Here is a 127,421-nt window from a genome sequence, read left to right as displayed (position 1 = left end):
AACATTTCCTCTGGTAGCAATTGTAATTACGCTATACCATGATCTCAGTCCTTCCCCTCATCAAAAACCTGCACATACTCCACGAAAATTGTGTTTACTTTGCCTGAGAGCAGTTCAATAAGCTTTTTTGCTCATGTGGCAATTTCATTCTTTTGTGAAGTACCTCAGTCACAAAATTCTTTTTACTCCTCTCTTCTTGCCCAGGCTGTGAGATTAGAGGCATGAGTCAATAAGCCATCAATGAATCAATCCAGGCCCACTCCATTCCCTCTGTTAGATTTTTAGATGCTGCATACATCATAGATTTCAAAGTGATCATTTTCCTGGCGGTTAAAAACTGACAAGAAACAAACGAGTGGCTTGGGCTAGAATATGGGAGTCCTGTGGCTCCTAAGAAAGGTGGGTTTATGCAAAACCGAGACTTCTAGAATCCATCCTCCCAGGCCGTTAGTCTAACCTTTGCTTTCAGCAGAGGGCCGGAAGAGACGGATGTGTTACAGTTTTTTTTTTTTTTTTATTCCAGGAATATTATTGAGCTGGTTACTCGTTGTTGCATGTGCTCCAGCCTTAAGAAACTGCACATATGTTTTATGAGGGTCTATGTCTTTTACAGGGAAGCCATGACCAGACACAGTTTGCTGATTTCCTTGTGGGCATCTTCACCACTATGGGCAGTAAGTCTGAAAGGAAAGCTTTCTTTTCTCTTTGCCTTTTTTATAATGTCCACTATTTTATTTGAGGAGATAAAATTCTAAGATGTTTTTGTGATTTATTTATATGTCCTTGGAATGATGGTTACATTTGAAAGCATTTTGGAAGTCTGTCTGGCTTATGTCTTTGTCAAAACAACCAAGTGCTTTAGCACAAATCACTGAACACTTTCCCAATTTTGTTTAGAAATTGTTGTTTTCTGTATTGCTGTTCACAAAGGTTTTCTATTTATACTACTTGATTTAAGTGATATTTTTTCTCTTTCTGATGCATATATTTCTGGGATCCGTTAGAGAAACATTCTTATTTGCTAAAACACAACTGGCTGTTGGCGTGTCGTGTGAAGGCCCATCAGGATGCCTAAGACCTACTAGCAATGCATCCTCTAAGTTTGAGTATCACTCAATTGAGTTGGCTTTGTCAGTCAAGCAAAACCAGAAACCCATAAAGGATAACATAATTGTGTGTATGTATGTGTGTGTGTGTGTGTGTGTGTATGCGTGCGCGCGAGGGTGCACGTGCACCTAAGTCTTTTTCCCTGAGAAAAAACTGATTATCTTAGCCTAACCTCAAGTTATACCCAAGACCATATCACTATTTTCAAATACTGTTTGATCATATTTAAGGTCAAGGGGATAGCTCCAGTGGTAGAGCGTGTGCCTGTCTAGCATGTGTGGGGACCTGAATATGGTCCCTAGCATTAGATGCATCTTCCACCCTTTGTGTACCTGTGTAGTCCCAGAGTACTTTCCTATTTTTAGAAAAGTTACTTAGTATCACACTGAGTTAAGAGGTGCCATTAGGCACCAGAGGGAGAGTATAGCAGATAAGTGCGTGCCTTGTATGGGGCCTATCGTCTTCAATCCTCTGCATTCCATAAGGTGCCTTGAACCACCAGGAGCAATTCCTCAGTGCAGAGTCAGGAAAAGCACCTGAACATTGCTGGGCATGTCCCAAAACAAGACAATAAAAAAAGAAGTGCCATTAATTTATGTTCTGCCATTGTGAGTAGAGTTAGTTCAGCTGTCCTTTTTACACAGAAGTTCCCGAGAGGTCCCTAGACAGTTTTGATGGGCCATAGCTCCCTTGCTAATGTCTTGCTAATGGGTACCTTATCTTCCTTCTTGTAATCTGATGTCTTGACTTCTGTTTCCTATACTTCTTCATTGTCCCACTGCATCTTTTAAAAGTTGCTGGTAGGTGAGATTGAGGTTGGAATCATTTCAGAAAACTACTTTTTGGTGACTGTCCCTTGATACCAAGGAAGTCTCCATTTAGTTGTATCTCAAGGTAGATAGTTAAGAGGATTTCTTAGATGCTGCATCCAAGGTACTCTTATTTGGAGATTGACCCAACTTCTAAATTTTAAAAAGTACATTCCTGGAAATTCTGTATATTTTATATAATATATATTTGATGTGTATATATTTGGGGGGAATTGATAACTTTGGAAAAGGTACCTTGTTACATTGGCACTTAATCTTGTATGGTCTTATGACTTTTGAGGAATATGGTTTGAGAATCAAGAAATGAAGTTTATTGATAGGTTATGAGATTAGAAAAATGGTTTTTTGAAATAAAGACTTGGCAGATCTGGGCTCCAGTCTTGAACTCATAGCAGGATCCGTGGACACTAACCTCATTTGCCAAGATCATCTTTTTTGGATGTAAATAATATTTGTCATCTCTTTTAAAAAAGTGGATTTTTAAATATTCCTCAGCTTCTTTCTCCTCCTCTTCTTCCTCCTCTTTCTCCTTTCTTCTTCCTTCATCTTCTTCCTCCTCCTCCTTCCTTCCTCCTTTCTTTTTTCTCTTTTTATCTTCATGGCTGCTTTGAAAGATTTGTAGAAACGTGTTATTGTGTTTGTCAAATAGAAAAGCTAAAAGAGTTTTGGTGTGCTTAGGGATTGATTTGGGGGTTAACTTAAAGGGTTGCTAATTCAGTCAGTTAGATACCTTCCCTAATAGTATTTTAAGTCCATCATTTATCTATGTGTTGACTTAATTGGAGTACCTTTTAACAAATTTTCTAGTCTTTTCTTTTTTTTCTAGACTTTTCTCTAAGTTAAAAAATTTTAATCTATTGAACTTTCTTTCAGCTGATCCTGCTATTTTGCAAAGTTTCATGCCCTACTTAGACCATATTTTCACTATTGGCTTCTCAGCGGAAACGTGGCAGTTCATAATAGAAAAACTGGCAAAGAAAGGATTATGGCATGTAAGTAAAAAGAGGTTGTTCTCTAGTGGGGAAGTATGTATTTCATTAAATGGTTTCTTTCACTGGGTGATTCTAGATTGTTTATCTTGTTGCCACAACTTTTTAAATTATAACACGAAGGGAAACTTGTTTATATATATATATATATATATATATATATATATATATATATATTACATACACACACATATTCATTAGACAGTTTCCATTTCTTTCAGAGATAGGAAAAACATTCCATGGTAACCTTATGCCTTGCTCTGTTTCTGTTGTCTATAATTATAAAGTTCAGATGCTAATGGATGTTCATTCCCACAATTCCATTTTTTTAAAACTACATTTACTGGTGTGCTCCTAGCTGACTTGCTTGAACTTCTCAGATGGTGTCTGGAGAGCTCCACTCAAACCCAGCCAGAACCAGGAGTCCACAGAATGGATCCATGAGGGGAATAAGGAGCCTGAACACTTGGTCTCATGGATGTCTTCTCTGATCATAATCCATTTACTAATTCATACTTATTCCTGAGTCCATTTCTTCATCTGTGAAGTTCGGGTTGAAAATTATCTTTGGGATTTTGGTGAGGATTTAAAAGAATGGAATAACATCTAGTAATAATAGTGCTAAAGTTTGTGGAGGATTTACAACATGCCAAACACTGAACAGGTGTTTTGTAATGTTTGACATATGCTAAATGACCAACAATAGTAGTTGTTACAGACAGTGGTTTACAAGTACTCATTAGAATGGGGCATTGAAGACTGAGCCTGTTGAGTTCCCTAAAGCTGGCAATCTAAAATAGTTACCTAAAGCAAAGACATCTTAAGGATCCAGGGCTGGCTGAAAGACTTGAGACTGCCTTTTCAGAAAGATAGTGGGATCTAATGAAATTGGTGAGACTTCCTCACTTCCTCTACATGCATTGATACTTATGGGTATAGTTTTAGGGGAAATCTCCTCAAATCAAGCCACAGATTCCCTGCAGATTATTTCCATACTCAGAGGTCGTGAAAGGGGCTGCTCAAAAGAAACCCAGGAATCCAGCCCAGGTGGCAAGTCTCAGACCCCATCAGTGGGACCAGGTTCTTGTCACATATTAGAGATGGGACATCTTGTTAAAAAAAAAAAAAAAGTCCAACCAGCCATTAGTACTGTCAGAATCCTGAAGGTGTTTAAAATAGAAAAGGTAGAAATGCCCCTGAGCGTCACTGGATGTGGCCCCAAAACAAACAAAAACCCTGAAAAGGTGGAAATGTAACATGAGCTCTTCCCCAAACTTCCTTTTTCCCTAACCTCTTCCTTTGAGATGTAAAAACCCACTGGTTAGTTGCTTTTATATCTGACTTGACTTTAACCTCACCTGGTTTGGGGAGTTGATTTCAATAAAGAAAGGAATCTGGCTTTGGGCTTCAGAGAGAGGGCACATGGCAGAGAGGCCCTGAAGCAAAAGCAGGCTAACTCAAATGAATCTTTTGACTGGCTTGATATTTCTCCTCTGCTACTCTGCTCCATCATACCCGTTCACCAAAGGGGTTAGAAAATGATACATGGGGCGGTCTCCCAGCTCATGGATTTTTATTTTTATTTTACAGCATACTTGACTTGGGACAATTGGGCCTTTTTAGTGTGAGTTTAAAAATGGCTATCAGTCTGTAAGAACCTGGAAGCCACATGTGGCCAGAGGTTAATTCCAGCTGTGCCATATTTCTCAGCAAGAGCAAACATGAGGGAAATTGATTCTGAGAATGAGTGTCAAGTACAGCCCTCCTAGAGCTTGGAACTCTTACTGGATGACCTTAACAGGAGCCTCTCAAATGTGCTGTTTATGTGATCTAAGAAAAATGATTTATTCATTTCTTTAGCAATTTTAGGTAAGGTCAGTGATTTAACAGCTGTCTCTCTGTCAGTGGGAAAGTGCTGGCAAGAGAGACAGTACAGGGGTTAAAGCCTGACCTTGAATGTGGCTGGCCTCAGATTGATCCCCAGCATAGCATATGGTTCCCCACAAGTTCAGTCTGGAGTGAGCCCTAAACACAGAGCCAGGAGTAAGCCCTGGCTTCACCTGGTGTAGGCAAAATCTGCCTCCCCACCAGCAAAAATAAAAAGAGTACTGATCTGTTTTATTTTATGTTTCTTAAGTGTAAATACTCTTACCCTACCCAGTTTCAGGCTCTGAATGTAACTATATAGTACATGGAGTTGAGAGAAATATGCAGCCAGCACTCATTGAGAGACTCTTATTACAGCACTCTCAAAAGGGTAATAGAGCCTGGAATGTGTGGGATTTGTGTTATACTGATGTACTTAAAAAAGTGATTGGGTTGGGATATTTGGAAAGGCTTGAAATTTCCTTTTTGCCAAGCTTTAAGAATGGGCAGGGTGGTGCTTATGTCTCCCAGTGTTTCTTTACTTACTCTCTGCAGTAAGACTTGACAAAATAAGCTGTTTCTGTCCTCAGTGGGTCCTTTGGAAACGTGAGAGAGCTGAAAAGCTGGGTCTCTTAGTCAGGAAAAAAAAAAGAGAGCCATGAAAGTGTGTTTTGTTTGTTTTTAAAGCTTAAGTCCATCCTGACTATAATAACTTTTAAAGCTTAAGTCCATCCTGACTATAATAACTTATATCGGAACATTAATTTCCAACTTTATTTTTCTCTCCTCTCATTAGTCTTTTCTACTTCTGTCAGCAAAAAAAGATAGACTTCCAAGAAATATCTACGTCCCAGAGTTGTCATTGAAAAGTCTCTTTGAGGTAGGTAAGGTGGCATCTTGAAATGCAGTTTCAAGTCTGGCAACTCTCCTGCCTTACCACTTGTTATTTTTATTTATTTTTATTTTTTGGGTCACACTTGAAAATGTTCATGGATCACTCCTGGTTCTGCACTCAGGAATTACTCCTGGAAGTGCTTGGGGAACCCTGTGGGATATTGGGGATTGAACATGGATCAGCCACAGGAAAGGCAAGTGCCCCTACCTATTGCACTGTCGCTTCAGCCTCTATCATTTGTTGTTTTCAATAGTCTTAGGTTTTTGCCACAAGGAATCCAGGTTTTACTAATTCCAAACTTCTGGATGAAGGAATTTGACATTTCATATTGATATAATGATTTCCATAATTCTTTCTTGTTGTGTTTTTTCCCCTTAGAAATATGTCTTCATTGGACTTTATGAGAAAATAGATCAGCTGCCCAAGTTAGTCCAGTGGCTCATCTCAATTGGTGCATGTATTGAGACTATAGGACCGTACCCGCTTCATGCCCTCATACGACTCTGTATCCAAGCCAGTGAGTGTTCTTTTTCTTTTTTCTTTTTGGTGTATTGGACCATACCTGGTGGTGCTCAGGGGTTACTCCTGGCTCTGCACTCAGAAATTGTTCCTGGTTCAGGGGCCATATGGGATATAGGGGATTGAACCCTTGTCTGTCCTGGGCTAGCAAGACAAATGCCCTACCGCTGTGCTACCACTCCGGCCCCAACCAGTTACACACACTCCAAGCTGCCTTTTTGGTTCCCAGCTCTAGGATTCTTCTGCGTGAAACTACAGTATAATGTAGAATATTCAAATGACTTGGTCATGCTGATGATTTGATTATTCCCACGAATGAAGGTAGTAGGGAAGTAGCCATCATTTTGATCATTGCTGGGACCTAGTAGTGATGAGAGATTCAACACTTAAATGGCTTTCAGCTCCTCGTCAGATCCTTGTAAATGGGACCTCTGAACCCAAGAAGAACATTAGCAGACAGCCTTTGCCTGACAGAGCTCCAGAAAAACTGGGGGCTCCTACTCCTGTAAAAGGCAGCTCTGGCCTTTACTCCAGTTTTCGGCTTCTTGCACTAGCCAGGATAGAGGACCAGCCTCTGTGGGAAGGTAGGGGAAGGAGGAAAATTCCTGGAAAGCATTAGCTTCTGCTGATACAGTTTACTTGCAGAGAACTCCAGTTGTTATTAAGTTACTGTTATTTTTATTTCTAGTCTTTGTTGCATTGACTATAGAATAAAATATTTTTGATATCTTAATTTCACCACCAATATGCACATGTACAAGTTTATATATTCTAACACATACATACACACTTCCACTTTAGAAAGGAGCTTTTTTTTTCCCCTTCAAGTATATGTGGCATCACTGTGGGACAGTCACTGGCACCATGCTTGAGCCAGAGGAGGCCCATTGGTCCATTCTGTCTTCTAAAGGGAGGGAGAATGGCTGGGGAAAACCTGGGCCACTCTCTTGGCTTTCATCAGATATTTTTCTGTTCTGCCCATACTTTATTGGAACCCTTTTAGGGACTTGATTCTTCCACAGGGGTTGGTAAGTAGATAGTGCAAAAATCAAGTCTAATTAAAGCAATCTTATTCATTTCTCCCAGTTTCACTTTAGGAATCTGGAACCCAGAGAAGTGAACGTCATTATTGTTATGAACATCATTGTTCGTCATTGTTTCTGCCCTTTATGTTAGCTACTGTGAGTACAGGCAGGGGATAGTACGTCAACTCTTCAAGTGTTTTGGGTATGTTTCTCAGAAGAAAACTAAACTTGATGATAAACAGTGTCCATAAAGTTGACACAAGTGTATGTGACTTTTCTCCTGCTAGAACAGCTTTATCCACAATAGAACTGCCATGCCCTGACTCTGGGGCGGGGGCTGCTAGAACAATCCAGGGTGATGTGAATAACCTTGGATGAACTTGGGCAGCACTTTTTATTAACTTAAAGAAGGAAGATTTTCAGGGTGTTCAGTGACTGTTTATTTTTTGGGAAAGGATGCAATAGGCCAAATGTGTATTCCTATTGATAGTAGTGTAGTATGTGATCCAGCCGGAGAATCAGACCTTGATTGCCAAACTGGTGTTGTCACTGACCTGTTCAGGTCTTAAGTCTTGGTCCTGTCTCCCTTGCTCAACCTCTGATGCCCCTTCTCCCAAAAATCCATCTCTACCAATAGTCACCACTTTCAGGGAAGGTCCCCTTCAAGTTCTTCCTCCCCACACACTCTTTGGGGGTGATCTGTAGCTCCTGACCCTGCCTCAATTTCTCAGCCCTTGGGTCCAAGTTGTGAAGCAATCCCTGCTTCAGCCTACTTGCTCACACCACTCCCCTCTTACCTTGTTTCTTCCTATGCCCTATTTTATTCTTCCAGTGTATCAAGAATCCCTGTCTCAGAGCACGTAGGGCAGTGGTGGCTGACCTTTTTGAGCCCAAGTGCCTAAACTGCCGCACAAAACCAAAGAATTTCCTCAAAAGTGCCAGCACGTCAATTAAACCTTAATAACAAGATTTTAGTATCTAAAAACTATGCGGCACGCTCTGCATATCTTAATTGCAGACCTTCCCGTATGCCAGATGCAAGGCCTTCGCATGCCACCACTGGCACACGTGCCATAGGTTCGCCATCACGGACCTAGGGTGTCCAGTCCCTCCAGTAAAGCACACTGAACTTGCGTGGCTGCTTTTCTTCCTGTAGGAAAGAACATCCATTGCTCATTTTTATTCCCTTCAGGGGAAACCCATCTTTTCAGGTGGCTCATGGATCACAAGCCGGAATGGAAAGGCTGCATCAACCAGAAGGACGAGGATGGCTGCACCATCCTGCATATGATGGCCACCCATTCCCCGGGGCATCTCCACAAGCGTAAGTGCAGTGCCACACTGGAGGGCATGTGGCTGGGTGATTGCCACAGGAACCACTGTACTTTTTGTGTTTCCTCCTGTAGCAGATCAAACAAGGTGTGGGTGAGAGAAGGAAGCGTTGCTGGCCTTATGTGCTCTTTTGACCTTAAATGACATCTGGGTGGGTGAACAAAGGACATGATTTTCAGGCCATGTTTGTGCTTATTTTGTGCTCAATCTGTACTCGCTACCAAAGGCAAAGTATGCATCAGGCAACAGGCTTAGTCCTACCCTCGTGCTACTTGAATCCAACACTGAACTCACATGTGTCCATATTTGCCAGGGCTTCACAGGCCACATAACAGAGTGAGGAAGAACTGGTTCTTCTGGTGCAGAATGCCCTGTTATTTGATAAAACAAGAAAACTGCTGTGTGCACTCATAGGTGGCTTTCTGGGTCTTCATTTTTTAAAAAAATTTCCTAAAACGGTTGGGGGGGCTGAAGTGATAGCACAACAGTTGGGCATTTGCCTTGCAGGCTGCCAACTTGGGACAGACCCGGGTTCAGTTCCCAGCATCCCACATGGTACCCCAAGCCTGCCAGGAACGATTTCTGAGCGCAAAGTCAAGAGTAACCCGAGTGCTGCCTGTTGTGTCCCCCAAGAAAACACATTTCCTAAAACCCTAAGACCTCTCAAGCACTCAGGTGTCACTCCTGGCCCTACACTCAGAAATCGATCCTGGCAGGCATGGGGGACCATACGGGATGTCGTGATTTGAACCACCGTTCATCCTGGATAAGCTGCTTGCCTGTGCTATTGCTCTGCCCCCTCCCTTTCTTCTTTTAAATTGATATTGATAGTTCCTAGATGGACTCCTCCTAGCATTTTTTTTTCTTTTCCCAATAGAACTACAGAACTTGAATCATCTTGTTCTGCCTCATAAATTGAGGTAGAAAAAAAAAGTGGATGGAACCAGGAGCAAACAGTTGCATGAACATTGAGTAGAAATTAAAAAAAAACGATCAGATCTAAATACCAAATCCAAAATCAAAGGCAACAGAATCAAGATACCCAATCCACAACAAGTTATATACAAAAAGCACTTGTTACACTAGCAGTCAAGGGGCAAAGGGGGGAGGTATGGGATAAAGGCTGGGAACAGGGCCAGAGGGAGGAAAACATTGATGGTGAGAATGGCCCTAATGCACTCTCACTATTTACCTTAAATATAACTGTGAAAGACTTGTAATTCACATTGGCATAATAAAAATTTAAAAAATGTATTATGATTCATGTTTTCAGCATGTTTTTGAACTATAATTTTAATTCAGAAACTTTTTGGTATGCTTTTATGGAATGGAAGTTCTCATATAACTTTATTTTTTAATTATCTTTATTTAAACACTGTGATTACAGATGATTGTAGTTGTATGATTACAGTCATGCAAAGAACACCCCCCTTCACCAGTGCAAGATTCCCACCACCAATTTCCCAGATCTACCTCCTCCCCACCCCACCACACCTGTACTCAAGACAGGCTTTCTATTTCCCCTCATTCATTCACATTGTTATGATAGTTTTCAGTGTAGTTATTTCTCTAACTGCACTCATCACTCTATGTGGTGAGCTTCATGTCATGAGCTGCACCCATCTGGGAAGATGGGGGGAAATAAGGATTGGGACTGAGGCAGTAAAAGATTAGAAATGAGCTTTGTAAGGGCAGTATCAAGGTCACAATACAAGATGGATAGTATGCATATATAAACTATATGCATACAATACTATCATTAGGAGACCAAGGAGAAAAAATTTCCAGTGACTGTCCCAACATAAATCAGTGCTAGAATGACCCGCCCTCCTCCCAAAGCGCATTCTCATTACTGTAGGGAGAGATAGGGGGAAAGCCTGATGACCCCTATAGAGACCACCTGGACTGGCGCCCAGGGAAGGCCTGGAGTCTAGGGGAAAAAGAGAGGGACGGAAGGGGGCCTGCCAAGCATCCCAGCTCTTCCCAGGGTAGGAAGAAGGCCTCTGGCATGAGGACTCCCAAACCCCATACCTGAGAAGAGCTGGCCTTCAAAATCAAAGGGGAAACTGGAAGCCAGATATCTGCCCGCCCTCCCCAAGCACCTCCCTCCTGGAGAATGGAAGGAGGAGGGAAGCCTGAGGACCCATAAGAATCCACCTGAACCCACTTCTGGCCATCTGAGCCAGCACCTAGGGCGGGTGGAGTCCAGGGGAAAAAGAGGGGGACGGCTGGGGGCCTGCCAAGCCTCCCAGCTCTCCCCAGGCTAGGGAGAAGGCCTCCGGCATGGGGCCTCCCCAAACCCCATCCTGGCAAGAGCTGACCTCCAGAATCAAAGAAAATAGGAAGCCAGATATCTGCCCAAACTCCTCCCCATGCACCTCCCCCCTGGAGTATGGAGGGAGGGGGGAAGCCTGAGGACCCCTAAGAGTCCACCTGAACCCACTTCTGGCCATCTGAGCTGGCACCCAGGGAAGGCCTGGAGTCAGGGGAAAAAGACAAGGATGGCTGGGGGCCTGCCAACCCTCCCAGCACTCCCCTCATATAACTTTAAATTTTGACAAGTTTTCCTGACTTACAAGGATTAACTTGATATACTTATTTATTTATTTAGTTAGTTAGTTTGGGTTTTTGGGATACACCTGCTGATGCTCAGGGATTACTCCTGGATCTGTGCTCTGAAATCACTCCTAGCAGGCTTGGGAGACCATATAGGATGTCAGGGATCAAACCTGGATCGTCGGTCCCTGTCAAATGCCCTACTGCTGTGCTATTGCTCTGACCAACAAGAATTAACTTTTAACTTTTTTTTTAATGGAATAGCTGCTTAAGTTATTACTCCAGAGATATTCAAACAGCAGAAAAATATGGGAAGGCTCTAAAGGTAATTATTAAAATAAATATGAACACTTGGGGGACAGGCTGGCTAGCAGCTGGTTTCCCTGAGGAGGGCTTGGGAGTTCTCAGCTTCTTTGGGCATTACCCAGTGGTCATTGTCAATGTTCTTCATAGCATCCAAGGAATCACCTTCAACTTAGCAAGTGGTCTGGGTTGACAGAACTCACTCTCTTACCCTACCTAAGGGCAGAAGTCAGGCATGGGCCTGGCTGCACTCTGGTCTAGAGATCTGAGCATCTTTCCAGCATTGTGCCTGAACTGAATAAAGCTCCTTTCATGGTTAGGACCCAGAATTTTGTTTTCATGTGGGCTCTCAGCGGACTCTCACTTCTTCGGGCCACACTCATTCATTGCGTTGGGATCCCCTCTCCTCATAACCCATAGGGAGAGTATTTTGTGTGTCAACTTCTCTCTCATACTTTGGTTCTCTACCCTCTGCCCTCTTGACCTTTGACTTCTAATCTTGTTAATGCTCTCTCTTCCTGAGTTTAGTGTTTTGATACCTTTAATTCTGTTTGCAAAGTCTCAGTATTGCAGCACTTATATTATTAGTGATTTGAATAACTGGGAGATGGAGGGTCTACATTGGCAGTTTGCTATCTTAGGGTCTATATTTGATTTCCGTCTCTGGAGATACTTTATGGGTAAGAAATATGACTTAGATTTCTTTTTATAACTTTTGTGCAGTGGGAGAAGGGCACATGTAGGTGGAGAGAGAGGGAAGAACAATGCCAGGAACTGGGTCCTTATTGGGTTCAATGTGTCTGGTCAAGGTGGTACATTTTAGAAAAGCTGATGTCTGGAAATTGAGGACCAAGAATGAATTTATCTTTTTGCACACATAGATCTCTGTACCCTTGAGATACTCCTTTTCCATACTGAAAACCATTGCATCTGTGATCATGGAGACACCTTGAAGACTGGCAAATAGAGACATCTAAGCAGCAAAGAGAGATGTCATGGGGGAGGTGGAAACAGTAACAACAAAAAGACCCTGATGTGGAATCAGTTAATTGGCACTTTTCCCCATCTCCAGGCAGGCTCCCCCCACCACGTTTTTTTCTTTTTTCTTTCCTCTCTGGGGAATAAAGAAATCTGAAGTCGCAGCTTGCAGTTATCCTTACAGCTGTAACTGTTGCTTAGTAACAAGATCCCTTCTCCTTGCTTGTTGCCAAGGAGAGGGGAGAAAGGTAGAGAGGAGCGTACTTGTGAACCTCTTAAAAGCTTTTGTCCTTCCCACACTACGCAGGACTCCATGCTTCGGGGAGTTGGATGGCCGGCACAAGGCTGGTGGTTCAGGTTCCGTGAGCAGAGGGGGCTTGCTCCACTGGCCCCGGGCTGCTCAGACAGGGAACTGGGAGGAAGTGCACTCATGGGGACATCTCCTTATGGAAGGAACCATGACAACATCCCCTTGTCATTTTGGTCTGCCCTAGGACAGACAGAGGGTATACAGATGCTTCTGCGCTTTGGGGCAGACCCTACCCTGTTAGATGGACAGTCCCGCTCCGTTGTGGATATCCTGAAGAAGAATAAAAACTTCAAAGCCATTGAGAAAATCAACTGTCACTTGGAGAAGCTAGCTGCATGTTCTAAGGACCTTTCAGGTATAGTTTCTAGGGGAATGGTTTTTGGTGGTTTTTTGTCTGTGGTGGTGGTGGGAATTAAGAACTGATTCTGTGCTATTGTGTGTAGGTCACATGATATTTTCATTGGTATATGAAGATGTGAGTGAATCCCCTGCCCACAGTCTCCTAGAAACTTGATTGTTGTTTTTATTTTCTCTTGAAAGCTAGAATGAGGCTGTTCTTACTGAGACAGTGTCTACGACATTCTGGAAACTTCATCAGGTTCACCATTGGATGGCATGGTGATCTTTTTTTCATACGTGCAGTAAAAAAAGAAAAAAATTCAGACAGTAGTGGAGATCAGAATCATGCTTTCTCCTCAAAACAACCAAGCCAACAGTTTTCAATGAATGATATTGCTTTTCTTTTTAAGTCCGTCTGGGACAGCAGTGTTGTAAAAGATGAAATGCAACAAGTTACCCTTTCTTCAAAATTTTGTCTAATAATGTTCTTTGTGTTATTTATATTCTATTAATTCTAGTTTGTTTATTTTATTAAAAATAATATCTAGACTGATTCTAAAAATAAAAATCCAGTGAATGGAACTTGTTTACTAATATGATCACATGTTACTTTTTCTATGGATATTACTATATAAATATAGCTAATAGGAAAGAATTACCAAATAAGATATTTGAATATGAAACATATGCACTATTTTATGTAAATACATGCAAAATATTTATGTGCATGTTTTTATACATGTGTCATATATATGCATTAGTTCTTCCGATTTTATGTGGCTCTGATTTTGTTTTTATCTTTTTTTTGGGGGGGGGGTTGTCATACCTGGCAATGCTCAGGGGTTATTCCTGGCTCTACGCTCAGAAATCACCCTCGGCAGGCTCAGGGGCCCATATGGGATGCCGGAATTTGAACCAGAGACCTTCTGCATGTAAGGCAAACGCCTTACCGCTGTGCTATCTCTCCGGCCCCCCTTGTTTTTTATCTTTTACTCTGCTAAGTTACCTTTATAGAGGGAGCTAGATAGATTTGTGAAGGTTTTTTTTTTTTATTAAAAGGACAAGGTAAAGTTACAGTGTAAGGACAATCACCCATAAACAGAATTGTCAGTAGTCCCATTGCTGATATTTTAACTTTGAACTTTCAGCCAAAGAACATTAAGAAAAATAAAACAGAACCCATGTACAATTACTGTGTCCCTCAAGTCCCCAGATTGTAGTACATAATATTTCTTAGCCGCACACAAAGCAATCTAAAGACATAAAACTTATGTAACTCCTTAAACATTGAAGGCATAGTACTTACTTACATTTCCATGTACATGCATATTAGTTTAAGTTAACCTCAAAAGTGGGTTTTTCTTTTTAAGGATAAGAGTCAAAGGAGCACAGTAAAAATGGTGTTAGAGTGGCAATAATTGTTTGCATAGGCCCACCAAAATATGGGGGACATGGAAAGGGAAAACCTTGGCCTAAATACAAGGAGACCCTACCCCTGAGGTTTCCTGGCATAAGACCAACTGTAGGCTCCAGGCAAACTAGTTTGCCCAATCCAAGTCGTTGTCTGTAGTGCTAACACACTTTTATTTTTTGTGAAGGTTTTGAAAATGCCTTTGATGATTCATCTGAGTATAGTTCTCCATCCATTCTAAATTTCACTTTCACCTACGTATTTATTTATTTATTTTGGGTCAGACCCGGCAGTGCTCAGGGGTTACTCCTGGCTCTATGCTCAGAAATTGCTCCTGGTAGGCTCAGGGCACCATATGGGATGACGGGATTTGAACTACTGTCCTTCTGCATGAAAGGCAAACTCCCTAACTCCATGCTATCTCTCTGGCCCTCACCTATGTTTTTAAACCTTTGAAGTTTCACAGTCAGTGACTGCCACTGTCTATGTATGTCTTCTCTGGTGACTTTGACTGTCCTTGCTATCTTACATTTATGAAGTAACCTGTGCTCTAGAAACTTGTTTTTCACAACTTTTGAAGCTGTTGTTTCATTGAATTCAAGCTCTTGATGACTGTTGTCTTATTGTTAATCTAAATTATTTTCCCTTTCATGGTTCTCAGAGTTCTAGAGTTCTGAAATCTTTCTGGGTTGTGTTACAGTGGGGGTTCTTATTTATTCTTACTGGTTGCTATTTGTGGGCCCCTATTAAACTTCTTTTCACTCAGGAAAATTATCTTTTATTATTTTGTTCTCCTCAAATATTTCTTGCTCATAGCCACAACTATTAAATCAAGGAGTTTCCTAGATTTCTAGCACACTTTTCTACTTTCTCTTAATGTTCCTTATATTCGTCTTTTTAATTCCAGACATTTAAATTTATCATCAGTTTTAAATTTTTTGTATTTTTATTCTCTTGTTGTTATCACCTTTTTGCTGATTTTATACTCCTTGAGTGTATTCGAGAGTATTAAGAATTAAAAAAAAAGACTGTCATCTTTTTTGAATTATTAGTGGGGCTTTTGGGGGGGGTTTAGTTGATTCATTCTTCTTTCTCTTTCTTATTATTACTTCTCCCTACTTTCTTTTTTCTTTATGAACACAGCTGTATTTATGCACTAGTGCTCTAATGTCTTTATATTTATTTTTATTAATATCTTTATTTATGCACCACAATTACAAACATGTTTGTAGTTGGGATTCATTTATATAAAAGGACACCCCTTTTTCCAGTGCAACATTCCCACCACCAATGCCCGCCCCTTACACACTTACAATTGTGCTTTTTGACACTATATCATTTGTGGATATTTCTTGCTAATTTTTGAAATAAAAATGTTTTATAAAAAGTTAAGAATGAGGGGCCAGAGAGATAGCACAGCAGTGTTTGCTTTGCAAGCAGCCGATCCAGGACCCAAGATGGTTGGTTTGAATCCTGGTGTCCCATATGGTCCCCGTGCCTGCCAGGAGCTGTTTCTTTTTTTTTTTTTTTTTTTTTGTTTTTTGTTTTTTGTTTTTTTGGATTTTGGGCCACACCCGGCGTTGCTCAGGGGTTACTCCTGGCTGTCTGCTCAGAAATAACTCCTGGCAGGCGCGGGGGACCATATGGGACACCGGGATTCGAACCAACCACCTTTGGTCCTGGACTGGCTGCTTGCAAGGCAAACGCCGCTGTGCTATCTCTCCGGGCCCCCAGGAGCTGTTTCTGAGGAGGTAACCAGGAGTAACCCCTGAGCACTGCCGGATGTGCCGCCCCCCCCCCCCCAAAAAAAAGATAGGAATGAGGAATGAGATAGTATAGTCGGTAGGATGCTTGCCATGCACACAGCCAATCCAGGTTCAATCCCCAGTACCACAGTTGGTCCCTTACCCTTCCAGATGTGATCTCTGAACACAGACCCATAAGTCGGCCCCATGTGTGGCCCTTCAACCAAAAACGAAGTAGAAATGATCTTTTAGTATTTTTGGTTTGTGAAGTAAATTATAAAATCCTTGTCCCAGTAAAACCTTCTATACTGCTGTGATTTTTCACAGAAGTACATTTGGCTCTGAGATTCCAAATGATTTGCTGTCTTTATGATATATGTAGAAATTTAAAGAAAGGACAGTCCCCAACTAAAGTCAATTTCTGAGAACGAAAGCTTCCATCCCTGTAGGAAAGAAATTTCTGAGCTTTACTGGAACATTCTATGAGGACCAATTTTACTGCAGTCTCTTTCTCTATGTCAGGTTTCTTCGTTCAAAGTTTTATTACATGATAATGACTGTGTCTTGGGAGAAGCTCTCCTTCTCCAATTTATGACAGGGAGTAAGGACATGGAAAGACATGCACTAAACCTCCCCCACCATTCTAATGTGGGGCTCCCAAGGAGCTGACTCCAGAAAAACATTCCCAAGCCTCATTTGCCAAGAGTCTTTCTTGAGTCTTGTAACTTCTTTTTTTTGTTTTTGGGTCACACCTGGCAGTGCTCAGGGGTTACTCCTGGCTCTATGCTCAGAAATCACTCCTGGCAGGCTCGGGGGACCATCTGGGATGCCGGGATTCAAACCACCGACTTTCTGCATGCAAGGCAAATGCCTTACCTTCATGCTATCTCTCCGGCCCCTTTTTTGTATCTTCTAAAGTTTTTCTCAGTGCATGATGTTAAAGTTTTCAATGTACAATTTTTTGATCTTAAATTAATTCCTATCACGTTATTATTTTATATTTTTATGGAACTATTTTAAACTTTTCTCTTTCTGATGATGTATCAGTTCTGTACAGAAATATATTTTTGTATATTGATTTATAGTCTGTAATTTTATTGTAATTATTATGTCTTATAGTTTTTTTTTTTTTTGTGTGGTTTTTGGGTCACACCCAGCAGTGCTCAGGGGTTATTCCTGGCTCCAGGCTCAGAAATTGCTCCTGGCTGGCACGGGGGACCATATGGGATGCCGGGATTTGAACCGATGACCTCCTGCATGAAAGGCAAACGCCTTACCTCCATGCTATCTCTCCGGCCCCGTCTTATAGTTTTTTAACAGTCTTTGATTTTTCCCTTTATAAAATGTTCCCTGCAGATAATGTTTATTTTACTGCTTTTCTTTTGTTTTTGTGTAATTGGTGTGATTAAACTTCCAACACTTAGTTGGATAGTAGTGGTGATAGTGGACAGCTTTATTTTGTTTTTTCCTGTTAGAGAAAAAGCTTTTAGTTTTTCATTACTAGTATAGTATAAACTGTTCTTTATTATGTTGGGATATAGACACTATACTTTCTTCTATGCTTATTTTATTGAGAGTGTTTTTTTTTTGTGGGGGGAGTTGAGCAGGGCCCAGACAGATTGAATAAGGGTCTACTGCATAAACTGATCTTGAGTCTCAGATACATTAACCTCATACTATTTTTATGGCCCCTTGAATGCTTCTTTTTTCTTATCCCAATGGATTTTATATCTAGTCATGTGATTGTTGTGAATCTGTTGAAATGACTTTAGGATTTTTTTCCCTTTTCTTTTGTTGATGCAGTATTTACTGATTTGTATATGTTGAGTTGTACCTGCATTCCTGAACTAAATCTTTACTTAAACTTGGTTATTATTATCTGTTTATTTCATTTTTAATGTGTATGTGAGGAGAGATTGGGCTACTCCAGGCTGTTCTCAAGGTTTTTTTTCTGAATTTCTGCACAGAAGAGACCCCGGCAATACTTGGAGATCCAAATGGGATGCTGGGGATTGAATAGGATATGCTTTGCCACATGCAAGGCAGCACCTTTCCTTCTCTATTATCTCAGTGGCCCAGATTCTTTTAATGGTGAATTCTGTTCAGTAAATTCTGGCTAGGATTTTTGCATCAATGTTCATCTAAGATTATTTTTCTGTAGTTTTATTCCAAGTGTATATTTGTCTAACTTGGGAATCAGGCTAATGTTGGACTTAGGAAATATCGTATTTTTTGGCATATAAGATGACTTTTTAACCCATGAAAAACTTCTTAAAAGTTGGGGGTCATCTTATATACCAGTATACAGCATGCTGAAACTTACACAGCATCCCATCCAGCCTCCAGGCTTCATCACTCAATCCTCTGCTTGTCCTGATTAATCTTTTAGGGCACACAGAGGAGCTGAGTAACTGAGTGCTGCATCCCATCCAGCCGACAGTGTCATCGCTGGTATGTGTCTTTCTGGTGCTCAGTCCTCTACTTGTCCTGATTCATCTTTCAGGGCACACAGAGGAGCTGAATTACCGAGTGCTGCAATTCATCCAGCCGCCAAGTGTCATCACTAGTATGGGTCTTTCTGGTACTCAGTCCTCTGTTCAGCTCTTATGGGACACAAAGGGGGTGCTATATCTCCCTCTAGCTGTCCTATTAATCACTGCACCCACCCAGCTGCTCTTGGAGGAGCCCCTCTCCCTGCTCTCAGTGTTGATCACAATTAAAAAATCACAGTCACTCACTACATAGGACAAATGTAAAATGATTGTTGGCACTCCAAAGTCTAGCTTTATTAAACATAGACTGTTAACCTTTGAGGGTTCTACTCTGTTTCTCTTACGTTTTTTTAATTTCCATTTGGCGTTCGTTAAAAGAGAGGTGATCTTACATGGCGACTATAGCCCAAACCCTATATTTTAACAGGAATGGTAGGGAACATCTTATATGCCCAGTCATCTTATATGCTGGAAAATATAGTAAGTTAGGAAACATTTTATCCCTTTGACTTTTGTTGGTTTGTTTGTTTAGTTTTTGGGCCACATCCGGTGATGTTCAGGGTTACTCCTGGCTCTGTGCTCAGAAATCACGCCTAGCAGGCTCAGCAGACCATATGGGATGCTGGGGATTGAACTCGAGTTGGTCCTGGGCCAGCTGCCTGCAAGACAAACACTTTACCACTGCACCACCACTCTGGCCCCTCCCCTTGACTTTTGGGAAGAATTTGTAAAGGATGATATTCCACCTTTTTTGAAAGTTTGATATTATTCACCAGTAAAATCATCTGGTTTGAGATTTTGGTTTTTAAAAGGATTTTGATTACTGTGTCAATTTCCTTCTAGTGATCAATCTATTCAGATTTTCTTTTCTTTATTCTATCTTAGTAATGATGAAATTCTAAGAATTTATTGTTTTATCTAGGTTGAATTTGCTTGAAAGTTTTGGTGTTTTAAATTTTTCCCGTATATAGTATAGTACCTTCAAATATCTGCTATTTCTGAAAATGCCTCATATTCAGATTTTTAGGCCTAACTATCTGTTCTTTTCTGTTCTTCCTCACCAAATAAATATATGGTCAAACTTTTAGAAACAAGGGAAGAGGCTCTGCAAGAACTGTACTTGTTTCCTTTATACAGATTAGAATTCAGCTGCACTTGTTTGGTAGCAGAGTGCACATGAGAAGATGTGCCCTATTCCAGGCCTGCTGTTAGACTCTTTAAGTCATTTGTGAAGGCAGCAGATGCAGTCAAGCCTAAACTCCCCAGGACATTATTGGATGTTTGATTTACTGTAAAATTTTATAGATCATGAACCATGAAAGATTTTTTATCACACTAGAGGAATACTGTAGGACTGTCAAATACTGAGTCAAAAGTCAAAATCAATTAAAGATAAATGGAGGATCACCATTCTCAGGAACAGCTGACAATTACTTTCCAAAGGACTCTGAATAGCAGAGCCCATAAGGACATTTATTGCTAGATATGATTTTTGTACAGAATTATGTTTTAAACATTGATGACCCTTTATATGTCCACATGATTGTCTTTGTACATTCCCTCTCTCCATTAAGATTTTACAAGTTATACAAACTCTAAAATCTGAGGCAAGGATAGGTATCTTTCGAGACCAATACCACCCTATGTAATTTTCTACAGAAATGATATACTTAATATATTATACCTATTATGATATGCCTAATGTGATAGCCACTAGTTACATATTACTATCAGGAACTTGGAAATGTTTGTTGCCCATCAAATGAAGAACTTAAATTTAAATTCTACTCATCAACTTTTTTTTTTTTTTTTGGTTTTTAGGGCCACACCCATTTGATGCTCAGGGGTTACTCCTGGCTGAGCGCTCAGAAATTGCCCCTGGCTTGGGGGGACCATATGGGACACCGCTTGCAAGGCAGACATCTTAACTCTAGCGCCACCTCGCTGGCCCCACTTACAACTTTTTTGTTGTTTGTGGTGCTGGGGATTGAACCAAGAGTCTCATATATGAAGCATGTACTATACCAGTGAAACATTATTCCCGCCTCTTACTTAAGTTTTTTGTAATTAAGCTGATAGGCCATTGTATTAGACAGTGTATTTCTAGGCATAGCCCCAGAATGATCTTTCATTTCAGAGCAGTAACAGCTAAAATAGTTGGAGAGAGTACCAAAGGGAGGTCAGAGGCCAAAGGAATAAAGAGAAGCCTTCAATCATAAAAATGAATATCTAAGGACTTTATGCTCTATAGTCATATATTAAGGGTGAGATGGAAACATCATATTGGGAATAGCTGTAACTAGAAATTGGTCCCTCCATTTCTGAAAAGTTCACTTGATGGTGGTTCTTTTATCTGTGGTCCTGAGTACCTTTAGGAAAAGAAGCAAAGTGTTTGTATCTAGATAAATGAAAATTCTAGATTACACACTAGAATAAAAGAAGTTCTTACCCTGGGTCACTGTGCTCTATGATGAAAAAGATGGGGCCAGTTCTTTTTGCACCTAGATGAGAAATAAAACTCATGTAAGTAAAGGTCTTGTTAAAAATTTCTGTTGTTTTCTAAAGCAATTTCCTACCTGATCCTGCACAAGAATTCTTGGAAGCTTTCTAAGATGCAGATTTTGATTGCATAGGTTTAAGACAGACTCCAAGATTTTGCATTTTTCACTGGCTGCCAGGGGATGCCAGAACCAATTTGAGGAGGAAGGCTTTCAGAATTGTTAGGGTTATGTAACGGGCTCTACCCACTTCTCTTAGCTAGCACTAGATGGCAGCATGTGCCCCTTTGCTGTTAGCCTTTTCTCAGGCCCAAGAACAAGATCAGCCTTTATTTTTCTCATGCTTGTTTGTGTCGATTTGTTATTTCTCATAGCTGTGCTTTAAGCCTGTCAGGGTATGAACAAACCAGGTCCCTGAACCCTCTTCTTTCTGGTTCTGAGGTGGGGCACTTGCTGCTTTCTGTTCTTCCAGTGCAGGTACTACAACACAGGTGCACTGCACTGGTACCTTCTCTGTTCTGGTTTCTTCTGTAGATGCTTTGTAAATCAGAGGCCATGATTATTATCCTTCTGGCCCCCTACTCAGACTAGAGTGGTCTGTTCCTAGCCAATGCCAGCATGGACTTCAACACTATCTCCTTGATAATTCTCCTTTTTATCAAGGCAGTGTATTTTCTTAAAAGAAAACCTACAAAATACAGGAAATGAAAGACTAATTCTCCCTAAGCCCACCTACCTAAAAAAATAAAGTAAAAAGAGAATATATTTGTGATTTGGTCATTTTATACACCTTTGTATCTATGCATTTACATTTCCTCTAAAAATGATATATTTGAATTTAAATATGTATGTCATAAAGCTTATAGTTTTGTCTTTTATCTTGAAAGATAGATTCTTTTCAAAAAGGTGATGTCTTTTTAACATTTATGAGCCTATTGTAACAGATTTCTTAGACTTAACTTTATTTCAAATATGTTTATTTATTTACTTTTTATTTTTTTGGTTTTTGGGTTATACCCACAGCTCTCATGGCTCTGTGCTCAGAAATTGCCCCTGTCAATTCCTTCTGCATGAAAGGCAAATGCCTTACCTCCATGCTATCGCTCCGGCCCCTCTTTTTTGGGGAGGGAATGTTTATTTTTATTAAATGTGATTATCATATACATTTTTAGAGATAATGGTTTTTATAATTACACATGAAAAAAATTTTTTTGTTCTTGTTGTTTGGTCCTTCTGTCGCTATCTTTAAATTTATTTAAATATATTTTAAATTTATTTTCTGGTTTTGCACCCTGCCCAGTTATGCTCTGTGTTTAGAGATCACTCCTACTGGTGCTTGGTGGGACAGTAGGACAGTATGTTATTTGGGGACTCAAATTTGAGTTGGCCACATGAAAGATAAGAGTATCACGTACTGTGCTATCTCCCTGGGAGAAAAATTCTCTTAAAAATTATACAAATTTGGGCTGGAGCAATAGCGCAGTGGTAGGGCATTTGCCTTGCACATGGCTGATCCAGGATGGACCTCAGTTCAATCCCTGGCGTCCCATATGGTCCCCCAAGCCAGGAGGGATTTCTGAGCACATAGCCAGTAGTAACCCCTGAGTGTCACCTGGTGTGGCTCAGAAATCAAATATATATATATATATATACTCATATTTTTATTTTATCTTATTAAGACTGGAAAATCTAGAAAGAAACAAAATATTGGAGTAATAAACAAGTTTACCATTATACCATTGTCAGTATTTTAGCATTTTTTCTCCTATATAATTTTGGGTGGTTGATATCAGTCTGATTTTTTTCCTGGTGCCTGTTTTCTCTGCTCTTGATTTGCCTTCTTAACTATTCCAGACGACATGACTATGCTTTTATTTTACAACTGAATCAAATTCTCTGTTGTCAAGATAAGACTGTTCCTATATCCAGTGACTTTTACACTAAATAAATTTATGTTTTTAAATTTTTTTTATTTAAAGAAAATGCATCACATAGTTGATTGACATAACTTATCATAATACATTTGTTTCAAGATAAGGGAAAGCAAAGTTATTGAGAAAAAACCAGAAAGAAATGGAAAGAAAAACTAAAAAGTAAAAAGGAAGAGAAAAAAAGAAAGAGAAGAAAGCTCAGTAGCAAGTATATTTGTGGAAATATACTTCAATAAAGTCATTAATACAATAGCAGAATGCTTTAGCTTTTTTTTTTAAATATAAGAGATAAAAAAATACAACAAAAAGGTATATGTATGGCAGTTGTCGTTGTTTGCATAGGCACAGCAAAATTTGGGGAAAATAGAAAGGAAAAAATTTGGCCTAAAAACAGGGAGACCATACGGCCATAAGACCAGCTCCAGGCTCCAGGCATGCTAAGTTGTCTAATGCCAAAGTCTTTTTCTTTGGTCCCAGTAAAAGCTCTTCACAATCATGGTTGTTGCTGTCAGGTTTCTCTAGAGATCCTGGTTTCTGTACAGATCCTGTGTCTTAAGTCAGGATGTTACAAAGCGTCTTCTGGCTTCATTTCACCATTAGGTGGCAATGCAGAGAACCCTGCCCTGAAATTGCTGTTATCAAGTCATCAGGGTGTCAGTATGAACCCACTCTGGATTAAGTTGATGACAGGGCAGAAGAAGGGTCTTCCTGGTAGAAGTCTGATTCCTTAGTGCGGGTGTACTAAACCAATTTCTTGGTTGCTGTAATATGGTCTCAAAAGGCAGTTAAAGGCACGAGGCAAGGATACAGGAGGCAGGCCCCTATTTCTTGACAGTGAAAGAAGGGTTTGTTTGTTTATTTTTTCAAATGAAGGATCCTGTTTTTCTGTACTGTGAGATTTCATTGTTTTCCTGTGTATTTTAGGACAAAGATGGAAGGATCGAATCTAATGCTAGTCAGCAAGTAGGACCATGTGCATTTCATTGCTGAGTAGGCTTCCAGCTGAGGTGGAGTCAAATGTTTTCTATTGCTCTGGAGAATGTGGCACCTAAAAGTCTGTCACTTTAGTCCATTGGGCCTTTTCCTGGGATATTGAGGTTTATGCGTTTCCAGTGTACTGACTTGACTTGTGGAAAGGTGACCCAGGTGTGTGTCAGAAGGCACAATGAGTAATATTGCTGTCCCTCTAGGGTCCCCTTGGATTCCTTTCCTCTGTCGAGTGCTCTCTGACATGGGTATATTTTTATTTTGAAAAGCCAGCACTAACGGCTTATTAATAAGGAGAATACTGTTTCTTTTCGTACCATAAGACTCACTCCCCCCCCCCCCCCCGCCCCCAAAGTGCGTCTTATGGAGTGAATGCCATCTGGAGCTGAAGTCTGAGTGCAGGGGAGGAGAGCATCTAAAAACTACCATATTTGCTGGCGTATAAGACGACTGGGCGTATAAGACGACCCCCTAATTTTGCAGTTAAAACATAGGTTTAGGCCTATCTTCGCTGTATAAGACAGAACGTTCCTATGCTGCAACTGTATCTTCCACAGTGAGCCAATCACAACAAGCAAAGGTTAAAAGGTTCTACTGTAATAGACTCCTCTCTGACTCTAGTCAATATGAGCAGGCTTTTGACAGTGTAGATTCAGGTCCAGAACATTGTCTAATTTGCATGCGTAAAAAGCCTGCTTGGATTGGCCAAGTTAGAGAGGCGGTCCGAGCAGCCTGGCAGTGATTGGTGCAGGATCGAGTTGGAAAATTTGTTTTGTGGCAATATTCAGACAATTTTCGTTTAGCGGCATATTGAAACATTTTTCAGGATATACTCAGCGTATAAGATGACCCCCGATTTTCGGTTGAGTTTCTTTTGTTTCAAAAGTCGTCTTATACGCCAGAAAATATGGTATGTGTGTCTTATGGTCAGATGAGTCTTATAGAGCAAAAAAATATATGATAGTTCATAGGCTTAAGGACCCTGTTTTACTTAAACTTCTTCAAACCAAAGGTGCTAGATTGAGGATCTAACATATTGGTTGAGTATCTATCTTGTGTATATATGCATGCCTGGGAATAAAGCAAACCACTCCACCCCACCCCACCCCATTTGGGGATTTTTGTTCTCTTAACATAGCTTGTTACTAATACAGACTGAGAATTAAAAGCCCATTTTCTTTTCTTGGATGGGGATAGCTCTGACATGTGGTTCATTTCAAATCCTTGGCTGAGGGTCTGTTGCTGAGGAACCCGATAAATCTAGTGCATACTCAATTGAAAATTTTCTCATTGCCGAACATTTAATCTCGAAAGTGTTCCTACTCTGTTCAAGTATGCCATTGAATATGTGTTTACTTCTCTATGTGATGGTACTTTACTGTGGGCTAGGCCTTTTTTTTATTATCGGGTTGTGTGTGTGATACATAGTTCCTTTTCCCTTTGTTTTGGGACCTGCATTCATCAGTGTTTAGGAGCTGCTCCTGGCTCTGTGCTCAGAAATGATGCTTGGTCAACCATAAATGGTTCCTGGGATTAAGCCAAAGTTAGCAGTATGCAAGGCGAGCTCATACCTACTGTACTATCACTCTTTTCTTTTTATTTAAGGTAACATTGATTATAGACTATATTTTTGGGAACAGTTCCACATATCTTCAACATGGTATGTTACTGTAAATCTATGCTACTATAAATGTACTGTAGTGATATCAGTCATCATAAGCACCAAAATCCCTCTCTCCAGAGTGCTTCCTGAATATATACTAAACATAATATATATTTAATATATAATCAATAATCTAAAATTAGAACCCAATAAATATTTGCTTCTCTTCAATATTCCATCTATGGGTGTTTTCTACATGATTACTTTTTTTCAAATCAGTAGAAGTTGTGAGATAGTGTTGTTCTGTCTTTGACCATAGAAATGACTCCTTACTCTTGATTTTTTAAAAATAATATCTTAAGGGGCCAGAGCAGTGGTGCAAGTGGTAGGGCATTTGCCTTGCACACACTAACCTGGGACAAACCACGGTTCGATCCCCTGGCAGGGATCCCCCAAGTCAGGAGTGATTTCTGAGTGCATAGCCAGGAATAACCCCTGAGAGTCACCAGATATGGCTCAAAAAACCAATATATATATCTTTATTTAAGCACCATGATTATAAGCATGATTTTAGTTGGGTTTCAGTCACTAAAAGAACATCCCCTTCACCAGTGCAACATTCCCACCACCAATGCCCCCCATCTCTCTCCTCCCCGACCTATATTTGAGACAGGCATTCTACTTCTCTCATTAACATTGTCATTGTCATGGTAGTTTTCAGTGTAGTTATTTCTCTAACTGCAGTCACCACTCTTTGTGGTGAGCTTCATATCGTGAGCCCGTCTTTCTGGCCCTCATCTCTGGGCATTATTACAATTATGTCTTTTATTTTTCTTAAAACCCATAGATGAGTAAGACTATTCTGTGTGTCTCTCCTGCTTATTTCATCAGCATAATAGTTTTCATGTTATTCCATGTGTAGGAAAATTTTATGACTTCATCTCTCCTGACAGCTGCATAATATTCAATTGTGTATAATGTACCACAGTTTCTATTTGTTGAAGGGTATCTTGGTTGTTTCCAGATTCTGGCTATTGTAAATAGCGTTGCAATGAATATAGGTGTGAGCAAGACATTTTTGTATTGCTTTTTGGGTTCCTAGGGTATATCCCTAGGAGTGGTATAGTTGGATCATATGGGAGCTCAATTTCCAGTTTTTTTTTTTAATATGGAACGCTTCATGAATTTGCATGTCATCCTTGTGCAGGGGCCATGCTAATCTCTGTATCGTTCCAATTTTAGTATATGTGCTGCCAAAGCGAGCACCAATGTCTAGTTTTTTAAGGAATCTCCATATTGTTTTTTATAAAGGCTGGACTAGATGGCTTTCCCACCAGCAGTGAATGAAAGTTCCTTTCTCTCCACATCCCTCCAGCACTGATTATTCTTGTTCTTTGTGATGTGTGCCAGTCTCTGTGGCATGAGAAGGTACCTCATGTTGTTTTAATTCGCATCTCCCTGATGATTAGTCATGTGGAGCATTCTTTTATGTGCCTTTTGGCCATATGTATTTCTTCTTTGAGGAATTGTCTGTTCATTTCTTCTCCCCACTTTGTGATGGGTTAGGTTTTTTTCTTGTTCTGTCAGTACCTTATATATCTTAGCTATTGGCTCCTTATCTGATAGGTATTGGGGGAATAGTTTCTCCCATTCTGTGGGTGGATTTTATTCTATCTCCTAGTCAATTAGACTTAGAGTGTTATATATGGAAGCCTTTCTATAAAATCCTTATCTCTGCCTTTTGTCCCACCTATGACCTCCAGGTGGGGTCGCTGTTGAGAGCCTAATAAATAGTTTCCGAGCGAGGTGCTCAGGGTCTTTTGGGGCAGCTAACTAATGGGCTGTAGGTTTTTGGAGCTGCTGGTAGGTTGACAAAGTAGTCTGCATCCAACCTTCTTGCCTTTTACCCTCCTTTCTGTGTGGATTATTTGCCATGGATAAATCTTACCAGGATCTCTTCCCCTTTCTAGGAGATAGGGGAATGGGAATCAATTTCTCATTCTGGGAACTCTTTGAGGATTCATCGATTACCAGTCTAGGAGTAAATCTGACACAGCAAAAAGTTTGAATAGATGGATGTTGTCATTGCATGAAGCCATTTTCCTCCTTCACTTTCATGCACTATGTCATAATCGTTGCTCTTTAGTGAACTGTGGTTTCAAACACCAAGTGTTTAATTTGCTCATGACTTTTAAATTCCTACAAACTCGAAGTCTTAACTAAATTCCTTTAACTTTCAATGACTTGCTGATCTTGTCTAGGCTCTTTCATAGCTGTGAGCTCTTTCACAGCTTATCCTATGCCCGCTCTTCTCCAGAAAACCAGTTAACACAGCAGGGAGTGGAGACCCAAGAGAATGAACATTAAACAAGGTCTCTTGTGCCTAGACTTTGAACCAGCATGAAAATCACATCTACTGTAGCCAGGACTCGAGGCCAGAATCAAGGGTGGAGGAGGGGAATCAGCTTCAGCTCTTCATGGAAGAAGCTATAGAGTCACAGGGCAAAGCATGTGGGTACTCAGAGGGGTGAATGCTGATCAATCTGCAATTGTCAATCAGTGGTTTCTGTTTTCAGAAGCTTTTTTTTTTAAACCTGGTTTTATTTTGTAGGATTGAGCAATTGTGACGGACCTGCAAGTGAGAGTGACCCTTTCCGGAAGGCTGCAGATCATTTGGTGAAGTATTTAAACTCAGGAAACTGGTTATTGTCTAAAAACTTTCAGAAGCATGAAGTGGTTCAGAAGTTCTTGCACCTACTTTCTTCCTTGCAAGGTAATTTTTTCTTGGAATGTTCAATTATATTGAAGTAAATTTCTATTCATTAAAATACTTTTTCGTGTCTTTAAAAAATAGCTGTTGGGGCCGGCGAGGTGGCGCTACAGGTAAGGTGTTTGCCTTGCAAGTGCTAGCCAAGGAAGGACCGAGGTTCGATTCCCCCAGCGTCCCATATGGTCCCCCCAAGCCAGGGGTAATTTTCGAGCGCTTAGCCAGGAGTAACCCCTGAGCATCAAATGGGTGTGGCCCAAAAAACAAAAGATAATAGCTGTTAAAGATAAATGTAATGAATTACATATAAAAACTTTCTTTTTCTTTTTTTCTTTGGACCACAAATGGCAATGCTCAGGACTTATTCCTAGTTCTGTGCTCAGGGATCATTCCTGTCAAGGATGCTGGGGATCAAATCTGGTTGTGCTGTGTGCAAGGCAAATGCCTTACCTGCTATACCATCTCTCCAACTCCCCATAAAGGCATTTAAAAAAAAACAAAATTTCTGTGGTGGAAAGTCTCTTATTGGCCCTTGAACAACCAACATATTACTAATTTTATGTTCCTCCTAGAATTATCTTGGCTACAAAATCATTTTAAAATATCACAAACATTTTTCTTAGCATATTGGTTATTGTTGATATATAAAGTTTAGTAGAAACTGAATATTAATTTTTCCACTGGGTAGATAGAAATAACTTAAATAACCAAGATTTTGGTAGTCTAGGAAGATTCCAGAAATCCTTAGTAATTGCAGTTGAATAGTTTTAAATAGTCATTAGTATGGTCTGTAGAGCATTTAGCTGGTATTTTGTAGGTCAGAGATTTCTCAGTTTTACAAAGAATGCAGAAAGTCAATGCAATGTCCAGAGGAATATGCAACTCAGAATAGGTAGCAGGTCTTTTTGTAACTGTGGTGTTCGCATTTGAATCTTATCTGTGCCACTTAGCAGGTCTGTGATTTTGGATCAGTTACTTAACCCTTTTAAGCTTCCATTGCTTCCTTATGATCTTGATTGGGAAACTGATAGTGTCTTGCTGAAGTAGGACTGCCATTAGCTGTTAGGGTGGGGTGAAGCAAGATAAGGCCACCAATGACCCTTCTATTTTGGATGTGAGTGGGCCAAAGATAACTGTCACCCCAAAGACTCTAGGATAGGCTGCCTTCGGTGTTCTCTCATAGATGAGGGCCATTCTGTGAAAACACCCTTAGGAGAAATCCTTTGCCTGCTGGACTTAATACCTCTGACACAATACCTATGAAGACTGTCCTCAGTCTTCTGGACTCTAATATGCAACATGAGGTAGTGGGCTTTGGTGGGCTTAGGAGAGACCAGGCAACGAGTATGCTTTTTCTTGACTGTCCTGTGTGCTTTCTGGTTAATGCTCCCTGGAGATTATGCCTGTGGGTGTGGCACTTCTTGCTCCCACTTTATTTCATTTCATTTCTCTTGTTTATTCCCGATCCTTACTTCCTATCATTTCTGAAGTTCCTATTCAAATTCTTGTAGCGTCTTCAATCTACCAGTTTTCTGGGTTTCTTTCCTCTCTCTGTCCCCCATCCCCTTTATCCTTTACTTGCCACAGGACAGTATAGAGCTGTTTGCATGCAAATCAACAGACTCCAATTAGCTTATACCAAGAAAAAGTGGTCCTTTGTGACTTTTATCCTAGGAAAACAAGACTCAGCTTTAGGTATAGCAGGATTTGAGACCTGACTGCTATCTGCAGACCTCTCTTTCTCTCTCATTCTTTTGCCATGGCATCAGGGATTACAAATGCTGGTACATCTAGACTCATACTAAGGCAGTGGAATTAGTGCCACTGGAACTGAAGTTGAGCCATTGTCCCTGTAAAGCAAGTAGGTGATCTGCCATTGTGCCACATCCCATGGCTCACAGAAGGTTTTACATATCTCAGTGAGTGTTTATTTTAGAAAACGTAGAAAAGCTGGGAAGCAAGCTCTATCAAGTACAAGTAACATTGCTCTAATATCAATACTTTGGGCTTCATTTTTTTCAAATCTACCTCTCTGCTTTCTTATTGGTAGAGATTGAAGACAAAATGTTAATAGACTGAATTTATAATAAACAAATTTACTTTTTATGATTGAAAAAATATTTTAATACTTTTCCCCCCACCCCTTTAATACTTTTTATTGTGACCAATGTGAATTACAAATTTTTCACAGTTATATTTAAGGTACATAGTGACAGTGAATCACGGCATTTCCCACCACCAGTGTTGACTTCCCTCCACCCCTGTTCTCAGCTTGTTTTTCATACATCCACCTGTAGCCCCCTGAACTGTTAGTGTAACAGGTCCCTTTTACAGGTCCCTTTTGTATAGTTTGTTGTAGTTTGGGTGTCTTGATTCTGTTGTCATTGACTTTAGGTTGGACATTTTTTATTTCCACTCAATGTTCATGAGACTGTTTGCCCCTGATATCAACAACTTTTCTTTTTAATTTCTTCCTCTTTTTCTGCAATTTATGAGGCAGAGCAAGAAGATTCATGTTCTGTTAAAAATAAAAGGGAAGGATTCCCTGTCTAGAAGCTATAAATATGAATTTAAAAAAAGAAAAAGAAAAACCCAAACAAAATGAAACAAAAAACAAGACAAGGAAACAAACAAAAACCAGAACAACAACAACAAAAAGGAAGGAAGAGGGGGCTGGTGTGGCATTTTTTTTTTTTTTTTGCATAGGCACAGTAAGCATTGGGAAATTGGAAAGGAAATACCCTTGGCCTAAAGAGATACAGGGTTTCTCCACTCTTGAAGCATACTGTCATGGGATCAACTACAGATCCAGGCGTGTTCATTGTCACATCTCTGGGTCTTTTTATGGTGCTAGAAAACGTTTTGCTCAGTTATGGTTGTCAAAGTCAATCCTCTGTAATTAGAGGTCTTGATTTTTGCACAGATTCTAGGTCAAAGTCTAGGATAGAGTCTTTCTTTATGGTTCCAGACATTCTGCTCAGTCCCAGTTGTTGTAGTCAGTCTTCTGTAATTAGTGATCTTGGTTTTTGCACAGGTCAAAGGACAAAATGTCTACTGATTTTATCTCACCATTTGGTGATGAGATAGGGCAACCTGCCCTTAGATCAAGTTGTTGCTATTTCCTCTTTGTCAGGATGTATGAATATATGAATCTAGCCTGGTGCAAGTTGGTGCCAGAGTGGTATTAGTGGGGGGGTTTGATTCCTGGTGCTGTTGCCAGGAACTGTGTCAATTCTAAAGTTGGGACACGGGGTTCGGGGATGAATGCTCAAAGTCTACTCATATAAGATCTATGTCGAGTCCCCATGACAAATGTTCAGGGTGGGAGGCATCCCTCTATTATAGAATTTATGGGTTCTTAGCCCTAGTAGATAAGAGCTTGATTCTGTATATAAGATTTCCCGCATTTTAGTGTGCCTCTGCAAAAGGGAATGATGCCGTATTATATTGTTGGTGCGTTTGGGGGTAAAAATGACATACTGTACAACATCTATGCCCTGATGTTGATCTGAGCTATTTTCCTAAGCACGTCTTTTCTACTAATATTTTTCACTAAGCAGAACCAAAACGATCAAAAAAGAAAGTAAAAAAGAAAAAAGGAATGGAGGAGACTGCCTTTACATTTGGATCTAAGAGGTATAACTATTAAGGAATTAAACATATAAACAAAATATAGATATCCCCATTAAGTCTTTTGAGCTAGTCTTGGAGGGGGGATACAGGGCACATTTTCATCTCACACTATGGTCTTATTGAATTGCGAAATGGTTCAGAGCAGTAAGGGATCAGGTAGTGTCCTCGAGCTGAGGGTCTTTCTGGAGCTGAATCCAGTAGTATGCAACAGTCCACATTGAGGGGTGTGTTTGTGTGTCAGAAAAAGGAACGCATAGAATTATTCATCAGGAGTGGTGGTTGCAGCTTCTTATCGGGGCAAAAGATGGGAAACTGAGAGGGTGTCCTTTTTCTTTGGGAGCTGGTGGTGGCTTTTTGGGGCAGGAGGTCTGTCTCGGTTCCTAATGAGTTAACTCATTAGAAAGGGTGAGATAATGGATCAGGATTGAGAGAGGGAGATGATAGAAGGAGTTCTGGATGGGGTGGAGTATAATATATGAGGGCCTATATACAATATAGGTGTGGATGTTTACAATATAGATTAGGCAAACATAGAGGAGTCCACTGCATACAAATGCATGCCCATTTATAGACAGATATTAGAGATCTATTCATAGGTTGTAGGTGGGGCCTGACCCTTATGGGATGAGTCAGAGCACTTAAGACATAATTGAATTAAGAAAAAGAATAGATTAGGGGAAAATAGGAGAGAAAAAACAGTAAATAGCTAAATTGGGCCAGCACCTCAGAGGGGAAAGGTTTCTAATTTTAGGTTTCTAATTTTATCAATGGCAGGGGTGAACTTTGCTAAATGAAACTTTCAGGGTTAGATTGTGCATGGAACATTTTAGGATAAACATAATTTTCACGTTTAGAGTACTAAGTAATATGGTAGTGAGCACTATAAGAGGAATCTGCCCTATGTAGTATCATCCACTATGTCTTGTTCACTGAGCTTTCCTGAAAAGAAACTGACAGCATGGGCATTCTGATCTGATAGTAACATAGCTTGAATTGAAAAAGAAAAATGAAGGAAATAAGAAAAGAAAAAAAGAAAAAAATACTGTAATTTGCAAAAACATACTCACTGAGTGGGACTGAGTCTATGGTGTGCAGTTGCCTATTTCAGTGGTCTCAATGGTCATCAGCTTTAGGTCATAGTAGAAGACAATCAAAAGCAAATGGGCAAATTGGAATATTTTATCAAGACATTGTCATAAGTAAGCACTGTATGTGGAGTCTAATGTGACAGAACACAGAATCGCAAAATTAGGGTGTCCAACCTATATCTCCAAGAACCTTTGTGGACAAAGAAGCTGAAGAGTTAATTTATATACATAATAAAATTAAGGAATTAATACATACTGCTAGCAAGCACTGCAGTGGTAGTTCCTGGCTTCCAATCATATGCACCTTATTCTGTAGATAAAAACATTAGAACATTATTATAGGCCTTTGTAGTTGAGAGGTTGATTAAATACCTGCTTGATCTAAACAGTTGTTTCCGTTGTTGCAGGTTTCTTTGTGGTATAAAAGAGAGTAAAGGCTTTGTGTTAACTCCTCTTCTGCTTGATTTGATTACTTCTCATTATACCATTATATATATTTATAAAAGCTTTCGGTGTTTGGAGTATCTACCATTTACACCATTGTGTTTTTTTTTTTTGAGGAGTACTATCTGTATATATGGTTTATATTCTGAATATCACATATAAGTGATACCATTCTGTATTTATCCTTCTTCTGGCTTACTTTATTTAACATAGTATTTTCTAGTTTCATCCATGTTGCTGCAAATTGAATGGTTATATGATTTCTTACTGCTATGTAGTATTTTATTATGTATATGTACCACAACTTCATGATCCAGTCATCTGTTGTTGGACACCTAGATTGATTCCAGTTCTTGGCTGTTGTACTTTGTGCTGCAATGACTAGTGGTGTACATACATACAATTGGATGAATGTCTTTCTATCTTGGGGATAGATACCCAGGAGGGTGATTTCAGATCATATGGCAGCTAAATTCTGTGTTTACTGAGCACTCTTCATACTGCTTTTCATAGGGGTTTGACCAGGGAGCATTCCCAACAGTGGATAAGAGTTCCTTTCTTAGTACATCACCGTCAGCAGACTTGGTCCCATTGTTTTTGTGGTACCTCATTGTTGTCTTCATTTGGAGTTCCTTAATGAATGATGGTGAACATGTTTTCATGTGTCTATTGGCTAGTTATTGTTCTTCCTCAGAGAAGTGTCTATTCATTTATTCTCATTTCTCTATTTTTTTTATTTTTGTGGAGCTGATCTTTGTGAGTACTTTGTATATCCTAAATATCTGACCTTTGATGTATTGAGTGCAAATATTTTTTTTTCCCATTCTATTAGCTATTTTTTTAGTTTTAGCCCAAGTTTCTTTTGCCATACAGAAACCTTTTAGTTTGATGTAGTCCCATCTGTTTAGGTTTGATGCTATAGCTCTTACCATTGGCTTTTTATTTTATTTTATTTTATTTTATTTTTATTTTTATTTTGGGTCACACCTGGCAGCATTCAGGGGTTATTCCTGGCTCTATGCTCAGAAATTGCTCCTGGCAGGCTTGGGGTACCATATGGGATGCCGGGATTTGAGCCACCGACCTTCTGCATGCAAGGCAAACGCCTTACCTCCATGCTATCTCTCCGGCCCCACCATTGGCATTTTTGTGGTATAAGTCTTGGAGTGTTCGGCCTATATTTTCCCCAGTGAACTTTACAGCTTTGGTTCTGATTTCAAGGTCTTTTTTTTTTTTTTTTTTTTTTTTTTTTTGGTTTTTGGGCCACACCCGGCAGTGCTCAGGGGTTACTTCTGGCTGTCTGCTCAGAAATAGCTCCTGGCAGGCACTGGGGACCATATGGGACACCGGGATTCGAACCAACCACCTTAGGTCCTGGATAGGCTGCTTGCAAGGCAAACACTGCTGTGCTATCTCTCCGGGCCCTGATTTCAAGGTCTTTAACCCATTTTTAGTTGACTTTTGTGTAAGATGTGAGGTATGGGTCAATCTTTAATTTCTTACAGGTGGTTATCCAGTTGTTCCAAAACTATTTGTTGAACTGTCTTTGTTTCATTTTACATTCTTGGCTCATTTGTCAAATACTAGTTGACCATATATTTGGGGATATATCACTGGATATTTTATTCTGATTCATTGGTCTGAGACTCTTTTTCCAGTATAATGCTATTTTGATCACTATGGCTTTATAGTAAAGCTTCAGGTTAGGTAAAGAAATGCCACCCAGTTTCTTGTTTTTCAATATGGATTTGGCTAACCTAGGTCTTTTGTGGTTCCACAGAAATTTATAATTGATTGTTCTGTCTTTAAAAAATGATATCTGAGGGGCAGGAGAGATATCATGCCTTTCATGTAGAAGGATGACAGTTCAAATTCTCGAATCCCATATGGTCTCTTGAGCCTGCCAGGAGCGATTTCTGAGCAGAGAGCCAGAAGTAACCACTGAGCACTGCTGGGTGTGACCCTCCCACCCCCCAAAAAAGATATATAAGCAGTATTAACTGGGATAGTCATTACTCTGTTTGCAGAGATTAGGTATAAGGATAGATTATGTATAAAATTAATAATTGAAATTAACCATATTTTTCTCCTGACCATATGCTTCCTGATACTATCTCCCTGCATTTTAATGTCCTGTAAGCAGGTTATAAAACATTTAAATTAGGCATCTTTTTCTTTTTTTAATTGTGATTTAAGCCTAAACATTCACAAAACTACTAATAACAGAATCTTAGGCTTTTGCCCTTTTTGATTCAGTAGAATTCTCTCACTGTGTTATTCTTTCAGAGGACTCAGTCAGATTCTGTTCTTCCAAGTCTAGCTGTATTCTCCTTAGGGTATTTCTAATAGACCCAAGTAATTTACACTGACTTCCATGAGTCAAAGTAATTAAGTACTTTCTTCACTTTTCATGCTTAGGCCTACTCTTTAATAATCAACTGTGACTTATGTATATTTGTGTTGGGTTGTGCAAGAAAAGTGGACATTTTTTCACTGTGCGGTGTATTCTTTTGTTTTGGAAAGAAATTCCTCCTGATCTGATTTGTGACATTAATTATGACTGTGCCAACGCCTTCATCAAGTTCTTACTAGAAAGACAGAAGTGGCCAGAAGTGCTTCTTCTGCTGACCCGCAAAGTGAGTGGGGAGCCCCCCTTTGGAAACTGTGTCCTCAGAGACTGCTGCTTCTCAGACCTCGACCTCTGCTCTGTCATTCCACAACTCAGCACCTGGGACCAGCGAAGGACCTTTCTCCTGGGCTGCCTGATTGATGGAGGAGGTAAGAACCAGGAATGCTTCCTGGAGAGCTGTCCAAGGTTCTGGGCTCTCTGCCTGCTATTTTGTCCCTCATTTGCTCACAGAGACTCCTTTCATTCCTGCCTTTTCCCCTTGTCCTCTGTCATGTTTCAAACCTGTGATGGAAGTTGTGTGCCCCTGTAAGAACTCTACAGTGTAGGGGTCCTCTTTACTCTCTTGGGTGAGAAGATGCCTGTAGATGGGAGGAAGGTCCTTACCTTTGGGTCATTTTCTCCTGGCTGTGGAACATTTCCCCTCATGCAGCACTATAGTGTTCTCTTCCAATCAGTAAATGGGAATTTTGTTTTTAAAGAAATAGCCAATAATCGGTGGGTGGAAACATCTGCCACAGTAATCAGCACACTCACACTTGGCTGACTGTGTGTCTGGAGTGCATAGACGTCTTGCTGGATTGGGTTTTATTATTATACTTGAGAAACACCAACCTCCTCCGTCCTCATTCCCACTCCCTAATGCCTCTACTGACTCTGCAGCCTTGGGTGTGCTATTTATGCTTGTAGCTCCTTATTTTGGAAATGAGGATGCTTCAGAGTCATTCTTTCTTGGGGTGATTTGGATATTAAATGAGTTTGTTTAGATAGTATCTTTGGAAGAGCTCTTTGGCTATGTGGTTTACTGTAGCTTTGCAATTAAGAGGAAATGCCTTTCTGAGGAGGGTAGCATTGGGCCTTAGCTCTAAGTGCCACACAAAGTTTTTAGGCATTGGTCCTCTGCATAGCTTGTGGGAATTAGTTGGACTATCTTCTCTTCTTTTTTTCTTCTTTTTTCTTTCTTTTTTTTGTTTTTTGGGGGACCACACCCAGTGTTGCTCAGGATTTACTCCTGGCTGTACACTCAGAAATCGCTCTGGCTTGGGGGATCATATGGGATGCTGGGGAACACTGGGGGATCCAACTGCAGTCCATCTTAGATCAGATGGGTGCAGGGCAAACACCTTACTGCGGCACCGCCACTCCGACCCTATCTTATCTTCTTTATTTCTTTAAGCTCACTCCTTTCATGGACAGTTACTAGTTCTGCATGGCACTATGGCGTAATGTACTTCTTGGTTTTGTTTCTTCATTCAACATTTACTGAGATTGTCCTTGGGATGAAGTGCTAGGGACTAAGTACAGAGGAGTATGCTGGAGGTGACATAGGGATATTACAAAGAGCATTGAGCCCTTTGTAAGTTTTGGGGAGCAGGAACTTTGTACATTAGTACTATAGAGGTTAACACTATTTTAACTGTGATGCCTAAACTATAATACATTTTTAAAAAATATTCAGAAAGGAAGAGAGGCACATGAATGCACACTGTGGGTGGGGGCACAGTGCAGAGGACTGCAGATGGATGGTGAGTGGAAGCTAGGGATCCTGCAGGAAAGACAGCATTACTTAGTATCAGCTCAAAGGAAGGTGAGAGGGGGAAGAGAGAAGCCAGGCATGGTGGCAATGGAGAGTCACACGGGGCATTCTCTGTTTCAAAGTTCACAGAGCATCCTGGCTGCTAACTCTGGATTCCCTGCCTGGAATAAGAATCATGCTTTTACCTGTTGGCTGCTCTGTCCACAATCCAAAGCTCTGTGTAGGAAGTGGTCTGTGGTCATGTGGGTGCACAGGAAGGGAAACTACAGAAGTGGCAGAGGCCTATTCCAGAGACAGAGTGTTTGAAGGAATAGGACCAGGATGGTGGCAGCGGGAGGGGCCTGTTCTTACCTTGAAATAAGTGGTAGAAGAGCCCCTGCTGCTAGGAGGCCCCAGTGAACCTTGTCTTGGGCTGTAGCTTCCAGGTCTTACAGCTGCCCTTTTTCTTTACCCCTTGTAGCCTTACTCGAGGGTCTCCAAGAAAGGCCTCTCTCCGTGTGCCTCCAACATGAGGACTTTGAGTTGGCTTTTGTTCTGCTGAGCAGGGGTGCAGATCCACGCTGTATCTCTCTCATGGAAGGTGACACACCTCTGCATGCAGCACTTCACATTTTTTTAGACATCCAAGGTGAGCTATTTGTTTCCCACCACCATGGGGTGGCTGGCTGGGAGAATTGATGCTGTGCCTTTTGAGAAAATCATCTTGGAAAAAGAGGGTGGTAAGCTCACTTCAGATCCAGGCTTCTGTGTATCCCCTGACCTCTTCCCTGCAGCTTGATAGGGAGAAGTAACTGACACTGTGAATTGGGTGTGGGGGCGGTCAAGAGATCCTTAAGTTTAAGAGTTGGTGATCCATACTGGACAAATACGATCATCTTGTTTATACCATTTTCAAGGTTGCTGACATGAAACATCTTACTAAACTATTAAAGGTGGCTTCAGGCTTCTCGCCCTTGGCATGGTTGACATTTATCTACATCATTATTAAACAGTATTATGGTAATTTTCCAGTTCTGTGATTTTTTGATGTGTTTTGCAGTATCCTTACTGCCACCTATCGCTTAATGCTATAGCCCTTTTCTACAACAATCAGAACATTGATTGTTGAATATTGATTGGTGTTATTATTATTATTATTATTATTTTTTTTTTTTGGTTACACCTGGAGACACTCAAGGGTTACTCCTGATTCTGCTCTCAGAAGTTGATCAGTATGGGATGCTGGGATTCAAACCAGGGTTCGTCCTGGGTTGGCTGAGTGCAAGGCCTTACCACTGTGCTATTGCTCCAGCCCTCAACATTGATTGTTTTAAACATTGCTAATACCCCAAGAGAAGCAAATAACCTCCAACTGAAAAATCAATGCTACTTAACAAATATAGAATAGTTGGGGGAAGTGGCAGAGGGGGAGGGTTATAAAGATGTCCCAAGCTGGTGTCCCTCTCAAAATCAGGGGTTTAATCTCTGTTCCTGAGAAGAACAACCATTCATGGGCTTTTGTTTGTATTTTTCAGTTAACATCGGCTTTAACTTCCTCAGCCACCTATTGAATCTATTCTGGTACAACCCCATTGAATTTTACTACCTTAATCCCAATGTCCAAGATAGCAGTGGGAACACTCTGATGCACATCCTCTTCCAGAAGGGGAAGACAAAGCACACTAAGAAGCTGATAGAGTTACTAGCAAGGTTTGACATTAACTTCAACCTGACAAACAAAGAAGGCAAAGATGCACGCCACCGGATCAAGAAGAACGATTCTTTGCTCTTGACTTGGAACAAAGCAGTGATGGAGAACAGGCGGAAGGTCCAGCAGGACCCTGTTGCTCAGCCCCCGGGAAGGTTCTTGAGAGCTACCACCCCTGGACACATATCACAATTCAAATCCCAGGACATATTCAAGTCACTTCCCTGCATGGCCACATCCCAGCCTAAAAAGGCTGAAGTCCCAGTCAGCTTGGAGAGCCTGCCTGAAGCCCAGGAGGCTGGAGACACTGGCTCCTGCTCTGTGAAAGATCGCCTTGTGCAGGACATCACAGTTTTGATTCAACAGGTTGAACGGGAAATGTCCCTGCCAGAGGACTGTTTTCAAACTTCCAAGTGTCTCAAGGCAGATGCGGGCACAGAAGTAAAGAGAAACAAGCTCCAGAAAACCCTGGTGTCTGAGGACTCAAACAGTAGTGAGGATGACCCCACTGTTCTCAAGACAGTGGGAGGCTTTGGCCAGATATGTTCTGGAGTCTCTCAGCTCCTTCCTGCTTATCTCCCAGGGAGGGAAGGCAATGAGGACCAGGACAACTGGAGTGCACAAGACATTGAGTCCTGTCTCCAGGACTTCGAAAACATGACATGGGAGATTGAGTGCACCTCTGAAATGCTCAAAAAGCTGTCCAGCAAGGTCATGACAAAGGTTATCAAGAAGAAGATCATCCTGATTATACAGCAGCTGGGGAATGGTGAGTGGACTCAGAGCCTGCACAAGCGGCTAAAACACCTCAAGGGAAGCATCCAGCTCTTTGAGGCTAAGCTAGACAAAGGAGCTCGGATGCTGTGGGAGCTGGCCATCGACTTCTCTCCACGTTGCAGTGAGAACCCAGAGAAGATCTTTGCCACAGAACGAAGTATTCCATCTATGGAAAAGTCAGGACGGGTCTACACAGAAATCATTCGGATCTGGGACATTGTGCTGGATCACTGCAAATTGTCAGACTCCATTAGGGCCATCTGCAATGCCTATGACCGGGGCTTTTCTTGTATCCTGCGAAAGAAGCTGAAGGGCATCAACAAAGGCCAGGTGTCGGCCAATAAGAAAATCCAGAAACGGATCCCTCGCTGCTATGTGGAGGACATGGAGGCAGAGAGGAGAATAGAGCACATGGATTCTGAATACTTCCCTCCAGCCAGTTCAGTGGAGACAGAATATAACATCATGAAGTTCCACAGCTTCAGCACCAACATGGCATTCAACATCCTCAACGACATGAAGGCCACAGTGGAGTATCCCTTCCGTGTGGGTGAGCTGGAGTATGCTGTCATCGACCTCAACCCCAGGCCACTGGAGCCCATCATCCTCATTGGCCGAAGTGGCACTGGGAAGACAACATGCTGCCTCTATAGACTGTGGAAGAAATTCCATGTATACTGGGAGAAAGCTGAGCAGGCAGGAAGTCCACTGCTGACCAAACCAATCTTGTCAAAGAGAAAGTCAGAAGTGGAAGCCAGAAGGGAAGGTACAGAGGAAGAGGAAGAGGATGAAGAAGAGGAAGGCTCCATTGAAGTGGAAATATCAGACAGCATAGATGAAGAACAGGAGAGTGAAGCCAGGGCAGAGGAGAGTAGAGGGGAGCAGACAGGGCACAGCCAAGAGGCGGAAGTATGTGCTGACCAGCTACCCCAACAGCTGGAGCATTTGCATCAAATCTTTGTGACTAAGAATCATGTCTTGTGCCAGGAGGTGCAGAGGAATTTCATTGAACTTTGCAAATCTACCAAGGCCACTAGTCACTATAAACCCTTAGAACCCAACACCTACAAACTCCAGGATCTACGGGATGAGAACTTTCCTCTGTTTGTCACCTCAAAGCAGCTGCTGCTCCTCCTGGATGCTTCGCTGCCCAATCCTTTCTTCCTGAGGAATGAAGATGGAAGCCTGAAAAGAACTATTGTTGGGTGGTCCACCCAGGATGAACTGATCATTCCCAGTTGGCAGGAGGATGAAGAAGAGGTTTAGATGGATGGGGACTGTGGGGAAGAGGACAAAGCCAAAGAAGCACGTGCCAGTGAGAGTGACCCCCGGGTGTATGTGACATTTGAGGTGTTTACCAATGAAATATGGCCCAAAATGATCAGAGGAAAAACCTCCTATAACCCAACAATCATCTGGAAAGAAATAAAATCTTTTCTGAAGGGGTCTTATGAAGCCCTCAGTTCTCCCAAAGGAAGTCTCACAGAGGAAGCATATAAGAAATTAGGACGGAAACGGTCCCCCAATTTTAAAGAAGACCGGAGCAAGATCTATAGTCTCTTCTGCCTCTATCAACAGATACGATCTCAGAAAGGCTATTTTGATGAAGAAGATGTTCTGTACAATCTGTCCTGGAGGCTGTCCAAGCTCAAGGTGCTCCCGTGGTCCATCCATGAGCTGTATGGTGATGAGATTCAGGACTTCACCCAGGCTGAGCTGGCACTGCTGATGAAATGTATCAATGACCCAAATGCCATGTTCCTTACTGGGGACACAGCTCAGAGCATCATGCAGGGTGTGGCCTTCCGCTTCAGCGACTTGCGCTCTCTGTTCCACTATGCCAGCAGGAACACCACTGACAAGCAGTGTGCTGTCCGGAAGCCCAAGAAGATCCACCAGCTATACCAGAATTACAGGTCTCACTCAGGTATGTCTCGGCTTTCTTGGCTCACTACCCTCTTGGGGAAGCAATGGGACTGATGCCTTGGGATTTTGCTGTGCTGAAGCCTAGCTTCGCAGAACCTTTGCAGTAAGATTCTCACTTTGGTCTTTTCTAGCAGGTTCTGTCAGACATAAGAAATTGTTCACTCATTCCACTATTCATTCTTAGGTTGATCATTCAAACAATGGATGGTCTTTAAAATAATCACCTTTTAAGGGTTTGCCATTACAGGCACATATATTTAGAGAATGTCTAAAGTGAAATTTTGGTAAAACGCTTTGGAAGCACCTCCATATGTAGGAGTTGCACACCAGTCAACAGTCTTCAATCCTAAACAGCTTCGTCAGGACAAACAGACTGGTCTGAGAGGCGGTAGGACATTGTGTTCACTCAGGTGCTTTTACTTTGAACTTCAGTTGTACCCCATCTGTGTGAGATGTACTACGCTATGAAGTTTCTTCCTGGTATCTGTGCCTACTCCGAACAGCTCTACAATGCAGGCATCACCCCATGGGACTAAAGGGCAGAGTGAGGTATAGAGGGATTAAATATCGCCACCTAGTGCTGAAAATTTGCATATGGTTCTCAGAGTGCTCCTTGCACAGAGGCCATGCTAATCTTCTCTGTATCATTCCAAGTTTAGTATGTGTGCTGCCGAAGCGAGCACTCCTGGAGTCATTCTGCCCTGACTGTCCACAAGCATTGGAGACTTATTTTACACATTTAGAGATTTTTTATTTTTTAGAGGATGACCTAATGTTGCTTAGGATATCCAGGAACCCTTCCTAGCAATTATTTATTGGTGGTTCAATGCACTGACCAGAGGATGCAGTACTACTCAGACCCTGGGGTTTGGGTGCCTTGCCAGTGCTGGGGAGCTTCAGAGCCACACCCAGTGATCCTGATGGACCTCCCTGGTCATACCTGGTGGTACTCATGATCTTCCAGGCCTGCACCCATCAGAGTTTGAGGGATCAAACTGGGATTGAGTGCATGCAAGACCCCGATGCTATCTCTTCTGCCCCCTAGAAACTTCCTTTAGTGAAACCATGCCAGACAAACAAGAAGGAGGGGGTCTTCATCCTGGTTTCATGTTTTCTTTGCTTTTTTGAGTCATACCTAGCAGTGCTTAAAACTTACTCTTGACTTTCAATTCAGAGATCACACCTGGAAAGATTTGGGTTTGAACTCCATGAAGGTCTGGGGAGTCAAATTGGTAGTGATTCTGTGCAAAACATATTCTCTGTCCACTTTCTATCTAGTCTCTTTATGTTATGTTTTGAGATTTCTTTAGATTTTAGGGAGAAATATAGAGGAGAGAGAGAGAGAGTGGAGAGAGCGAGTGTGTGTTCATGCATTTGTCTTGCATGGTACTAACTCTGTTATGTTTTCTGTCACTGTATATAGTTCTCTAGCTCCAGAAATTATCTCTGAACACTGTAGGGTGACCCAAAACCACTCTCATGTCCCAAAAGAGTCATTCAGGTTGGTAAATGGAGCTTTTGCATTTCTTTCATTTTGCTTTTTTGGGGGGGTATGTCACTTTTGGCAGTGCACAGAGGTATCTCCTGGCTCTGCACTCAGGAATCAATTCTGTAGTGCTTGAGGGACTATATGGACTGCTAGGGATTGAACCCATGTTGGCCATGAGCAAGGCTATCTGTATAATTGTTCCTGCCCACCCCCTTTTTGGAGGGGGTTAGCTCTTGCAGTTCTATCTGCTGTTAGATTTCTGCTTATGGATTTTACTCAGTTTGTTTTCTATTTCTATTGAATGGATACTGTTGTGAATGTATATTTATTATTTGATGTTTTTCTTTTATGATGTGATACTTTAATACATTCAAACAATGGCTAGATGGACTAACCTCATAGATTTCTTTGAATGGAAGGAAGATTTGAGTGAATTGAGTGTTGCTCTTGTTGAATGAGAATAGATTATAGAGACATTAGAAAATACTTGAGATTTGGGGGAAAATTACGATACACAACTAAACTAACATTTGTTTCACTTCCTCTGGCATTTTTCACTATGCAGGAAATATTTATCACATATAAATTTATTATGTAGTAAATATATGCCATGTTAACTGAGGGGATTCCTCTGTTTTGTTCTATTTTTAAAAATTGAGATTCACATAGCATAATATTTATCTGTTTGGAACATGCATTTTGGCTAGGTTTAATATAGTTACAAGGTGTGTAGCTATTACCTTTTATCTGATTCCAAAACATTTTCATTTACCCCAGAAAGAAACTTAATAGTTATTAGCAGTCATTCCTCATTCTCTGCTCCTATCACCCCCACTTTCTAGAACCATTCATCTACTTTTCAGTTCTTACAGGTGTGCCTATTCTGAAATTTTCATATAAATTGAATCACACAATATGTTGGGCTTGGCATTTAGCATAATGTTACCCAGACTCATTTATATTGTATCAATACTTCATATTTGTATTTTTTTAAATGTGGCTTATCTAATTCCTTAGAAGGGCATTAAGTGGATTCCAGTTTTTCATTGAAGTGAAATCTCCTGAGCCTCTTAATTAATCACATATCTGATGTAATTAATTACATCTGGATGAGATTAATTAATGAATGCACATCTCTGATGCTGACTAGTTCTTGACGGGATGGGATCCACAACACAGGTGATGATGTACTGAGATTCAATTACTTCCAACTGTGCTCATTTTTTTACATTATATACATTGACTACTATCAATATTAGATAGTAAAAAATTTTTTTTCTTACTTGGTATTTCATAGGTAGACATATATGCCCAATTCATGCTGTTGTACCAGAAATATAGTTTTCCATCAGGTGTGGACAGATGACTTCTGAGACAGTGGAAAGACCCAGGATGATCCAGTCATTTCAAATTCTGCTACTTGGAGGGGTTTACCAACCCAAATCTTCAAGTTGTTATTTGTTAAGGCATGTTTACCAGGTCTATCACATTAGGAAGTTGTAAGGATAGAGTAAGATGATTTTTGTGAAAGTACTGGCAGACAGTGGTATTTGATTAGCATCACTGCATCTCAATTTGATCTCACTGTCTCTTTGACAAGAGGTGTTATCTGAGGGAAAGCTCTGTGAAGATTCCTTTTTTCATCTAACATTTCTCCCCTTGGCCCTCCGAGCTCCCCATAGTTCTCTGTTAGGTGGGGATAAACTGAGTGGAAAAGATGGCAAAGGCCTTGTTTGCTGCCTCTCGCTAGCAGCCAGCTCTGCTGTTTCTGTGGTCTGAGCAGCAATCAGAGGTCCAGGAAGACTCTTACTTCCTTATCATATAGGCACAAGACCCTTCTAGTAGTTTTTCTAAGAGCCTTGATGGTTTCCATTAGGCTCTTCTTTGGAACTAAGCACTCACAAAATGTTTGTGCACAGAAACATCTCTCCCTGTCTTCATCCACCCAGAGCAATATGGCTTGAGCCAAAAAGTTCATCAAATGGATATTAGATGGTTTGTAATTAAATAATAACATATTATATATAATATATTATCAGAGCCCAATCTGCTTCTCAGGAAAGAAACAAAACAAAAAAGTGTCCAGCCTCTGATGTATTTTTTTGTTTGTGTTTTTTGGGGATCACACCCCTTTGACACTCAGGGGTTACTCCTGGGTATGCGCTCAGAAATCACTCCTGGCTTGGAGGGACCATATGGGACACTGGGGAATCAGACCGCTGTCTTTCCAAGGCTAGCGCTTGCAAGGCAGGCACCTTACCTCTAGCACCCCAACTCTGGCACTGCCTCTGATGCATTTTTTTGTTTAATCCCAGGAATCCTAAATCTGGCCTCTGGAGTGGTGGACTTGCTTCAGTTCTACTTCCCGGAGTCTTTTGATCGCCTTCCTAGGGATTCTGGCCTCTTTGATGGTCCCAGACCCACAGTGCTGGAGTCTTGTAGTGTAAGTGACTTAGCAATTTTACTCCGAGGGAACAAGAGGAAAACGCAGCCCATTGAATTTGGAGCCCATCAGGTGAGTATTATGGGATTGTTTGAGAAATAAGGTAGAATTCAATAATCGCCTTGTCTCTAGTGTGTGGGTTCCAGAGACAGGCAAGTTAAGAAATTGTTACGAACACATGTCCACCAGCTTGGCAGATCAATTCTTTTTCTCTCTTGAATGTATTAGCAGCCACCACAGAAATAAAATGAACTTTCCTAAATTTCTGTAAAATTTGATGTTTTCTTTCAAACCTTTTCTTATTTTACACCTTTTCTTCACTCAGGTAATCCTTGTAGCTAATGAAACTGCAAAGGAGAAAATTCCAGAAGAGCTTGGATTGGCACTTGTGCTAACAGTTTATGAAGCAAAAGGCTTAGAATTTGATGATGTCCTCCTTTACAACTTTTTCACTGATTCTGAGGTATGTCATACTGAATTCTTTTGCACACAATGCACATCTATTTCTAAATTTCCCTTCCCATTCATGATGGAAAATTTGAAGGTTAGAAGAGTTTTCCAAAGATGCCTGTTTCTGTCCTGGAGCATCATCCATTGAATGTGGATAGAGTTGTGACAGTGATTGTGAATTGTTTCACAATGTCATAGGCTGGTTTTCACCATGTCTTTCCCAGCTCTCTCACAGGTATCTTCTTCTAAATGCCTGGTGCCCAGGTGCCAGTTTCTAGCTTTTCTCTAGCTGCCTAATTGTTGACTCCTGAGGATTCTTGAGTTAGCTGTCCTGGAAGGACAGAAGGGTGGAAGGCAAGGTCAGTTCATAGAAAGAGACAACTCTGAGAAGATGACCAAAGTGTGGTCCTGTCCATTGGATCAGGTGACTCAGGGGACAAGAACAGCCACCGTCCCTGGAGATCCCTTTGGCATGGCTTTGACACCTGTGTAGATTTTGACAGTGAAAGAGTCCCTGACTGACCCCTCAGTAACCTCTGTGCCAGCTCACTGCTTTGACTTGGCTCCTGTGTCTACAATGCGAGTAGATCTACCAACTCTGGCTAATGGTCTTGGTTTTCTAGCCACAAACTTCACTTTACCTTGTCCTTTGTCAGGGCCTCAGGTTGGCTCATGGCTTTACTAGATCACCTCTGGGGATTTAGCTGGCTGTGTCCTGATTCCAAGTGCACCTTCCCACAGCCTACAATGCTATTTGCCATATTCCACTTAGAAGCACCATTAGCTTTGACAACTGAAAATGCCCCAGAACTCACAGTTTTAAGGACTTCTTAGATTTTCTTGCACTTCTTTTTTTTTTTTTTTTGGTTTTTGGGCCACACCCGGCGGTGCTCAGGGGTTACTCCTGGCTGTCTGCTCAGAAATAGCTCCTGGCAGGCACGGGGGACCATATGGGACACCGGGATTTGAACCAACCACCTTTGGTCCTGGATCGGCTGCTTTGCAAGGCAAACGCCGCTGTGCTATCTCTCCGGGCCCTTCCTGCACTTCTTAAAAAAAAGTCATGTTTGCTTTGACAGGACCTACCACTAAAATTGCTTTGGGTGCTTTAAGGTCACTCACTTCATCATTCACCAACCTGCTGAGGTTGCATGTTTGTTTGCTCCCTGTGCCCTCGTTCTAGAAATAAAGCTTAGGATCATGAAATTAAGGCCATTGCTCATAGTCATAGTAGAAGTGGCAGAGTCATAAGATAAAGTCACTTCCTTTAAGTTCTAATATTAGTTTAAATTTTATGATCTTTCCACCTTATGTGCTGCCATTTAAAGCCCTGCATTCAGATTGGCTTCTCAAAACTTTCATGATGAGGAAACCATTGCTGAAACTTAAATCTGTTCCTTTCCACCGACTTTTGCTAAAGCAGACACACTTATTTATTAGTCCTGGGGCTAATTTAAATCTTGGGGGACTAACTATTTTTTTCATAATAGAACCATTGATCATGATTAGATTGAGACTTCCCAAAGAGGAAGGGGTAAGACTCCATCATTCTACTTTTCTAGGTCCCAGTTGTTTATTTGTATACCAGTGAGAAGTGCAAGGGGCTCTGGAATCTATGGTATAGCCTGTCAACTATTTATGGGGAAAAAAGGCTACTCTGTCACTCTGTTACTCTGTTACTCTGTTTATTTAGAGGTCAGGCTTTACCTACCGTTTTGTCTTGCTAGTATGATATGCCATTCCCTCCACTATGATAGTTCCAGTAGGAGAAGCCTGCAGATTTAGATGCTTTTTTTTTATTCCCTGTATTGCCTGAAGTGCTGCTGTCTTCTTGCTGCTAACACACATGCTCCTCAGAGACTGCCTTGTAAGTAAATCATTTTTCCTGTGTTTGCTTTAGTCACGTCAACAGGGTCATCCTGTGCCCTGTGAACTGCTCTTGCTTTTCACTTAGCAGTTTTCTTACTTTTTTTTGTTTGTTTGTTTTGGGGCCATACCTGGTAACACTCCTCAGGGGTTACTACTGCCTCTGTGCTCAGTCTCTGGCAGGCTCGGGGACCACGTGGGATATCAAAAATTGAACCTGGGTCTGTTCCAGGTTTGCCACATGCATGGCAACCGTCCTACCGCTGTGCTATCTCTCCAGCCCCCATTCAACATTTTTCAATTCTTTTTGCAACCTTGTCCTCCAGAGCCCTTGGCAGATGTGGTTTTCAGGACAACCTCTTGACCATAGGCACAGGGACTCCTCAGCAAACAGGTCAGTTGTAAGAACCAGAGGATAGTCATAACCCAGCCCTGAGGCCCTTTTATTTATCTTCTCACTAGTTCAGGGGTTAATGACTCACCTTTCTTAGAACTGGTGATACGTTTCAGTGTTGGACATTAAATAATTATTATGACTTAGCGTGGTGCTGACACTGGTGCTGTAATCTGTGCTAATTGAACCATGTTTCAAGTATGAGCCACCAGTAGTATACACTGACATCATCATCTCTGTTTTTAGACAGTGTTGAACACATTTAACCTGATATTTACATAGTTTAAGTTAAGGATTTTCTTTACATTTTTTTTAAATTTGAGGGGCAGAGAAATAGCACAACAGTAGGGTGTTTCCCTTGCATGCAGTGGACCAGGGATGGACGTGGATTTGATCCCCAGCATCCCATATGGCCCCCTGAGTTTTCCAAGAGTGATTTCTGAGTGTAGAGCCAGGAGTAACCCCTGAGTGCCGCGGGGTGTGGCCCAAACACCAAAAAAATTTTTTTGAATTGAATCACCATACGATGCAATTTAAAAGTTGTTGATGGTTGAGTTTCAGTCATACTATATTCTAACACCTGTCCTTTCACCAGTGTTCATTTCCTGCCACCAATTGTTAAGAAGTTTTTAAAGGAGGAAATGAGCTTAATTTTTTTTAATTATCATCTTGAAAAAGGTGTATTGTTTAGTGACAGGTAGCACCAGGCCAGGAGTTGTGAAATTTTGGTGGAGTTCTAGATTTTAAAAAAATGTCTACAATATTAACATGTCAGCTTCCCCTCAGGTGCACACACCCTGTCTGATAGAGACCAGAGCCCTGTATACTGTCAGTTTTTGTGTTATCTGAAAGCTAATAATAACTTTCCTGTTTTCAGATGGTTGGAAGATAAAACATGAAAATAAATACTTAGCTGTTACATAAAAGTCAAAATTTTAGTCTAAAATAATTTGGAACTCAGAGCGTGACTTTGGTTCACTTGCACTACAACAGAATATTAAGTTGTTATGAGAGGTTATATGGCCCACAAAGCCAAAAATATTTACTACTTGACCTTTCAAGGGCAAAAATCTTTCAGTCCTGGACTATGTAGGCTCTGGAACTTTGGGACTCGGATTTGAGTAAAGGAAAAAAATGGTTAAAATATTAACTGTATATTAGGCATTATAGTAAACATTTGGCACTGATTATCTTCTTTTATTTTCCCAACAAACATGGAGAATTTTATTATATCCATTTTAGAAAGAGGGAAAGCAAAACCACAAAAAAGAAAGCCAATTTTTTTTCTTGTATTGGGAGAACTGAATTAAGAGTTTGCTGGATCTAATACCAGGCCTAGTTATATACTCTAGGTCCATGAAAACACAATACAATAATGCCCTCTGCACTCCTATGTTCATAGCACACTATGTAAAATAGCCAGAATCTGGAAACAACCCAGATGCCCAACAACAGATGAATGGCTAAAGAAACTGTGGTACATCTATATAATGGAGCTATCTATGCAGCTATTAGAAAAAACGAAGTTATAAAATTTGCTTGTACATGGATGGATTTGGAGACTGTTGCGTTGAATGAAATAAGTCAGAGGGAGAGAGATAAGCACAGAATAGTCTTACTCATATGTGGGACTTAAGGGGGAAAAAGACAATGTAATAATAGCACCCAGAGACAATAGAGAGAGGGCTGGAAGGACCAGAGGACCAGCCCATGATAAGAAGCTTATCACAAAGAGTGGTAAATGCAGTTCGAGAAATAACTACACTTAAACTAACAGCTACCGTGACAACGTGACAATGATAGAGAGAAATACAAAGCCTGTCTCAAGGACAAGCAGGGAATGGGGGAGGAGGAAAACGGATATAGTGGTGGTGGGAAAGTTGCACTGGTGAAGGGGGTGTATGCATTTTATGGCTGAAAACCAATTAAGAACATGTTTGTAACCATGTGCTTAAATAAATAAATAAACAATTTATTAAAATAAATAAAATTATAAAACTAAAATAAACAGAAAAGGGGCTGGAGTGGTGGCCCAAGCTGTTGAGCATTTGCCTTGCACGTGCTAATCTAGTACTGACTTAGATTTGATCCTCGGGCATTCCATATGGTCCCACAAGCCAGGCGCGATTTCTGAGCATATAGCCTAGACTATCTATTCCCTTAGCGTCATCAAGTGTGGCTCAAAAACAAAAAAAACAAACAAACAAAATAAAGAGTTTGCTAGATCTGACCTAGAGTCTCTGCTTCATTACTTCTGAAGCTGTCCTCTGGCCATTTGAATAAATTAATTAGAAAAATTTAGCCACATGAGGCTGAAGAAATAATACAGTGGGTAGAGCAATGACCTTGCACACAACTGGCCCAGCTTCAGTTCTTAGCATCACATGTGATCCTCCTGGTACTGCCAAGAGTGACACCTGAGCACAGAACCAGGAGTAAATCCATAACACTACCAGGTGTAGCCCCCAAAACAAGAAATATTGCCACATGTCTCTTTTCAGCTATTATCCTAAATGGAATCTCTTACAGAATAGGGTCAGATTAACTTTGGTCCTCTCTGTATTGTTTGTTAAAATTCGAATTTCAAAATAAAGAATGTTTTAAACAGCTAAGCCTTCTCCCCTCACAAATAGGCACATATGCCTGGCTTCCTGGCAGAGTCCTAGATCCTGTTTTTTTTTTTAATAAAATATTTATTTAAGCACCATAATTATAAGCATGATTGTAGTTGGGTTTCAGTCATAAACAAACATCCCTCTTCACCAGTGCAACATTCCCACCACCGATGCCCCGGATTCCCTCCTCCCCCTGTATTCGAGACAGGCATTCTACTTTTCTCATTCATTTGCTTTGTCATGCTAGCTGTTAGTGTAGTTTATTTCCCTAACAGCATTCACCACTCCTTGTGGTGAGCTTCATATTGTGAGCCAGTTCTTCTGGCCCTTCACTCTATTGTCTCTGGGATTATTACATTAATGTCTTTACTTTTTTTTTAAAACCCACAGATGAGTGAGACTAGTCTGTGTCTCTCTTCCTCCCTCTGACTTATTTCACTCAGCATAATAGATTCCATGTACATCCATGTATAGGAAAATGTCATGACTTCATCTCTCCTGATGGCTGCATAATATTCCATTGTAACTTGAGTCTCTCCCTTTCCCACACTCAAAGACCATCGAATTGCCCTTTCTTCATAGCTGGGAGTGAAGTCCTGGTCCTGGGCTTATCACAGTACGTTCTATTGATCTTAATTCGTCATTGTTGTTCAGGCTTACAAAGAATGGAAGATTATTTCTTCATTTACACCTTCATCATCAGATTTTCAAGAAAACCAGCCACTGATTGAAGTGTCCCTGGAAAAGCCCAGCTCCTCCCAGGGCCGAACTCTTGCGGTGAATCCAGAAATGTACAAGGTGATTTTTCTGCCCTTGGACGTTGTACTTACCTGATGGGGAACCTATAAACAAATTGAGAATATGAGATTAAAGATGGAACATTGGGGTTGGAGAAATAGATGTCCAGAGATGTCCTCTGAGCAGTGCTATACTCACTCGTGAGCACAGAGCCGAGAATAACCCCAGAGCACTGCAAGGTAGGGCCCTACCTCAAAAACAAAACAAATAAAAAGAGCCTTGCACCTGGAGTGGAGAATGGAAAAGAGAGGAGCAGAGGTATCATTGTTAACAAATTCTTATCTCTCAGCAGGTGTATTCATGGGCTAGATAGCTCTTTCTGAAAGGGGGGGACTGGTTGTGGGAGGGAAAGAAGGTGGTAGCTCTTCCGAAATTTGACTTTGGGGCCATTAGTAGGGTGTTTGTCTTGTACAAGGACTATCCTGGACAGACCCTGGTTCGTTTCTCAGCATCCCATATGGTTCCCTGAGCCTGCCAGGAGTGATTTCTGAGCTCAGAGCAGGAGTAACCCCTGAGCACTGCTGGTTGTGGTCCCAACACCCTGCCTAAAAAGAAATTTGACTTTCTTCATGTGAGAACTCCAGGACTCTAGTTAGTGGAGACTGATGCTGGTAATTTTGCTTACCAGATCTAACTAGGAGTTTCCCAGCTTTCAGGTGACAGCACCTAGATACAGAGGGAGGCCAAAGTCAAGAAGTTTTGTGGTGTTCCCAACTGAGGGAGGCTTGAGGGGATTTCTTGTGAAGGAGAATGAGAACATCACAGAAAATTGAAACAAGCCTAAACAAAATCTTTGGGAGAAACCGCTGTTCTAGTTTTCTGACTCATACAAAGAAAACAACAAATAAGTAGCAAATAGCAGTTATGAGACTATTTCTGTAAAATGCCCAGAAGGCTCTGCATAAATAGAAGCTAAATCACCACCAAGCTGTGCATGCATTTTGGGTAGCCATAAAACCCTCATCGTTTTAACATTTGCATTTATTAAGGAGTTCCTCTTTCTTTCTGAGTCATGTCCCCTTTATGTCCACAATCTTAAGTCAAGGGATATCTCATGAGTAATTTAATATTAGGAGAAAATTAAAAGAAAAAAATAAAATTGGTCTCATTTAAAAATAATAGTTTAAATAATTAAAAATAATAAATTGCTGTAGTTTTTGAAGGTGTAAACCACTGGGGTGAAGTGAGTGATGGGACTTGAGACTTCTTGTTTTTTTTTTTTTTTTTTTGTTTTTTGTTTTTCCTGTGGCTGTTTGCTCAGAAATAGCTCCTGGCAGCAGGCACGGGGGGACTATATGGGACACCGGGATTCGAACCACCACCTTTGGTCCTGGATCGGCTGCTTGCAGGCAAACACCGCTGTGCTATCTCTCCGGGCCCGAAAGGAATCTTTGTAGCTTCCCATCAGCAATTACTTCAGAATATAAAAAATTATGGAGTTGGAGAGAGTTCAACAGGCTAAGTGCAGGTTTTGCATGTAAGAGGACCAGGTTTATTTGCGAGTACCGCATGGACCCCTAAGCTTGCCACCAAAAACCACTCTGATTATAGAGCTAGGAGTAGCCCCCAAGTACTTCTGCATGTGGCTCCCTCTGCAAATACAGAATTATAGTAAATTTAAGGATTATCGTGTACAAACGCTATGCTATCTTTGTAGAACCTTGTTTTTCTGTAGTGAACACAGGGAGCGTCAGTGTCCTGCCCTGGGCTCTGCCATCCTTCTTTCAAACACACTCTAATTCTCCAGAACCATAGTACGCTCACTCTATAGTTTTAAAGAAAAGGTTCATTATCTTTGTCCATAATTTTGTCTGTAGCTCCTTAATGGAGAACTGAAACAGCTGTACACAGCCATCACGAGGGCTCGGGTCAACCTCTGGATCTTTGATGAAAACCTGGAAAAACGAGCTCCCGCTTTCAGGTATTTTACTAGAAGAAATTTTGTCCAAGTCGTGAAGACAGATGAAAATAAAGGTAAGCTGTCATGTCCATATTCTGTCAAGTTTCATTTTTTGAAATAGAAATACAGAAGTGTATAAAGCTTATTCTGTGCTCAGATGTTCTTATTGTCAAATGTAGAGAATATAATTTTAGGAAAGGGCCTCTTTTCCACATTCCTCTGAGAAATGAGAGTTCGTATTTATTGCCAGGGTCGGTGGGCGAGTATGTTCATGATGAGATTGGGAGAGTTAACTCCTTTAGGGAGTTAACAAGCTGACTTGTTCTTTAAAAGTAAGGATTGGAATATCATCTCACACCAGAGATTGGCACATATCAAAGATAACCAAAACAACCAATGCTGGTTTGGATGTGAGGAGAAAGGGACTCTTTTTCTGGTGGTGGGAATGTTAGTTGCTCTAGAACTTTTAGAAAACAAAATGGACATTCCTCAAAAACCTAGAAATTGAGCTTTTATTTGACCTTGCAATACTACTCCTGGAAATGTACTTCAGAGGTCCCAAAATATAATGCAGAAAAGGCATCTGCATCTATATTTATTGTAGTAGCAGTACTCACAGTAGCCAGAATCTGGAAATAACCCAAGTGTCCAAGAACAGGTAAGTGGATAAAGAAACTATGGTACATATAATATACAATGGAATATTATAGAGCTACTAGGAAAAGTGAAGTCATGAAATTTGTTTATACATGGATATACATGGAAAGTATAATGTTATGTTACATGAGTCTGGGGGAGAGGGAAGACAATGACTATACTCATATATGATATATGGAAAAAACACAGAATAACAATAATGTCAATGACAATAGAAATGATGGGGGAAGTATGCTTAGGACAGAGAATAGAGAAAGAACAGTAATCATTGGAAATGATCACTCTGGACAAGAACTGGGTACTTAAAGGTCATGAAGTATATGCAGTAATATTATTCAAACCATGGTGCCTAAATGGCAAAAAAGGGCAGAGAGAGAATGAGAGAGAAAAAAGAGAGAAGTGTCTTTTAAAGGCAGGCTAGCTGGAGGTGAGATGGGAGACTGGAGGGTAACTAGGGAAACCGATGGCAGAAAATGAACACTACTGAAGAGGCGGAGTTTGAAACATTGTACGACTAAAACTCAACTATCAACAACTTTTTAACTCATGTCTCTTGGAAATTTAATTATTTTTTAATTTGAAAATAAAACTAATTGGAAAAAAGAAAACTACAGGAACTTGAGCGGAAGAGTAGTATAGCAGGTAAGGTGCTTGCTTTACATGAGGTCAACCCAGGTTAATTCCTGCCCTGAGCTCTGTCAGGAGTGATTCCTGAGTGCAGAACCAGGAGTAACCCTCGAGCTGCCAGGTGTGTTCCCCCCAAAAAAATACATAAAAATAAAGTGAGAACCATGTGCATGGGTTAGAGGGCATATGTCCTCAAATAAGATTCACTGTTTTGAGCTTTTGGAGGCCCACGGGCAATATAAAGAATGTGTTCTCTTTTTGCCACAGTCTTTCTGCTTCCAGAAGTCTGTCCTGGAGGTAGTCTTTTTTTGTTTGTTTGTTTGTTTGTTTGTTTGTTTTTGGGTCACACCCGGCGGTGCTCAGGGGTTACTCCTGGCTGTCTGCTCAGAAATAGCTCCTGGCAGGCACGGGGGACCCAACCACCTTTGGTCCTGGATCGGCTGCTTGCAAGGCAAACACCGCTGTGCTCTCTCTCCGGGCCCCCTAGAGGTAGTCTTATATAGATTCTCATGGTTTGATATATATAAGCACATATATATGACAGCCTTATTTGTAATGAAAAGAAAGAAAAATTACAGTTGAAGCCAAACTTTGTATCTATGATACAATAGTTCACAGAATTGCAACATGGTTTTGGGTCCCTAGTTGCACCAGGTTTTAAGGTGTGCAGAGAGCAGCATGGGGAGGGGTCAGGAGCTGCAGGCATGACTGTGTTTTTGTGTCTGCTAAACAAAACTGACACATGGGCAGGAGTGATAGTACTTTGCTTAGGGTGCTTGCTTTGCATGTGGCTGACCCGAGTTTGATTGTTGGCATCCCATTTGTCCTTCAACCTGCCAGGAGTAATCCCTGAGCTTGGAAGCAGGAATAAGCTCTGAGCACTGGGGCTGGGTATGGCCCCAAAATGAAAGAAAAAGAGAGAAAGGAAAAAGAAAAGGAAGGGAGGGAAGTGAGAGGGAGGGAGGGAGAAATTCTTGAGGAGAGGTGGGTCAGGGATTCAACACACGTATTTCCATGGGCAACTCCATAAAAACAGTAGCTTTGAGTGAGTGAACAAGCACCAAGTCAAGAAACCCACATTTCTTTTTTCATTTTAGACTTTGATGATAGCATGTTTGTTAAGATCTCAACTCCTGAAGAGTGGATTGCTCAAGGTGAATATTATGCTAAACACCAGTGCTGGAAGGTAAGGAAGCAACCAGGCCATCCATCAATCAGGGCAACTGCAAGAGCTCACAGATCAGAGGGTGGTATGTTTGTGCCACTTCAGTATGCTAGGTAATCCCATGGCTCAGTCCTGCTGCTTCCCTGTATATGTTTGATAGTTCCATTAGAGCCAAACACCAGCATGTGCTGATGGGAAAATGGAGGGTTATTGTCTCTACCCGACCAAGGAATGCCTTTATTCTGTTCCCCTTCTGTGCTATATTGTTTTGGGTGGGGAGAGGGGAGCATACCTGACAGTGCTCAAGGGTGAATCTTGGCTCTGTGCTTAGGAGTCACTCCTGATGCTCAGGGGGCCTAATGGGATTCCAAGGATAGAACCTGGGTTGGCTACATGCAAGGCAAATGCCCTACCTACAATACTATCTCACCAGCTCCTGTGCTGTATGTTTAAAGGGATTTTTATTTTTTCCAATCATACTGCATTTTAGCCTGGTGGCAGGCTTCCCAGAGGTGTTTGGGGGCTTGGAGCCAGTCCTGATGGTATTCAATACAATAGTGTCCATCTGATTGTTCAGTGGGGCCTGATACACAACTGCTTAGAAAGGGAAGTTATAGGGGTCATGGCATCACATTTTAAAACAGTACAGATTGGTTCTCTGATTTGTATTCAGTTTGATATGACATAGACTCCACACCCATCTGAGCCTGGTGAATGTGGGATAAGGTTTCTCACTAGATAGAGCTGATCTATTTCTAGACAGAAAGTACATTAGTGAATTTAAGCAATTGTCTTACAGGAAAATGTGTCTCTGCAAATCTCAGAATTTTGAAACCAGTATGAAGGGTCCCTTTGCCAACAGACAGTATCTCTTCATATCCTAGTCAGCTACCAAGTGTGTGTCTACCAGGTTGTGTTGGCTTATATAGCTCCATCAATATGGCATTGACACCACCCTGTAAAATGGTGGAGTTGGTGGTTTTATATAGAAGTCTAGTCTTTAGGTTGATTCTGCTGTTCAACATGGGACCAATCTTAGCCCATGGCTTCCTGGTGCCATCTTCAGCTTGTCAGAGAGGCCCCTTGAAAGCTGAATAATTACTATAGGAGTACCATGCACTCCACGTCCCTTAGCGGCATCCCAAGCAGGAGTGAAGGCACTTTTCAGAGGTCTTATCCCCAGAGGGTGCCTCCTTATATTTCTTGGTTAATATTGTCACGTGCCTATGTTTGATGGCAAGGAATTCTAAGAGAGCAATCTCAAGTGGTACTTTCAGTCCTTCTTGGGAAATAGATCCTGCTGTCGGGCAAGGCAGGAAGGAAAATGACCAGGGATCCTAACCTGGCTATTCTGCCCCTAGGAGTAAACTCAGCTGCCAGTCAGCAAGCTTGTCTGCTTCTGGGGCTTGGCTGATTCTTGGATCTTGTGATGGGAGTTCTGAATCACCTGCCTTTTATTCTCTAACAGGTCTGCTGTGACTTGCTCCTATGAGCCTGAGCAGGTTCATCAGTGATGGAAGCACACAGGTCTCATGAGTTCTGGTTTTAGTGTTGGCCCACTATCTCTTCTACAGAAGTTCATTGACCAACACAAGTAACAGCTCAGAGCTAAAGGCAGGAGAAGCACTTTTGATGGGAGAGGTTGCAGAATTTCACTTTAACTTACACATGCACACATTTGCAAACACACACAGACACAAAAATGCAACTTTTTGTTGTTCTTAGAAGGATACATCCAGTGTTGCTTTGGACTTAAGATTATTATTGGTGGTAGTCACGGTAGCAGTGTCATTCATTGTCAGGCTTTGGACTCCAAACCTCACTCTTGAAAATCATGTGTTGTATCCACTTGAATCACATCCTTGGCCTCAGAATTACACATCAAGGGAATGCCAATGGGGGAAGTTCAGGAACTATAAGGGTGAGAAAACAGAATTTGCACTGTTTCTGTTTGGAAAGTACTTATACAAATATGCAGCATTTAGCTGTAAAAGTTGACTAAGCCCCAAAACTTTATTCAGTGTTTATCCTTATTGTAGTTGAAATGAAAACCATGCACTTGGCTGTTGTTTATATTTTTTTTATTGAAGGGAGAATGGGTAGGTAGGAAAAAAGTGAATAGCTAATATGAATATAAAACTGGAAAAACTAAGAAGTCCTTCCATTTATTTCCAATTATTTATTTCTTTTGAATGTTTACATCTAAAATCTTTTTTAAATGAGCCAACAGATGAGAATGGTTCACAAGGCCTTCTCTTTACCTGACTTCATCTGATAAAGGACTTATGAACTCTGGGGGTAGTGTTGTTTGTTTGTTTTTGTAGTTGTTGTTGTTGTAATTTTTTTGTTTGTTTTATTTTGGGTCACACCCGGCAGTGCTCAGAGGTTACTCCTGGCTCTGCGCTCAGAAATCTCCCCTGGCAGGCTTGGGGACCATATGGGATGCCGGGATTCGAACCACTGCCCTTCTGCATATAAGGCAAATGCCCTACCTCTATGCTATTTCTCTGGCCCATGGGGATAGTGTTTTGACTTACCTACCACTGTATTTTGCCTACCACCATACAAATGAAAACCTGTTTTTTTAATAAAATCTTTAGTTAAACACCATAATTACAAGCATGATTGTAGTTGGATTTCAGTCATAAACGAACCACTTGAGTTTTTTTTCCATCCAACAAATTTCTGTTGAGCTATGGAGCAACCAAGTAGGCTTGAGTATGATACAAACTAGACATAAGAAGAGGGCTGAGTTCCATCTTTGGCAGTTATCATAGATGAGAGGTCAGCTACCCCCAGAACCACCTGTTCTGGACAGAGGAGTTTGAAAAGGAGCCATGAATGGAGAACTGCAGAATAAGTGAAATTAGCAAGGTATAGAAAGAATGGAAGAGTATCAGTTTGAGGGAACTGTGCAGACAGAGACCCTGTGGAGGAAATGAGTGTGGCATAGCTCCCAGAGATGAAGTTTTCTGGGGCAGAGAGCCTGAGGGGAAGCAATGCTCTCCTGGCCATTCTACAGGGAAGTGATGCTTCCTCCTTCCCTTGCTCACACTGAGACCTAATCTCTACAAGCTGGATGTCTATGTTATATCTTATTGCCTGTGATTTGAGACCAGTTACTCACTTCTGGTTTTAGAAAAGCAGCTTCCCGCAGGTAGGGGTTGGGATACAAGACTGACATTCCCAGGACACATGTCCTACCTACCTTCAATTTGGTATGTATCCTTATATCCTGAGGATTTGTTTAGTTATGTTCTAAGATACGTTCTGAAACTCTTCTCTTTCTATCTGGGTGACTCTCTCAAGACTGTTTCTTGCATTAAGAAGGATGAAATTTCTTGCCCATGTCTGTTGGAAGAGGAACTGAGGGTGTTATTATGGGATCCTGTGCAGATAGACACTAGATTTCTTTTTTATTGCTTCTGGGGACTTTGAAAATGAACCTATGAATGGGAAGTGTCAGCTGGTGGCACTATTGGGCTTTCTCTGGCTTGCCAGTTTCTGGCTTGCCAGCACGAGTTGGGCCGAGAGGCTTTGTCTGGACAAACACAGAAGTCAACTTCTGCTTCTTTTTTTTTGTTTGTTTTCTTTTTTCTTTTTTTTTTGTTTTTGTTTTTGTTTTTGGGTTACACCCAGCAGCACTCAGGGGTTACTCCTGGCTCTGAGCTTAGAAATTGCTCCTGGCAGTCTCGGGGACTATATGGGATGCCAAGATTCAAACCACTGTCCTGCATGCAAGGCAAATGCCCTACCTCCATGCTATCTCTCCGGCCCCTCAAGTTCCGCTTTTGTTTCTTACACCCTCTGTTAGTTTGCTTGAAATCAAATTCTTTCTCTTCTTGCAGGTCGCAGCCAAATGTTACCAGAAAGGTGGTGCTTTTGAGAAGGAAAAACTTGCACTGGCCCACAACACTGCTCTGAACATGAAGTCCAAGAAAGTCAGCCCCAAGTAAGAGTCTTGAGGAGATTTGCAAGTTTGGTCTGAGGAGAACAGCAGGTCAGAGACATTGGGTCACATTCCATGGAAACTCTGTTTTGTCACCCTCCTTTTAGGGAAAAGCAGATGGAGTATCTGGAACTGGGGAGAACATATCTCGAGTGCCATGAACCCATGCTGTCTCTGAAGTGTCTGAGCTACGCCAAGGAGTTCCAACTCTCAGCCAAACTATGTGAGAGGCTGGGGAAGGTACTGTTGCAGGCAACTGTCAAATCTTGACACACCCTGAATTCTGGCATGGTGGGACACAGTTTGAAGCTAGGTCTAAATGTGGAGGTCTCCCTTGCTGCTTGCCTGACCCTCTGACTATTAGAGGGCACGACTTACTAGGCCATAGGCTATGGAAATGGAATAGAAATCTCTTTGTGAGAAGCCCAAGGCCTCTATTCTGGGAACTAGAATAACTTCCAACTTCTCCACATTCGTTAAACCCTCCTTGCATCCTATCTCCATTCTCAGATGCTACCGTCTTGGACCCCAAGAAGTGCCAATTGCAGGGGGACAGGTCTAGGCCAATCATTTTCTCCCTTTTGCCTATTAGTTGTTTTCATGGTTAAACCAGAGACTCCTTCTTTATAAACTCATGTTTCCTGCACCTTCATCTACCAAACTGCCTCTGAAAGGTCAGGGAAGGCCCAAGAAGGACTCTTGGATGGGTCTATGGTTGACTTTCCTGCTCGAGGTCTTCCTGAAAACTTCCTCCCTCCCACAGTCCCTCCTTCCCTCCCTTCCTCCTCTCCCTCCCTCCCACCTTCCTCCCTCCCTTCCTCTCTCCCTCCCTTTCTTCTTTCCTCCCTCCCTTCCTTCCTTCCTTCTTTCCTTCCTTCCTTTCTTCCTTCCTTCCTTCCTTCCTTCCTTCCTACTCCTTTTCCTCCTCCTTCACCCACCCTTTGACCACTAACAGCCTCTTCTTGCTTTTCCTCTCTCACCATATCCCTTTTTTTACTCAGGCCCAGCCCTAATATATGTGCATCCCTCCTCCCCCCCAAAAAGGGGCCAGATCTTTTGTGATCAGCTAATAACCTAGTCAGCCTGATTCAAATCAACCTGTTTGGCATTTGACAGTGGCCTTTGTCAAAATCCCTAGGCCAGATGGTTTCCCTGTGCCAGCCCCAAACTGTGTGCTTCCCCTGGGTGGGATACAACCTGTGAGAAGAAAATTTCCTGTCAGAGCCCCTCTGTCTTACTTCTTTCCTCTGCCTCTCTTCAGAGAGCAGTGTTGGTTACCCTGGAAACCCCTCCAACTTCTTGCTCTGACTGGCAGGTGCTGATCTCATGGGTCAGTGGGGAAGAAGATACCTCTGTGATTTATGCCTTTCTCATCCCAATTTCTTGCATATTTGGTCCCTTCTGAGTCCTTCAATAACACTTGGGGATTTTTCTTCCTAGTATTTCCCCTGCTAGAGTGGTTAGAGGCACTGGTTAGAGGGGTGTTTTTGATAAGGCAATGTATATCTAGAAGCTCCAAGATCTGTAGGGTTTCTGAAACTGGTTGACCTTACCACACTGCCAGAAATAGAACATTGCTTCTGTTTTGCATTTCTGTGTAGCTCACATCTGCCTAGACCTGTCCCCCTGCAATTGGCACTTCTTGGGGTCCAAGACGGTAGCATCTGAGAATGGAGATAGGATGCAAGGAGGGCTTAACGAATGTGGAGAAGTTGGAAGTTATTCTAGTTCCCAGAATAGAGGTCTTGGGCTTCTCACAAAGAGATTTCTATTCCATTTCCATAGCCTATGGCCTAGTAAGTCGTGCCCTCTAATAGTCAGAGGGTCAGGCAACTCAGATTTATGAGAGAATCTGCCATGTGTATTCATTTTGTCCTATTTTTATTTTGTTTTCTCTCAGAGCTTTAGGAGCAGCCATTAGAGTTGTGATATTAAACATTCAATAACAAATGTACTTCCTGCTACATGCCAGGACCTATAGATGTTTAGTCTCTCAGAAAGTGAGAGCCATTTTGCTTCTCAGAATAATAGCACCCCTTTGTACATGTGGACTCTATGCTCCCCACCTTCTTGACCATGTTCAGAGTTCTCTTAATTTTTTACAAACATTATAAATGTCTCTCACTAGGACTTTGACTCATGCATCTCAGGTTTTGAATGAAGCAGAGTGTCTTCATTTATCACTGATCTTTCAAGTTTTCCTCACTGTGAGTTTACAGTGAATATCCTTTGCTTAGTTGTCTAGGTTTTCAGAAAAGACTCTTTGTAATTGCAGGCTTCTGGACCTGGCTAATTTAGGTTGAGATAAGAGTAGTCAACACAAACCATGGATAGCAATTTAAATGAAAATAAATTTAAATAAAATTAAATAAAAAATGTAGTTCCGGGGCCAGTGAGGTGGCATTAGAGGTAAGGTGTCAGCCTTGCAAGCGCTAGCCAAGGAAGGACTGCGGTTCCATCCCCCGGTCTCCTATATGGTCCCCCCAAGCCAGGGATTTCTGAGCACTTAGCCAGGAGTAACTCCTGAGCATCAAACGGGTGTGGCCCCTCAGTAAACCCCCCCCAAAATGTAGTTCCTTGGTATTCTTTCACATGCTCACTTTTGACACAAAGAATATTTCCATCTTCACAGAATCTTGGACAATCACAGTGTCAACGTTTGCCTTCCTTGTCTTAATTTAAGTTTCTTTTTGTAGTTGTTTTGTTTTGTTTTGGGTCTACATTGTTGATGCTCAGAGTTTACTTCTGTCTCTGCTCTCAGGAATTACTCTTTGTTGGCTCTAGGGATCATAGAGATGCCAGGGATCAAACCCAGTTTGGCAGTATGCAAGACAAGACCCCTATACACTGTACTATATCTATTACCTTAATTGTAGTTCTTATGTCCTCTGTAGCACTATTAGATATGATCAAATCTACCAAGTTCTTCACTCACGTTTGAGTGTCTGGGGTTTTGTCGAAGACTTTCTTTATCTGAACATCACAAATATGTTCTTTTTTTTTTTTTTTTTTTGGTTTTTGGGTCACACCCGGCAGCGTTCAGGGGTTACTCCTGGCTCTATGCTCAGAAATCGCCCCTATCAGGGACAGGGGCTATATGGGATGCCGGGATTCGAACCACCATCCTTCTGCATGGAAGGCCTTACCTCCTTGCTATCTCACCGGCTCCCCACAAATATGTTCTTAAATGCTTTCCTCTAATAGTATTCACATATAGATCTTCAGTGGTTCTGGGGCTTTTTTTTTGTATTTTTGTGTATTTTGTGTATTATATGAACTTGGGATTTAACTTTGCTTCCCTCTATCAGGAAAAAGTCTTTATAATACTACTTATGTTTTGATTTTCATTGGATTCTCACAAGTAACAGATGTGTGATTTTCCTTTTTACTTTTCATAGTGTTGATTTATTTTTAAGATAAAAGTTCTTGTGAATACTCTGAGTAAATTTTTACTCTGTCCTAGATAAGAGATGCCGCCTACTTCTATAAGCGAGGCCACTGCTACAAAGACGCTTTCAGATGCTTTGAGCAGATTCAGGAATTTGATCTAGCACTCAACATGTACTGCCAAGAAGAGCTTTTTGAAGAAGCTGCTATTGCAGTAGAAAAGTAGGTGGCTGTATTCTTTCTTCTCCTCCCTTTTTCTGCTTTCTGGGGCAGCCTGCCCTGAGCAGCATGATCTTGCTTTTCTGTCACCTCCTTCCATTTAGCCCTTGATTGATGCAGGTTTGAGAGCTCCTGAAGAAGTAAACATAACTTTCTCAAAAAGAACACACCGGATATGGGATGCCGGGGGATCGAACCGCGGTCCTTCCTTGGCTAGCGCTTGCAAGGCAGACACCTTACCTCCAGCGCCACCTACCCGGCCCCAGAAGTTGAGTTTTCTATGGCATCATAAGGACATGTCTGTGGCTGGGAAAAAATACGCTTGACCCCATGAGAGTTTCACCAGTGGGGGATGTTTTTCTGGAATGTTCCAGTACCTCAGAAATGTTATATGGGACACATATTTTGATAGGTAGAGCAGAGGGGTGAGTCACTTCCCCAGTTCAGCCCCAGGCACAACTGGAAAGAGAGACAACTTACAGGGACCTATGTTATATGTGAAGCCACCAATAATCATATATAAAAGAGAACAGAGCTGTACCATCACTCTTATCAGATTATCATGCTTTTTTGAAAGTTTAAGGGATTTGCTCTTGAGAGCAATTTTTACTCATAACTTAACTTTTTGCTTTATAGATAATATTTAATTCATACTCAGTACTCACTTGCTTAGATTGCAGTTCTTCTGTATGCCAGTGTTTGATTCCTTTAGAGTAAAGAATTTATCAGTGTAAGATGCGGCATTTGTAAAGGTGATTCTATAAAGTGAAATTCTGTTTGTTCCTATTTGTCTATTTTGGTAAATACCTCGGAGTACTGGAGGTCTACTCATGGCAAGGTACTCCGGGGGCAATGCAGTGCAGGGGACTGAAGCCAAGTTTCCCACAGGCAAGGCATACACTTCAGTCCTTTGAGCTATTTCGCAGGCCCCTTATTTGGTAGTTGCTATCTCCATGTAGGAATTTTACTTACATAGTTCTGTGCTATCTTTTGGAGAGGACTTTCTTCTGGGTAATAATATGTTGGCATCTCTGTCCTGTGTTGCAGGTATGAAAAAATCCTAAGGGCTAAGACCCTCCCCATATCTAAGCTCTCCTATTCTGCTAGTCAGTTTTACTTGGAAGCAGCAGCCAAGTATCTCAGTGCAAATAGGATCAAGGAGATGATGGCTGTGCTCTCAAAGATTGACATAGAGGATCAACTGGTGTTTCTGAACTCTCGGAAAAGGCTAGCAGAAGCAGCAGACCTGCTGAAACGGGAAGGTCGGAGAGAAGAGGCCGCTTTGTTGATGAAGCAGCATGGCCGCCTCTTGGAGGCAGCCAGGCTCACTGCCAACAAGGACTTTCAAGCCTCCTGTCTGCTGGAGGCTGCTCGCCTCAATGTCGCCAGGAATTTGGATGTAGAACATACCAAAGCCATTTTGAGAGAAGCTCTTGACCTCTGCTACCAAACTAATCAGCTGTCTGGTATTGCTGAGGCTCAATTTCTGCAGGGAGTCATCCTGAGAGACTTTCAGAAGCTCAAGGATGCATTCTACAAGTTTGACACTTTAAACCACTCTGCTGGCGTAGTAGAAGTACTCTATGAAGCTGCCAGCCAGTGTGAGGCTGAGCCTGGGAAGGTGCTGGCACTGGCTCCCTCGGGCCTGACTGTCCTTCTCAGCCTTGTCCGGGCCCTAAAAAGAGTCAGTAACAATGCCGAGAAAGAAATGGTCAAGTCTTGCTTTGAGTTTTTTGGGTTTTCTCAGGTAGATTCCAAGTATTGGCAGATAGCTCAGAATGACCCTAGGCCTATATTAAGAGTCATTTTTGACCTGGATCTGAACTTGAAAGAGAAGAAAACCAAAGACCATTTCTTGATAATGACTGACCATGTGAAATTAGCCCTTAACAAACACCTTTATAGTAGGTTGTGTCAAATTACACAGAGCCTGCTTGGGAAAGCCTACCCTGGGGTCTGCTTGAAGTTCATTGTGGGTTTAAAATGTGAGGATGAAAACTGTGAAGATTTCCATAGGCCTTTAAGGCGCTATGAGGCCAAGTGTTTGGTTCAGTCAAAAATGCACCTGGTGGCCATCAGTGGATTGCTTTTGGAGGCCAAAAATTTATTCCCTAAAGTCTTAGTTGAGGAACTTGAAGAAATTGACTATATCTTATCTACTGACACATATGGCCTTTGCAAATCCTTCCTGAATGTCCTCTTCCCTAAGCATTTCCATCAGAGAGTGTTGTCAGAAAACCCCATGGCCTGCAAAGAAATCCTCAAGCCAAATTACAAATCCTTCCGATTCTTTCGGCTTGCCCTGAAAGAGTACATCCATTTCCTGTTCCAAAATGAAACGGCCCGGAGCCGCCGTGAGTCCACAGACCTATGGCTGACCACCATGCAGACTTTCCTTTTGTCCTCCAACTATCCAGAGGAATTTGAAAAGCTGCTCCACAAGGAGGAGGACAACTATAACCGGGAGCTCAAAGCCCTGGAGTCTGAAAAAGAGGACAGGGGCCGGGGTAGGGGCTGCAGGATGAAAGGCATTGAGGGGAAGTTCGGTATGCTGATACCCAACAAGGAGGAAGAGACTGCCGAGAAGACCCACCTGTGCTTCATCCGGCTGCTGGAGAACTGCATGGACCAGTTCTATGTGCACAGGGACCCCGAAAACTTCAAGAGGCTCTTTTATCGCTTCATGAATGTGCTCATCAGAAGATGCAAAGAACCTCTCACCCCCAGCATCGGAAACACGGTGGCCTTGCTTGAGTTTCAGTTCATCAACTGCGGAGCAATTCTGGTCCGCCTTTGGAAGAAAGCCATACTTTGCCTCCCCAAGAGCTACCTTGCGCTCTTGCACTACTGGGAGTTCCTTTTCAGCAAGAAAGACAAAGAGTTTGGGGATGTGTTCTCCATCATTCAGGATTATAAGCCCAAGGACGTGACCAAAGCCATCCAGGATTTCCGCTTCCATCTCTCCTACCTCGTGAAGGTGCTCTGTGGCTATGAGAACATGAACTTCAATGTCCTGCTTGATGCCTTCAGTGGAATAGGTTATGTGATCTCGGGCGAGGCTGAGCGGACATTGGTGCTGAGTTTGGTGATGCTGGTAAATGCCGAGGTGATGCAGCCAGCCTGCAAGTCTTTTCTGTACCACCACTACCAGGAGATCGACACGAGGCTGCACTTGATGAGCCTGGACTGGCCAGACCAAGTGCCAGAGAGACTCCGGAAGGTGGTGAAGCGGGTCTTGATGGCCACCAATGCCAAACTGGTGGCGGAGGCACTGCAGGACCTGCTCTTTGAGCGGGATGAAGAGTACCTGATGGACTGTCGATGGCAGTGGGACAGTGTCCATACCAAAGGCTCCATGGTCCGAGGCCTCTACCACGAGGAGGTCAGGCTGAACCGCCTGCTCTGTGTGGGCCCCATGGACTACTTTCCAGAGTCAGAGTGTGAGTTTGGTCAGGAAGAGACAGATGAGCGAGCATTAGAGGACCGAGACCATCTCCTGGCCACCATCCTCTCCGAGATGCAGAGGAAGGCTTCTGTAAAGAGGAAGCTGAGAAGGGTGTGTCTGGTGGTCTCCCTGTGCATCAGGTGGAGGAGAAGGGTGAGCACCCCAGCTGAGCACTTCCTGGAAGAGGCGAGGGAGCCCTCAGCCAGGCACTTCAAGAAGGCCGATGTGGACAGGACACAGTGTGATCTGTGCGGGGTCAAGTTTGCTCGTGGCCCCGAAGGCTACTTCAGCACTGGGCAAGCCCTCGAGGGTGCCATTGCCAAGGACATGGCCCTTTCTAAGGGCCACCTAGAAGGCAAGGAAGGCCGGGAGAGAAATAGTGAATCTTATGAGCAGCACCTCCACCTTGATGGTCACCAGAGGCAGCAAGTGGCATACCAGAAGTACTTTGACTTTTTCTGTGACAAGGTGGACCCAGCCATCGAGGAAGGCAGGCTGGTGGTCCAGGACATCGAACAGAGCATCTGGATCCACAGCCACCTGGGATCCAAAGAGCACAGCCACATGCTGCAGCAGAAGGTCCAGGAGAATATTCAGAAGGTCTCAGATATGGTGGAGGATCTCTACAAGCGCAAGGCCTGGGCTAGAGGTAAGTCGCCTTCAGAAAAGCCCCACCCAGGGATGTTCCAGTGGTCCTTGGAGAGAACTACACCACAAGTGACCCCAGGCAATAGACTTTTGGCATGATAAAAAAAACAAGTGATGGGGACTGGAGTGATAGCACAGTGGGAGGGCATTTGCCTTGCATGCTGCCGACCCCGGGCAGACCTGGGTTTGATCCCCAGCATCCCATATGGTCCCCGACCTGCCAGGAATGATTTCTGAGCACAGAGCCAGGAGTAACCCCTGAGTGCAGCCAGATGTAGCCAAAAACAAAAACAACCACAAAAAACTCAAGTGAGGAATGTGGGCCCTCAGATTATAGCAAACGTCATTATTTGGACCATCCCCACATTTCCCTATCCGCTCCCCAGTTGTGGTGACTGACCTTTGTCCAGAATGGAGGATGGTCCCTCCTCTTCCCCACAATATAGTTAAGAAGACAGCTCGCAAATATGTTTCATGGAAAACATAAAGGGAGAATGTTTTAAGTGTTCATTTCTCCTGATTTTTTCATTCAGTGATCATCTCGTGAGCACCTACTATATACTAAGAGCTTAGCTAAGGGTTGGAGAAAGTTAACTGGTTTCTTTTGAGGACTTTTTTTTGGTGGGGGCACACCTGGTGACTTACAGGGGTTACTTCTGGCTGTGCACTCAGAAATCGTTCTGGGCCCGGGGGACCATAGGACGGGGGGGGGGGAGGTTTGAACCCAGGCTTGTCCTGGGTCAGTCATGTGCAAGGCAAATGCCCTACCACTGTACTCCAGCCCTCTTTTGAAAACCTTTAAATCATAGCCAGGGTGAGCTTCTTATAAGAACGATTCTTGGAACGGAGCGATAGCACAGTGGTAAGGCATTTGCCTTGCACGTGGCCAACACAGGATGGACCCCGGTTTGAATCCCAGTATCCCTTATGGTCCCCTAAGTTTGCCAGGAGCGATTTTTGAGCGCAGAGCCAGGAGTAACTCCTGAGCACCGCCAGGTGTGACCCAAAAAACAAAAACAAAAAATTTTCATGAGACCTTTGAATCTGAGATCCCCTAACTTCCTGATTAGCAGCACTTGCGAAAGTCACATCATGCATCTATTAATTTAGCGACATGGCAAATGTTAAAGAATATTGTGATTCATTCTCCTGTCATTACATATTACCTTGAGCAAAAGGTTCCTTCCAGAGCTTTCTATGGGTGGTCTGCAAAGACACCCAGTGGTAGCACTAGGATAGCAATTGTATTGGGGTATTCTCAGGGTGTGATCCCAGCGGTGGCTTTGGACACAGGGAGGCAGAGATTAGACTTGGTAGGGTTACTAGCGTTGTAGGTCTGTTGTGTAGGAGTCCCTGCAGCAGCCCCTTCACTCAGAGTCCCTGTTTTTCTGGTTCTCACAGCGGAAGAGGGTATGACTCGGCTGATCGATAGTTTGATTACATCCGTCAGGGATGCACGGGAGTGGCTGATGAAGACTGAACTCCACTTAAAGGAGGAAGGTAAGGAAGCCTTTAGCTTGAGACAGCCTTGGTGGGTTACTCTGATGGCATTGAGTCAGTTATTAGCAACCTGAGTTTCCCCACCTGAGGCCGAGGGTGATTGGTTGGTTCCAGGTCAATGTCAGTTGCTTTCTTTTAAGTACCTTTTCCCACCTTGAGCTATCTATCATCAATGACAAGCTGTCACTAATGATGGTCAGTCACTACTCAAGCTCAATATGGTGACTCCTAGTGTAGATGTGGCATTGCAAAACCATTCTTTGTTAAATATATTTGCCTTCCTTGGACTGGGAAATAGCACAGTGTGTAGGACTCTTACATTGGAGGCAGCCGACTCAGGTTCAATACTCAGCATCCCATATGTGCCCCTTCTCCCGCAAGCAACGCCAGGAGTAGTTCCTGAGTGCATAGCCAGGAGGAATCCCTGTGTATTGCCAGGTGTGGTCCCAAAGCCCAATATCTATCTATATCTATATCGATTTATATCCATATCATATATATCTATATATCTTCTTTAAGACAATGAGTATTGTCTACTGTGTGTGAGCATTGTTATAGGTTTACTCTTGCATAAAGCAAATAGATTTGTGTACAAAACAAGCTAAGTCAGAGCTTAGATAGTAACTCCAAGGAGTGGAGTGCATACAGGGCATGCCCAAGACTTTGAAGTTTAGCCTCTTAGACTATTGAGCCTTTTATTCCTGAGCAAGCACTACTGAGTATGATACTGCTGGGCCAAGTGTCACCAGATGGCCCACTGTTAGGAAAACTCGAAACAAACAAGTATTCCCATGGAAATTTGCGTGCAACTTCCTAGAGACAGCTAAAGGCTTGTGTTGATAGAATTATGTTTCTTTCCTGGCAAAATTATCTTGCCAAGGTCTGTATGGTACAATGGCTTTCTTATTTGTCCTTTTAATGGTTACCCATCAATGTCAGTATCAGTACTGGGAGGAACACCTTCCACCCTGTTTCCAGTGTCTTTGTAGAAAGCTGTATCTTCCCCCCTAAAATGGCTTTTCTGCACTGTCTTTTTGTTTTTGCATGCTGTTAAGCAGGGATCGTTCAGGAAGATGATTATGAAGATGAAATTGAAGACTTTGGTGAGCTTCGTCCTAGAAGACGTTGGCGGAAATTTGCAAAACAGAGAAGATACTAAGGGACATAAAAGCTGTTGAGTGGCCAGGCAGAGGAGAAAAGAATGTAAATTGAAGTCTGAAGTCGGGGTGTCTACGAACCCCTTTGCTTTTTCTTCTTATTTTTATTATTATTTTTCGTCTTTTATTGGTGGCTTCAGCTCTCTTTCAGTTTCCTCACCAACTGGCCTCTGAAGTGTTTTCTAAGTTCAAGTCTAACAGTGCCACTTTCCCTTAAAGCACATTCAGTTTGACGGTAGCTGAAGGCAACCCTGAGACTTCTTTCCCCAACTCCCTCTGGTTCTCTGGCTTTCAGCCACATGGCATGTGTCAGTGGCAGGATCCCTATCAGAGTTATCACTACCCTAGGCCAGGACATCCCAATATGGTTTCTCTCTTCTTCCACACTGCTACAGCATTAGTAGAACATGAGCTGTGCATGCCCCCAACCATGCCCACATGGAATATAAATTCTTACAGATTAATTTTGGTGACAGATTTCTACCCTCCATCCCCTACTGCCCATGTTTTCATGATCATTTTTAGCTACTTGTGTGAGTCACGGTTAGACTACCTCAGAATATAGTTAAGAATCCCCCTGCTGCCCCCCTAAAGGACAGGTTGTAGAAGATGCTGAGGGTGGGGGAAATTTCCAGCCTGATCTTCAAAGTGGTCCAGATGTCACCTTGGCTCTGGCCCGACATCCCAAAAAGTGTTTCGATTAGCCCTGTATCTGTCCAGTTTTCTTGGTTCTTGAAGAACCAAGTCTCCATCCTGGACTCATTGGTCATTCTGACACATTTTACCATCTGAGGCTCACCATGGTGGAATAGAGACTCACATAGCCGCAGGCCAGGAATGAATGAATGAATAGTCTCTAGTCAGTCCTCTGCGGCCTGGATCTGGCTGAGAATCACTGCCCCCTGGCTGGCTACCTGGAAGTGGAGGTAGACGGTGTGGGCCCATTTGCAGGAGTCCATCATCCCTGCCCCCCAGTCAATGGTCAGGATAGTCTCCCTTAGGAAGCCTTTGTGCCTCTCTTGGTTACTGCCATCCCTATCCCTTATGCTGCCTGCTCTGAGATGTCAGTGTCCAGCAGTGCTTGATCGCTTCCTCATCACAGAGCTAACTGCCTCTCGCCCCACATTGCTGCTTCTTAAGACTGCTTGTTGTCTGTCTGAGCAACTCTGTGTCCTTATGTGTTCATGTTCCTAATTTTTATTTGTTTCTGTGTCTAATTTTTATTCCAGGTGTGTGTGTTTTTAATTTCACTGCCAAAAAGGAAAAAAAAATCAAATCCTGTTGTATTATCACATTTTTATAAAGTTACCTCATTTCTTTTTCTTGCCGCTGTATTCATTTGTGATCTCTGCTCTGGGATAAAAGGGTAAAGCTGGGATGGGTTTGTTCTGGTCAGCTTGTTGATACTGACCAGGGCAGAGACTTGTGGTACCTTCTGGGATTAAGAAATCTAGAGACAGATGAACCAAATTTGTCCCTGAGGCTTACAGCTGCGTGCAGTGTCTGTTAAAAGCCTGGCTTGGCAAATAATTTCCACTGGTATTCCTTGAGCATGCACCTTAAGGAACCTTAAGGAACTTTTTTGATGCCTTGATTGGATTTTCCCTCATTTCCTCTTCTGGGTGACAGGAAACCCAGAATCGGAACCCTGTCCTGCCCCTAAAGGTGTCTGAAGAGGGCAGAGGGATTGACAGCTCTCTGAACATCCAACTGTGGCAACAGTTGTTGTACCAACAGGGGACTCAGGATCCAGTGTGGGAGAGACTAAGACATAGAAGATAGAAATACACAAAGCAGGGTTGATAACACTATCTACAGAATCCTTGAAGCTTCAGTTTTCTCTTTTGGAAACATGAATGAGAGAGTCCTTTCATGTCTGTATGCAGTAGTTCTTTTTTTTAATAATATTTATTTAAACACTGATTACAAACATGACTGTTGTTGGACTTCAGTCACTAAAAGAACACCTCCCTTCACCAGTGCAACATTTCCACCACCAATGCCCCCCATCTCCCTCCTCCCACACCCCATGCTGGCAATTCAAAACAGGTATTCTCCTTCTCTCATTCATTAACATTGTCTTGGTAGTTGTTAGTGCATTATTTCTCTAATGATGCAATAGTTCTGATGGTTGTTTTCAGAGCTTTGTACAACTGTGTGTCTTGGTTCTACTTGTGTTGGCAAGCAGGAGAGCTCTGTGAAATATTGCCAGAGTAAGCAGCCTTTTTATTTGGAGCTGGTCTTACAGACATTACTGCCCTGTACACAGCCCAGAACCTCTGAGAGCTATTTAGCTGAAATGACCTTGGATCTACCAAGTTTGGGACCCCTGAACCTCTAGAACCAGCTCTGAACAACAGGAACCCTGATGGGTTCCATATTTCCAGCTGCCAGCCCAGGGCCAGCCTCATAAGGAGGCCTTTCAAAGGTCATGGGTCAAACCTCCCATCACAGAGCTGAGTATTTCTTCAAGTTAGGGCTCCATCACTATCTGACCTTCCTGGTTCTGTGTGTCCAGCTGCTAGATAAGCATATACACACCTGCCATCTATATCCTGGGACAAGAGTGAGTTTTTAGGGATGGTTCATCCTTCAACTCCATCAGGATGAATCAGGGCCTCTTACAGTATCTCAGAGCTTCTTTGCAGCTGGTGAAAACCATGAGTCAGAATGCTGTTTGTGCCCCTTGAGGCTGGTAGAGGTAGAAAAAGGTCAGAAGCTCTGGAGGCTCTCTGTTCGGTGCCCCAAGTCACATGCATTCTCAGCTGACTTCTCAAAGTCAGCCTTCCCTATTTTCTGGGCACATGAATCTAGTTTGGGCTTGTTTTGTTTTGACCATACCCAATGATGCCCAGTGGTTATTCCTGGCTCTGCACTCAAGAATCACTCCTGGTTGGTCTTGGAGAGTCATAGGAGATACTGGGGATCATCAAATACGGGGTGGCTGCATGCAAGGCAAAGATCCTACCTTCTATCTTTTCTTCCTCAAGAATTCAGTTTTTTTTGTTTTGGGACCACACATGGCGATGCTCAGGGGTTACTCCTGTCTCCGCACTCAGAGCTCTTGGCAAGTTTGGGGGACCACATGGGATGCTGGGGATCGAACTGTGTCAGTCCCATGCTGGCCAGCTGCGTGCAAGGCAAAAGCCCTACCACTGTACTATCATTCTTGCCCCAAGAATTCCATTTTAATAAAAACTCATGTGAGAACTAAGAGCATCCTAAGGCTTATGGCAGTTCCTTTGATCTTAGCAAGTCACTCGTAGGGAAACTGACACCCAGAGATTGTTTAACTCCAGAGAGCCAGACTGGGGCAGTACTGACACCCGGCTCTGGCTTTCTGATGACAGGCAGAACTTTTCTGAGGAAGGGGGTGGTGGTGGTCACAAGCTCGACAACAAATGACAATACATTTTTGTGTGTGGCTAGGGGGAGTGGGTTGGGGAAGCCATACCCCATAGTGCTTAGGGGATATTTTTGGCTCAATGCTCAGGAGTGACCAGTGGTGGTACATAGGGGACCTGATGTGATGCTGTGGAAAAATGGGGTGGGAGGACATGTGCAAGGTATTCGTGAAATGAATTAATTCTATCACATGTAAATGAAATCAGGGTTCTTTTGCTTCTTATTTCATTTATGAGAATTCTAAATATGGTGCTTGGTCTTGTAAATAAATAGACCTCATTTGCATGGAAGTCTAAAAGTATTTTAAAATTTATTAAGTCCGGGGGCCAGAGAGATGGCAAAACGGTAGGGTGTTTACCTTGTAAGCAGCCCATCCAGTACGGATGGTGGTTCTAACCCTGGCTTCCCATATGGTACCCTGTGCCTGCCAGGAGCAATTTCTGAGTGCAGAGCCAGGAGTAACTCCTGAGTGCCACTAGGTGTGACTCCCCCACCCCCCAAAAAAAAAACCCTAAACAGCATTAAGTTCAGCCTATTTGATGGATATTTAGGTAGCTTATTGTTTGTGGGCTATTACAAATAGCACGATAATTTGTAATTTGTAATTTTGTATATATCTTTTGTTGAACATATGTGGATACGTGTATTTCTGTTAGTTGTGCACCTAGTAGAAGTGTTTCATAATAGTTTGCTATGTTCACTTCACTTTGAGTAGATAATGCCAATGATTGTCCAAAATAAGATTTTGCTATTAATTTTCTTTCCATTAAAAAACCTATGGTTCATTTAAATGGAAATATAGAACAAAATTTGCCAGTTACCCCATTTTAAAAGCACAGTTAAGTGATATTACATCTACTCACAATATTATGGATCCAGTCCCAGCATCTAGTTACATAATTCTCTTTTTTTTGTAAAGCTGAAATTCTAATCTATAGCCATTAAGCAACAACTCCCCCGACAATTTGTTTTTATGTTCTCCTTGTTTCTAATACCTCTGATGAAATGTGTTTTTGAAAGATACATTTAGTACTTGATTTTATCATGTTTTTGAACATGAAACATTTCTGTTTCTAACAATTATTTAGATAGATTAAATATTAGATTATTATTAAATTAGTATAAATATAATAAATAATTATTCTTATTATTAAATATTAGATTAATATTTTCATGCTCCTATGTAATTTGATGCATTTGTAATCTTCTTTAGATAAGAATCACCTCACTTGGGCCAGGGAGTAAACTCAAAGGATTGGAGCGGGGATTGGCATATGAGCACTCTCAGCACCACTGAGAGTAGCTTTTAATAATCTCATGCTTTGAATTTATGTGAAGAAAAGCAACCACATTAAGGAGTTACTTTAACCTCACACTGTGTTTTCTTCAAGTTATATGCCATTTCCAGGTTTTTTTCTAATTTACATAGTGCTGCTGATGTAGAATCATGGGGTGTATGTGTGTAAAGGAGCCTGGAGTCCTGGCATTTAGGAACATCGGTTAAGGTTGACACTCCATTGAAAATTCACTACAATGAAAAAAATCACAGTTCCTAGACTCACTTCCTACTGCTAAAAACCGTGATATAGTGGGCCTATCTCATCCCTTTATTGTTTGCTTTAGTTTGAGAAAGTCTGAAGCCCAGTTTCATAGTTATATAATTAAGAAAAAATTAACCAAAACACCTTGCATAAAGGCCTGATTTGCTAGAGGGAATACAGCAACAGTTCTCCTACCTCATCTCATCTTCTCTCTCTCTCTCTCTCTCTCTCTCTCTCTCCCTCTCCCTCTCTCTCTCTCCCTCTCCCTCTCTCTCCCCCTCTCCCTCTCTCTCTCTCCCTCTCTCTCTCTCTCTCTCCCTCTCTCTCTCTCTCTCTCCCTCCCCCTTTCTTTTTCAGTTTTTGGGTAACACCTGGCAGCAGCACTCAGAGTTACTCCTGGCTCTACATTCAGTACATAAAGCAAGAGCAAAAATAAGACTCAACATCTTTCCATTATTTGAGCCAATAAACATTTTCTTTTGTGTATTTGTTAAAAGATATGTAAACTTTGTGGTGCTGATGCTAGAAAACTGGAAGCAAAGATTCAAAAATGAATGTTAGCTGACCTAAAGACAAAAATACATTGGCAACATTTTAAAAGACAAAAAAAAAATAAAAGTACTGTTTGGGTTATTGAGTTGTACTCTACATGTAGTGAAATCCACTCCTTGAGGTATTTGAGGATTTGTGTGAGGTTGATAAATATTATCCATTTATGATTACCTCTATAATCAAGAGACAGACTAAATCCCCTAAGGAAGGTCCCCTCACCTTTTCACAGCCCTTCATGTCTATCCTTGTTAGATTTCTCTTTCTCTAGTTTTGGTTATTGCTATGTAATATTTAGCTAATGTGATGAAGGAACAAGTGTTCCCTATATCAGAGATGGAAAAAAGTCTTTGAGGCATAAATTTCAGAAGAGGTGAAGGCATCACAATGTAGAAAAACACTGCTGAGTTGTACTGGAATGGACCTAGAGACTAAATGAGTGAGTCTAGGAGAAAAGACAAGAAGGGTGTTTAGAGAGGTACCCCCCTAAAAAGTCATTTGAGGACTTGAAGTCAGGGAGAGCCATCAAACAAACACCTAGGAATATACAAATATGGTCCCAGGTTTCCTTGAATAAAAGACATGTTAGATTCTAAAGCTGAACAGGAGCAGAACAGATGGGTATAGAGATGGTATGTCAGAATGCCTTGGGGTGGGAGTTGACAGGTTTTTTTTTCCTATAAAGGACCAGAGAGTAAATATTTCCTATCTTTGGGGGCACTCAGTCTGTTGTAGTTGTACTAACAAAGCTACTAGAAACAACACTCCAGTGCATGACTGCATTCCAATAAAATTTTATTTACAAAAAATGAATATCAGGAAGGATTGGCCTCTGAACTGACTTGTGTGCTGGCCAGGCCTTAAAATGTAAAATCCTAGGTCTTAGTAAGAACAGGTACAAAAGCACTGAAGTGGGAACGAGTGAGGATCAGCCAAGGGACTGAATCAAGCTCAGTATGGTTGAACTTTGGGAGTGAGCGAATGGTTGAAAGGAAGGATAAAATGCAGGCCAGTGTAAGGTGATGTGTAGACGGTAAGTCTTTGCATAATTTAAAAGCTTTTAAACTTTTAAAAAATATAAATATATAACTGTGACTCCAAGAAATATAGTAGTACCTGGCATATATACAAGGCCCCAAGTTCTATCCCTGTTATCACATGATCCCTCAGTCACCAACTTGTATAGCCCTGGTGGTCACCAGCATTGCTGGGACTGCACCAAATCAGCAGGCCCACACGACCAGGCACGGTATTTCTGGAAGTCTCTCCAAACACTGATCCCAGCAGCACTGCTGGGTGTGGTCCTTTGTAGGGAAAACACTGTATATTATATTCATATATAATATATGCATATGATATGTATGTACATAATCTATAATATATTATAAAATATATAGTGCAAGGACACAGATTTTGCACAAACTGATATTTTCACAGACTGAATATCTAGAGAGAAAGCATCCAGATCAAAAAACAAAACATTGTCAGAAAGCAGAAAGGCTTGGTTGCACCACATCAACTTCTGGTTCTGAAAGTCAGTATGCTTAGTTTTTCGTAACATCTGTTTTCTTGGTTTCTTTGGTACATGTGCATGGAATTATACATAATATATGGCATATTGCATTCACTGAGGATAATTGGTAGAGATTCACTTGCTGTTCTTATAGGTAAGGATTGTCCATTCTCATTGCATGAATGTATCCTAATTGGCTTACTCATACTTATGTGGACGATGTTTGACAAGTGTCTAGTTTTATCCATAATAATCTTGCTGTGGGAAACATCCAGATAAATATGTATTTCTGTAGAGATATAGGCATATAATAGTCTTTTTGAAGGATCGTGGAAAGATGGATCTATAATAAAACCAAAGATACCAGAAAATTGTGATGATACCATTTCTCCTCACCAGCAGAGTGAGAAACCCAATCTCTGCATACTCATCTATACTAGACCTTTGCATATTTTTAGTTTTAAATATCTAGTCTGGTTGTTATTACGCTGTGCTTTCTATTATTTATTTATTTATTGGTTTTTGGGCTATACCTGGTGACACTCAGGGTTTACTCCTGGCTATGCGTTCAGAAATCGCTCCTGGCTTGGGGGACCATATGGGACACCAGGGATCAAACCCAGGTCCATCCTGGGTCAGCCATGTGCAAGACAAATGCCCTACTACTGTGCTATTGGCAATAGCACACAGTGTTTTTTAATCACATTTTTGCACAAGTAGCCAGAGAAACATGCCTTCAAATGTTTACTGGCAATCATAGAATTTTATACAACTGTGAGATACTTTTAAGAAATCCTCTTTAGTTTTGGTGTGGAATAAGCAGGGATAAAAGATTCTGAACAAAGAAATATGAGATTATATCATAAGGTGAGAAAGAACGAAAGAAAGAAAGAAGGAAGGAAGGAAGGAAGGAAGGAAGGAAGGAAGGAAGGAAGGAAGGAAGGAAGGAAGGAAGGAAGGAAGGAAGACATAAAAAAAGAAAGACATAGATTTTGCTTATTTCTGCTAAGTCCGCCATCCCATTCTGTTCTGGCTTTAGGTTTCTATAAAGGACCAGAGAGTAAATATTTCCCAGTTTGTGGGCCATACAGTCTGTGATAGTTGTACTAGCAAAACTGCTAGCGACAACAACCCAATGAATGGGAATGGTTGTTTAGGTTGCTATAATTTTATGTACTTTTTATTTCTTCAGGATGATAGTTTTATTGTTTATTGATATTTTGAATAAAGTTTTAGATGACTCAGAAGTAGAACAAAAACAAGAATGTTGCTGGTGAGAGAATTCCAAGAAGCACGGATTAGATCTTTGGAAAGAGACCTCTGGGTTGGCTGGTGTGTTAAGTACTCTTTCTTTGAGATTAGCTTTTTATAGCTTTTGATAGGACATAGATCTTATGGGAATACAAAAGATCACCCAGGATCTTAAATTCATCCATGCTGAGAAAACCCTGCGCCAAAGCTGGTAGGGCTGAGGGGCCAACCTGAGGCTTGAAGAATAAGGAGGGATAATAAATCAGAATCAGGGGATGAGAGGTACGATTTCTGAAGGGAAAGGAGGGATATTATAAAGGAGGGGTATATACTTTATAGACATGGATTGTTTACAGGTTAGGTATGGCAGTCAGAGAGAAGACCACTTACACAAACTCATGTCCAAATATAAACAGACTTTGGAGATCTATTCAAGTTATTGTTGGAGGCCTGACCATTATCGGTTGGGTCTGAGCTAAGATATAGATTAGGAGAGAAAGAGAGGAAAAACAGGAGAGAAGATAGAAGAGAAAAGAAAGGTAAGAAAATAGAGTACACATAAGTTAAATATAAAGAAAAAGGGGTCAGTACGTCAGTGTTGGAAGTTTATCCAATATCTAGGCCTTTTGTCTATGACTGGAGTGCGCCTTGCTAATAGAAGGTTTCAGGTTTCGAAAGTGGCTAGAACATTTTTAATACAAGCTTAGTTTTGCATCCAGCATACTAAGCAACATAGTACTATGATATATAAGAGGTGGCCACCCTATGTAATATTATCCATCTCATCTTATATATTGAGGTTTCTTTTCTAAAGAAAAATTGACAGTGTGGGCTCATTTAGCATAGATTGAATTTTATGAAGACAAAGCAGGAGGAAGGACAAAGAAGAGAAGTAAAAAAGAAATAAGAAGAAAATAAAGAGAAGAAAGAAGAAAAAGAGCAAAAAGGAGATGAGTAAAAAGAGTAAAGAGGTAATTTGCAGAAACTAATTTGATTAGTGGAACCTGTATCATAAGTCTGTGGTTCAAGATTGAGCGTTTTATTGGTCTTAATGATCATATTGTTTAGGTCCGAATAGGACACATGAATAAAAGGGCATGATTATATTGCTTATTTTATCAAGACATTGTCATAATAAAAACTTTATATAAAATTTAGTATGATTGAGCACTGAGGCATGGAGTTAGAGAGTCCACCCTATGTTTCCAGGAATTACTATGGACAAAGAAGTCGAAGGGTTATTTTATACATAAAAAATTAAGGTATTAAAACATGTTGATAGTAACTAACAATTGTGTTTCCTGGCTTTCAATCATATTCTACATCTGGTTCTTTGGATCAGTACCTTATAATTTTTAAGCCTTTGTTATTAAATGTTGATTGCTTACCTGTTCACTCTAAACAGCGGTTTTTGTTATTGCTGAATTCTTTATGGTATAATGGTTAATTGAGGCTTTGTGTTCCCCTTTCACTGGATTTGAACAGTTCTCATTGCTATATTCTGACACCACTGGTGCTTGGAGCTTTTGCACTATTAGACCATTCTATTTGCTTATGGAGTGTTATAAGTATATATGGTATATGTTCCAAATACCTCATATAAGTGCTATTATTTTGTATTTGTTCTTATTCTTCTGGCTTACTTTATTTAATGAAATATTATCTAGATCTATCAGTGCTGCTACAAAATACATGATTGTATTATTTCTAACCATTATGCAGTATTACAATGTGTGTAAGTACCACATCTTCATGATCCACTCATCGGTTGCTGGGTATCGATGTTAATTCTAAATCTTGGTTACTGTGCTCAGTCCTTCTATAAATAGTGGAGTGCATGTATCTTTTGGGATGAATGTCTTTCCTCCTTGAGGACAGATACACAGGTGTACGATTGCTGGGTCAAATGGCAGCTCAATTCCGAGTTTACTGAGCACTCTCTATACTGTTTTCCTTAGGGTTTGGATGAGATAGCATTCCAAACAGCATGAATGAGAATTCCTTTCTTACCACAAAGATTGTTTTTATTATTTTTGTTATGTGCCATCCTCACTGGTGTAAGTTGTAACTTCATTGTCTTGATGTAAATTTCCCTAATGATGAGTGATGGTGAGCATGTTTTTATGTGTCTATTTGCCATCTTTTGGTCTTCCTAAAAGCAATGTCTAGCCATATCTTCTCCCCATTTTTCTGTGGCTATATTAGTGTTGGGGGGCTTTTCTTTCTGAGTGCTTTGTATTTTCTATATTAACACTTTATTTGATTGTTGACCACAAAAATATTTTCCAATTCCCTTAGCTGTCTTCTAGTTTTAACCAGGGCTTCTTTCGTCATTCAGAAACTTTTTAGTTTGATGTAGTCCCCTTTATTTAGGTTTGGTGCTAAAGTTTTGCCATTGGCTTTTTATTATCAAATACTTTTGAAATATAAGTCTGAAATAATTTTGCCTACATTTTCTTCAATGAACATTACATATTTGGGTCTGATTTCAAGGTTTCTAATTCATTTTTGGCTTACATTTGTATAAGGTGTGAGGTATGGGTCAATCTTTAATTTCTTACAGGTGGTTGTCTAGTTGCTCCAGCATCATTTGTTGAAGAGACTCTCTTTATTTCATTTCAGATTCTTAGCTCCTTGTCAAAAAGTAGATGACTATATATATTAAGTGGTATGTTCTATTCTGGCAAGTAGTTCTGTGACTCTATTTTTTATTTATAGTGCCATGCTATTTTGATCACTATGGCTTATAGTAGAGCTTCAGGTTAAAGAAATTTCCCCCAGTTTCTTGTTTTTGAGTATGGATTTGGCTAGCCAAGTCTATTTTAGTTTTATACAAACTACATAATTGATTGTTCCAAGTCCTTAAAAATGATGTCTGAATTTGGATAGCATTGCATTGAATCTATATACTAACTTAGGTATGATAGTCATTTTGATAATGTTAATTCTTTCTATTCATGACCATTTTCTTAAGTCCTCTTTATTTCTTTTTTTTTTTTTTCCCTCCACCCCGCCCCCGGTTTAGAAGTTTTTATGGATAGGTCTTTCACTTCTCTTGTCAGGTTGATTCCTAGTTATTTGGTATTTTAGGTGCTATTTTAAATATGATCATCTCCTTAATCTCTTTCTCCTCTGTTTCATTGTTTGTATAGTGGAATGCTACTGGCTTTTATGTATTAACTTTGTAGCCAGCCACTTTTCTGTAATGGTTTATTGTTTCTAGGACTTTACTGTGGACTCTAGTATTTCTATGTATATCATATCATCTGCAAAAAAAAAAAAGAGAATATTTGACTTTCTCTTTCCCTGTTTGGATTCTTTTGGTTTCTTCTTCTTGTCTGATTATTTTTGCTAGGACTTCTAAACCTATGTTGAATAAAATTGGAGAGTGTGGAAATCTTGCCTAGTTTCTGACCTTAGTGAAATGCTTTTAATTTTTTGCCATTAACTGTAATTTAGTTGTGCTCACTTCGGCAGCACATATACTAAAATTGGAATGATACAGAGAAGATTAGCATGGCCCCTGACCAATGATGACACGCAAATTCGTGAAGTGTTTCATATATATTTAAAACAAAAGGGTAGTTTAGTTGTGGGCTCTTTTTAATGTAGATATCTCTCTCTTTTTTTCTTAGTGAACAATGATGTAAAGAAAGAGGACAAGGTAAATTTACAGTGGAAGTACAATCACCCAGAGTTCTCAGAAGGAATTCCCCTGCTGACACCTTAATTTTTAACTTAGAGTCAAAGAACATTAAAAAATAAAACAAAACCCATGTACAATTACTTTGTCCCACAATATCCGAGACTGTAGTACATTATAACATTTCTTAGCGGTACACAAAGCAGTCTAAAGCCATAAGATTTACGTAACTCCTTAAACTTGAAGGCATAGTAGTTTTTTACATTTTCATGCACATGCATATTAGTTTAAGTTAACCTCAAAAGCTTACATGTATTATTTTTAAGGTTTAGAGTCAAAGGAGCACAGTAAAAACAGTGTTCAAGTGTCAATTATTGTTTGCATAGGCCCACCAAAGTATGGGGGACATAGAAAGGAAACCCTTGGCCTAAATACAAGGAGACCCTACCCCTGGAGTTTCCTGACATAAGACCAACTCTAGGCTCCAAGCAAACTAGTTTGTCCAATCCATGTCATTGTCTGTAGTGTCAATACATTTTTATTTTTCACACAGTCACTGTTGTTGGTATCATGTTTCTGTATTGAAGATCCTGGAATCTGTGTTAAGGGAAGACTATTTTGAATAGATTGATATCAGAGCAGCAGTAGGGTCGTCCCTGGTAGAAGATTGCTTCCAGATGATGTTATAGACAACTTTGGATGTTTCATAGATGGTTTCCCTGGTTCAGAGGTGAATGGAAAATGCCCATTCTTCTGAGGCTTGTGCCAGGTCATTATGTCAGTGTTCAGGGTGTAAGGTCACATTGCACTACAAGATTCATGTGTTCCTATCTCTATTAGATAAGTACTTATTTGTATGTATAGTATTTTCCATTTTAAAGTGCCTATGCAAACAATGACTAATGCCACGTGGCATTATCAGCGGATATGGGGGCTGCAAGAACAAGTCCAAAAATCCCTGTGACTTGGTTTAAATATAAGCATTAAACTGAGGGACTCTTTCACTAAAATTCCTTATTGTACAGATCACAAAGAGAAGAGAAGGTAAAAAGATGGGAAAATAAGCAATCTAACTTAAGACAGTGGACACAATGGTCATCGTTTAAGGGGATATTCAATAATAGTTATAGTGGTTTAGGGAATATATCTACAATATTCAAAGGAGATATGCATGTCCCTTCTATGTCATTAGAAATAGTTGGGAGGAGGGTGCTGAATCCTGGACACCACTTTGTTCTGTGATTTAGCCTTCTGGAGTCTGCAAAATGACTACCCACAGTTCCATACCGAGAAATGCACTTGAGTGGGAACTAATCAGTAACCGAGTATGGTAGCAACCACAGTTACATAATGAAAGAAGGAAGAGGCCAAGAGGCCGCTGAGAGTAATCAAGTAGGAAAAGAGTACTGGTCTCTTTCCAGCCTGACTCCATCCTCTCATTTTTATTTTGAATATATATGATACCCCTGCAATGTTTTTAAAATGGAGACCAAAGAGAAAAAATACCAATGAATGTCCCGACATACACCAGTGTTGCATCAGCCTGCCCTCCTCCCCATGCATCCCCCCTTAGTGTAGGGAGGGAAAAGGGGAAAGCCTGAGGACCACTATAGAGTCCAGCATCACCGAAGGCGTGAAGTCCAGGGGAGAAATAGGGGAACAGCTGGAGGCCTGCAAAGCCTCCCATCACCCCCTAAACTAGGGAATAGGCCTCTGGCATGGGGTGTGTCCATTAACCCCATTCTTGGGAAGAGATGGCATCCAGGATTAAAGAACCGGAAGCCAAATATCTGCCCGGCCCCTTCCCAAAGTCCTTCCCCCTAGAGTAGGGAGGGGAGAAAGCATGAAGACCCCTAAAAGAGTTTACCTGGAACCCACTTCAGGCCAACTGAGCTGGCAGCCAGGAAAGGCCTGGAGTCCATAGGGAGAAATAGGGGAATGGCTGGGGGCCTGCCAAGCCCATAAGGTTTCTTCCATTTTATTTTGTTGAGTGTTTTCATCATAAATGAGTGTTGAATTTTTTAAATGCTTCTCTGCATTGATATGATCATGTGATATTTGTCTTTTTTCTTGTTTATGTGGTGAATAATGTTGATTTATTCGCATATGTTGAACCATACTTGCACTCCTGGGATGAAACCCACTTGATCATGCTGTATAATCTCTTTGATCTATTGTTGGATTCTGCTTGCTAGGATTTTGTTGAGAATCTTTGCATCCTTGTTTACTAGTGAGATTGGTCTGTAATTTTCCTTCTTGGCGGTTTCTTTATCAGCTTTGGGAATTAGTATGATATTAGCCTCATATAAATAATTTGAGAGGATTCCTGTCTTTTCCAAGTTTTGTAAGAACCTAAGAATCAATGGTAAAAATTCTTCTCTGAATGTTTACTAGAATTCACCTGTAAAACCATCTTTTTTTTTTTTTTTGGTTTTTGGGCCACACCCATTTGACGCTCAGGGGACTAAAACCATCTTTTTCTTGACTTTGGTTCTTGAGAAGTTTCTTGATTGTGGTTTCAATTTTCTTGGCTCTGATTGGCCTGTTTAGGCATTCTACATTCTCTTTACTATGTCTTGGAAGATGATATTTTTCTAGAAACCTGTCAATTTCTCCTGGATTATCTAACATATCTGAGTATGGTTATTCAAAATAAGCCCATATGATGTCTTTTATCTTGAGATTTTGTTGTAATTTCTCCCCTTTCTATTGTGATCCTATTTATTTCGGTGTTTTCTCTCTTCTTTTTTTTGGTGAGTGTTGCCAGCGGTTTGTTTATCGTGTTTCTTTCTTCAAAAAACCAGCTCCTGGTATCATTGATTTTTGTATTGTTTACTTTGATTCTAATGTTTATTTCTGCTTTGGTTTTTATTATTTCTTTCCTTATGCCTGTGTTTGAGTTTCTCTGCTGCTGTTATTTCAGATTTTGATTTTGTTGTTCTTGTCTTTCCATACATATGCCTACATTGTTAAGAATTTTCTCTAATCACTGATTTTGCTATGTCTTACAATTTTTGACAATTTGTTTCTTTATTATCATTCCTCTCAAAGAATGTTTTTATTTCTTTTTTTGTGTTCATTCTTGATCCATCTGTTATTGAGCAACATGTTGTTTAGTCTCCAGGATGTTCTCCAGACCTTCTTTTTACAGTCAATATTAATTTCTGTTGCATAGTGGTCTGACAGGGTGCTTCTTATAATCCTTATATTTGTGACTTTGTACAAGTTAGATTTATATTCTAAGGCATTGTCTACTCTAGAGAAGGTTCCATGTGTACTTGAACATAATGTATATTCTATTTTTGGGGGTGGATGGCCCTATCCAATTCCATTAATCCTAGTTCTTCTAGTTTCTCATTTAGGATTTTTAGGTCTTTGCTGGTTTTCTGTCTGGTGGATCTGTCTAGTAGTGATAATGGAGTATTGAAATTTCCTACAACCATCACAATTCCTTCCACATATTTCTCTAGTTTTGTAAGCAAATGCCTTACATATTTTACTGACTTCATATTTGGTGCATTTGGTTATCAGCGTTAGTACTTCTTGGTCTAATGTTCCCCCAATCAGTAAGTAGAGACCTTCTTTGTATATAAGTATTTTCTTGATGTTAAATGCAATTTGTTCTGATATAAGAATGGCTGTCCAGGTATTTTTTGTTTTCCAATTGGATTGATTAATTGAAATCCATTCTTTAATTCTAAGTCTGTTTCTCTCCAATACTTGTAGGTGCATTTCTTAAAGACAGAAGATATCTGGGTTTTGTTTTCTAATCCAATTCTCTACTCTGTTTCTTTTAATGGGGGATTTATTCCATTGATTTTTAAGAAGATTATTTGACATAGTGGTTTGTTCTGCTATTTATTGAATAGAGTGGTTGTTGTTACAATCGGGGGTTTGGATTTGAGGAATTCATTTAGAGTTAGTTTGGTTAACACAAAGAGTGCAAGTTCTTTCTTGTCTGAGAATGTTTTTAGTTCTCTCTCTTATAAGAATAAGAATTTTGCTGGTTGGTGGACTCTAGGTTAGACATTTGTTTTATTCAGTAGTTTAAATGTGTCATTTCACTATCTTCTTTCTTGAATTGTTTTCAATGGGAAATATCGTTTGATTCTTATGTTCCTTCTTTTGTACATGAGGTTTTTTCCCCCTTATTACTGCGTGGAGTTTGTCATTTTCTTCGTTATTTGTCATTTGGATTACAATATGTCTTGGTGTTAGTCTGTTATCTATTATATTAGGGGTACTTTTAGGCTTCTGAATTTGTACTGATGTTTCTTTTCAGATGTTAGAAAATTTTTCTGCTATTATTCTTTCACTACTTGTTTTCCCCTTTTGCATTTTCCTCCCGTCCTGGTATTTCTACAACTCGTAAGTTATTTTTTATCATTATTAGGTACCTGACATTTTTCCCACTCTCTAGTCTTTTGATATTTTATTGACTTACTTGTCAATGTTGGTTTGTAGTTTTTTCAAATTCCTCTATGAGCTCTTCTAACTGTGTATTTCTGCTATTATGTTTTGCTATTATGTATTATATTTTCCTTACTTCCATTTGTTTGGATTCTCTCATCTTCTGCAAAAGTTCTTTTTTGAGATGGTTGAATTGTTCTTGTTTTCGCAGGCCAGTGATTCCTTGATTTCTATTGCTAGGACATTCATTGCTGCATTTAAGTCCTTATCTATTTGGCTCCTGCATTTATTTGGGTTTGGAATCTTGCCTGGATTTCTCTTTAATTCTCCAGTTGCTAGTGTCTTCATTAGTTTGCCCATATATTTTTGCATTTCGTGGCTTTGAATGTTAAAATTTCAGTTCTTTTAATAATGTATTCTGCTATTCTGGCATGTAGCTGGTCCTTGTATCTGAAGTTGAGTTCTGTCAGTCTGGGGTAGGAGGTGGGACATAGATGCACCTGGCCTGGTCCTGGAGATTTCCCTCTGTTTGGAGTAGGGAATGGGTCACAGATGTTCCTGGTCAGGACCTGAGAGTTCCCTTGGTCTGGGTAGGGGGTGCAGATAAACCTGTCCTAGTCTTGGAAAGTTCCCTAGGTCCAGGGTAGGGGGTGGGGTGCAGCCACACCTGTCTGTGGGGCACAGACACACCTGGCCTGATCTGGGAGAGTTCTCTAGGTCTGTGGTAAGGCCTGAGGTACAGACACACCTTGCCTGGTCAGGAAGAGTTCCCTCAGTCCAGGGTAGGAGTTGGGGCACACATGCGCCTGGCCTGATCCATGAGAGTTTCCTCAGTCTAAAATAGGGGATGAGGTGCAGACACACCTGGCCTGGTCCCAGAGAGTTCCCTAGGTCAGGGGTAAGATCTGGAAACAGACACCTGGTCTGGTCCCAGAGAGTTCCCTTAGTCTGGGATAGGAGGTGGGACACAGATAAACCTGGCCTGGTCCGGAGAGCTCTCTTGGTCTGGGGTAGGGGATGGGGCACAGATGCATCTGGGCAGGTCCTGGGAGTTCCCTTTGTCTGGGTAGGGTGTGGGATGCAGATACACCAGGCTTAGTCCTGAAGAGTTCAGAGTAGGGGGTGGGGCGCAGCCGCACCCTGCCTAGTCCTCGAGAGTTCCCTCAGTTTGGGTTTGAAGGGTGCAGATGCACCTTTAAATTTAGTACTTCACAAAAAATGTTACATCATTTACTCTCCATGACATTAATATACTACCACTTTTATGGTATGGAGTCAAAGAATAAGAAAATATCTATTGAAACAAAGAAAATTAAATTTTTATTACACCTATCAATACACAACAAACTCATTGATCAAGACCACTTTATTCTGAAGGTGAACCACCCAGGGCAACAAACCACTTAATTTAAAGTTAAAATAATTAAGTGTTGACCTTAAAGTTGATTTACAGTTGTGTAGGGTGTTTTATGGATTCATCTTGGGTGGGATATTGTAGTTTGTAATGCCCCACGGTGTACATCATTATTTTTGAGATAAAAACTTATTTTGGAATTAATAAAAGACCTTAGTCTAGGCTTTGACCTACGACCTGTACAACAACCAAGATTTCTAATCCCAGAGGTCTGGATGAGACAACTGCAACTGAGCAGAATTTCTGGAAACATAAAAGACTCTATGCTAGGCTTGTACTAGGATCGTTGCAAATACCAAGGCAGATTAAAATTACAATGTTTGAACAGAAGTTCTAGAAACGTAAAGAAAGATGTCATTCTAGACTCCATCCGATGACCTGTGGAAATACAAGATCTTTAGTTACAGAGGCCTGATTTTATCATCTAAGACTGAGCAGAAAGTTTCCAGACAGTACAAAAGAACAGAGGGAAGAGAAAAAGAGCATGTACAGAGCCTATAGTTACTCACATGACAGTATGCTTTCGTGGCGGAGAAATCTTTTATCTCTTCTTCATTTTTCTTTTTTTTTGTTTTTGGGCCACACCCATTTGACGCTCAGGGGTTACTCCTGGCTATGCACTCAGAAATCGGCCCTGGCTTGGGGGAACCAAATGGGACGCCGGTGGATCGAACCGCGGTCCATCCTACGCTAGCGCTTGCAAGGCAGACACCTTACCTCTAGCGCCACCTTCCCGGCCCCATCTTTTATCTCTTAAGTCAAGGGAGTTCCCTTTCTAATTTCCCCAATTTTTACTGTGCTTATGCAAAAATAGCACAAATTAATTTTTTGTTGTCGTTATTTTTGTTTTTCTTTTTTATGTGATTTTTTTTTATTGTAGGATAGTGGTTATAGTTTAGTTCTTGTCTTTATTGCTGTGGTGCTTTTTAGGTTCTTTTGTTTGATTTTTTGGTATGGTTTTTATGTTTTTCTTCCTTTTTTCCTTTTTCTCTGAAATTGAATTTTATAGCCTCTGGAAGGACTCCTCCCGTTTCTTTCTTGTTTGATTTTTAGCTACCTTTATCTTTCTTTTTACTTCCCTTCAAACAGAACTACAGAACTTGATTCATCTTTTTTGCCTCACAAATTCAGGGGAAGATAATGGAGGATACCATTATCCTCCATTAATGTATGAATATTGAGTAGAAATAAAAAATAATCATACTTAAACACCAAGTCCAAAGCCAATGACAACAGAATTAATACCCAATCTACAATAAGTTAGACACAAAGGGAACCACTTATCCTAGCAGTCCAGAGGTCAAAGGAAGGGAGTATGGGAAGCATGCTGGGTACAAGGGTGGAGGGAGCACAACACTATGGTGTGAATGCCCCTGATTCAATGTCTCTATGTACCTAAAATATCACGGTGATATATTTGTAATCCACATCGGTCAAAATAAGAAGTATTTAATTTAAAAAAACTTAGCATTATTATTCTTAAATTGAGGTTGACAAATGGTGTCTCTTATGCTCCAGGATTCACGTGCAGTCCACATCTCTTGGACCTGTGTTAAATTTTAAACTTTTCTTGAGTTCCTTTTATTCAAATATTTGAATATTGGCATATACTGTGACCTTAGCACAGTGATCTTAATTTCACTTTTTTGAGCCAAAATATAAAGGGTGAAAAAATCTTGTGAAGAATAACCAGAATCCTAAAATATTGCATAAATATAAGTCTAAAAGAGGGAACCTAGGATTGAGAATTATAGTCTAAGCTCTTCGTCAACTGTCTGTATAATAATCAATTATAGTCCATAACAAAGGGGTGTTCATTTCAGCTACTTTTCTTGTTATCTGAATGAATGACTCCCTATCACAATGGTGGCTACTGTACCTTCTTAAATAATTCATCTTAAACAGTTGGAGTGAGGAGGACAATAATATAAAGCTCTAGAATCCAATTGTCTTGAGAGATGAGCTGTGACAGTCATTGCCCTCCCTGTGATGGGGTCAGATAGAAATGGTCCTCACAATTGGTGCTAATTTATTTACACATAATGTTACAACTACAAGCCAAAATCTTTGTTTCTTGTTTCTTTCCACCACCCAGACTCTTTCTATGTTAGTACTAGTTTATTATTTTCCCTTGTATTGTCTTCTGAGATAGGCAGGTATAGAGTAATTTTCAAATGATGTCAATGTTCTTACCTAGTTGAGTGCCTTATTTCTATGACATCTTTACGGCTGACCTTCATGTTTTACATTTTACCTAGAGATTTCAGCAACTTAGAATTCATCAAGTGTAATGCAGTCAAATTTAGTCTTCTGTTACTTCTTCAGGCTGACAAAAGACTTTTTATGTCTACATTGAAGAAGATATAAAATATCATGATATTTTAGATGCAGTATTGAGAACCCTTTTTTCTGAGCTGTGAGACTTGAGTGGTAAGGATGGCAGAGAACAGACTCCTTGGTGGTTCTGAGACTTGTGACTTGTACACGTGCTTTATAAAAACCTTGGAGACAGTTTAGAAAAAAAGAAAAACGGGCCCAGAGAGATAGCACAGCAGTGTTTGCCTTGCAAGCAGCTGATCCAAGATCTAAGGTTGTTGGTTCAAATCCCGGTGTCCAATATGGTCCCCTGTGCCTGCCAAGAGCTATTTCTGAGCAGACAGCCAGGAGTAATCCCTGAGCACCGCTGGGTGTGGCCCAAAACCCAAAAACAAACAAACAAAATAATTTCATGTTATAATAACTTAATGAGGGAGCTAAGAAATTGACTGGTTTGATTTTGCTATTTTCAAAATCTAAAAAGAAATGTATCTATTAGACAGATGAGTCAGGCCCTGAAGTTGTAGATGGTCCACTATATTCTTGAAACTACAGAGCAAAAAAGATGCTCCCTCTGGGATTGTGACACAGACGTTAAAGGACAGAAACCAAAGAATTTTAGTGTTATACCTGTTCCTAGGCATTTACTGCTATACTTTCTCAGGAAACGTTTTTTATTGATATTTAGGTGTTGCAGGATGTGGAGGCCCAAGACTCTTACTAAGTTTAGAAATAGCACATAAGCAAGGCTGAATTTCTTCTCTACTGTCCTTTTCAGTCTATATTATCATGGGTTATATCATATATTATTCTGACTAGAATGGAAATAAAATGCATAGCTTTTAGTTCATTCATGGCCAGTCTATTACAATCAGTATGTACAATTTTATATTATCCAGGAAGAGTACTTTTAAGTTAAGTCCAGTAGACTACATTTAATTTGTCTTTTAAGAGAAATATTTTCTCTCTCCACCTTCATTTTAAATATTTTCAGATTAAATAATAAAATAAGTAAACTTGGCTTATTCCTGTGTATAAACAGAGTAAATCTGAAAAAATATCTTTTTTAGGGCTACCCAATTACTTACAAATAATTACTAATCATTTGTCAAAAACAGAGCAGTTGGTTTATCACATTAGGTTTACTCAGGCTTTACTGATGTAAGGATGAGAACGTCAGTTTAGCACAATAAAGACATAGTGACTCTTGGCATTTCAGTCTCTATATCATCTCTCTTTAGGGTTAGGATAGATTCAGATTTCCAGTCTCAATGCTAATAAAAGTACCAAGCTGTGCCAAATCGGTAAAGATCTTGACATTATTAGATAATTTTTTATTTCATAGACCATTTTACCTCTATGGTCTCATGATGATAGCAAATTGCTTGAAACAGTAAAAATTATTACTGGACCTGATACTGTCATATAACCTCAAACCATTCCAAATTTGTTTCCCTGGAAGTGATCTATCTGATGTATTCTAGCTTTTAAGATTTTCTGTCTGCATAAGTAATTATCTCCACTATATAGAGGAAAACATTATGTCTGTATTCATGAAAACCAACATAATGCCATGAAGTATAAAAATATTGAAAGTGCCAAGAAAACGGAAAAATCAAATATTTTTCAAATTTGCAGAACACAGAGAATAACCATTTTAATATAAATTTTAAATTCTATTGCAAAAATATTGATACCCTAAGAATTCGATATTGTAAGTGCAATATAACATGAATTTAGAGCATCTAAGCATTTATATTTATTTGTTTTAGATTTGGGCCACACCTGATGATGCTCAGGGTTTTTCCTGGCTATGTGCTCAGAAATTTCTTCTGGCTTGGGTACCATATGGAATGCAGGGGATCAAACCACGATCTATCTAGGTTAGCGCATGCAGGCAGACAATTTACTGCTTGTGCCACTGCTCTGGCTCCAACATATAAGCGTTTTTATTAGAATATCCTATGCAAATAGTTATATGTAATTTAGAGACATACTAATATTTACATTTGTTATCTATCTTTTTATTTCAGTTTATAACCAGTTGGTAATACTTTCACAGAATCCACAGAAAATTGTTTTGCAAATATATGTAATTCTTTCCATTATATCCAAAAATATAATGAATTTAACATTATTTTTCTTATATTATTTATTAGTTCTAATAGTGAACCGAGAAATGTATGTACACAACTTTGAACACTGGACAAGGCCATTCTTAGGTTTGTATTCTGGCCCTTTTTCACAACTTTTTATGTATTCTACTACCAAACCAATGCTGTGCTCTAGGGAAAAAAATGGAAAAGATCCTCTTTTAATTTGGAAAAAATGCTAAACATACTTACATCTACCACAATAAAATTTTGTTTTATGGTACTTATTAAAGACCATTAAATCAGCTCTATATATTTTCCATCTTTTGGATATTGACAATCAAGTAAATTTATTTTTAAATTAATAACTTTATTTAAACACTTTAATTACTAACATGATTGTGATTGGGTTTCAGTGATTTAAAGAACAACCATCTTACCACTGCAACATTCCAATCACCATTATCCCAAATTTCTTTCCTACCCACCAAACCCCACCTGTTCACTAGACAGGCTTTTTGCTTCCCTCATTCATTTACATTGTTATAATAGTTCTCAATGTTTTTATTTCTCTAACTGCACTCATCACTCTTTGTGGTGAGCATAATGTAATGAGCTGAACCTTCCAGTCCTCCTCTCTTTTTGACTCTGAAAATTATTGTGAGAATGTCTTATATTCTTCTTAAAACCCGTAGATGAGTGAGATTGTTCTGTTTCTATCTCTCTCCCTTTGACTTATTTCACTCAGCAAAATAGATGCCATGTACATCTTTGTATATGAGGATTTCATAACTTCATCTATCCTGATGGCTGCATAATATTCCATTGGGTTTATGTACCACAGTTTCTTTAGTCATTTATCTGTTGAAGGGCATCTTGGTTGTTTCCAGAGTCTGGCTATTGTAAACAGTGTTGCAATGAATATAGGTATGAGGAAGGGATTTTTGTATTGTATTTTTGTGTTCCTAAGTTATTTACCTAAGAGTTCTGTAACTGGATCAGATGGGAGCTCAATTTCTAGTTTTTGGAGGAATCACCTATCGCTTCCATAAAGCGACTAGATGGCATTCCCACCAGCAGTGGATTAGAGATATTTTTCTTTCCACATTCCTGCTAGCACTGCTTGTTATCATTCTTTGTGTTGGGCGCCAATCTCTGTGGTGTAAGATGATAGCTCATAGTTGTTTTGATTTGCATCTCCCTGATGATTAGTGATGTGGAGCATTTATTCATATGTGCTTTGGCCATTTGTATTTCTTTTTTATCAAAGTGTCTGTTCATGACTTCTCCCCATTTTTGATGGAATTAGATTTTTTCTTGTAAAATTCTGTCAGTGACTTGTATATTTTGGATATTAGCCCCTTAATTGATAGGTATTGGGTAAATTGTTTCTCACGCTCAGTGGGTGGCTCTTTTATCCTGGGCATTATGTCCTTTGAGATACACAAGTTTGTCAACTTAATATATTTCCATCTGTTTATCTATGGTTACACTTGTTTGGAGAGTGAAGTTTCCTCCTTGAGTATGCCTTTAGTCTCAATAGAATGAAGTGCTTTACCTACGTGTTGTTCTATATACCTTATGGGATCAGGTCTAAAATCAAGGTCTTTGATCCATTTGGATTTTACCTTCATACATGACGTTAGCTGAAGGTCTATGTTCGCTCTTTGCAAGTGGCTAATCAGTTGTCCCAACACAACTTTTTAAAGAAGCTTTCTCTGCCCCATTTAGGAATTCTTGCTACTTTATCAAAAACTAGGTGATTATATATATGGACAACATTCTTTGAGTTCTCAAGCCTATTCCACTGATCTGAGGGTTGTCTTTATTTCAATACCTTGCTGTTTTGATAGCTACTGCTTTGTAACACAATTTAAAATTGAGGAAATTAATGCCTCCCATATTCATTTGCCCAAGGATTGCTTTAGCTATTCGAGTGTATTTATGGTTCTAAATGAATTTCCAAAGTGTTTCATCCACTTCTTTGAAGAATGTCTTGGATATCTTTAGAGGGATCACATAAATTCTATGTAATGCTTTGGGGAGTTTTGCCATTATATTGATATTAATCCTGCCAATCCATGAGCAGGGTATGAGCTTCCATTTCTGTCTTCTCTAATTTTTGGAGCAGAATTTTATAGTTTTCTTTGTATATGTCCTTCACGTCTTTGGTCAAGTTGACTCCAAGATATTTGAGCTTGTGCAGCACTATTGTGAATTGGGTTGTTTTCTTAATGTCCATTTCTTTCTTATTACTATTTACGTATAGAAAGGCCATTGATTTTTGTGTGTTAATTTTGTAGCCTGACACCATGCTATATGAGTCTATTGGTTTTAGAAGCTTTTTTGGTAGTCTTTAGGGTTTTCTAAGTAGAGTATCATGTCATCTGCAAACAGTGAGAGCTTGACTTCTTCCTTTCCTATCTGGATTCCCTTTATATCTTTTTCTTCCCTAATCGCTAGAGTGAGTACTTCCAGTGTTATGTTGAATAGGAGTGGTGAGATAGGGCTGCCTTATATTGCACCAGAATTTAGAGGAAAGGCTTTTAGTTTTTCTCCATTGAGGATAATATTTCCCACTGGCTTGTGGGAGATGGCCTTAACTATATTGAGAAAGGTTCATTCCATTCCCATCTTGCTGAGAGTTTTGATCAAGAATGGGTGTTGGACCTTATCAAATGCTTTCTCTGCATCTATTGATTTCATGTGGTTTTTATTTTTCTTGTTGTTGATGTTGTTATTATGTTGATAGATTTACAGATGTAAAATCATCCTTGCATTCCTGGGATGAAACTTACTTGATCATAGTGGATGATCTTCTTAATGAGGCATTGAATCCTATTTGCCAGGATTTTGTTGAGGATCTTTGCATTTGTATTCATCAGCGATATTGGTCTGTAATTTTCTTTTTTTGTAGCATCTCTGTCTGGTTTAGGTATCCAGGTGATGTTGGCTTCATAAAAGCTATTTGGAAGTGTTTCCATTTGTTCAATTTCATGAAAAAGTCTTGCCAGGATTGGTAGTAGTTCCTCTTGGAAAGTTTGAAAGAATTCATTAGTGAATACATCTGAACCTGGGCTTTTGTTTTTGGGCAGACATTTGATTACCGTTATAATTTCATCATTAGTGATGGTGGTGTTTAGATATGCTACATCCTTTCCTTCAACCGTGGAAGATTATAAGAGTCCAAGAATTAATCTATTTCTTCCAGGTTCTCATTTTTAGTGGCATAGAGTTTCTCAAAGTACTTTCTGATTACCCTTTGAATCTCTCCTTTTTCATTCCTAATACGATTTATCAAGTTTCTCTCTCTTTCTTTGTTAGGTTTGCCAGTGGTCTATCAATCTTCTTTATTTTTTCAAAGAAGCAACTTCTGCTTTCTTTGATCTTTCAGATTGTTTTTTGACTTTCCACTTCGATGATTTATGTTCTCAGCTTTGTTATATCCTTCTTACTTCCTATTTTTAGGTCCCTTTATTGAGTACTTTCTAGTTCTCTTAGTCATGTCATTAAGCTACTCAAGTAAGCTCCTTCTTCCTTTCTGATGTGTGCTTGCAAAGCTATAAATTTTCCTCTCAGTACTGCTTTTGCTGTGTCCCATAAGTTCTGATATCGTCTTTATTGTCATTTGTTTCCAGGAACCTTTTGATTTCCTCCTTGATTTCATCTCGGAGCCACTGGTTATTGAGTATGAGGCTGATTAACTTCCAGGTGTTAAAGTTTTTCTTCTCTGTCCCTTTGGAATTCACAAATAATTTCAGAGCCTGTGGTCAGCAAATATAGTTTGCAAAATTTCTATCCTCTTGATATTATGGAGGTATGTTTTGTGTGCCAGCATATAGTCTATACTGGAGAATGCCCCATGTACATTGGAGATGAAAGTGTATCCAGGTTTTTGGGAAATAGTGTCTTATATATATGCACTAGGCTTCTTTCTTCCATTTCTCTCCTAACGTCTAGTATATTCTTGTTGAGTTACAGTCTGGTTGACCTTTCCAGTGTTGACTAAGCCTTGTTGAGGTCCCCCCAAATTACTGTGTTGTTATTGATATTATTTTTCAGATTTGTCAACAGTTTTTTTAAATATTTTGCTGACCCCTCATTCGGTGCATATATGTTTAGGAGAGTTATTTCTTCCTGCTCTACATACCCTTAATTAATATAAAATGTCCATATTTGTCCCTTACAACCTTCCTGAGTATAAAGTTTGCATTATCTGATATTAGTATGGCCACTCCAGCTTTTATATAGGTGTTATTTGCTTGGAGAATTTTTCTCCAGCCTTTTATTTTGAGTCTATGTTTGTTCTGACTATTTAGGTGCATTTCTTGTAGGCAACAGAAGGTTGGATTGAGTTTTTTGATCCATTTAGTCACTCTGTGTCTCTTAACTGGTGAATTTTGTCCATTCACATTGAGAGAAAGAATTGTCCTGGGATTTAATGCCATCTTTATATCGAAATTTGGTGTGTTTTGATTAGTCTTGTCTTAAAATAGGTCTTTCAGTTTTTCTCTTAAGACACGTTTTGAGTCTGTAAAGTTTCTGAGCTGTGTTTTGTCTGTGAAACCATGTATTCTTTCGTCAAACCAGAAAGTGAGCTTTTCTGGGTACAGTATTCTAGGTGAAGCATTCATTTCAATCAGTCTTGTCACAATATCCCACCACTGCTTTCTGGCCTTGAGTGTTTCTGGTGACAGGTCTGCTGCAAATCTCAAGGATGCTCGCTTTAATGTAATTTCCCCTTTTGACCTTGCTGTTTTCAGAATTCTGTCTCTATCTGTGGGATTTGTCATTGTGACTAGAATGTGTCTTGGGGTGGTTTTTCTGGGTCTCTTTTGGTTGGTACTCTTCGAGCATGCAGGATTTGATCACATTTATTCTTTAACTCTGGAAGTTTCTCTTTAATGATGTTCTTGACCGTTGATTCTTCCTGGAAATTTTCTTCCTGGGTCTCTGGGACTCCACTGATTCTTAAGTAGTTTCTGTTGATCTTATCATAGATTTCTATTTTCATCTATTCCCATTCTTTGACTAATTTTTCCGTTGTCTGTTCCTTTGCTTTAAGGTTTTTTTTCCAATTTCTCCTGATGAATGGAATTGTTATGTATCTCATCTTCCACAGCACCAAGTCTATTCTCAGCTTCTGATACCCGGTTCCAGAGCTTATTCACTTTATCATTTACTTCGTTTACTGAGTTTTTCAGGCCTGTTAGTTGACATGTTATATCAGTTTGGAGTTTTGTGATTTCTGTCTTCATATTTTCTTGGTTCTTATTAGTATTCTGTTCAACTTGATCCATGGTTTCTTTGAGTTCTTTGAGCATCTTCCATATTGCTAGTCTAAAGTCCTTATCTGAGAGGTTGATTAGTTGGTTGGTCATTATCTGGTCATCAGAATTGTCCTCTTCATTCTCTATGTCTGATGTTGGCCTGCGTTGTTTCCCCTTTATCATACTTGTATTGTGGGTTTTTCTACGTATTGTGGTGGTATTCATTGGCTATATGATGCAGGAATAACACTCCTCTGGCCCCACCCTTTCTGGATGGATCCACTTGCCTCCAAGGTAGGGGAGTCCTCCGTGGATGAAGCCTCACACAGGATCAAATCTTAGGCCTGAGCACATAGCAGAAAAGACAGTCCAGAGAGAAATTCTAGGCTTCAGTGATCCAGCACAGTTCTTAGTGTGATTTTTTCTTTTTGTTCTTAGAAAGAGTTCATGGCCATGTAGCGAACTGGAGCCAAATTGCTCTGCTGGAGCCTCTTTTTGGCCCACTCCCAAGAGGTTCACGTAACAGGATAGTAGACAGACACACAGAGACAGCACTCACAATTTTTCACAGTCGGGCCCCACTGGGCAGGCATAGTTTTGTAGATTTTCCCAGCCTGACGTCACAAACAGGGGACCTGGTTTCTGCAAAGGATAGCCAGTTTTCACGTTATGGAGCAGTTCCTTGGCATTCCATCCCTAGAATTGTTCTCTAAGAGAGCGAGTTTTCTGGAGTTTATTTTGGCCCACTCCCAAGAGGTTCTCACAACAGAATTGTAGACAGACACACACACTGGCAGAACACACAATTTTTCACAGTCGGGCCTCCTGGGCAGGTGTAGTTTCATGGATTTCCCAGCCTGATGTCCTATTTTTCTTATTGTTAATGTGTGTATAATGTTGTTAGATTTATGGATGTTAAAACATCCTTGCATTCCTGGGATGAAACCTACTTGATTGAAATCGTAGTGAATGATCTTCTTTTTTTTAATTTTTTCTCTTTATTTGAATATCTTGATTACATAAATGATTGTGATAAGGTTTCAGTCATATAAAGATCACCCCTCTTCACCAGTGCAACATTCCCGCCACCAAAGTCCCAAATCTCCCTCCATCCCACCCCACCCCCACCTGTACTCCAGACAGGCTTTCCAGTTCCCTCATTCATTCACTTGATTATGATAGTTTTCAGTGTAGTTATTTCTATAACTGTGCTCACCACTCTTTGTGGTGAGCTTCATGGAGTGAGCTGGTGTTACAGCTCTCCTCTAATTGTCTCTGAGGATTGTTACAAAAATGACTTTCATTTCTCTTAAAACCCATAGATGAGTGAGACTATTCTGCGTCTCTCTCTCTCCCTCTGACTTATTTCACTGAGCATGATAGATTCAATGTACATCCATGTATAGAAAAATTTCAAGACTTCATCTTTCCTGACGGCTGCATAATATTCCATTGTGTATATGTACCACAGTTTCTTTAGCCATTCGTCTGTTGAAGGGCATCTTCTTTGTTTCCAGAGCCTGGCTATTGTGAATAGTGCTGCAATAAATATAGGTGTGAGGAAGGGGTTTTTGTATTGTATTCTTGTGCTGCTAGGGTATATCCCTAGGAGTGGAATAGCTGGGTCGAATGGGAGTTCAATTTCCAGGTTTTGAAGAAACCTCATATCGCTTTCCATAGAGGCTGTACTAGACGGCATTCCCACCAGCAGTGGATAAGAGTTCCTTTCTCTCCACAACCCCGCCAGCACTGATTGTTCTCATTCTTTGGGATGTGCGCCAATCTCTGTGGTGTGAGGTGGTATCTCATCGTTGTTTTGATTTGCATCTCTCTGATGATTAGTGACGAGGAGCATTTTTTCATGTGTCTTTTGGCCATTTGTATTTCTTTTTTATCAAAGTGTCTGTTCATTTCTTCTCCCCATTTTTTGATGGGATTAGATGTTTTTTTTTTTGTAAAGTTCTGTCAGTGCCCTGTATATTTTGGATATTAGCCCCTTATCTGAAGGATGTTGGGTGAATAGTTTCTCCCACTCAGTGGGTGACTCTTGAATCCTGGGCACTATTTCTTTTGAGGTGCAGAAGCTTCTCAGTTTAATGTATTCCCATCTGTTAATCTCTGCTTCCACTTGTTTGGAAAGTGCAGTTTCCTCCTTGAAGATACCTTTTGTCTCAATGTCATGGAGTGTTTTACCGATGTGTTGTTCTATATACCTTATGGTATATGGTCTGATATCAAGGTCTTTAATCCATTTGGATTTTACCTTCGTACATGATGTTAACTAGGGGTCTATGTTCGCTTTTTTGCAAGTCACTAACCAGTTCTGCCAGCACCACTTGTTGAAGAGATTTTCTCTGCTCCACTTAGGATTTCTTGCTCCTTTGTCAAAAATTAGGTAATTGTATGCCTGGGGAATGTTCTCTGAGAACTCAAGCCTATTCCACTGATCTGAGGGTCTGTCTTTATTCCAATACCATGCTGTTTTAATAATTATTGCTTTGTAGTACAGTTTAAAGTTGGGGAAAGTAATGCCTCCCATTTTCCTTTTCCCTAGGAGTGCTTTAGCTATTCGAGGATGTTTATTGTTCCAGATGAACTTCATAAGTGTTTGATCCACTTCTTTGACGAATGTCATGGGTATTTTTAAGGGGATCGCAGTAAATCTGTATAATGCTGTGGGGAGTATTGCCATTTTAATGATGTTAATCCTGCCAATCCATGAGCAGGGTAAGTGTTTACATTTCCGTGTGTCCTCTCTTATTTCTTGGAGCAGGGCTTTATAGTTTTCTTTGTATAGGTCCTTCACATCTTTGGTCAAGTTGACTCCAAGATATTTGAGTTTGTGTGGTACTATTGTGAACGGGATTGCCTTCCTGACTTCCATCTCTTCCCTATTATTATTGGTGTATAAAAAGGCCATTGATTTCTGTAGGTTGATTTTGTAGCCTGCCACCTTGCTATATGAATCTATTGTTTCTAGAAGCTTTTTGGTAGAGTCTTTAGGGTTTTCTAAGTAGAGTATCATGCCATCTGCAAACAATGAGAGCTTGACTTCTTCCTTTCCTATCTGAATTCCCTTGATATCTTTTTGTTGCCTTATCGCTATAGCAAGAACTTCCAGTACTATGTTGAAGAGGAGTGGTGAGAGCAGACAGCCTTGTCTTGTACCCGAATTTAGAGGAAAGGCTTTTAGATTTTCTCCATTGAGGATAATATTTGCCATTGGCTTCTTGTAGATGGCTTCAACTAGATTGAGAAAGGTTCCTTCCATTCCCATCTTGCGAGAGTTTTTATCAAGAATGGGTGTTGGACCTTATTAAATGCTTTCTCTGCATCTATTGATATGATCATGTGATTTTTATTTTTCTTGTTGTTGATGTTGTGTATGATGTTAATAGATTTATGGATGTTAAACCATCCTTGCATTCCTGGGATGAAGCCTACTTGGTCGTAGTGTATGATCTTCTTGATGATGCATTGGATCCTATTTGCCAGTATTTTGTTGAAGATCTTTGCATCAGCATTAATCAGGGATATTGGTCTGTAATTTTCTTTTTTGGCAGCGTCTCTGTCTGGTTTTGCTATCAAGGTAATGTTGGCTTCATAAAAGCTGTTTGGGAGAGTTCCCTTTTTTTCAATTTCATGGAAGAGTCAGGCTAGGATTGGTAGTAGCTCCTCTTGAAAGATTTGAAAAAATTCATTAGGAAAACCATCTGGGCCTGGGCTTTTCTTTTTTGGTAGATGTTTGATTACAGTTTCAATTTCCTTAGTAGTGATGGGGGTGTTTAGATATGCTACATCCTCCTTACTTAGATGTGGAAGGTTATAAGTGTCCAAGAATTTTTCCATTTCTTCTAGGTTCTCATGTTTTGTAGCATAAAGTTTCTCAAAGTAGCCTCTGATTATCCTTTGGATCTCTGCAATTTCTGTTGTGATCTCCCCCTTTTCAATTCTAATACGGGTTATCAGATTTCTCTCTCTCTCTCTTTCTTTGTGAGTTTTGCCAATGGTCTATCAATCTTGTTTATTTTTTCAAAGAACCAGCTTCTGCTTTCGTTGATCTTTCGGATTGCTTTTTGGTTTTCCACTTCATTGAGTTCCACTTTCAGCTTTATTATTTCCTTCTGTCTCCCTATTTTTGGTTCCTTTTGTTGGTCATTTTCTAATTGTTTAAGCTGTGCCATTAAGTTATTCAGGTATGCTCCTTCTTCCTTCCTGATGTGTGCTTGTAGAGCTATAAATTTTCCTCTCAGGACTGCTTTTGCTGTGTCCCATAGATTCTGGCAGCTTGTGTCTTCATTATCATTTGTTTCCAGGAAAGTTTTGATTTCCTTTTTTATTTCATCTCGGACCCACTGGTTGTTCAGTAGCATGATGTTTAATTTCCAATTGTTAAAGTTTTTCTTCTGTGTGGCTTTGTAGTTCACATCTAATTTCAGAGCCTTGTGGTCAGCAAAGGTAGCCTGCAAGATTTCTATCCTCTTGATTTTATAGAGGTATGTTTTGTGTGTCAGAATATAGTCTATTCTGGAGAATGACCCATGTACATTGGAAAAGAATGTGTATCCAGGTTTTTTGGGATGGAGTGTCCTGTATATATCTACTAGTCCTCTTTCTTCCATAACTCTTTTCAGGGCTAGTATGTTTTTGTTGGGTTTCAGTCTAGTTGACCTATCAAGTATTGATAGGTCTGTGTTGAAGTCTCCCATAATGATTGTGTTATTATTGATTTCTTCTTTCAGATTTGTCAGTAATTGTATTAGATAATTTGCTGGTCTCTCATTGGGTGCATATATGTTTAATAGTCTGATTTCTTTCTGTTGCACATATCCCTTTATTAGTACATAGTGTCCATCTTTGTCCCTTACTACTTTTCTGAGTAAAAAGTTGGTGTCATCTGATATTAATATGGCCATCCCAGCTTTTTTCAGGGTGTTGTTTGCTTGGATAATTTTCTTCCAACCTTTGATTTTGAGTCTATGTTTGTTCTGACTATTCAGATGTGTTTCTTGTAGGCAGCAGAAGGTTGGATTCATCTTTTTGACCCATTTTGCCACTCTGTGTCTTTTAATTGGTGAATTTAGTCCATTGACATTGAGGGAGATGATTGTCATAGGATTTAATGTCATCTTTGTAGATAAGTTTGCTGTGTTTGTTGGTCTCTCTTGTCTTAGAGTAGACCTGTCAGTTTTTCCTTTAAGGCTGGTTTATCATCTGTGAAGTTTCTGAGCTGTTGTTTATCCGTGAAGCTGTGTATTCTTCCTCCAAACCTGAATGTGAGTCTGGCTGGGTGCAGTATTCTTGGGGAGGCATTCATTTCATTCAATCTTGTCACAATATCCAACCACTGTTTTCTGGCCTTGAGAGTTTCTTGTGACATGTCTGCTGTAAGTATTAGGGATGCTCCTTTGAATGTAATTTCCCTTTTTGATCTTGCTGCTTTCAGTATTCTAGCCCTATCTGTGGGATTTGTCATTGTAACGAGGATATGTCTTGGGGTGTTTTTCTTTGGGTCTCTTTTAGCTGGTACTCTTCGGGCATGCAGTATTTGATTGCATGTAGTCTTTAACTCTGGGAGTATCTCTTTGATGATGTCTTTGACAGTTGATTCTTCTTGGAGATCTCCTTCCTGGGTTTCTGGGACTCCAATGATTCTTATGTTGTTTCTGCTGAGTTTATCAAAGACTTCTATTTTCATCTGTTTGCATGCCTTGAGTACATTTTCCATTGCCTGTTCGTTTGTCTTAAGGTTCTTTTCCAATTTCTTCTGTTGTGTTGAGCTTTTCTGCATCTCATCTTCCAGTACTCCGATTCTCTCCTCAGCTGCTGATATCCTGTTGGCAAGGCTATCCATTGTGGTTTTCAGTTGAGCAACCGTATTTTTCAGATCTGTTATTTCAGTTTGGAGTTTTCTGATTTCTGTTTTTGTGTTCTCTTCAGATCTATCTATGCTCTTTTTGAGTTCTACAAACATATTCCATATTTCTATTCTAAACTCCTTATCTGAGAGGTTAATCAGGTGGTTGTAATTTATTAGATCAACCGAGCTTTTGTGTTCATTCTCTATAGATAGTGTTTGTCTGCGAGTTTTCCCCATTGTCACGCTTGTAGTGTGGTTTTTCCTGCGTGTTGTGGTGGGGTTCATTGATTAGGAAGAGTTCGGGGCTGCAAAGGGAAGCGAAGCAGCTGAGCGCTTCTGCTGCCTCTAGTTGAGAGTCCTCAGAGTGAACAAAGGCAGGGCAGGGCAGAGCGATTCCGCAGCCCCAGAATGCAGCTGCTCACCAGCTTTAAAATGCAGTTTTTTTGGGGTGCGCTCCTAGGCCCCTGAGGATACCTTCGGAAGTTCAGAAGCACAGATTCAGGCAGACAGAGATAGGAGTTTCCTGAAGTCCTCAGAGTGAACAAAGGCAGGGCAGGGCAGGGCATGGCATAGCGATCCCGCAGCCCCAGAATGCAGGCACTCTCCAGCTTCAAAATGCAGTTTTTTTTGGGGGGGTGCGCTCCCTAGGCCCCTGAGGAAACCTTCAGAAGTTCAGAAGCACAGTTTCAGGCAGACAGAGATAGGAGTTTCCTGAAGTCCTCAGAGTGAACAAAGGCAGGGCAGGGCAGAGCGATCCCGCAGCCCCAGAATGCAGGCCGTGAATGATCTTCTTGATGAGGCATTAAATCTTATTTTCCAGGATATTCTTGAGGATCTTTGCATCTGTGTTCATCAGGAACATTGGTCTGTAATTTCCTTTTATGGCATCATCTCTCTCTGGTTTAAGTATCAAGGTGATGTTGGCTTCATAAAAGCTATTTGGAAGTTTTGTAATTTCATAAAAGAGCCTGACTAGAATTGATAGCCGTTCCTCTTGAAAGGTTTGAAAGAGTTCATTAGTAAATCCATTTGGGCCTGCGATTTTTATTTTTGGGCAGACATTAATATGATATTAATATGGCCACCCCTGCTTATTTAAATGTGTTGTTTGCTTGGATAATTTTCCTCCAGCTTTTGATTTTGAGTCTATGTTTGTTCTGAATATTCAGGTGTGTTTCTCTTAGGCATCAGAAGGTTGGATTCTTCTTTTTGTTTCTATGTCTCTTAATTGGTATAGTTTGTCCATTGACATTGAGGAAGATGACAATCAAGTACATTTAAATTTATATAGCATTTCTAATATAACAAGACCCATTTTACATCCACAAATCTGTATTAAGACCAATATTAAGTTTGATACTTGGTATTAAAAATGACATGAAATTGAATTCCCTTAGTAATATGAGAAATTCTCGTAAACTGGGTAGATTAATTACAATATATTCCAAGAAAGTCAATCAGAGTAATTTGCAACATCACCTGATTTTTTTTCTTACAAATTACTAAAATTAATGAGGATTTTTCTCTTCACTTGAAAATCATATCATGAAATGGGAGAAAGTGCTAAAATTAAAACTCCTTGTAACCCACTTTGCTTGAGTTTTAAAATGACTATTTTTTATTTTTTTCCTAATAGTCTGTTATTTACCAATGGCTCTTTAACAAAGTTAAAGCAATGCTCAAAGTTGAGCAATTTCTGTGGAATGTGTGATAAAAAAGAGAAAGCTAGACCTAAGACTTCCTTAGTATTTTTTATAGAGGGATTTACTCCTTCAGCCAGACATTTTAAAGTCTCCCTAACACCCACATTTTAATAGTTCTTTCTATTAGCCCGACAACTGTTTTGCTTATGTTATCGGCATGTAATTTCTTTCCTGCTCTTTTCCTTAACTTTCACCAGGGTTTAGACTGGCCCCTCTGCTCCTGGCTATGTCTGCTGAGAGCGTCAATTAATTCAGATTGCCTTGCTTAGTGCAGGATATCCCACTGCCTATATTTTCATGCAAACATTCACATACCTGAAACATGCATAAAAAGAGAAAAAAACCATGGAAATTCATGCTTTTCCCTTGGAATATGGATTTCTTGGTGAGGCAGCATGGGGATCTATCTATATTTCTTGCTCATTGAAAACTCCTCCCTAAAATCTGTTTCTCTCACATTCTCTTTTTCTATACATATGCAGATAGATAATCTTGAGTGATATTCTGTTCTCATCTAAGAATGACAGGAAGACAGCTGGGATTGTTCATGTAAGATGAATATCTTCTAAGCCATTAAGCTCTTGTAGGCAGATTGAGACTCTCCAATATTTGCTGACCATTAGTCCACTTCCTTCTAATGCCAGACTTTCATATTAAACTAACAAATGGACAGGCACAAGATTTAACTAAAAGCATAAAAGTGCAACACAAATTTTTCTGAACTCAAACCAATTTCATCAACCAAAAGAGGGTGACATTTTTCCTTTGAATTCTCCTGAATCAGTTTTTTACCAACACAATACAGAAGAATCCATGAGAACACAGCTAATACCAAAACAAATGGGGGTATATATGAATGGGTATGCCACCTATGCAACACTAAGCATGGTATCTCCAGCCACAGCCCTTGACCTTCTTGGAACAATGGGTCAATGTGATTTCCTTTTACCTCATAGCTTGTGCTATGACCCCTAGGATTCCTTTAAACCTCACAACTCCTGCTACAAATCTCATTGCTCATGCACTAGCATAGGAAGTATGGAGAATCCCTACATTTTCTCAGCCAAGATGTGACTCTGCATCCAGTTTTTTCCCTTTGGCCACATCTGGAGCTTTATTCCATCATGCCTTCAGATACCTAAAGAAGGACTCAGAATATCTATGAGACTTTGGTATCTATGTTGGTGACCTCTTTCCTTTTTATTCAATCTAGGATAAGCCCAAATTGTTTGGGTTTGAGGTCACAGAACAAGATTACCATAATGCAAAGCAAAACTTTACTCTGACTGCAAGCAATCTACCTACTTAGAGACAAGAAATTAAAATATACCATTTGACCTTTACGTTGACTGACAGTTTTGTAGGCTGACTCTAGGGTGTTTTACCATGCCATTTTATAAATAAATATCTAGGGTGCTATGTTGTAGATTTAGTGTTTTTGGGGTATCATTATTTTTGAAATATATAATTATCTCTTACATGAAACTTAACCTCATTAACCTTAAGTGGAATTTTACCATAGGTAGAAAAGTGGAGTCCTTTCTGCTACAGGCTTTACACCTCCATATCTGGTTATAGAAAACATTTGGGGAGAAATTGACAATTATATTTATATATGTAAAGTAAATAGAAATTTTTCTTATATTTAAATTGCATCATTTTGAAGGAGCAAAATAATGGCTTTTAATTACCTATATTGAAGTTCATGAAATGTGAAAGGAAAATATTGAAAATAATAGTATCCTGTGGAAATATTCTAATTTTAAGTTTTAGGATAAAATGGTTTACCTGTATTCTTTCCTTGAAAATTTTAAGTTTAGAAAGGTCTTGGAATTTCTCAAGATTAACTCATATTGATTAATGTTCCTGTGACTATTGATTAAAATACCTCGTGGTAACCTGGAAAATATAAATGATATACTAAGGAACACATTCTTATACTCAACAGATGTCTGCTATCAAGGCAGAAATGAACTATAAATTTTATACTTATATTTGTTAAATTAAGATTTTTATAGTTGACTTTATTCCAAGAAATGCTTAATATTTCCTTTTCTTTGCCAACTAACTTTTCTATTTTTTCCACATGCACAATAGTTTTTATTCACAGTGGTGTTTGCTATACTTATATTAAAACTATTGAATAAATTCTTGCTCCTAGGCATAATAAAACCAATCTTCTAAGGTATATATACTCAAATATATAGAGGACCTAATATTAAGATGTAAAACAAATATTAGATATTCCTTAAGATGTATTGTTCTGGCATATGGCTGCTAACCTCTCACCGAAATATGTTAGGAGTATATATGAAAAATTATTACTACTTCAGACTTAAGATGAATTTTAAAGAATGTATTTATATAAAAATATAATAAAGAATTTTTATCTATACCATTGGTAATTAGTATATTAAATAACCTTTGTGAAACAGAAGTCTAAATAACAATTACTAAATATAATATATGGAATAAAACTTATTCTATCATATTCTTGAAAATAATTAGTAAACATCATTATTGTTTTTGTAGCTATTGAAATACCTTGCATTTGTTCAAAACAAATATATTCCTCAGCTTTCTCTGTCAGGTTCACCAATCCCTTTTGCATGTAAAAGTACACCTAGATTAGATTAACTTTTGTCTCTTACTCAAGCCTCCCCACCTTGGTGGGATTTGACTTGGCAAAGGAACCTGAGCACAAAGACAGGTGAAAACCCTGAGCAGTCATGTGGCTCTAAAAATAAAAAAAAATAGGTAAAAATAAAATACCTGACGCCAAAAGTTAGAGTCAAAAAATATACCATAATTAAACATTAAGAAAATCTAATCAAAAAGTCAAGAAAATACCCTTGCTAATTATAAAGACAATTAAAACTGACAGAGCAGATATTTTCAATAGAAGCCACCCAAATCCATTATTCTTTCTCTGATAAAAATAGCGAGTCTGTACTTTAAAATGTCTATAACTCAGTGGTCCCCTTTACATTTATTCACAAGTAAAAAAGATCAACCATAAACTTAAGTTTTCTGAAGAAAACTAAAAGTTGAATTTCAGATACAAGAATATTTAAAAACCAGAATGCATATACACTAATGACACAGAAAAACTATTTAAAAGTGCTAAATATTTTTTTACTTTATTCAATGTGTTAACATACATCTACTTTTCAACGTGTTCTATAGTTTCTTCAGATATGCAATGCATGAAAACCATGTGGATAATTCATTTTCGTCTGATACTGCCTCCTACATTCTCCACTAAAGGGAAAAGAATTATTAGTATCATAGAATGTCAATATTGTGGAAATACAAGTTCAAATCTTATACACATAAATACTCTAAAGCATAATAAAATAATTTTAATTTTTAACAGCTTTTACATTAACACTGATTTCTTCTCATTAATCATCATTTAAATTTTCTCCAAATTTATATTTTAAATTGCTATTAATTATATCTTCTTGTGGCCAATAATAGTGATATGGTGGTGAAAATATAAATAAACACCAGGGGAACATTAAAGAATAATACTAAAATATTTGAAACATATGAATTGAGACATGTGGGTCATGAAATAACTAAAAATGATAACTCTTTGACAAGCATTATAGAGCAACATAAAATGAAACTTACAATGACAGATGGCTTGAGAGTAAAATATTTATCAATAAAGTTATTTCAAGAAATGTTGCTTTGCTTCTACATGTACATGAAAGTCATGACATTTATCAGCTTATTTGATTAATTAATAACTTAACGTAAACACTAAACTTTATTTCTGCTATTTTCTGTAGTTGATGACAAATGTGAATAGATCTGCTGCTCTAAATTTTATTTTCAGTATGGGGCAATGTTAGATATACTGATTCATGTCATTTATTTTCATCTTCCTACTGTAACTCACCTGCCAGCCTTACAGTTCCTTGTTCAGGTACCTTCTTTTGCAGGTAATACTTCAAAGGATTTGGCCACAATTCTTTATAGATGATCTAGTAGGAAAGAGGGCAAATCAAGACTCAGTATAAAATCTCGAGCAGTTGTAAATTAAAAAATATTGTAATTTTTTGGCAGAGTTCACCTCGGCAATTGTAGTAGAACCTTTAAAATTATGGTTGTAGAACCAATTGAACAAGTTAAGAGTGCAATTGTTGTGCCAGCATCGGTATGGTCTGCCTTTATAATCATGACACCACTGAATAGGTGTAGAATGAGATGGTTTCAAACCTGCATAAATATATGAAAAATGTGCTGGCATGTGTTTTCCATGAAACAAAGAACTTTATGTCTATGATCACATAAAATATCTCTTACCACTCAAATTAGTGAGCTATTCCTTGACAATCACATAAAATCACATAAAAGTAGTTGTTTTTCCTAAAAAACAATGTAATCTTGCAGCAATTAGCTTGTCTTAATACTTTCACCTGTCAGAATAAAGGATGACTATAAATTCTTGGAAAGAGTAATTCCCTTTTAAATCTATGCAATTTTTATTATCCCTCCCACTCATAGACATATAAACATACCTGTAAATTAAACATAAAACTAAGCATGTCTTGTTCGTGTTGATTGATCATAGTTGACTTCGGGGGGTGATTAACAAACTAATTTAAGTTAAGAATTTATGAAGAATATAAGAGGGCAAAATGTACGAGTTAGCTGCAACATAATTATAGCCTGGATATGGTTAAGACACACATTCACCCCTGTAAGCCTTTTTCCTTTTTTTCTATACTTCAAAATATTTATAGAGAAGGTAAATTACTTCTTAGATAACAAATGTTTCTCTCTCACAATGTATTTGCAAACAAAGACTCATCTATGTTTCAATGAAAAACTGTACTAATGAAAGAAAAAAATGAGACTTACAGTAGTAAATAATTATGAGGTGTTTTAATTCTACTGTTAAAGGATACATTTGTTTTGGAGATCTCTTAAGGTGACATTACATTCTAGCGAGTTTGATAACCAATTTTTTGACAAAACTTTGGTTGCCACCTCTTACTATATATTTTCGAATTTTGAAAAGAATGTATGATGTTTATCCTGAGTGAAATTTTCCTTTGATTTTTGGTATGAAGTCTAGAACACCATTCATTTTTAGAATAATACTACTGTCATCATATCATATATATTATATGATACTTGAAACCACCCATAAAGGATACCACATTGGTCCAAAAACCAGGAATTCCCTGGATAATGGTATTTCTGTATTCCTGGTGGGGCAGGACTCTCTGGACTGTTTTGAATTTGAGCCGATAGAAGGCCTTTTTGGCTTGCATATTTACAGGTTTCATTTCTAACTGAAGAGCCTGTAGCATCTCTAATGAGAGTTGCTGAGTTGACAGTCCTAGAATTAGTTCCTCCTGGTGCTGCACTTCTGTCTTCTCTTCATGCTGCTTAATTGCTATCATCTCTTCTCAATGCTTTTCCAGATGTGTCTACCTATTAAAATTACTTGGTACATAGCAAATCTCAGCATATATTAATGTTTTAGTTTAATCTTATCTTCTTTCCTGGATCTTCCTAGCAGCACTCCATAAGATATGTTCTTTCACAATCTAATAGATGTGGAATTTTAACACCCTAATTTAACAGGATTTTCATGAATATTGGCTTATTTTGCTATTCTCTACTATTCAGATCTAAGGGATTTGGGTTTATGGGCAGCTATGACAAGACTTACTTAATTTCAGTTAATATTATTTCCTGGCCCGAGGACAGCAGAATTATAAGGCAATGATACATGCAATAATAGATGTGACATGAGACTAAAGTTACCTATGATTAAAAGACTCTATTTCCCAAATGAGTTTTCAGATAGGTATGTATAAGGTTCATTTGAAGGTTCAAATTTGAAATTGATAGGAAAAATTTGAAACATTACTGTAATTTCTGTAGTATGAGAAGAGTGTACATCTCTAACTTTATTAATATGTAATAGGTTTCTGCATATAAAATACTTTAGTATGTCATTAAGAATTAATTAATTAAGCATTAGCATTAAGATAAGTATATATTTTGCCATCTTTAACCTTAATGGTATTCATTGTTAGTGAAGATCCTTTTATATTATACATATAATTAGTTAATATAAATTTATATACATAATTATTTTATAGTCTATTCAAACCACACTTGTGAGTATTTTTGAAATATGTTAGTCACATTCATGATGACCATCACCTTTACATAGTATAAAGCATTATTGTGTTTCCATTAAAATTCATAATGATGATCTGAAGCATAAAATTAATTTTTTCCTGGGGGTCGGTAAGAGTGGAACCAAGGATCAAAATCACACAGAAGAATGAAACCTTACATGGCCTGAAAAATACAGGTAGGGAGTTTACAGAACTGTATGGCAAGTAACGCTATCCCTTTAGGGCTGTCAAGAACAGGAAATAAGGGAATAGACAGAAGGATTGGACCAAAACTGGCCTTGGGAACGCAGACAAGGAGTCAATAGCACCATGCAGCAAGCAGCACCATCACTGTAGGGCCGGTAAGAACATGATCTAAGAAACAGGTAGTCTGGACCCATCTTTCCCAGGAAATGCACAGGTGATTGAGCACAAGCAATGCCATTACTGTGTGTCAGCAGCTGTAGAGCTGTAAGTTCACTTAATCTAGCTGCTCTACAAACCCACTGACACTTCACCATACCTGACAGTCCTAGGCAGAGGTGTTTTTCTTTATACAAAAATTAATAAACCAAAAACGAAACTAATTGGATTTTAACACCTCTATTACACTGGGGTAAACTCAAGCAACTTGAATAAATAAACACTAAAATAGAACTATTATCAACCACCTATAAAATAAAAAAGACCACATTAAAAATATCCCTGAAATTCCAGATCACCCTATAAAAAATAATAATGGGGATAATTAGGTAGGCATCATCTGGAGATAAGAAGAGAAGTCTAATAAATTCCCAAGTTCTAAAAAACATACAAATTTTCTAGATGAGGACCCAAAATTAGCACTTAATGTTCTAGCAATAGATTTTAAAGAATCACTAACTAAAGAACCTTTAAAAATTCATAGATGAAAAAATGATCCAACTTAATAAAAACTCTATTAGATAATGAGAATCCATACAAACAAAAATGAGAAACAACAACAAAAATCATGTTGGCACTTTTAAGCAACAATAGCAGAATTTTAAGCCTCAGTAGCAGAATTACAAGCATACAGGATCACATGAATAAACTTAGGAGAAAAATCAAGCCAGAAAAAAGTTCAAGAAAGAGACACAAAACATTGGAAGAAAATGTAATTAACTTAATGGACAAAGACCAGGGGCCAAAGCAGTGATGCAGGTGGTAAGACATCTGTCTTGCCTGTGCTAACCTAGGACAACTGTGGTTCATATAGGACAGTGTCCCATATAGTCCCCAAAGCCAGGAGGAATTTCTGAGCACATATCCAGGAGTGACCCCTGAGCTTCACTTGGTGTGGCCCAAAAAAACAAAAAAAAATCTACAAAGTATATGAATAACTTAAGGGGAGAACAATGGGAAAGGTGAAGTAAATTCGTGAGAGAAATAATAGCATAGAATTATCCCATCCTCTGAAAAGTGGCACCTGTACAAATCCAAGAGGCAAAAATTTCTAAATAAAATATGTCCTAATAGATTTACAAAACACATAGTAATACAAATGGCATAAAACAAAAAGAAATTAATATTTAAAGCACAAAACAATATATATTTATTTTTGCCTAATTGCTATGGCAAGAACTTCCAGCACTATGTTGAATAGGAGTGGTGAGAGAGGGCAGACTTGTCTTGTACAAGATTTCAGAAAAAAGGTTTTTAATTTATCTCCATTAAGAATATATTTGCAAGCCCAAGCAGAGAGCAGACTGGGTGAGTGCCTTTTTCCCCACATGGGCGCCCAAGACCTGCGCCCACCACCTCGCTACCCCTCGCCCCCTCTTCAGAGTTCCCATGCCTGAGCGGAGAGCAGATCAGGTGAGTGCTCTACTCCCCACGTGGGTGCCCAAGACCCTGCCTGCCACCACCCCGAGCCCCTCTCCAGAGTCCCCACGCCCATGCGGAGTGTAGGAGAGGTGAGGAAAACTTTGCACCTGACTCAATCTGCACCACAGAGACAGGCTAGAACCATTTGACTGGGTGAGATTTGCCTACCACCTGGACTTTTGTGTAACCTAGAGCAGCATACACCCCTGAGACTCGGAGTGGACCTGGGACTCCCCAAGGGTTGAGATCAGCGGTCGGGTGGGTTTGACTGCAGGAATTTCTTTGGCTGAGGCCTGGAGGGGGAGGAGAGAGGACAGAGGGCTAGGCCCAACAGTGCCCTCAACCATTGTGGTGAGGAGCAGAACTGCACTGGCTGGCAAGAATAGGGAGAGGGAATAGACCAGACACACTGAAGGAAGTGGCAGAGCTGACTCCTAGGTAGGGGAGCGGGGGCTAGGGGGTTAAAGGAGCTAGGCCCAATAGCACATTCCACCACTGTGGCCAGGAGCGGAACTGTGCTAGCTGGCAACAAAAGGGAAAAGCAACAGATCAAGCCACATAGAGAGCACAGGAGAAGCAGAACCTCAGCAAGCTCACACAACAGACCCCTCTAGAACTACACAAGGGAGGGGACCCATCCCCACGCCACGGAGGCCAAAGCAGTCTGAATTTGGAAGGCACTGCACTACAAGCCACACCAATAAATGCAAAGAAAAATGGGTAAATCAAGGAGAACCTTAACATCTGGAAACATGAGGACAAACCCTAGCAAGTTTCCAAGTCCACCAAAACGCAAAGATCCACTGTAAGAAGACCTAAAAGTAGCCATGAGAAAGGAAATGCAAGAATTGATAAAGTAATGAAGGAAATGCTAGCCACAAAATACAAGAAATCCATGAAGGAAAAAATCAGCCAAATTAAAGAATTGTCCAAGAATATGAGAGATTCCATCCAAGGAAAATAAAGGAGTTAAGAGACAGCATAACAAGCCAAATGAGCCTGATCACACTGATGGAGAAGCACATTGAAGAAATCGAATGAAAACTGCAAACAAAAACCGACCAACAAACCAGCAAGGAATTAAAAGGCAAAACACTAGAAGGAAAAGTCCAGTATTTAATAAACAAGGAGAAAAGAAATAAACTAAGAATTGTGGGTATACTAGAAGGGGAGGAAATAGGAAAAGGGGGGAGAACAAGTAGACAGAGAAATATAACAGAAAACTTTCCCACCCTCTAGAAAAAAATTCAGTGCAAATCCAGAAAGAGAAACGAATCCCTACCAAAATAGACCCTAATGAACCAACACCAAGATATATAGTAATCCAAATAGCAAAAAAACAAAGAGAAAGATGACCTCTTTAAAGCAATAAGGGAGAAAAATCCTCAAATAGAAAGGAAGGAACATAAGGATCAAACTGGATCTCACATTTAAAATAATTCAAGCAAGAAGACACACTTAAATGCTGAACAAAAGAAATTTCCGACCTAGGATCCAATATCCAGCAAAACACTCATTCACATGGGAGGGCAGACTAAAAACATTCTCAAACAAAAACGATCTTGCATTATTTGCGCAAACAAAACCAATCCTACATTACGTGCTCAGAGACGAACTATACAATCCAAACCCCTGATTGTAACAACAAACACCCCACATTACATAACTGCACAACAGTCCTCTCTGTCAATAATCTTCCTGAATGTTAACGGAATAAACTCTCTCATTAACAGACCATAGTCGAGAGCTGGATTAGAAAACATAAATCGGACTTCTGCTGCCTGCAAGAAACACACCTACAACTACAGGGCAAACACAGTCTTACAATAAAAGGATGGAAATTAATTATTCAGACTAATAGAAATCAAAAAAGAGCAGGGACAGCCATTCTTATATCAAAACAAATTCCATTCAACCTCAATAAAGTGATCAGGGACAAAGAGGGACATTACGTACTGATCAGGGGAACACTAGACCAAGAATTATTAACCCTAGTCAATATTTCTGCACCTAATGTACAGTCAGCAAAATATGTAAGACAACTGCTCGCAAGCCTGGAGAAACAAATAAAGGGAAATATGATAATTGTAGGAGATTTCAATACTCCACTATCACCATTGTATAGATGCCCCCCAAAATAAAAAACAGCAGAGAAATAAGAGCCCTAAATGAAAAATTAGAATATCTAAGGGCTAATAGACTTATATAGGACACTCTAACCCTAGAAAGCAGAATACACATTCTTCTCAAGTTCACATGGAACCTTCTCCAGAATAGACCATGCCCTAGGATACAAATCTAACCTATATAAGACCACAAATGTAAGGACCATTAGAAGCACCCTATCAGATCACTATGTAACAGAGGTCCAAATTGACTACAAGAAGAAGCAATGGAGAAAAACTAATAACAGGAGATAAAACAACATGCTGCTCAACAACAGCAGGATCAAAGAGCAAATCAATGAAGAAATAAAAAGATTTCTTGAAACAAATGATAATGAAGAGACAACCTGTCAAAATCTGTGGGACACAGCAAAAGCAGTAATTAGGGGGAAACTCATAGCAATACAGGCATATGTCAAGAAACAGGAAAATGACAAAATCAACAGTTTAAAGGAACACCTCAAAAAATTGGAACAACAATAGCAAAGAAGGCAAGAAATAATAAAAACCAGAGCAGAAATATACAACATAGAAACTAAGAAAACAATACAAAAAATCAGAGACCAGGAGTTGGTTTTTCAAAAAATTAAACAAGATAGGCAAACGAATGGCAAAACTCACCAAAAAGAGGGGAAAACCCAAATCCGTAGCATTGCAAATGAAAGGGAGGGATTACAACAGAACCCTAAGATATAAAACATATCATGAGATCATACTATGAACAACTATACTCAGGTAAAACCCAGTAGAAATCGAAAGATTCCTGCAAAAATACCATCCTCCAATACTGGATAAGGAAGACTTAGAAAGCCTAAACAGACCAATCCCTTCAGAGGAAATTGAAGATGCAATTAAGATACTCCCTAAGAACAAAAGTCCAGGTCCAGATGGACTTAAAGGCGAATCCTATCAAACATTCTGAGAAGACTTATACCACTTTTTCACAGGCTCTTCCAAACTATCGAAGAAACAGGAATCCTCCCCAACTCCTTTTATGAGAGTAATATCACACTCATTCCCAAAGATGGCAAGGACACCACCAAGAAAGAAAACTACAGACCAATTTTACTAATGAACATAGATGCAAAGATTCTCAACAAAATTTTAGCAAACCGAATCCAGCACTTTATCAAAAAGTTTATACATCATGACCAAGTGGATTTTATCCCAGGAATAAAAGGTTTGTTCAACATATGCAAATCAATTAACATCATACATCACATCAACAACAAGAAAGACACAAACCACATGATCCTATCAGTCGATGCAGAGAAGGCATTTGACAAAATCCAACTCCCATTTATGTTGAAGACACTCAAAAAATAGGGTTAGAGAGAACCTTCCTCAAGATAGTTACCAGCTCTCTATGAAAAGCCCACAGCCAATATTATCTATAACGGCGAAAATCTAGAAGTATTTCCACTAAAGTCAGGAACTAGGCAAGGCTGCGCACTCTCTCCACTCCTATTCAACATAATATTAGAAGTCCTAGCAATAGCAATCCGACAAAAGACGGGAATCAAAGGAATTAAAATTGGGAAAGAAGAACTCAAACTATCTCTTTTTGCAGACAATATGATATATATCGAAAACCCTAAAGAGTCTACAGTAAAACTCCTAGGAACAATTCACCAATACAGCAAAGTGTGTGGCTACAATGTCAATACACAAAAGACAGTTGTGTTTCTCTATACAAATAATGAAGTTGAGGAGAGAAAGATAAATAATACAACTCCATTTAAAATAGTATCAAAAAAATAAAGTACCTAGGAATCAATCTTTCAATGGAAGTGAAGGACCTATACCAGGGAAACTTCAAAACACTCCAGAATTAAATTAAATAGGATCTAAAGAAATGGAAGAAGATCCCATGCTCATGGGTAGGTAAAATCAACACAGTCAAAATGACTATCCTACCAAAACTACTATATATATTTAATGCAATACCAATCTAAATTCAGACATCATTCTTTAAAGAATTAGAACAATCAATCATAAAATTCACCTGGAATCTCAAAAGACCCAGGATAACACATATTGAAAAACAAGAAGCTCGGTGGCATCTCTTTATCTAACTTGAAACTATATTATAAAGCAATAGTGATCAAAACAGTATGGTACTTGAACAGAGACAGGACCTCAGACCAGTGGGTTAGAACAGAATTTCCAGACATAAACCCCCAGACATACAGTCAACTAATATTTGACAAAAGAGCCAAGGACTTGAAATGGAACAAAGAAAGAAAGTCTCTTCAACAAATGGTGTTGGTACAACTGAAAAACCACATGCAAAAAATTAAAAATTGACCCATACCTCACACCTTATACAAAAGTCAACTCAAAATGGATCAAAAACCTTGAAATCAGACCTGAATATATAAAGTTTATTGAGAATAAAATAGGCAGAACACTAAAAGACATATATCAAAAAGGTCTTTAAGGACAGAACTTAGAGGAGAGAGGCAAACACTTTAGCAATAAATAAACAAATGGAACTACATCAAACTAAAAAGCTTCTGCATGGCAAAAGAAACCCTCCTTAACACAAGAAGAGAGTTAACTGACTGGGAAAAATCTTTTCAGATAAAGGGCTGATATCCAGAATATACAAAGCACTCAGAAATCTGAGCCCCCAAAACCAAATACTGTCATAAAAAATGGTAAGATGAAATGAATAGACACTTTTCTGAAGAAGACAGAAAGATGACAAAAAGAACATTAAAACATGCTCACCTTCACTTATAATCAGAGAAATCCAAATTAAAACAACAATGAGGTACCAGCTCAAACCAGTGAGAATGGCTCACATAAAAAATAATGGGAACAGTCTCTGTTGACAGGGATGCGGTACGAATGTCACTCTCATCCACTGCTGGTGGTAATGCCCCCTAGTCCAACCCCTTTGGAGAACAGTTTGGATAGTCCTCAATGGACTGTGAGTTGAGCTGCCATTTGTCCCAGCAATTGCTCTCCTAGGTATCTACCCCCAAATCAGAAGGACATTTATCCCAAAATATGTGTGTACCCCACTATTTATATATATATAGCACTCAGTATAATAGTCAAGTCTTGGAACCAACCTCTATGTCCAACAACAGATGAATGGGTCATTGAGATGTGGTATCTATACTCAATGGAATACTACAAGGCAGTGAGAAATGATACAATCACAGACTTTGCAGCAATGTGGATGGATCTAGAACATATGTTAAACGAAGTAAGTCAGAAGACAAAAGATAAATACAGAATGATAACACAACTCTGAAGCACCTAGAATATACACCTTATATACAACTAATACTCAACAATCAAATAACAGGGTTTAACAGTGTAAAAACTCCAAACACTGTAACAGTCAACAAATACTGGGAAGTAGTGCCCAAAACACATGAATGAAGAAGAACACAAATTCTTGACTAAAAATTATACCACAAAGAAGACAACAACAGCAGAAACAGCAGCATAGAGAGAACAGGTATATAATCAGTCTTCTACCACAAAGGCCAATTATATCCCCTAAGGATCTTATACAGGATTACAGGTAAAGAATACTATGGGAAATCACAGACTCCAACGGAAGCATCTCATAAAAATATGTCTTAATGCCTTAATCTTACAATATTTAAAATAACCTCTCAGCTTTTCTGTCCACAGGTATACTTGGATACAAAGGATGAACAAACTAAGATGGCATCTCGGGGCACAGTCACACAAGATACTATACCCGGCTTGCACTACGAGATTGTCCCAAGAAAATTCTTTAACTACACTTTATCTCTAGGATATACCTTCTTTTAGGACTTAAGCACGTGACGAGCCAGACCACCAAAGCAGCAACAGTAACCTACAGACTTATACTACAGACCCTACTCATCGAACACATTCAAGCAAACTAGAATTCCCTTACTCTTTTCTCCTCTCTTCTCACTACTTTCTTCTTTTTTTCTTTTTCTTTTCTCTTCTCCTTTCCTTTTTTAATGTATTTTCTCTTTTGTTCTTTCCTGCCCCTTCTATATTCTTTTCCCTTCCCCCCTTTGGATATCTGAATATCCCTGCACCCCTCAACCCCATCCAGATTTCACACCTTATTAAAAGTCTTCACCCTCAGTTCTAAATTCATTAGGCATCAAGACTAACCTTCTACCCCAACAAACCAGTACCCAGCATTCAAGTGAAGGGACACCAGTCAAACCCACACCTCATCCCCAGCAAGAAAAGCCAACCAACTCCCCTGATGACTCATGCTGTGTGTCCCTCCTTACCAACTCTTTCTAATATGGACTGTTACTTAAAAATGAACTTAGCTCTAAAAGTACCCCTAAAGCAATAACTCTTCCCAAGACCTTCCCACTGCGATTCTTTTACTAATCTGAAGAAGGTCAGGGTGCGTGATAAAAAGGCACTCGGGAATCCACTCACCACAAGAAAATCCCAAAAGACAATGGGGAAAACTTAACTTCCATCATAAGTATAAGGCCTGTACACACTACCTCTTTACCTGCTTTCCCCAAAATGTAAGATAGTCTATTGCATCATTTTGTTCCTTTAATTACCTTGTTGTTTTATTTTTTACATATTTATGTGATCACATATAGTTTTATTTCTATTTTTTATATTTTTGGGGGATGCGACCTGTTTTCTTCTCTTTCCATCCCCAAATGCACCAGCAATATAATGTAGCACCATTTCTCCCTGCAAAGACACACTAAATAAAGGGGAAATCTTACATATAAAACGAGCTCTTATCTACTAGGGATAAGAACTCATTCTTGTTTACAATACAGGGACATCTTCCACCCTGAAAATATGTCACATGGACACAACTTAGACCCAAGGTGATTAAACATCATCCATCCAGCCTTGAACTCTAAATCTCAGACATAGAAATGTCACAGTTCTTCACAACAGCTACAAGAAATAAATCCCGCCTGGGACGTCCTTAATACTGCTGGGACACTATCAAGTTCCTGCTCTAATATGATATCCTGACATCGAGGAAAATGGGAACAACTTGACCTAAGAGTGTGTTATTCTACCCCACCAGCTAATTATAAGACATAATTAGAAGACTTGTCACCCTTTGGTTTTTCTAAAAGCCAAGATTGTGATCTACATGTATCCCATGTATCCTGGGACCAATAAAAAAGCCCTGGTCTAGAGTTTGAGCTATAGCCTGCACAACAACCATGATCTCCAGTTCCAAAGGTCTGTCTGAGACAATTGCAATGGAATGGGTCTTCTGGAATCAACCTAGGAACAACGAAAACACCAAGACTGTCAAGCAAAGAAGACTGATTAAAATGACACTGAGGAAGCTGAACTTCTAGAAGCACAAAGAAAGACTTCATCATAAATTCCACCTGTTGACTTGAGTACATACCAAAATCTTTAGATACAGAGGTATGATTTTATCACCCAGGACAGAGGAGAAGTCTTTCAAACAGCATGAAAGCGCCAAGGGGAGTGAAACTGAACCTGTACAGAATCTAAAGATAATCCCATGAAAATATACTGCAAGGGTGGAGAAACCCTGTAGTTCTTAGGCCAAGAAAATTCCTTTTTGAATGACCTCAATATTTACTGTGCCTGTGCAGGTGGGGGAAAAAAGCACATAACAATTTTTCTTTTTCTTTTTTTTATTTTCCTATCTAGGTTTTGTCGATTTCTTTGTTTTGGTGTGGTTATTGAAATCGTTGTCTCCATTTACATTTATATATTTATTTTCTTCCTTTTTTCTGTATGTGCTCTGCCATGTTTGTATCTTCTTTTTGTACTGTTGGCGTGATTTACCTTTTCCCCCTTCATCTCTTAAACCAATGATGAGAGCCTCTAGAAGGACTCCACCCATTTTCAGCGTATTTGATTTTTTAACCTAGTTTCTTCTTCAAACAAAACCATGTAGTTTGATCTATCTAGTTCTGCCTCCCAGTTACAAGAGGAAATGAAGGCACTACCAAGACCAAACAGGTGTAAGATCACTAAGTAGCAAGTTAGGCACAGAAGAGACCAAGTAATCTTGCAGCCCCGAGAGTGAGGGAGGAAGATAATAGAGACAGGATGAGAACAGAGGTGTAGGGAGAGCAACTCAGTGATGGAAATCCTCCTGATATTAAGTTAACATGTACTAAAATATTATTGTCAACAATATGTAAGACACTATGATCAAAATAAAAGTTATATTATTAATAAAAAAGAATATATTTGCAAAGAATAAATAAAATAAAAAAAGAGAATATATTTCCATTGGCTTGTGCTAGATGGCTTTGACTATATTGAAAAAAAATCCTTCCATTCCCATTTGATGAGAGCTTTTTTTTAAATCAAGTATATGTGTTGGATCTTATCAAATGCTTTCTCTGGAACTTTTGACATGATCATGTGTTTTTTATTTATTGTTTCTTGATATGTTGGTTGACTTACATATGTTAAGCCATCCTTGCATTCTGTAATGAATCCTACTTGGTCGTGGTTGTATGACCTTCTTGATGAGGCACTGGATCCTATATGCCATAATTTTGTTGAGGATCTTTGCATTTGTGGTCTTTAGGGATAATGGTCTGTTGTTTTCTTTCCTTAGAGCATCTTGGTCTGGTTTGATATCAAGGTGATACTAAAACTATTAAGTAAAAATTATTTTGGCATGTTCCTGATTCAGACTATTTTCTAAAATAGTCTCAAGAGGATTCTTAGAAGTTCTTCTTTTTTAATATAATCTTTATTTTAACTATAGTGGCTTACATATAGTGCACAGTAATATTTTAGGTACATATTAACATTGAATCAGGAGAATTACCACCACCGAATTGTCCTCCCTCCACCTCTGCTCCCATTCTGCCTTTCATAGCCTCCACCCTCACCCCCGGGGCTGCTAGAATGAGTGATCTCCTATGTGCCTAGCTTAATACTTAGTGATCTTCCAACTGTTTGGTCATGGGAACTCCATTATATTCCCCTCTAATTGGGAGGTGGGACTAGACAGTTAAGGTTATGTGGTTTTGTTTGAAGAAGAGAAAAGTAATAAAATGGGGTAAAAATAAAATATGCCGAAAATGGGCAGAAGCTTTCATGCTTGGTTTGAAAGACGAAGGGGAAAATAGGTGGAACACCACATCAGTATAAAAAAAAGTACCGAATAAAATATCCAGAGAGCACCACAGCAATAAAGATAGGCACCACATACTTGCCATGGACATTAAGACAAAAAACATGACAGAGCACAAAACAGAAGAAAAGAAGGAATAAAAAAATAAATAAAAATGGAGACAACCATTTCAATATCCACACCAAATCAAAGAAATCAACAAAAGCTAGATAAATAAAGAAATAAAATTAAATTATAAAAGGGATTATTTTGTGTTTCTCTCTCTTTTTTCCCCACCTTCATATGCACAGAAAACATTAAAGTCATTCGAAAAAGAATTTCCTTGGACTAAGAGATACAGGGCTTCTCCATTTTTGGAGAATATTGTCATGGAATTAACTATAGTCTCCTTTTTAGTTCATTTACTCTCCCGTTGGTGCTTTTGTGGTATATTGGAGACTTCTGCTCCATTCTGGGTGGTAAAATCAGGTCTCTGCATCAAGAGATCTCTGTCTCTGCACAGGTCATGGATGGAACTTATGGTAAAGGCTTTCTTTGTGTTCTAGAAGTTCTGTTTCCTTAGTGTCATTTTAATTCATCTTCTGTGGTTGGTGGTCTTGGTCCTTGTGCTGATCCTATGTTGGAGCCTGGAATAGAGTCTTTCATTATATTACCAGAAGACCCATTCAGTTGCTACTGTCTCAATCATACCTCTGGAATTAGAGAGCATGGTTGTTGTGTAGGTTGTAGGTCAAACCCTAGACTAGGGTTCTTTTCTTTGTCCCAGGATACATAATGCCCGGTCATAGTTCTATCAGCCAGTCGTCTGTAGATCACGATCTTGGCTTTTGCACAGACCAAAGGGTGATAAGTCTTCTGATTTTGTCTCATCATTAGCTGGTGAGATAGAGTAACCTGCTCTACAATCAAGTTGTTTTCAATTTCCTCATTGTCAGGATATTCTATTAGAGCTGGGCCATGTTGGTGTTTGAGCAGTATTAAGGATGTCCCAGATGGGATTTGGTTCCTGTGGCTGTTGTAAAGAACGGTGTCATTTCTATGCCTGGGATATCCAAGGTTCCAGGCTGGATGGTCGGCATCTAATCACCTGGGGTCTAAATTGGGTCCACATGACATATATTCAAGGTAGGAGATACCATGTGTTGTAAAAATTTATAAATTTTTATTCCTAGTAGATAAGAGCCTGTGTTTAAACTATAACACTACCTTGTTACCTGCTCTTTCCCTAATATAAGGTAGTCTTCTGCATCAGTTTGTTCCTTTAATTACTTTTTAATTTTATTTTTTATTTTTATTTAAAAAAACACTTTTTTCTTTCGATATATGGGAGCACATCTAGTTATTTCTCCATTTTTATCTTTTCTGGCTGTGTGACTTGCTTCTGTTTTCTTCTCTTTCCACCCCCAAATACACCGGCAATATAATATAGCACCATTTCTTCCTGCAAAGGCACACTAAATAATGGGTAAGGTTAAGTTTAGAAGTTCTTCTTGAAAGGTTTGAAAGAACTTGTTAGTGAAACCATCTGGGCCTAAATTTTTTGTCTTTAGGAAGACATTTGATTACTCTTTTAATTTCCTTAGTATTGACGGTTCTGTTTAGGTATTCTAGACCATCCTGTTTTAAACGTGGACGATTATCAGTCTAAGAATTTCTTTCTTTATTCCAGGTTTTCATGTTTTGTGACAGAGTTTTAAATCAAAGGAGTCTCTGATTACCCTTTGAATCTTCATTATCTATAGTGATATCCCCTTTTCATTCTTAGTCCAGTTTATTAAATTTCTCTCTGCTTGTTTCTTTGTAGTTTTGCCAGTGGTTTTAAATCATGTTTATTTTTTCAAAGAATGAAATTTTGCTTTGTAGATCTTTCAGATTGTGTTTTTGATTTTCACTTCATTGATATCTGCTCTAAGCTTTGTTATTTCCTTCTACCTACACATCCTAGTTCCTTTTGTTGATAATTTTCAAATTTTAAAAGTTGTGTCATTAAGCTTTTAATTTAGTTCCCTTCTTCATTTTTGATGCGTGCTTGCAAGGCTATAAATTTATTTCTTAGTACATCTTTTGTTGTGTATCATAAATTATGACAAAAATCTGACAATGTCTTCTTTGTTATTTGGTTTAAGTAATGTTTTAATTTTATTTTTTAGTTCATCTCTGACCCATTGGTTCTTCAGTAGTGAACTGTTTAATTTCCAGGTGTGAAAATTTTTCCTCCGAGTTTTTTCTTTGTAGTTCACTTTTAATTTTAGTGGTTTGTGATTAGTGAAGTTAGTCTGTACAATTTCTCTCCTCTTGACTTTATGGAGATATATTTTATAGGCCAGCAGAAGGTTTCTTTCATACCCACTTTTCTTTGGAGATGGGAGATACAGAAATAATAAAAAAAAATTTTGTGTGTGGCATATACTTTAAACTCATGTGCCTACATTGGCAGTCAAAATATAGCTTCATGTTTTACATATGAAAAGGTTCTTTACATGATATGATATAGAACCCTTAAAGAAGAGGAAAAGAAAAAAGAGAGAAAGTAAAACTGCCAAGTTCAGTGTGAAAGTTTTCCTCCCTGCCCTCTTTTTTCCTCTTAGGTCAATCATGTTTGTTAAGGGTGAACTAGATTGAAGAAAGACTTCATAGCCTAGTTGTCTATGGTGATTTCTTAGGAACAATCATAGTTTCCTAGTCAAATAAACAAATAATATGGTAATAAGCACTGTATGGGGAGACTATACTATTAAATTGATATTATATTTTTACAGACGAGCATTAGACAGTCATTGCTATGGCAAAGATACATATATACACTCATGTGTTTGGTCAATAGTTACAATTAAAAAGCAGACCCAGATTTGAGGTTACCTGTGTGCTACAAGAATCCATTTTCACCAGGATGGGGTCACTGTTTAGTATTTTCTTCCCCCTTTCAGACCCACCTGTTTGGGCACAGGCTGGGTTGAAATGTTGACCCATTGACCAGCTGAATGCCATGGGACCAGGGGCCTGTCACCAGATTCCCCTGTCCTGAAGAAGGCCATGCTGTTCTCAGATGAAAATAGATTCTTGTAACACACAGGTAACCTCAGTCCTATCCGGGAAGGTTATCCAGGCTTCTCTGGTCCCACTGGATGGGTGGGGTCACTAACTAATGTTTCCTTTTTGGGACCCACTTGTGTGGGCACGGGCTAGGGTAAAATGGTGTCTCATTGGCCACTCAAGGCCATGAGACTGGAGGCCTGTTGCTCACCTCCCCTGCCTGGTAGAGGTCATGCTCTTCTCAGATGGAAATCCTTTCAGCATTTTATTTAGCGCTAGTTTTGAGTCCATTAAGTTTCCGAGCTGTTACTTATTCATGAAGCCATGAATACTTCATTAAAATCTAAAACTGAGTCTGGCTAGGTATAGTATTATAAGTGAAGCATTCATTGCTATTTACCAAAACTGCCTATAATCTTGAGGGTTTCTTGTGACAGGTCTGCTGTAAATCTTAAAAGTGTTCATTTGAATGTAATTTCCCTATTTGATCTTGCTGTTTTCTGTATTGTATCCATATTTGGGATTCGTCATTGTGACTTGGATCTGTCTTGTAGTGCTTTTCTTTTCCTCTCTTTAAGCTGGCATTCTTCAGCATCCAGGATATGATTACATGTATTATTTAGCTCTGGGAGTTTCTCTGTAATGATGTACTGGACTGTTGCCTCTTCCTAGAAATTTTCTTCCTGAGTTTTTGGAACTACAATGATCTTATATTGTTTCTGTTAAATTTCTTTTATTTAAATCTGTTCACAATTTGAGTAATTTTTTATTGTCTGATCATTTGCTTTAAGTTTAATATTCAATACCTTGTGCTGTATGGAGTTGTTATGCATCTCCATTTCCAGCTCATAAATTCTGTCCTCAGCAGCTGTTATTTTGTTGTACAGGCTGTCCATGGGGTTATTTTTTATTTCAGCAAGATTTTCAGTCTTGTTATTACATTTTGGGGTTTTCTGATTTATATATTTGTGATCTGTTCAGATTTTTCTATGCTTTCTTTAAGTTCTATGACAACATCCACATTTTTATTCTAAACACTTTATTTGAGAGAATAATTAGGTAGTTCGTATATTTTGGTTCCTCAGAGCTGCCATCTTCATTTCTATACATGCTGTTGTCCTGTGTTGTTTCTGCATTGCCATGCTTATTGTGTAGTTCTTACTACATGTTCCGATAAATTCATGTTCTAGAAGACATGTGTGGCTGCAGAGTGAAACAGAGCACTCTTCTGGCTCCATCTTTTGTCGAT

The 127,421-nt window shown here is 39.8% G+C and overlaps 1 protein-coding gene, 2 non-coding genes and 1 pseudogene across 3 annotated transcripts; 2 read left to right on the top strand and 2 right to left on the bottom strand.

The window, feature by feature from the left end:
- Positions 1–12,820: 12,820 nt before the first annotated feature.
- Positions 12,821–71,025, top strand: LOC126000613 (TPR and ankyrin repeat-containing protein 1-like). Its single transcript, XM_049767823.1, is given in 16 exon segments — positions 12,821–13,065; positions 28,328–28,489; positions 36,172–36,426; positions 38,272–38,439; positions 39,326–42,202; positions 46,006–46,205; positions 46,459–46,596; positions 52,113–52,256; positions 54,074–54,230; positions 56,538–56,626; positions 60,454–60,557; positions 60,662–60,794; positions 64,018–64,163; positions 65,208–68,254; positions 69,655–69,753; positions 70,812–71,025. Coding segments are annotated over 16 exon segments (8,055 nt in total). The 5' UTR covers positions 12,821–12,830; the 3' UTR covers positions 70,913–71,025.
- LOC126000623 (U6 spliceosomal RNA) lies at positions 26,879–26,982 on the bottom strand. Its single transcript, XR_007492821.1, has one exon. It is a non-coding gene; the product is annotated as a U6 spliceosomal RNA (small nuclear RNA).
- Positions 42,785–42,884, bottom strand: LOC126000624 (uncharacterized; annotated as a pseudogene).
- An 11,605-nt stretch (positions 71,026–82,630) lies between the features above and the next one.
- On the top strand, positions 82,631–82,737 carry LOC126000614 (U6 spliceosomal RNA). Its single transcript, XR_007492813.1, has one exon. It is a non-coding gene; the product is annotated as a U6 spliceosomal RNA (small nuclear RNA).
- Positions 82,738–127,421: the final 44,684 nt, after the last annotated feature.

This window comes from Suncus etruscus, assembly GCF_024139225.1.
Source record: "Suncus etruscus isolate mSunEtr1 chromosome X unlocalized genomic scaffold, mSunEtr1.pri.cur SUPER_X_unloc_3, whole genome shotgun sequence".
Lineage (NCBI taxonomy): Eukaryota > Metazoa > Chordata > Mammalia > Eulipotyphla > Soricidae > Suncus > Suncus etruscus.
Note: the sequence above shows the minus strand (reverse complement) of the source record. Positions and strands in the feature narration are given on the sequence as shown.